Source organism: Neltuma alba, unplaced genomic scaffold (genome assembly GCF_004799145.2).
Source record: "Neltuma alba isolate B1F8T4 unplaced genomic scaffold, ASM479914v2 tig00012116_pilon, whole genome shotgun sequence".
NCBI lineage: Eukaryota > Viridiplantae > Streptophyta > Magnoliopsida > Fabales > Fabaceae > Neltuma > Neltuma alba.
In genome coordinates, this window is record NW_021636668.1 from 935,916 (window position 1) to 1,080,094 (window position 144,179).

The 144,179-nt window shown below is 35.0% G+C and overlaps 14 protein-coding genes and 1 pseudogene across 26 annotated transcripts; 7 read left to right on the top strand and 8 right to left on the bottom strand.

Annotated features, from left to right (window-relative positions):
* Window positions 1-11,177: 11,177 nt before the first annotated feature.
* Window positions 11,178-18,128, top strand: LOC114722877 (katanin p60 ATPase-containing subunit A-like 2). Of its 2 annotated transcripts, none has more exons than XM_028909001.1 (11): window positions 11,178-11,311; window positions 11,712-11,861; window positions 11,967-12,022; window positions 13,029-13,094; window positions 13,249-13,356; window positions 13,957-14,023; window positions 14,147-14,231; window positions 14,866-15,026; window positions 15,772-15,873; window positions 16,763-16,985; window positions 17,623-18,128. In XM_028909001.1, exons 1-11 carry the CDS (start codon window positions 11,273-11,275, stop codon window positions 17,754-17,756), a joined length of 1,191 nt encoding a protein of 396 aa, XP_028764834.1. In that variant the 5' UTR covers window positions 11,178-11,272; the 3' UTR covers window positions 17,757-18,128. The 2 variants fall into 2 exon arrangements, with proteins under 2 accessions (XP_028764834.1, XP_028764835.1); XM_028909002.1 differs by having other exon boundaries at window positions 11,973-12,022.
* Window positions 18,129-18,667: 539 nt separating this feature from the next.
* Window positions 18,668-21,614, bottom strand: LOC114722874 (pentatricopeptide repeat-containing protein At1g26900, mitochondrial). Its single transcript, XM_028908999.1, has one exon. The coding sequence runs from the start codon at window positions 21,120-21,122 to the stop codon at window positions 19,341-19,343; it is 1,782 nt and encodes a 593-aa protein (XP_028764832.1). The 5' UTR covers window positions 21,123-21,614; the 3' UTR covers window positions 18,668-19,340.
* Window positions 21,615-26,447: 4,833 nt separating this feature from the next.
* LOC114722875 (glucan endo-1,3-beta-glucosidase 14-like) lies at window positions 26,448-28,850 on the bottom strand. Its single transcript, XM_028909000.1, has 3 exons — window positions 28,621-28,850; window positions 27,451-28,499; window positions 26,448-27,155 (listed from the first exon to the last, which is right to left on the bottom strand). Exons 1-3 carry the CDS (start codon window positions 28,682-28,684, stop codon window positions 27,069-27,071), a joined length of 1,200 nt encoding a protein of 399 aa, XP_028764833.1. The 5' UTR covers window positions 28,685-28,850; the 3' UTR covers window positions 26,448-27,068.
* Window positions 28,851-41,235: 12,385 nt separating this feature from the next.
* On the bottom strand, window positions 41,236-41,583 carry LOC114722926 (VQ motif-containing protein 1-like). Its single transcript, XM_028909045.1, has one exon. It carries the CDS (start codon window positions 41,581-41,583, stop codon window positions 41,236-41,238), a length of 348 nt encoding a protein of 115 aa, XP_028764878.1.
* Window positions 41,584-48,174: 6,591 nt separating this feature from the next.
* LOC114722835 (cullin-4) lies at window positions 48,175-56,129 on the top strand. Its single transcript, XM_028908948.1, has 17 exons — window positions 48,175-48,611; window positions 50,007-50,122; window positions 50,242-50,588; window positions 51,107-51,287; window positions 51,502-51,624; window positions 51,735-52,022; window positions 52,630-52,755; window positions 52,889-52,990; window positions 53,087-53,140; window positions 54,001-54,107; window positions 54,205-54,265; window positions 54,373-54,504; window positions 54,641-54,778; window positions 54,875-54,955; window positions 55,138-55,218; window positions 55,598-55,678; window positions 55,785-56,129. Exons 1-17 carry the CDS (start codon window positions 48,260-48,262, stop codon window positions 55,896-55,898), a joined length of 2,484 nt encoding a protein of 827 aa, XP_028764781.1. The 5' UTR covers window positions 48,175-48,259; the 3' UTR covers window positions 55,899-56,129.
* A 1,900-nt stretch (window positions 56,130-58,029) lies between these two features.
* Window positions 58,030-63,442, bottom strand: LOC114722838 (outer envelope membrane protein 7). Its single transcript, XM_028908951.1, has 2 exons — window positions 63,438-63,442; window positions 58,030-58,484 (listed from the first exon to the last, which is right to left on the bottom strand). The coding sequence occupies exon 2, from the start codon at window positions 58,470-58,472 to the stop codon at window positions 58,224-58,226; it is 249 nt and encodes an 82-aa protein (XP_028764784.1). The 5' UTR covers window positions 58,473-58,484; window positions 63,438-63,442; the 3' UTR covers window positions 58,030-58,223.
* Window positions 60,840-62,672, bottom strand: LOC114722837 (F-box/kelch-repeat protein At1g30090-like; annotated as a pseudogene).
* Window positions 63,443-75,533: 12,091 nt separating the features above from the next.
* LOC114722836 (9-cis-epoxycarotenoid dioxygenase NCED2, chloroplastic-like) lies at window positions 75,534-77,832 on the top strand. The gene has a single exon (XM_028908949.1). It carries the CDS (start codon window positions 75,622-75,624, stop codon window positions 77,440-77,442), a length of 1,821 nt encoding a protein of 606 aa, XP_028764782.1. The 5' UTR covers window positions 75,534-75,621; the 3' UTR covers window positions 77,443-77,832.
* Window positions 77,833-99,724: 21,892 nt separating this feature from the next.
* On the bottom strand, window positions 99,725-103,676 carry LOC114722983 (pyruvate dehydrogenase E1 component subunit beta-3, chloroplastic). 3 transcript variants are annotated; one of them, XM_028909128.1, is made up of 4 exons: window positions 103,377-103,676; window positions 102,991-103,088; window positions 102,814-102,857; window positions 99,725-101,080 (listed from the first exon to the last, which is right to left on the bottom strand). In XM_028909128.1, the coding sequence occupies exons 1-4, from the start codon at window positions 103,468-103,470 to the stop codon at window positions 100,108-100,110; spliced, it is 1,209 nt and encodes a 402-aa protein (XP_028764961.1). In that variant the 5' UTR covers window positions 103,471-103,676; the 3' UTR covers window positions 99,725-100,107. The 3 variants fall into 3 exon arrangements, with proteins under 3 accessions (XP_028764961.1, XP_028764963.1, XP_028764962.1); XM_028909130.1 differs by having other exon boundaries at window positions 102,991-103,093; window positions 103,397-103,675; XM_028909129.1 differs by having other exon boundaries at window positions 102,991-103,094; window positions 103,383-103,675.
* A 3,624-nt stretch (window positions 103,677-107,300) lies between these two features.
* LOC114722982 (pentatricopeptide repeat-containing protein At3g42630) lies at window positions 107,301-111,566 on the top strand. Of its 10 annotated transcripts, none has more exons than XM_028909121.1 (4): window positions 107,301-107,592; window positions 108,292-108,384; window positions 108,526-108,618; window positions 110,226-111,566. In XM_028909121.1, exons 2-4 carry the CDS (start codon window positions 108,367-108,369, stop codon window positions 111,384-111,386), a joined length of 1,272 nt encoding a protein of 423 aa, XP_028764954.1. In that variant the 5' UTR covers window positions 107,301-107,592; window positions 108,292-108,366; the 3' UTR covers window positions 111,387-111,566. The 10 variants fall into 10 exon arrangements, with proteins under 10 accessions (XP_028764954.1, XP_028764952.1, XP_028764956.1 ...); XM_028909119.1 differs by having other exon boundaries at window positions 107,302-107,728; window positions 108,270-108,384; XM_028909123.1 differs by having other exon boundaries at window positions 107,302-107,728; window positions 108,270-108,384; window positions 110,229-111,566.
* A 519-nt stretch (window positions 111,567-112,085) lies between these two features.
* LOC114722965 (uncharacterized) lies at window positions 112,086-115,482 on the top strand. The gene is made up of 5 exons (XM_028909085.1): window positions 112,086-112,455; window positions 112,656-112,767; window positions 113,344-113,436; window positions 114,565-114,765; window positions 115,108-115,482. The coding sequence occupies exons 1-5, from the start codon at window positions 112,139-112,141 to the stop codon at window positions 115,342-115,344; spliced, it is 960 nt and encodes a 319-aa protein (XP_028764918.1). The 5' UTR covers window positions 112,086-112,138; the 3' UTR covers window positions 115,345-115,482.
* A 6,335-nt stretch (window positions 115,483-121,817) lies between these two features.
* LOC114722893 (protein TIFY 5A) lies at window positions 121,818-123,412 on the top strand. The gene is made up of 3 exons (XM_028909015.1): window positions 121,818-121,977; window positions 122,064-122,163; window positions 123,022-123,412. The coding sequence occupies exons 1-3, from the start codon at window positions 121,910-121,912 to the stop codon at window positions 123,217-123,219; spliced, it is 366 nt and encodes a 121-aa protein (XP_028764848.1). The 5' UTR covers window positions 121,818-121,909; the 3' UTR covers window positions 123,220-123,412.
* A 2,083-nt stretch (window positions 123,413-125,495) lies between these two features.
* Window positions 125,496-130,279, bottom strand: LOC114722891 ((S)-2-hydroxy-acid oxidase GLO1). The gene is made up of 12 exons (XM_028909013.1): window positions 130,136-130,279; window positions 129,331-129,515; window positions 128,954-129,078; window positions 127,977-128,023; window positions 127,725-127,802; window positions 127,375-127,499; window positions 127,189-127,255; window positions 126,986-127,048; window positions 126,821-126,890; window positions 126,613-126,713; window positions 126,214-126,318; window positions 125,496-126,098 (listed from the first exon to the last, which is right to left on the bottom strand). Exons 2-12 carry the CDS (start codon window positions 129,474-129,476, stop codon window positions 125,913-125,915), a joined length of 1,113 nt encoding a protein of 370 aa, XP_028764846.1. The 5' UTR covers window positions 129,477-129,515; window positions 130,136-130,279; the 3' UTR covers window positions 125,496-125,912.
* Window positions 130,280-131,795: 1,516 nt separating this feature from the next.
* Window positions 131,796-133,121, bottom strand: LOC114722927 (receptor like protein 29-like). The gene has a single exon (XM_028909046.1). The coding sequence runs from the start codon at window positions 133,119-133,121 to the stop codon at window positions 131,796-131,798; it is 1,326 nt and encodes a 441-aa protein (XP_028764879.1).
* Window positions 133,122-139,902: 6,781 nt separating this feature from the next.
* LOC114722892 (caldesmon) lies at window positions 139,903-141,063 on the top strand. The gene has a single exon (XM_028909014.1). The coding sequence runs from the start codon at window positions 139,976-139,978 to the stop codon at window positions 140,846-140,848; it is 873 nt and encodes a 290-aa protein (XP_028764847.1). The 5' UTR covers window positions 139,903-139,975; the 3' UTR covers window positions 140,849-141,063.
* The last annotated feature ends 3,116 nt before the right edge of the window (window positions 141,064-144,179 follow it).

Below are 144,179 nucleotides of genomic sequence, written 5' to 3' on the forward strand. Positions count from 1 at the left end.
AAAAAAGTAAGAAAACAATATCCTACAAAAAAAAAAAAACATTCTTGTCACAGGACGACCATAAGGGTTTTGTTTAGTCAACGAGTTTCATGAATTTAATCACAGCATGCATAAGACAAGAAGAGGTAGAGTATTATTGTCGCATATCCAATAATTGTGGACTGTATGTATGGGGCATATGATTTCTTTTTGTATAAAAGTACCATTGATATGTGATGCCCTAGCTAGCTATCTACTTCCATAAGAATACTGTTATATGTCACAGGGGGAGGTTGGGTGTGTGTTTTTTAAAGAGGGCTGCCTTCTGTAAGGTCATGTCGATGTCGGACTTGATTTCGAAGGAAAGAAAAGAGAGCAAGGTAAATAATTATGTGGGATATGAACTATGAACCAGAAGCCAGCTCTCCACTTCATCACCTTCTTCACAATTTATCATATATATATATATATATATATTTGTGTGTGTGTAGACACACACATAAATATATAATGAAGAATTTAATGGGTTCCCTTGTGCCCGTGCAGGTTATTTCTCTGCTTCACTGTGCGATATATTGTGACTGAAGGAAACGCTAATAATGATCCATGTGCTTCGTGATTTTGGTCCCCTCTATAATTTCAATAGTACGTACTTGTTTGTGCTTAGGAAATAATTTTTTGTTTACGTTTAACGAGATTAATTTTTTTCCTTACATATTTATTTTATATAACACAAGACCACTTGAAAAGACTCGTTATTTTATTGTACTAATCTTCACCACTGAATTGCATAACCACTGTTTGTTATCCATCGCCACAAAAATCATCATTACTTGAACCCAATAATTACATATTGTCTATTAAAATAAGCTAGCGTCTACGTGTTGACCACAATATTCCCTCCCAGGGGGAAGGCCCGGAAAATGACCTTAGCCAATTACTTTATTAGTGACATCGATATATATATATATATATATATGAATATTGATGGATATGATGAAGATGATGATGATCCCCCATTCATTAGTTGTGGATGTACTCTTCATTAGGCCTTAGGTAATTATCGTGTCCTCTTCCTATCTGACACAACCACAGCCAAAGGCTTCAATGAGAGCCTCTGCGTGCAGATGGTCCATGCATGTTTCTTTGATCACACTGGCATTTGTCATTTTTGTATGGGCTTTCAAAATTCTCATCTCTTATTATATATTCATCCCAGTATAAATTGGGATTTGCACTCTCCACCCCTCCACCTTTGCAATATTGTTGGGATTTGCATGCCTTCGGCTTCTTCTGATATGTCAAACTTACTTAGGGGTGTTTGGATAATCTTAAAAACATTTCTCAGAAATACTTTTTTATAAATTAAGACAAATTCCTCTACATATTTACTTTGTATACCATAAAAGCACTTTTAAAATTATGATTTTATTTCTACCCAAACACCTTTTTAATCTTCTTCGTTACAACTCACCACCACAAGCTTTTCCGCTCCTTCTCTTTATTCGAATATATGAAAGAGTTCCACATAACTTATTAGAGAATAAATGAAAGATATATATACGTATAGTCTTAGAACAATCTCATGAAATTAGTTTAAGTTAAATGGGAAATAACTAGCAGAAAGAGTTAGTCGTTTATAACATAATAAATAAAGGTTCAGATCTTCATTGCAAGAGGTGATCAGTTTTAACTCCGAGAGCGAAAAAAATCGTCTTTAATAAGAAGATAATACGCGTACTGTTAAAAAAAAAAAAAAAAGGAAGGAGAAGAAGTGTTGATGGTACTATTTTGGCGACCGAGACAATAAATTAAAACAGTGTATATATACATGATATATTTATAAAATTTCAAAGACCCTGGCGTCAGATCTTATATTGTGCATAATGCGATCCACGATGCTATCAGGTTTTAGGGGTTGAAGTATGGATTCTAGGACCTAGGGAAAGATGAGAAATAATACTCTAATCTTTATAACTAATGGGTCTCTTTCTTTGCATCTGTTGATTCTAAAAAATAAGCATTAATTAATAATACATAGATGACTTACATTCTAGATAACAAGACTTCGAAGAAAAGACAGTACGCAGTATTTACTTCGCTATATATCATTTTCTTGTCGGCAAATTAATACTTCATTGTAAATAGATTTTAGATAGAAAGCCGATATATTCTGTGGCCACACGCAAATTGAAATAAACAGCAATACTAATCTTGAACGGTTGAAATGAAACCTAAACCAGTAATGCGAGAAAAAGCGGATGACAATGATATTATCAAGTCTGAATTATGGACATATAATTGTGAAACTTCAGTATGGGCGCTAACAGACAAAACTTATATGTCTCGTCAAAGACAGTATTCAAGCTAATTTTGCACAAGCTATTTTTTTAGGATGTACTATCCTTTGACTTTTTGATTCTTCATTTTGGCGGAATATGAATTCTCTATTCTCTAAATTTTTTAGTTTGTGATGAATAGATCCGCAGAGAGAGAGGGGGGAGAGGGGGATGGATTTTTTTTTCCTTCCAATAATTGTCTTCTTCTTCTATTTTCAGTTACAGGACTGCTGCTTTTTTTCTTTTTGGGGCAATGTCATATCGATGTGCCGGGCTTAGTTGGGAGGAAAGAACAAATGGTGAGGGGGATGAATAATGGGAAGGGGTTGGAGGGAATAAAACAAAAGGCATGCTGTAGTTGGAGACTATGCAGGTCACATCTCTGCTTCTCCTGTGTGATATCATGAACATCTACGTACGTACCACTTGGCATGAGGCCAAAAACATGCAAAGATTTGGCCAGTTTCTTTCCTCCGGCATATATCTGTCATTTCCATTATTGGGACTCTTTCCACTCTCCTCTTCATCTATCGTCGTCTCGACGTGATCTAGCGTGGAGGACGATGATCCACAAAGATCATGGTAAGAAGGCTTTTTCAAAGTCACCATATATATATACACACACATCTTATTCACCGCAATATATTCTTAGTTATAATGCTCCTTACTAATACCTCCTTTTATCAAAACTACCAGATATACCATCATATGATATTCTTGTACACCCAACATGAATATATATATATATAGAGAGAGAGAGAGAGTCCCAGGGAGTAAAAAGTTCTTGTTTTTTTAACTTATTTTTCCACTCACGAATCTTCTCCTTTCTTTTCAAACGCTACATAAATTTTATTACTACAAACTCTGAAAAACCCGTAACTATATATGACTGCAGGTCTTTTTCCAGTAAAGACACTGTTCGTGAGATAGTAATCAACCATTTTCTCCACTTCAATCTGTGGGATTTTATATTTTAAACCTTCCACCAATGTAACCCAACCGTGATCTGAAACAACAACAATTGGCTCGTTGTCAACCGGCACAAGAGTTAGTATACGTTGAACTATTTAAAAATGGGAGTTGTCATTAGTCTGTCGAGTATTTTTATTTTTACATCCAGCAGCAGTCAAATATTTGACACCGTACATGTCGGATCGATTTCTGAGGTTTTACGATTAAAACTTTGAGGGGGGGGTTGAAGTTCGGATATTATGACCTATCTGGGTAGACTTGTAAAATAAAATAGCCAAATAGTCCTCTAATCTGAATTAGGGACATCTAATAGTTACGGGACTTCAGCATATATGAGGCGCTAATCGACAAACTTACGGCTTGTGAAGGACAGTAATTATGTCCGGAATCGATTAGAGGATTCCACCTTTTCGGTTTTTGGCATGTCACTCACACAAGAAATATTATATCATATCACATCAGGCCCTCCCCAACCAATCCTTTTTTTCATCCCTTGTTTCGTTTGCAGCGTAGGAATTTTTATCCAAGTTGATAAAATTTTTTTCCTATATATTTATCTGTATTTTATAAATTGTAATTAAAAAATTACTTATAAACTATTCTAAACGGTTCTCAATCTTACTCCTTAAATGAGAACAATTTGAATGTTTTTGTAGTTTCATTCTAAAAGTTAAAAAAAATATTTTATTAATGGATTAATTTTCAATACAAATAATTGAAAAATCATCTAAGAAAAACTAACACACAGTTTTTAAAAATAACTAACTTAATTAATTTTTTAAATTTCTATGCATTAATTATTTAGCTTGTACATTTAAGACTATTTCATATCTGTATGTTCATACCCAGCTTTGCCATCCTCGTTCTTCTTCGTGTGTTCGTGTAAGTTTGTGCTTGAACTTTTGTGCCGTTTGAGGAGGAAGTGCCCGTTTTGTGGAAGTTGGCGTCTCCGCATCGTTACTGGCGGCAGGGGATCCCTTTGACGATGGCAAAATTAACTTTGAATAATAATGCTAATTCCTCTATCCATCATTTATATTTTATATATTAAAAGACATATATACTACATCAGATTTTTAACATAAGAACTACTTGATTAATTTGTGTATATTAATAAAATTAATTAAATTAGTTATTTGTAATAAGTATGTATTACCTTTCCTAAAATAGGTATTATCTTTCCTAAAATATTTTTACTATTCAAGTGTATTGGCTAGAACTACCATTATTACAAGGATTAGCTTGGAAAAAATAAATATGAGAAACAAAGTGAATTGGGATCTTATATTTAGGAGTAAAATAAAAGTCAAATAAACTCTTATATTAACGACAGAAGGTAGTATATTACCATGTAGTTATTTTTTGTGAATTAAAAATGAACTAAACATGCTGATTAAAATATCAGACTGATAATCTTTCCAGCTTATGCCAAGATATAAAATATGTGAATTTAAAGTTAGTAACAAACATAAAAAAAGTATGAATTAAAAAAAAGAGATTTATTATAGTAGTTTTATCCTGATGAATTAATTGAAATTTCAAATATTTTTAGTTACAGAATTAAATAAATCTGTGCAATATAATTGTTTTTAAAATTGGCGTGTTAATTAGTAGCCGTAGCTATCTGCAAAGCTTTTATGTTCAATTATAAAAAAAAATCACTAATAGATAATATAATGAAAAAAAATACTAATGGCCAAATAAGAGGGAGGAAAAAAAAAGGCATACAGTTCATACACCGTGTACATGGACATGGACATGGACATGGACAGCACCTTTGGCGCGCAGACACACACAGATATATATATATATATATATATATATATATAATGGTCAAATTACTAGACCAAATTAAAACAGTCAAGCTTAAGGTGCCCTTGATGACGCATATATGTGTCTCATATCGAAAATGATTTGGACCCGTGAGAAAATTAATCTGAAGATGATTCCCAAAATTCTAATAATAAATCAAACACACATTTTCTAAAAAGTCTTTTGTATATATACACTACCTCCGGTCTTTAATATAACAACTAATTAATTAATTTAAATAAATTAAAAAAATTAATCAAGCTAATTATTTGTAATAAATATATGTCGTCTTTCTTAAAATATCTTTGTTAATTAAGCGTATTGACTAGAATTATCATTATTATAATGACTACTTTGAAAAAATTGGATAAATATGATAGACAAATTAAAGTAGACTATAGTATTATATTTATAACTAAAATAAAAGTTAAATGAGTTTTGATATTAAGAATCGGAAACAGTATATATTATATAATGTACATAAGAAATTTAATTTTGATCTTGTTACATCCAATTTCTAATATATAAGCTAGTTAGATGATTGAACTTACTTTTGAATATAAGAGTTTTATCATATTTTTCCAAATTACTTTACCTAATTTATAAAATAATATACTCTTCCGGTCCTTAATATAAGATCCATTTAACTAATTTGAATAGATTAAGGAAGTTAGGTAAATTAGTTAATTATAAGAAATATGACACGTTTTTCCTAAAATACCATAATCATATTTCTTAATACCTCATCTTTCTCTTCTACTTGATTATGGTTGAAAATGTATCCATAGGGGTAATTTAGAGATAATTGATAAATATGATAAATGAGTCTTATATTTAGGACCAAAACCAACTCACTAATTGGCTCTTATATTAAAGACCCGAGGAGTATAAGCTAATGTTTATACAGATGTACGAAGGAGATCATGTTAGATTTATTATAATTAATTTATTTATTTAACTTTTTTAATTTATTAAATTATTGAATAGGTCTTTGTGTGTGCGCGCGCGCGTGTTAAAAGATGGAAAAGAACCCTGCAAGGGCAAGCATGCATTATCAAATAGGAATTTGATATCTTACCACTTCACAATTCCAGAGGCACATCAGTCAATAGAAGGGAGACAGGCTAGCTACTTGTCCTTTGAAGCAGCCAAGTTCATTGAACTCTGGTCATTCATCTTTTATTACAACGTCTCGCTAAAGCTTTCATCATTTCAGCTTCGTACAAACACTTGACTTGGAGTCTTACCTCGCAGACTATTTTTCAGTCTTACCCGACCATATTGAGTCATGACACTTCCGCTTTTTTCTGAATGAGTTGAACCAGTTTATGGATCAACGGTCAGAGTTCGTAAAAATGGACAATGCATATAAGATGGAACTCAATCCATCGTTTTCTTCCCCCACCTCAAAAGAAATTAGCATAGTTTTTACAAATATATACACGTGCCACTTAATTAATTTCTTTGTGGGGACTAAGTTATTACAATTTGCAGAAGCTTAATTTTCAAGTGTGCATTCAATTCTTGAGGAAACCAATTACTACTATGTCATATGATTTCGAGCCCGAATGGTCCAGGGGAACATTATTTTAATTTTCTGGATATGGTCCTATATGGGTCCAATTCTGTTGTTACGTCACAATCACTAATAGATTTTTAACGACCAGAAACATGAATGAATTTTTAGGTGGTAATTGAGGATTCTATTACTATTCTTCTTGTAAGTAGTACTCCTCCGGTCCTTAATATAGGACTCAATTGTTGAGTTGGTTTTGGTCCTAAATATAAGATCCATTTGTCATATTTATCAATTTTCTCTAAATTACCCCTATTGATACTCTCTCAACCATAATCAAGTGGAAGAAGAAGATGGGTATTAAGAAAGATAATTATGATGTTTTAGGAAAAACATGTCATATTTCTTATAATCAACTAACTTACCTAATTTTCTTAATCTAATCAAATTAGTTAAATGGGTCTTATATTAAGGATCGAAGGAGTAGTTATTATGTCTCTCGTATGTCAATTGTTGTACGTCTGATCCCCGACCCCGGTTGATATGTTGAAGGTAACATCTTGTAGACTTTTCAATCCCTTCGCGTCTTGTGATTGTTTGTTTTTTTCTCCTAAATATAAGACTAGTTTGTGGCGTAATACCATATTACCTTCTGTTCTAATTATAAGATCTTATTTGTAGACTATAAACGAGGTTTTATAATTATAATCGAAGATAGTATTTTATATTTATCATCAAAGACACATATAAATTAGCTTTTCGTTGTGATCTGAGGCATAAACAACAATCTTTAATGAGGAGGAAGAGTTTGAAGGGAGAAAAAATTGACTGAATAGTAGATCTGAAAGAATGCGATGTTCTTGTATTGCAACTCTCAATTTCTCATGCATCACCAAAAGCAACCTAGGCTAATTGGCAAGGTGAGAATCATTTACGTATTTCTTTTGGGGTGTTAAGTTGGGCATTCAACTGGTAAGATTTTTTTTCCCCCAACTTTTTTTAATGAAACTCTGTATAATGAGATTCATGAAACAATAATCTGAACCCATTATTTTGTCTTAAAAAAAGGCTAAGTTGTATTTAACCCCTTCAAATATATTTTTTCAACAGTGCTATATCTAGTTCTAAATATAAAATTTAGTGTGTAGTACAGATTATCTTAAACTAATTTTTGATACGTTTAACATCATAAAATATTTTTCAGTAGCACTTAGTATTTTAAGTTTAAGAATTCGTTGCTATCGTAAAACAATATTGTAAGGGTAAATTAGTTTAAGATATACCAAGTACCAGTGACATAAACAAATGTTAGGTTTTTTATTGCCTACTGGAAATTTTTTTGGGTACAAAAGAGGGCAAAGCCCAACAAAAAACTAATAGGGTGGGGATTGGATCCCAAACACTCTTTCTGCACAAGGTCCCCTAGTTCAGCAGGGCATGCATCAAACATCTCAGAAGAAGAAATTCCTCTCTTTGCTAGCGTATCAGCAACGCCATTACTGCCTCTTCCAATGAACTTGATCCCAATATCCCAATTATACTTCAAATAATCACGTATTCTCATCACCAGAAGGCTGCTGTCATAATTAGCATTTGGTTTGGAAAGTTGATCAACCAGACATTTAGCATCGGACTCAACAATAACCTTCCTGAATCCAAAATCCCAAACAATATTTAGTTCCTTGAATATAACCCACTGTTCAGCTTCTTGAGTGCTGCAAATACCTATTTTGTACTTGAAGCCCCAGTCCAATTACCATAATCATTTCTACTGACTCCACCACAACCTGCAGCACTAGTTTTGGTGTTCATAGCCCCATCCACATTTAAGCTCATCCATCCTACTGGGGGGCCACCAATGTTCAAGCGTTTTGGGATGAGAAGAAGAACCATTTTCCATAGTCAGTGTGAAATGCTTCCAAGTGCCCAGAATAATACCAGTGGGGTTGGGCGGCTTCTCAGAGTTATCATAAAAAATAGAAGCATTCCTCCAAAGCCACAACTTCCAAACAGTGACACCCCATAAGAGATCCCAATTCATAAAACCAACACGGCCCATATTGTCTGTCAGATTCAAGGAAATCCAATCCTGCAGATTAGCCTTGAAAAATCTTCAAAGGTAAACAGGATTTACTAACTTCAGCCAAAGAGTCTTAGCATAGTCATAAATCATAATCCCCCAAATGTGTATGGTTGTCTCAACACAAGTTTGACAGGCCGTGCAAATAGGTGAAGTAGATGACCGGGCACCACGCCACGCGTCGGTATTTCCTACCCGAAATGTGCATGAACTAGCAACTTCATGTTCGCGTAAAAAAAACAAAAAAAGTTCGCGTTTCTTTTGGGCCGACGGTCACGTCCATGAAGTTGTTGGGCATGGACCAAATTAGTGAAGCCGATAAGATATGCTCTTTTTTTCCTAAAAAATAACAACTTTGTCCAAAAACCAGATTTTTTTCCCCCTTGACCAGAGAGAATGGTATGTTCTATTTTCATCAAAACAAAACGGAGCAAACAAAACACACTGATAAACAAAGTCCAGCATAAAAGGTCCCCCAAAAGCCCAAAGCCCTAAAGCATAATTGTCCCAGGAAGAAACCACATAATAAGATAAAAAGGAAGTAGTCACCAATAAAAGTTGAGTCTGATAAAAAGAATTAATCTTTTACAACGTGACAAAGTAATATTTGAATTTCTGCTAAAGAAATTACCAACATTTTAACACCTGACGGTGTCAAGTAAACTAAAGCATCTACGGCCTCTTTCCCCGGATCCCCATGCAGAAAAAGGGCTGTCATGGTTGGCCCCTACAACAATCATATAAAGCGTCCTCCCTTGTGATCAGATTCTTTTTAATAAACTATTTCATATATCTATACGTGTTTGGTATAGTAACAAGAGCTATTTAATTAAAAAATACTCAACTAATTTTATTAAATTAAAAATATTAGATAAATCAATCAATTATACCAAATACCCTTGATGCTTCTAAAATTATATAAATGAAATAAATTAGTTAAAAAATAAAATAAAGTGAAATTAAACTCCCCAGAAATCAAAGAGAATATAATATTCAAAATACCTTGTAATTACGTTTTTTAATAAAAGAATGCAGAGGAAAGCTACCAGAAGACACGGCTCCCCGGCATGTCGTGCAAAATATAGCAAAGGTATACGGGCGTCAAAGTAAAAGATGACTAATGATTTAATGAATAATTTTGTCGCGTAGTCAATAAATGGGCAAAATAGTGTTGCGCCCGCCGAGCAACCCTTTTTCTTTTTCTTTTTTAACTCTCCAAATATGCATCACGAAGTCGGAGGGAGACATGAGATGACATGCGCCGTCCTATTCTTAGCTTTTAATACCGGCTCTGTCCTTATTACCCCTCTCATGAAATATTTTTTTTAAAAAAAGTTATTCAATTAGAGTATTATTTTTATTTGAAAACAAAAAAAGCTAATATATATTTAATACCATGAATTATATAAAAAATTATAAAAAGTACCATTAATGAAATTTTGAATAAGAGTTAATTTTAAAAATATAATTAATATTTGATCCAGTGATTTATTAAGAAAAGACTATTTATTATTATTTTTAGAATTCTTCTTATAACAAGAATAATGAGGAGAGAAGGGAGGGGGAACTTGTAGGATATCAGACACTGGATTAATTAGTTTAATTAATATGCAAGGAGTTGGAACGGCCAAATGAAAAAATGAAAGAGCTGAAGACAGCTAAGCAAGGGGCTAACGAGGCACTCCCAGAGAGACAGACCGCAGATCTCATGCCTCACTGTTTATACTTTTTTTTTTTCTTGAGTAAAAGGGAAATGTATTAATCAGTAAATATTTACAAGAGGAATAGACTAGGATCACCTGCGCGGCAGAGTTAATAGAATTAAGTTGCTCGTCTGCCTTAATAACGTACTGGGTTAAACTGTTTATACATTATTGCATGGCCGCGGCGCTAGTTTCGTCAATTTTCCGGTTCCATTTTATAAAAATAAGATACTCTTTTTTATTCTAAATATAAAACTCATTTTATAATATATTTTATATTTAGGATCAGAAAGAGTATATATATAATATTAATTTCGATTCTTAATATAACAGTTCATTTGGCTTTTATTTTATTTTAATATAAGATTTTAATCTGTTTTGTTTTTCACATCTATCTATTTTTTTCAAAATAATTCTTTTAATAATAGTAGTTTAAACCAATATACTTAATTAATAAAAATATTTTAGAAAACATAACATCTATTAAAAGCTAGAAGTAATATTATAAATAACTAATTTAACTAATTTTTTAATATACTTAAATGAGTAAACTAACTTTTATATTAAAAAATGGTTGGGATGCTATAAAAATATTTTTTAGAAATATTTTTTTATAAATTGAGATAAATTTTTTTATATATTTATTTTATATATCATAAAATTATTTTTAAACAAAGAAGGGTCCGCATCACCACGTGCTCTCTCTCCCCCCCCCCCTCTCTCCCGCGTCCTTTACCTATTCTACTCGGTTATTCGCTTTTTATCAGCTGTGAGCTCCCAGCAACTGGCGCTGCTGGTGCTCGATTCAGGCTGAGCTACAAAGAGAAGCATTTTGAATTTCTCTCTCAGTCTGTTTCACTCATCCGTGAATATGTCTGACGAACCGATGCCAACTCGATGGTCATTCCAGGTCTGAATTTGTAAATTTCCGAATGGAATTTGAACACACTTGTAATCGTGCTGAATTTTGGACTTGATACTCGTGTTAACTGGAAGCTGCGAACTTATTTTTAGCTGAAACTAGATGAGCAATTATTTCTGGTCCATTATGTTTTCGTTGTTTGGCCGAATTCCGTTATTTTTTCCTATATTTTTTCTCCCAATTTCTTGCCATGCAAATGTACGTGGTGTAGTTACTTGGATAAATTCTAGTTCCTTTCTTACTGGCATACAGGCTTCATTGAAAAAGCATCCGTTTGATTTCTCCTTTTCTTTCTTCTAGTAATGTGTCGATCAGGTTGTTGTAGCTGCAAATCCTGATCTAGCGAATAGAATTATAATTTTGTTACTGCTGTTTGATGTGTCTCTAGGATTTTAAATTGTTCTATGACGCCAAGTTTGGTAGGAAGAAAATCTTGGAGAATGGCGAGACAGCCGACAGTCCTGTCAGTAATGGAAATGGCAATCTACATCCCAAGAGAACATCGGATACGGCTATCTATGAGCAGTTTCAGAGCCAGGTGATCTGTCTGGTGTATAATTTTTTTCTTGTGAATTGGTTATTTACTTTTTCTAATTCACTAAAATGTGCCCAGTCTTACCTAAGCTCAATTCTTCTGTGTCAGGGGCAGAGTTCAAACCACTCAAATGGTTTTTTGCCAAACAATGTTGGTGATAGGCCGTATGATTCCTTGACTCGAGCCATCAATTTATATTGCTGGGTTGCCTAATGAGCTCATTTACGCTTTAAAATCAGTTCAGTTCTCCTGTGAGGAATCATGTAAAGGGTGGGGAGGGGGCGGGGGTGAAGTAAATAGTATTAATTAAACTAAATTGTGTATTATGTTGTTAATGGGGATTGATTTTCTAAGCATTGATTAGATCCATTATCTTTGTTAGTGTCAATTTTTAGTTTATTGACTTGTTAACAGTCCGCTACAATAGTTTATGTAACTAGTAAATGCTAGCGGTGTCAGGCAGATTCCTTGCTTTGGAAAACCATAATTCTTTGGGCCTTGTGTGCTCTTCTTGTGCTATCTTGGCACCATTTATTGATAAAACTGAATCATTTGTGTTAGAGTTTGTGGGCTTTTTGAAAAATATTATACATGCCTGTGCTGCTAGTGGAACCTCTGGCTCAGTGATTTGAAGCTTGATCGAACTTTTATGTATGACAATTTTGTGGAAGAGGAAGATACCTGTCAAACTACTTGTTCTTGTCCTAATCTATGATTGTTGTCTGCTGTATGACGTTAATATAAAGTTTTAATTATTAAACGACAATACTGTTTAACTTAGTAGGTTATTGGTAATTTTCTGTACTATTATTTGTCATTTGCATCCTGATCCAAAAGATTGTCATTAGTGAGTTTTAATTATTAAACGACAATACTCTAGATAAGTCAAAGCATGTGCGGAGGGATGGAATTAGTGAAGCTTCTTTCTTTCTTTCTTTCTCTTTTTGGGCTATTTTTTGTGTGTTTGCTGAAGTTTATGAACACACCGCATGACTTTGGGCTGAGTTTTCCTCCACGACTGAGGAAAACAAACATTCCATAGTATGCAAACAATGTATCGTTTAACGAAGCAACTGCTGAGATTGATCCTTCGATCTCTTCTCACAACTGTAAACAATAAATTAACTATCATTCTTTGACAATATTAATTATTTCCATTGATATTTTCAGTCAGAAGTCTCTGCTTCCTCCTTTTGAATCTGCAGAAATGCGTATTTTAGCTGAGAGCTTAAGTAGGTAAATATCTATATCTCTTTTGCTCAACACAAATGGCATTCATGGAGAAACTACATTATTTGATCTGTTGGCCATGCCTTTTATAATTTTTTTTTTCTTAGTTTATAATTTCCATTTTTCATGTATGTGTATCATTACATCATAACCTTCGTAGGGATATCATCCGTGGGAGTCCAGATGTGAAGTGGGAAAGCATCAAGGGGTTAGAAACAGCCAAACGCTTACTGAAAGAGGCTGTTGTAATGCCAATCAAGTATCCCAAGTATGTATCAATAGGCCAGGCCAGCCATGGACCACCTTTTTCTCTTGCCTCTTGTCAATATTTTTTTGAAGTTACGCAATCGTTTTGTTGCATTTTGTACAATATTTGCATCTGTTTGGGGAGACGACAGCATTTTTTGTTTTTTTACCAGAAAGACAACAGCAACGATACTGCAAACATTAAGATTGATTTCTATTGAAGTGAACTTGTTTTCATTTCTGACACTAGCCAGAATCCTTATGTCTAAACTGTAGACAATCCATATCATTAGTTGTCCAGCAATTATGTAGTTTCTACAGCATTCAGTTCTTGTCTGATCAGTCCAAGGACAATTATAACGGCTTCTATGTTGCCACGTTGCCTCATAGTCTGAGTACCTTGCAGCATGCATGAATGAGGAAAATGGATGGAGAAGTAGTAATTCATTTGTTTGACTTCTTGTGTAAGGCTAGAAAAAATAAGCAAGGGAAATTGTCCTCAGAAATCTTTGTTGATTTATTTGATGAACCTTAGAGTTTGATCAAAGAAAAAGTTTTCTAGTGATCCAGAATGTAAATTCTTCCTTTCCCGTACTCAAGCTGATCTTTATCCCTTCTGCAGATACTTTACTGGTCTATTATCGCCTTGGAAAGGTATTCTTCTCTTTGGGCCGCCAGGGACAGGAAAGGTATGGGTAACAATCTCTCAAATTGTTATAGAGTCACCTACTCTGTGTTTGGCTACAATGTTGTGTGGGTGTGAACAATATTGGTTATTGCCAAAATCATAACTTTTGGTTTGATTGTTGCAGACAATGCTTGCAAAGGCCGTTGCAACAGAGTGCAAGACTACATTTTTTAATATTTCTGCCTCCTCTGTTGTCAGCAAATGGAGAGGCATGTTACCTTTCTTTTCTTTTCTTTTTTTTATGTTTTTGTCATTTTTTGAAAGCTTGTTTATGTCTTACACACACACACACACACACACACAAAATCTAGGTAAATTTTTTGGATTGCTTTTGAGGCCTATTTGGTTTGAATTGTTCACTTGATGAACGTCCATTCTTTGGTTTTCCTTAACCAGATACTTGCACACATATCAAACACTAATTCATGCATATGCACTCAGATGTAAAAATTCGTTTCTGGAGTGCTTTTAGATTATGTTACTGCATCTAATAAGATTTTGACATGAAGTACTATTATGTAGTTGAAAATCTGAATTTAACATAATCATGCTTTTAATACTTGCGATATCCCTTTCTAAGGAAAATGGGATATTTTCTTTGAGGAGAAATCACAAATCTTTATAAAATTGGATTATGCGTTTAATGTTATCAATTAAGTGGTGAAACCTGATTAAAAATACATTGTTTCCTGTTTACATTGTGTGTTTTGATAAGTTGCCTCACCTCTATCCTTTGAATATAAGATGGATATCAATTTCTTTATTCTTCCATGTTCTCTTTGTTATAGCTTGTTACAGATAATTACAAATGTATCCATTTGCAAAGTTTACCTTATATTGCAGGCGATTCAGAGAAATTAGTTAGGGTACTATTTGAGCTTGCTAGGCACCACGCACCCTCAACAATATTTCTTGATGAGATTGATGCAATCATTAGTCAACGTGGTGAATCACGCAGTGAGCATGAAGCAAGTCGGCGGTTAAAAACTGAGCTACTTATACAGGTGATGCTTGTTTCTCTCACAACATTAATTTATCATCATGCAACAGTTTTAGTAAAACAACAGCAATATTTTGTTTACATAACCTGCGCAGATTAAAAACATAGATACAACAATTACCATAAAATCAAGCAGGTGAGAGAAAATGACATTCTTATTTAATAACTTCTTCCTGTGATTGCTAGGGCTTCAGCCTGATAATGCTTTGAACACCCACACAAACACATGCACAAAAGAATGTGATTACTTTGGAATGAAGAAATGTAATCCTATTCAATTGTCTGATCTTTTTGGCTGATTGTAAGCATGTAGCCCTTTCTATAATTAAAAGATTTGATTGGATCATTAAAGAGACTTTCAGAACCTCCAAAGTTGTTTATCGCTCCCTGATTACGGCATGCTCCTATGTTGGTTTCCTTTGCACCATGCAGGAAGATTGTTAGTGCCAATGTAAATAATTCTATTAGGAAAAAGTCACACCAGGATGAAAAAGAAAATAGAAATTAACTAGAGACCTTTGATCTTTATCTGGATATATTGTGAGAATGTTACTTTTCTGGCTATAGCTTAATAATGTATGCGCAAGTTTCTTACCATGAAAACATGAATTATCATTGGTATGTAAAGTATACTCAGTTTTTCCTTGGGAATTTGGGCCCTCGAAGAGATTGTCCAACACATCTCAATACGCATTATGAAGAGTGGCATATTTCTGTGCTTTCTCAAAATCATTTGGGTTAGATTGCAGATGGATGGCTTGACACGGACTGATGAACTTGTTTTTGTTTTGGCGGCGACAAATATTCCGTGGGAACTGGACGCAGCCATGCTCCGGCGTCTTGAGAAGCGAGTATCCTTCCAATATAATCATTCATGCCTCGTCTTACATCAATTCCTTTAAAATGACATTTAAACTCTTGGATTGCAAATTGGTCTTGGGGGAGAAATTTCAACGAAATGTTATGTTACTGTCAAGGCTATCACATTCCAATACATAAGTTATTATGGGAATCTTGAATAATATATTAATATCTCTTGCATGCTCCCTCATGCTGTCTTGTGATAGTCCTTTGGGCTTGAATAGTGGATAAACATAGACCCATCATACTGCATGATGCCAAATATGCAATCTGAAGTTCCAACTGCAGCTTTAATGATTCTAGTCCAGAAGTGTTGTCCATGTCGTGGCATTGCATGAAAGCAGCAATTAGGAAACATTTGTAGTGTCTCTATTGAACTTGAAGTGTTGCAAAGTATCATGGAGTGTCTCATTCATGTCGAACACAGGCTGTTAGAATCTGGAAAATAGAAGTAGAAATAGGGAAAAAGGGGAAGAAAGAGAAGAGAAAGAGTAGAGAAGAAGAAGAACTCTAGAACCAGAATCTGTAATTCTAGAGAAGAGAGAAGAAGAATGAAAGAAATAGAGAGAAAGTTAGGAAACTATAAAATCATTCATCCATCATCTCATTGATAGAATACATGTCTAATATTTATTGCCTTATACGGTAACTGCAAATAACTACTCTTTCGTAAACATATAAAACTGACATTATCTCAAAATAACTGACATAAGACACTTATGATGGCTGATACAAAATCACATAATAGACATAATACGTAAAACATAAAACACAATACTAGTAAAGGGTGCTAGTTCCTATCACAGGCACACTCCATTTTTATGTTTTTGTGCTTCATAGATTCTAATCCAGTGGTTGTCCGTTAACCATGACCAAAAGATCCTTGTGCCACTTCCTGAACCAGAAGCAAGAGAAGCAATGTTTGAGGAACTCCTTCCACCACAGCCTGGTGAGGAGCAGATCCCCTATGACTTACTGGTGGAGCAGACAGAAGGATATTCAGGTTCAGATATTCGGTTACTCTGCAAAGAGGCAGCAATGCAGCCATTGAGACGCTTAATGTCACAACTTGAACAGAGAGAAGAGGTGGTGCCGGAAGAAGGTATGGGGTTTACAGCATTTATTGCAATGCAGTTAATTTTTAAGATATCACCATATTGAAATGCTGTTATTGCGATGTGGAAAAGTGAGGCAATGTCATGCAAATCGATAAACTTTAATTTGTGTAATGTTTATTATTCCTTTGTTACCATTATCAATAGTATCTGTTTTTCTTTTCTTTTCATAACAAATTTTTGGATCAGAATCCAAGAGTTGTCATGAAAATTTACATGAATTCGCATGTCAACTATTAATAACTATAAACCTCATTTATTTGGAAGCTTAGTTTATCTGATTAAATTTATCGCCCTTGTTCTCCAATTGCGATTCATTCTTTTAATAATTATCGCTCAGTTGATTAGAATGGGAGAAAATACTGGATATATTCTGGTGCGAGTCAGATTTGTTGTGTTTTGGACCTAGGGAGGATTTATTTATTTCTAAATTTCTTGGCTATCAATATTAAAAATTATGGATATCCAAGTGTCGTTTTATTGACCAAGAAAAGTGTTGTTTCACTTTAATTTCTCATTCTGAAAAATTCTCATCGGAGGATGTGTTCTTTATTTTACATGAGTATTCAGTGATTTTAGTTTATTTTCACTCATCACGAGCTATCCGTTATTATTGGCATGCAGAATTGCCACAAGTAGGGCCTATCGGACCTAAAGATATAGAGATTGCTTTGAAGAACACAAGGCCGTCTGCTCATCTCCATACCCACAAGTACGAGAAGTTCAATGCTGATTATGGAAGTCAAATACTGCAATGAAAAGAATCAGCCTTACCCAGCTTGGTATTTTTTATTCTAAGTTCCACTAGATTGCCATAGAATGGTTATTGCACAGCTAGGAAACTAAAACATACTGGGGAGCCTCTCTAGACCACGGTTTTCATACGTGGAGATGCTACAATTGACCCTTCATGTCTGTAAGTACAATGATGCCTCAAGTTGCCCTTGAGAGTTCACGTTGGTACTTTGGTCTTATTTTTTTAGAATGGTAAATAAAACATAAAAGGCCACAGAACATTGTCAATTTTCGTGCTGATAGCTACAAGCTAATTTCTATTATTATGCTTTGGCTATTCTAGTGGGTGTTGCAGCAATTGAATGATTTACATGGCAGCTACCAATATGTATGCATTGTCCAAATTTACAATGTAAGTGACGTTGCGACATTACCCCATGGGAACTAACGAACAAGGAAAGATCTGATTTGGAATGGAAAGTTGCTCTTGGGAAAATTTGCTGCTCAAAAATAGGTTAACATCCGCTTAATAGCTCTTGTTCTATTTTTCGTCTGTTTCCTGATGCGCCCTAGATATAAGACGCTCATGTTCACTCAAAAGCATTTTATCGAAATAATATGGGCTGTATAAATTTCATAGAACTAGCCGCGTATACAAAACTGAGCACAAAAGTGAAGCATATACAAGAATAAAGGTTGATGAAGCCTCATCAACAGGGACTCAAATGCAAAAGTTTACTTCAGCACTAAATGTAACATTTGGAAACTGAAAACACACACACACGCCTCCGTCAAAGTAATCTGGTAAACTGCAGGTTGTTCAGTCATATCAATTAGCAGTAGCTCGTAAAAGTGAGTAGCCAACTGAATTATGTTATATGACGCGATTTTTACAGGCGAAACAGACATAAAGCAACAAAGGGAGCAGGCGAGAAAACGCAAGTCAAATACGGTCAATATTCGTCAACATCACAAAATGTAAAGTCGTTGTCTTCTGATTTACATGCCAATTAACAAGCTTCTAAGGAAGAAGAAGCCTTAGAGGGAAATTAACACTTTTATAATGGAGAAAATCACAAACCTTGAGGATAAAAGGCATACCCAAATTAATTGACCACAAGTCCAAAACCTGCCTGACAGATGAACATCAAGAGTTGCCTTGAACTCTGGGTCCCATCTTCGGCCTAAATAATAATTGCCCCATCCCACCGAGTGTGGCCTTTTCATCCATCAACCGCTGTAGCATTCACTTGCTCCAGGTCCGGATGATCATATCTGTCCTTGTTAGTTTCTGGAGGCTCTGGGAACAGAGGAGCACATTTGTCCTTGATAAGTCTTGAAGGCTCACTTAATTTTGTTGATCCAGGTGCGTTAAGAAATTAGTGTGGTTCAATAAACCTGAGTGGTCAGAAAAATACTTTCAAACCAGCAGAGACCGAACCAGATTGAGCAATAAGTTAATAAACCATTGAACTGGTCTACCATATCTTTGGCTGGATGCCCCCCAACATTCAGGCTCAAACACGTCATGAGGGGTCTCGGTACCCCACAGGGCTACCACTCGGCAAGACAAAAATTGCGGATGAAAGTATGGCAGTCTCACAGTCTCACTCCCGATTATATAATTCAATTGTGCTCAGTCCAGCCTCTTTAACCATCTTTTCTCTCTTCATTTCAACTGTACCATATTTTTCCATCACAAAATCTGCTTCCTTCCATTTTTCACTTCTTGAAAGGTCTGAGAGTCTTCCAACGACAGCATAAGTGCTAGATATGAGGAGGGAATCTGCAGGATGCTCCTCGTGCATTTTCCTCAACATTTCTTTCACACACTCTGCCAATTTAATGTTCCCAAAGACTCGGCAAGCCGCAAGCAGTGTACGCCAAGCAGTAGCATCACTCTCGGTGGGCAAGCTCTTAATCAGTTTATGTGCTTCCTCCAGCATTCCTGCTCGACCTAGGAGATCAATGAGGCATCCATAGTGTTCAACCTGAGGTAAAATGCCATATTCTCTAACCATTCTCTCAAAAATTGACACGCCCTCTATCACAAGACCTCCATGACTACAAGAGCTCAAAACTGCCAGAAAAGTGACTCCATTTGGTCTAAACCCTTCCTTCTCCATCCTATTGAAAAGCTTAAAGGCATTAGTTGGCCGCCCATGAACCCCATAACCTGTTATCATGGCTGTCCAAGACTTCACATCTTTACTTTCCATCCTCTCAAAAATGTCCAAAGCTTTATTTAGAAAGCCACATTTAGCAAACATGTCAACAAGAGCAGTTCCCATAACTGGATCCAATTTTAGTTTCTCCTCTTCTATGTAACTGGCAACATATTGTCCTACCTCTATAGATCCAGATGCAGGACAAGCTGAAAGCAAACCTGACAAGGTGGATGAATTAGGTTTTACTCCTTGAAGTCGCATCTGCTCTATTAAAGACAGTGCTTCTTCTACCAGACCAATTCTCCCATAATTAAGTATTAAACAGTTCCATAAGACAACATCCCTTTCAGCAAGTCCATCAAAAACTTTACGTGCCAGATAGATATGCCCTGTTTTTGCATACATATCAATCAAAGCAGTGAGCACATTCAAATCAGAGCCAAAGCCGATTCGGATACAATGCCCATGGAGTGACTTTCCTATAACAAAATTTGCTATGTTGCCAGAAGCAGTTAAAAGGCACAAGATAGTGGCAACACTGGCTTTAAGCCCAGCACAACACATTTTTCTGAACAAATCCAAAACTATAAAAGGCTGAAATATAAGAAGGTAACCGCCCATTAAGGTGTTCCAAGAAACCAAGTCGTTTTCTGCTGGAAATTCATCAAACAGTTTATGGCCATCTCCAATTCTTTTGCAAGCACAATAAAAATGCAGAAGGCTATTCTTCACATCAATAAACATCGTATGCCCAGACCTCAATGCAATTCCATGGATCCCTTGGCCTATGCCAGTGTTCGACGCTCGACCACAAGCTCTGAGTGTTGTGATAAAAGAGAATTGGTCCAGAACAATTCCTCGAGTCCTCAAATTGTTGAACAACGTGAAAGTTTGTCTTGGGTAATCGCTGACAGAATAGCCTCTAAGCATTGTATTGAACATGTAAAGATTTGGGTTTTGAATAGAACTGAAAATGGATGCTGCATATTCTATATCACGGTTGGAAGCGGCTAGGAGCTTGCTCAAATTGAAAGGAACTCTGTCAAGACCAGTCTTAACCATGTAGCCATGGATTTGACTGGTTTCAGAAAACATTTTGCATGATTTTAATAGAGAATTGAGCTCCTGATCTATTGCAAGTATAGAATAGGATTTGGAATTAAGATTTCTGGAATATAATCCAAAATTAAACCTCAGCCAAAAGGCATTACCCGAATTCATGAGCTAGCCAGCCACCAACGGTTTTAAGGTGGCAAATTTCAAAGGTTAATCAAGATGTTAGCCTTGAAACACTAGAAATACACTTGCATGGAGAATCTTTCGTGAAAGAAATATTGTCTACAAGCCATCCAGTCAAAAACAGAAGAACGTAGTCTTTTAAGTGAAATGTCCTACCAAAGGTCGGTCAGCAAAATCGAAGACCTTAACGTTTTCTAATGGCAATGCGTGGTATAATGTCGACCCATTTATTTTATGATTCTAACCATCATACAGTACGATTCGCCAAAAACCATTTGTCATGAAGAAACGAAGAAAGGGTACAAGGATAAAACGCCTGTTGCTCACCGACTTCTCCGTTTTTGAGAGAGATGGATTGTCGGAAGCGGAGGCGGTGAATGGTAACGAGTGAATAAGATACCGCTACCACAATTAGATATTCCCTTCCGCCGTCGCACTCGTCGCCGGCGTGACGGCCGCACAGAGAGAGATTGAGGCTGCCAGTAGAGACTTCTGCAGCGAAACTGGCAGGTGGAGGTACGATATATTTTTCGTTGGGAGAATAATGACGTCCAAAAAAAAAAAGCAAAAATACTAACAAAGGGCTAGTAACAGAATGAGCAGTTAATATTTTTTACTCTTCTTTTATTATATTTTTTTCTTAATTTATGACCTAATTATTTAATTAATTTTAGTTTTAAATATAAGATTTATTTTTATATTTATTAATTTATTTAAATTACTTCTATTAATATTTTCTTAACTATAATCAAGTAGGAAAGAGATGGAGAATATTAAAGAAGATAGTTATAGCAGTTTAGAAAAAATATGTCATATTTCTTATAATTAACTAATTAACTAACCTACCAAACTTACTTAATCTAGTTAAATTAGTTAAAAAGATCTTACGTTAAAAACAAAAAAACTCCTAAAGTTGCTTTATTATTATAAAGACGTTTTAGTAATTTTATTTCTTTCTTAAGACTCACATCAATTCTCGCCTTTTTTTTCCCCTTATTTATTGAATAAAAGGTATAATTTTTTCCAACGAATAAAAGGTAAAATTGTTAATGATAATAAATCTTCTCGTTAAGTATTTATATTCAGCTTGTTACAGGCGAAGTATCAAATACTTATTTATTTTGTGATCAAAATTAAATGGCTTTTAAGATATATGTGTTCTTGTATTAAAAACAATCCAATTCAACACAGTGTCAAGCATTAAATATAAAAATATCTCTCTGTAGAATTTAAATCCTAGTTTACTACATTATAAGTAACTAACCCTCCCACTAAAACAATAATTAAATGGTTATTTAATATTAGCATTTTTTTGCCAACTATTTAATATTAGTATGACATAGTTATAATTGAGAAAATATGATTAATGAATTTTTTATGGGGTTATTTATAGTTTGATGCGTGATTTTTTTTTGTTGCCAAAATTGGGGGAAATATCTTATTGAAATTTTTATTGGTGAGAAAGACTCAAATCAAAGTATCAATATTCTGTAATTTTTTTTTTTATAAAAAGGGAATAAAAGACACAGCTATGCTACTTGGCAGGAAATAAAATTACAAATGTCATCATGGTGAGGAAAATGGAGTCCTGGAGGTAAGTTAAGAGCATACTTAGCTAAAGAGTCAGCTACTATATTTTCTTCTCTTCGAATGTGACAAAGCTCAGTCATCCATTGTCGCTGAAGCAGGTTACTAACTTCTTGGATTAGGTCCCAATTCTCATGGATTTCAGTGGCCCCTCCCTTTATAAGCTGAATAGCTTCCAAAGAGTCGCTTAATAGGGTGACTTTTCTATGCCCCCCTTCCCATGCTTGTTTAAGTCCTATCAAACACGCCCAAATTTCTGCAACTAAGGGGTCTCCACTGTTAATATTCAGCATAAAGGCTTCCATTACATTGCCTTCATTATTCCTGATGAGTCCGCCACAAGCTGCTTTCCCATATATATGTGAGAAGGCACCATCCACCCAAACTGTTATCCCATCTTTAATACTCCGCTTAGGCTGTGTCTCGTGAGAGCTCCACGCTCCACTTATATTTGATTTATGTAATTGGAGTCTGGCCCTTCCATAGCTTAGAAGGACCGCCTTTGCCTTGCTGATAATTCCATGTGCCTGATTACTTTTGTACTCAAAAAGTTTTTCATTCCTGTGCCTCCAAACAAGCCAACAGACGATAACAAACAGCTCCCGCCACTGCTCTCTTTCTCTACCAAATGTATCTTTTATATTCATGCAGCACCAGTCCCAAATATTACAACTGAAAAATTGATCAACAAAGCTGGGTTTAATCAATGAAAGCCACATTGATTTGACTTCGGGACAGTCACGGAGAGCATGAAGAGCACCTTCCAAGTCATGCCTACACCAAGGACATTCCGCCGAGTCGTTGATATTTCGTTTAAGACAAGCTTCACTAGTCAAGAGCTTATTATGGAGAGTGAGCCACATAAAAAGCTTACAATGTTGGGGAATATTCAATCTCCAGAGCTTTTGCCAGATCAAGTTTGCAGGAGACCAATCTCCATGTAGCACGTTATATGCTGATTTGAGAGTAAAATTTCCATGCTTTTCAAATTTCCATCGAATGCCTTCCTCTCCCCTACTATTAACAACCCGTTCAGATCCTTGGAGAACATGATCCCAATTATCACAAATCCCTTTCCAAACTCTTGAACCATGGCGGGAACTCTCTACGAATTAGATCATTCCCACATCGGTATTTACTTCGGATAACTTTACACCAAAGAGCATCTTTTTGTGTCATTAATCCCTAGCCGGCTTTCATCATGAAAGCGCTATTTTGCAATCTCAAGTGTCGAATACCCAAGCCTCCCTTCTTCTTATCCTTGTAAACCACATTCCACGATACAAGGTGTACACGTTTATGCTCATCACTAGAACCCCAAAGGAAACCTCTAGCACTCTTTTCAATTTCATCACAAGTGCCTAAAGGTAAGGCACTAGTTTGCATAGGGTATAAAGGAATAGCTTGCATCATTGAGGAAACGGGAGTGTGCCGACCAGCAAATGAAATAGCGTTGGCCTTCCAGTTAGAGAGTCTTGTTCTAACCTTATCAACAACATACTGATAAGTACTTTTCTTTACTCGTTCATGGTGAAGAGGGACCCCTAAATATTTTCCAAGATCAAGAGTACTGCAGAACCCCAGCTCCTCACACAGTTGAGTAGTACGAGTATGGTTGATATTACTAGAAAAGAAAACCCGTGTCTTACTTTGGCTCACTTTCTGTCCAGAAGCATTGCAGAAGGCATCCAAACACCTTTTAACTACACCTGCTTGCTCTATAGAAGCTTCAGCAAACAAGATAAGGTCGTCTGCGAAGAAGAGATGAGAAATTGGTGGGCCATCCTTATTGAGCTTGATTGGTTTCCACTTCTTGAGATGAATCTCTTCTTGTATCAAATGAGCAAGTTTTTACTGGTATATCTATATGTGAAAATTTATCAGGTTTTTCCCACTAATAAAATTTTTAGCAAGAAACTTTTTCCTAATTTTTTCTATTTTTTATAAGAAAGATGCATAATTTGGCCACACAAAAAAAAAAAAGAACGTCATACGTGACTATAAAAGTTTGAGAGCTGTGATGGTAGTTTTTTCATCTGTTGGGAGTTAGAATGTTCTTTCTATGTAATTTTCTGTTATCTTTTTCCCTACACCTTACATTTTTCTTCCTCTCTATTTACTTGCTGGTATCAGTTATTTGTCTATTCCCCTCCCCCCCCCCAAGTTTCTAAGTTTCTAATTTTTCCTTAAATATCAACAACAACAACAAGCCTTATTCCATTAGGTGGGGTCGGACGCCATCGTGCTCTGTCAACAACCTAGTCCTTAGATTTGTTGTTGACTAGGAGGTCTCATTCAATGACCTCATTAAGCGTTCTTCTTGGTCTTCCTCTGTTCTTTTTTATGGGACTCCATCTTGTCTGATCCACCCTCCTCACCGGGGCCTCCAATGGCCTTCTCTATACATGTCCAAACCATCTTAAGCGATTTTCAACCATTTTCTCTTGGATAGGTGTCACACCAACTCTTGCTCTGATATTTTCATTTCGAATCCTATCTTTTCTTGTATAACCACACATCCATCTCAACATCATGCCCCCTAAATTTAAAATATCAACTATTCAAACCGAAACAATATCATCAGCTATCAATATTAGCATATCATAAAAAAGGTATATGAGAACTTTGACTTTGTAGAAAAGAATACCGAATGTTCATTTCAGCTGCTAAGTAGTTCTACCTCTCGATCAAACTTTTAATCGAATCATATTTATTTGCTATGAAATCATATGATTATTTTATGGTCGGATACGAGAAATATTAAGAATAATATATTCAAATTATAAGCAAAGAAAAAGAGAAATTATTAAAAAAGAAAAGAAAAGAAAAAACAAAGAATGTAATGCTTTGAAGCCATTGGTGATTTGAAATAAGAAAATAGTAGTAATATTTAAGACAATGGACATGGTGGTGGACAAACACTCTTAATCCTCATTTTAAGGAACTGGTTTGGTAAAACACAATGGGATGGGACCGTCCATTTAAATTTCATGTGTGTGTTTCATTCTATTATTCGGCATTGTTGCCTCCCAAGCGGTTTGAGCAGATGAATCAGTCTGTGAATGGCAATGCAAGGACCACACTTGCGAATCTTTCCGAAACTACGAGTCATTGGAACCCCTTCCCACGTAGGATTTCTGTCAATGGACTTTTATCGAACACCTAAAAGGCCAAAGTATTCCCACAGCACTTGCCTCCTGCGGCAGCGGCTCCAAAAATCAGATCAGAATATTCAATTCCACGACCACCGAATTCCCTGCCCTTCGTCTTCTTTTGCTAAAGAATGAAAAGTTCTCGCTCAGTGGGGTCGCCTTCTAGCTTGAGGGTAACATGTGCACAACACGTTGGATGATGTCAAATAGCTAGAACAGCTCCATCAGGTTCTGATAAGGCTGAGGTATGATTGTTCCCTCCCTTCAAAATCTCTTTCAGTGAACCAAAATAGCATGAAATGCTAAAAACTATGAGGAGAAAGAACTAAGGAAGAAAGAAAATGTATTATGAATTGATAAAGGCACTTGTGCATATGACATGCTGACGGATAGTTGGCCAGGGAATAAAGCGAGACTGACCCATCGTCCTCTGGAGGATAATAAAAACAACCAAACAAAGCCTAAACTTTGTGGCTCGTGTACTTTACATTTCTGCAATATGATATAATTTAATCATATTTTTTTATTGAACTTTTATGTAAGATACTTGGCAAGGGAGGAAAAGAGCGGAGGAATAGTAATCTTTGTATTTATATATATATACACAAATAGGAACAGTTATGGATTCCACGTCCCCAAAGGAGGGGCTTTTCCCACCAACCAATGAGTTGAGACATACGGCAGACAAGGCTAGCTTCAACAACACTTTCTCCCCAAGCTGCAACTTTTTTCTTCTTTGCATGAATGGAATTAACTCTACATGACTTGCAACATCCGAATCCATGTCCTAGTTGATAATTTTAAGTAAATAAGCCGAAATTAGGACTTAATTTTCTACATCATCCTGAAATAAAGAATGAGATGGCTTTTGTCCCTTATCTACCTAAAAATAATTTCAATTTCACGTCACCACCACATGCTTGTCGAAGGAAAGTGACTTATGATAGGATGATCTTTCTATTCAAATCCTCATTTCCTTTACAATATTATGGATGGTTTTGTAGCCTCCATCGTCTGGCGAAGTGTATTGGTCCCTATTTCCGCAAACTAGGGTCGCTTATCACGTCCAGTCGCATCGTTGTTGAGGTGCTTGAAGTGCCTTTGCTTGGAGGTCTCTGTTTTGCGACTCGAACGAAGTAAAATCCCCACTGTTCTTGTATATATATACATGGGTAAGTACCCAGTAGGCCTACAGTGTTGTTCTCACAAAAAGAGTTGAGGTCATCAAACACACAATCATCCAGAAGACCAAACTCCTGTAATCCATTGGAGCTCCCTGTTTCACAGTAAAATGTGAAGGGCGAAGATATTAGAAGATAATCAGATTGACATAAACTGCATGTAAATAACAAATGTTGGCCAAAGAACAAGTAATAATATTTTTTTTCATTTCTCAAAAATGCCTAATCACAAATGAGTGTATATGAGAACCATATACAAACCCCGCTTTACATTGACATACACGTATCTTAATTGTGGACTATACATTTTCTCTTTCTACCCGATTAGTTCTGCTAAAATCTAAATTAAATTTTTTGTAAAGATGAAAACAACGAACCTATTGTTTTTACCTTTGTCTTAGCAGCGGAGGAGGTAAGAGAAATTGAAGCTGTTGAAGTGGTTGAAAGAGCAGATAGCCCTGCATTGTAAGCCATGGATTCGTCAGGTTGAAAGAGGCCATAATTTCTTTCTGAGGTTGGTCCAGGCTTCATATCCTCGTTGAACAAAGCAAATAGGTACGCTTCGAGCCTCATTCTAGGCCTTAGAGGTGTCCCTTCATTTGCCATTTGCCTTCTTAACAAATTTCTGTTATAAGTTGCTGCATTGATAACTGTGGCACCAGATTCATTAGGGTCTCCTTTTGACGGCCAACCAGTTTCTGATACCCTAACCTCTATCCCATTATATCCCAGTTTAGCCATGGCAAATACAACTGCATCTACTTGAGCGTACAGCATATTATCATAGTGCAGGTGGGTGTTAGGGTCAACCATCCCTGCATTAGGATTAAACAATGCATAGTCCAAAGAAATCCCTGTTGGGTTATCTTTGTAAGCGAAATAAGGGTAGGCATTGATCCAAAAAGGTGATTTAGTGCTAGACAGGAAGTTCAAAAGCTGGTTCATAGTCCCAGAAATCTCACTTTTGAAACTACCAGCCGAAGGTGGGTAAGATTCCTGAAGCACTGCTAAGGAACAAGGTGTTGAAACATGGATGTTTGAGCCTATACCTAGTTGAGCTAGGGCATTATGAATATTAACCATGGCTGGTACTAAATACTGAACGAGGGTTGTGTCATCATCAGTGTAGACCTCATTCCCAACTTGAATCCCCGTGATCTTTGTGTCTGGGACGTAAGGCTTGATGTGGGTGCTCACCCATTGAAGGGCTTGTTGAGGATCACCCAATTGGCTTAGTATTTGGTTCTCCACAGTTACAATGAGCTCAACGTTGGAATTAGCGAAGTTACTTAACACCTGAGGATTGGTGTCGTAGATTCTTGCTTTTGTGATCTTAAGGGAGCTCAAGAACTCCAGAACCTTGTCAGGTGGCGGCAAGTTGTTGGCAACTTGGCCGTAGTTGATTCCAAACGATGCCACGCCTGGCAAAAACCCAGTTCCTGTGATTATAAAGCATCGAAAATCTGTTAGTGCTACCCAGTATAATTCAATAAAATGATCTGCAAGAACCGGAACAAGAACAATGAAGAAAAACAGAGCAAAACAGAACAAACAGTGCACCTGCAAAGAGACATAATGCGAGGAAAATGTAGCTGACAATGATTCTTCTGATAAATGTGGCCATTGTAATCTTGCAAAGAGAGATTCTGAGATTGCAGAATTCCAAAATGGCGAGACAGAGGATAGATATAGATATAGAGCTCTGGGCCTCTGGTGTGTGCAAAGGGAATTCCTTTCTTTTCTTGGTTGAATATTTTGAGAGGCAGAGAGGTTTTGTATGTGGGGGTTGAATGAGAGGGATTTTAGCTTGCCTTGGCAGAATTGTATTGCGTTTGCCTCTTACCCCTCAAGTGGTTTTTAAATAGACGAATGGGTTGCCTTCGATTTCTTATTCTTATTATTATTATTTATTACTGCATCCTATCGGAGGGGGTTGTCTCTTTCCAACCCACGCCAACTTCCATAATTTCCTCTTTGACCACTTTGCCCTTGAGCCCCTTTCTTCTGCCAAAAGCAAACGAGATCCCTTCTTTTCTTTTAGTTAAATATTATAGGCAAGTTATTGGACCGTCCTAAAATTTAAGGTAACATGAAATTTGGTTGACCTTAATCATGAGAGATTCCAATTCTTCCCTCTCTGATTTCCTTAAAAAAATAATGTTTAACACAAATTAGTTATATTAATGAGCATAAAGAGATGCATTCCCTTTTGTTTTTAACTGAATGAACCAATGAACATGCATGGCACTCTCTAGTCATCAATACACATTCATGTATCAATTTTTAAAACTCATAATTAAATTAAGGGCCTCTTTGTCTAAAATTTAATTAAAAAAATCATTTTAATTAAGCTGCATGAAGGAGTTGAGGTAACTCCAAGTTAAACCTGAGGTTATATATTTGAAGAAAAATTAACAAATTTGATATATAAAATAAATTGAACTCTTATATTTAAAATCAAAACAAACACTTCAACTAATTCTTATACTTTAAATCGGAGGAAAATTTGATTCAGGTACATAAACTTATCCATTAGAAAACATGGGGTGGAATGAATGAAAACCATGCATGAAGGATCCAGGAAGCTGTAGGGGTTTAGTGTAGGGGCAGGGTAGGGCTGCCGGGAAGTGACCCTTTTTGACTTGGAGGATCCTTCGGTATTATAATTTGTACGTAATGACATGTAAATGGACCCTTTTGTTTTGGACAGGCAGAGTCATAGATGCATCAGAAATGTATCAACACCATCATTTTCACATAAAGTCACCATTTTTGACTATCCTTCATGTTTCTGACTTCAGACGTCCATCACCGCTTCCTTGAAACCTCCCCTTTTGCTGATGCAGATTATGTTTGTGTTTGACTCTTTATTTTTTTAATTAAAAAAATAGTGTTAAAAACATACTTTCGGTTTAAATATAAGATCTTTTATACACACTACAAAATAGATCTTATATTTAGGATGGGGGAGTATTTGCCAGACAACGGTAGTTTGTGATTCTTGGATAGAATTTGTTTCCCAGTTGACTATTTTTTTTCCCGGTAGGTTTTGAATTGTGAGGTTGTTTTGTCAGTTCTCGTGATGCCTCCGATAAGCAGAAGGATCCCTTCATCTTTTATTGACGTTTTTAATTTACCAATGATTTTTCTGGAAAAGATGGAAAAACAAAAAGTGGGAGAAAATAAAAAAGGGCAGTAATTATTACCCAAAATTAAAAAAAGAACAGTACTTCATGGTATAACTTTTAATCCAACAAGATAAGAAAAAATAATCCCTAGCAATGTCTGAGTTGCAATAGGATCAACAAAAACCTACTCAATTAGACACTACTTTTGGCGATTCAAAGTGCGATTTGCACATGATTTATGCGTGTTAACAAAAAGTCGAGGGGGGAAAAAATAAAGTGCCAATGGCTGGCTTTATATCAGTAAGGAAAAAAGAAGCTGATTTTGAAATAAAATTAAATTTGACACTCTTCCACTCGTTTCCCATACTAAATTACTACTCCCAGTTTTTATAATTTATTAATGAGATCTTATAATTAGGATTCGAGGTAGTATGAACATTAATTTTGCCCATATGTATGTAACCAAATATGAAAAACCAGTAGCTACTATAAGTTTGAGCAATTTACAAAAGTTCTCAACGTTTAATTTTTCGTGCCTTCATAAAAAACAATAAAAGAACAAAACTTTTACTTTTTCTGCTAACGATAAGAGTTAGTAAAAAATTTTGCTTTAATCCTAAACATAAAATCCTGTTTACTTAGTCTCTAGAATTTCTAATCTATTTTTAAAGGCTTCCTATTAATTTTCTATTAAAGGAGTGGTATTCGATACCAACAATTAAAGGACAAATAACTACTCAAGAAATTTTCTTAATATTTATAAAATAATTATCTGACTCATATATTTAGAAAATTGTGAGGATGATCCGTCGGTTGATTCATGGGAAGAGAGAGGAATGTAGGAAACATGACCGACGTGGGAGGCATTAGAATATTTAGGAACAGAATATTCAGTGATCGTTTTATTGATATGAATCTAATAATTTCATCTTTATGAACAACATTATATTTACGAGATGCAGAAAGATTGCAATGATAAAGATATATACATCCGTATTTGAGGTAGATGCCAATGGGAAAGCTGAACCACCACCAGGAAAATCTTCCTCCACCTCCCTTTTTCATTTAGAATTAATAAGGAAAAAAGAAAGAAAAATCTGAGAAAAGTTTTTAAGAATCGGATCGGATTTGATGACCCCTACTTTTGAAGCAAACACGCAGCTTCCTGGAGAATGAATGACTGTTTTTATGTCTGCCGACTTATCTGTTTATGTTTGATCATCATTATCTCTTTGTTATCCTGTTATAATTGTTTTTTTTTTTTTGCAACTTTAAGTTTTTCCTTTTATTTTTGTTCCTTTTTTTAAAAAAATTGTTCATAAATACCTGCTCGCAGAATTAATTACCCAAGGAATGTGCAATTGTGTATATATAGTGAACCAAGATTCAAATTCTTACTGAAAGAAGTATTTGTATTTAGTGCCTAATAGTGTGTCGAATAAAATAAAACATTTATCATTTTTTGGTGCTCATATTTTCAATTTATCAGCATAAAATAACAAAAGCTATATGAAACAATGTTAATTATGAATTATATATGATGCCCTTGTGTTTTATATGATTTTGTAATTTTCAAAAAAAAAGAAAAAAGAAAAATGAGGACATTTTATACAACAATAAACTATTATATATCTAATGCATCACACAGAAGAAGAGAAAACTCCAGAGCAATTGCAAAATCACATTTTTGCATGATTATTAAATTCATTTAAGACTAACTCAAACAATAAGGTAAAGTGTGCGTAGAAATCAAATATTCAAATCCTTCCTCACTTACGTACTATCTATGAATGTTGACAAATTTCAAACATATGATGAGCAAACTCATTATAAGAAAAAAGAACCGAGTAAACAATGTTAATGATCAAGCTATTTATTATATAGACAATACATCAAGTTAATGAATTCAAACTTTATATAATTATACTTAACATGAAAATATATAAAATTTTAATTTATTTTATGATTTATATGTATCTCATTATTCCAATTTACAAAACAAATGAAGACAAAAATGACAAGTAAGGAACCAGACAAATTAAACAATGAACACCAAGCGTACCTGTGGCAACAAAAGGAATCAAATAAAACTAAAAAAAAAAATCAGGACTTAGTTTTATTTCTGGTCATCCAGTTTAGTTTTATTTCTGGTCATCCAGAAAAAAATATGACTTGGTTAGTTGATTACATTTTACACACACACACACAGAGGCACGCACGCACGCGCACACACACATATTCAACAGCTTATTTTGAATCAAACCACATAAGAATCAAAGAATAGTAAAATTATAAAAGAAAGATGATAGGTGTGAAACCAATGAAGACCTGATGTAAAAGTATGCATATTTGGTTGTTAAAATACAGATGTAGGCCAGAGATTTCCAAATACCTAGTCATATATATTGTGATAATGATGCAAAGCAGCCACAAAGTGGTCAAGCCAGTATTATCAAATTACGTATGCCATACAAAAACCTAATTATACTAATCAATTATCCCAACATGTGGACGGTCAATTAATTAAGCAAGTTAAACTAGACGCTCTAATACTGCCGCTGGTGGTTTAGCTGTAATTATGCGTTCCACAAAAGGAGATATTTGAGAGCCAAAAGGCGAAGAAAGAAAAGGTCAAATAGAATACTTTTTGGAAGGGGACAAACTAAATGTGTTGCATTTTGCAATTGCTTTCAAAACAAAATGTTATTATTTATTATTATTATTATTTTCCTTTCAATTTTACTGACGCAATTTGGTTAAAGCAACGCACCCCAAAAAGCAGTGTTTGGTGATTGGATAAGGAATATGGAATTAAGCGAGGATAGATATGATATGATGAGACGCAGGTGTTCTTATCTATTACGTGTATGGAAACATCTTTATGTTGTACACAGGAAATTAATTAAGCAAGCTTTAGAACACAAAATTAATTAACACTTTATTACAATTTTAATCTCGCGTAGCCGCCTTTGTTATTCAATTCAAATAGTCTATGCTCGTTGAAAAATATATGTACACTTGAAGATTATTGCTTTTTATTGAACATACATTGGAGTTTTAAATTCAATTACGTGTATGTTTTAGTTTTGACTTTTGACTCATAACTGAGTCATGCATATTCGAAACAAGAATAGTCTAAAATGCACTGCGAGATCGCCAGTTTTCTTCATTCAACTGAATTAGGTAGACAAACTCAGATTTAGAAAACCATTAGTATTATATTTGAATAATGAGCCACGTGCAGAATATGGACCATAGAAGCCTCTCCAACAAAGTACGAGCTGATCGAAAATACGATAATAAAGCGAACAGGTCTACATGTGTCTGAGTAGGAAGTTATAGAGACAGGCATGGATGCCGGTTGAAATGTCAAAATTTGGATTTGTGGATAACGCCAATATATCAGAACAAAAAGTCGTCATTTCTGATTCAGAAAACCTTGTGCGTTAATTAATTAGGCGGCCGCCATTATTGTTAGTTGCAAGTTTCTTTCTCTGAATTTTCTGGCTTCATCCACACACACATATATTTACACTTGTATATTGTTTTATATGCATGCTTTTGGTTCTCTTTTAATCGGATCGGTTTCTGACAGAATAGTTAGAATCTTGCTCATGGAATGGAATCAAATCCGAGTTTTCTTCTCTTCGACAAAAATCCTGTTCTGGATATCAAACCAAAATAAAAGTGCTTTAACCTGTCTCCCTGCTGGATATATTTTTGCGATAAGGACGTGTAATGTTCATTGATTATTATTGTTCGCTCACATGTAATTTTCTACGTTATTTCGCATGAAATAGCAAAGGACACCCCGTGCATGGGGACCCAATTGGTTTAAGACTTTTTACCCAAAAAAAAAAAACGATTTTTATGACGTGAAAATTATAGATTGTTCGTTCATGAGGTCATTTAATTGTCTGCAACTATATGAATTAATTAGCTCACTCTTTCCACACACCTGCATGCATAGTATCATGTTTCTATATTTTATTAATAAATTGAAAGTATGGTTAAATTAAAGAAGGGAAAAAAAAGATAATTTCAATTTAGGAAAAAGTCTAAATTAAAAATCAAAGAATTCATCGTTATTAATGTCTTTTAGAGAATAAAGACCAAAATTTTAATTAAGAAATTTTAAAATATTTTATTTATTTCATAAAATTCATGTCAATATGTACGTTTGAGGTTTTGGGCTAAATAGATTTTTCTGGGGCAACTATATACAATTTTTTTGTACACATACTCACACCCACATTAATGTATACATTTATCAAAAAGATTAATAATATAATATACTGTTGAACACATTATAAGTTCAACAATATACATTTTGAATATTTATTTTCATATGCACGTCGGGGGATAAGGGGAAAAAAAGTCTTTCTTCCTAGATGAACTTTATGTCTTTTGGTTGGTGTACTTATTTGTTCACTTTACCACATGAATTGTTGTAATCCATATAAAACTAAGCAAGTAATTAATATCTGCCAATTGAGTTTGTCTTAAGTGGATGACAATAGAAACTCAAACACAGGTCATCATATAGAAATGATCATCAATTTGTTTTCTTAATCCTGAGGGTAAAATAAAGGATTGTAGCTAGAAATGAACCAAACATGAAGGAGATAAGATTGGAGAGGCTAATCTAATGGAAGCTGGATTGGTCTCGTCAACGTATTGATTGGACAGCATTACATGCTGCAGATAACTATATATATAGTAGTTACCAGCCAAACGTGAATCAAAAAGAGCAGTTCTTTAATTTTTGGAGGGATGGGTACTTTTAAAGCGCAAAGAGACAACTTGTAGTAGAAGATTTTTCCTTCACTTTAGCTATAAATCTTATAGCTGATTAATTGGCATAACCCTGGGCCTCGCATGTGATCTCACTGCTAAAAGTGAGATTAAAAAAGATTATCAAAGCTTACGTTTCAAAAGCCCCTCTCTCTCTGATCAAAAGCAAGCTATCGCCTACGCTGTCCTCACCCATCTGCAATTTGCAGTTATATATATATGGTCGACATTTTCTATATTGCTCTCTCTTTCTCTCTCTCTCTGTGACTGCGTAGCTTTTGGGGGGGGGGGAGAGAGAGATCGAGGGAGAGATATGTGATTGTCGTTTGCCAGCTGCTCAATGCAATAACCTTTTTTTGCTTTTAAAGGATCTGACGGGGATATATGAATCATATCGATGGACAGAGATAAAATTTGATAAAGCGGTTGCGGGCAAAGTTCGAAGGTCATGTGCTTTGTCGTTTAGAGAAATTTGGTACTGTGGAATGCACTGAAGGGGATGAAAATAAAGCTAAGATATAGTTATACGCACACAGCACATGGCTAGTGTTTGTACGTACCCCCAATCAAAAGACATACACACACACACACTTGTTTCTGAGATGACGACGACGACAAATATAATTCTTAAATAACATTACTACATCTTGCTCCCATCCTGCTTGATTTTTATTTTAGTTACAAATATAAGATCCCAATCCACTTTATCTTTTATATTTATTTATTTTTATTTTAAAATATTCTTTATACTAATGGTAATTTTAACCAATACATTTGACTAGTAATAATACTTTAAGAAAGATAATACCTATTTATTGTAAATAACTAACTTAACTAATTTTTTTAATTAACTCAAATTATTCAACTAATTTTTATATTAATTAAGGACCGGACGTATTAATATTGAAATATTGAAGGTCGACATGAAAAGCCATTTTAGGGTCAGGGTCATAGGCCATGTCGGAGGCCACATCGGATTGGCGTATGCTTTGCACATGAAGGGAAAAAGGAATGTCTTCAACAATGACTTTCGTGATAAGGAATCTGAGAGACTAGATTCATGTGAACCCATCAAGATACAAGTTATGGAGCTAAAGAAACATTAGTAATGGAATGCAAAAGTTGCTGCTTTTTATTTTATATATATATAATGCTGCTGAAATATGCTTCAGTATATTCTCCATGGAAGGTTACGGTATAAATTATACATGCATGCACATATGACAATCAATAATTTAAATTTGCATGCATTATATATATTTGAATAAACTAATTACTTTCTTATTTTCCTTTTATTGTAACAATATGGAAATGGAATCTTCAATACTGCTTAAATGTGGACGCATGAAATGTATATGAACATTGAATTGATCATTGATGAAAAGGTTCATGAAGTAAGGTTCATATATAAGCGGTAACAATATTAATAGAGTGGACTCCAAAAATTTTAATTTATAAACTTGAAACACCTTATTTATATATATATATATATATATATATAAAACATCAAAATAGTATTTACTCACGGAGATAATAAGTAAATAATTGTGTTAACTTGTCAGTCACTACTGGTGTGCACATGACCTATACTTTAATGAGGGGTTCAGTGCAACAATAATTTAGAGTGCAACAGACTTTGCAAATGTAACAGCAAGCCAAATTAAGAAGGGTCCTGTTAAAAAAATTCAAAAATGAGATAACATAAAGAGGAAATAGATTAAACCGTAAAATTGAATATTGAAATATCAGATTTTAACTCACTGACACGGATGTTGCGTACATTTACGTGGCAAAATCTGCAATAATTACTATTACTTTCAGTCCTTATTATAAGACGTCATTTATAGTCTACAAACGAGGTCTTAATTAATTTGTTATCACAACCCATTGTGTTGTTATATACAGTACATGTGTAATACTCATTTTAAAGTCCTGGTTAATTTAAGCGGGACATTAATTAGTTTTGCTGTATCAGCTTCCACGATGAAGCCATTTTATGTTGTGTAGCAGCCTCGGGCGATGCAGAATAAAGTTTAGTGAAAATCAAGGATAAGGATTAATGATTCCATGCATATAAGCATGGGTAAGATTCGATAGCGTTTGGTGAAAGAATTCCTTAATGACGCGTCAAGGGAAAAACCGTTTCATGAAATTCTTACTTTGCCCAAAATTAATTGTTTAATTTTCCCCTAAACTGGGTGATCAAATTAAATAAACAACGTTTTCCTGGACGAGTGAAAGTATGTCGGAATTGTGCCTTCCCAGTGAGAGAGTTTGGCTTCTACTCTAACTGGAACCCCATGTCCATTTATCGCTTAAAAATAATTAACAAAACTTGCAAACGACACCTCCTGCCATCACCCACCAGGCAGCACTCAACTTGGGATCTTTGTCGCAAGAAAAGAAAATCAATCCTCAAAGTAAGGAAGGAACAGAGCTTTGACATCGCATTGATATACTACCTCTAGTCCTTAATATAAAAGCTCATTTGACTTTTATTTTGATTCTAAATATAAGATCATAATCCATTTTATCTTTCATATTTATCTATTTTTTTCCAAAGTAGTCCTTGTAATAATGGTAGTTTTAACCAATACACTTGATTAGTAAGAATATTTTAGGAAAGACAACACATATTCTTTACAAATAATTAACTTAACTAGTTTTATTAATCCAATCAAATTAGTTAACTAGCTCTTATATCAAAGACCGGAGGTAGCATGTAACTTTTGGATGAAGCTTAGAGGGGCTAAGATATATCCAAGAGTACGTAGGTGTAAAGAAATTAATTATAAAGCTCTGATCTTTTTCAGGATAATGTTTTCACACATTCAGGTTTATGGTATGATGGAAATAAGAGATTAAGAAGGGTTGAGGAGGGCAAAGAGGGAATGAGGAGTAATGCCCAGAAAGGAGAGGGGAAAACAAATGGGTTCATAGCGGATGTTGATCCTGACGGAAGAAGTTTAATCAATTAAGCATGAAATCTTGAGTTCGTGTGAAAAACGTCTTTAGGGAAGCAGCTTAAAAGCTGCCGAATAGCATCTCATCTTCACTTAAAACCTTAAATTTCAAATTAAAGTTAATTTTATCAGATTAAACTTAATTTTGTTCTTTTGCTTTTAAAAAAAAAACCCTTAATTTTATCCCACGTTTTTATCTACATAGCTTAGCTGTTTGTATATGATAAAAAAGAACGGGAGGAGTATGAAAATAGACATATCAGAATATAAGCATATTACACTATAAAATGGGTTTTATATTTAGAATTGGAGAAGTATATTTTTAAAGCACAAAAAGAATGAGAATGGAATGGAGTAGAGTGGGAGGAAATGAAACCACACATTTTTTTTTTTATGATACAAAGAAGAATGATAGAAATAAAATTAAATTTTACATATTTGATATTGATTAAATAAAATCAAAAAGCTCCCCCTTCCTTTCTCTTGAGCGAAAGCAGGCTTTGATTCCATTAGCTTACGGCCCATTTTGTTGGATATTGGACAAACCTTTTGCCCACCAGATTCCTTGAATCTTGATTTCAGCTATATTGCCCTGTATCTCACGCACATACGCACGGTGCATCTGTATTTTAATTGATAGGTTATTAATTATTATTCGTATTAAAAATGATTTATATAATACAACACGCCATATTATTAATGAAGAGTCGCAATGTCCGGCTTGAATCCCAGCTGCTTTAAAAAGAAAAAGAAAAAAAATTACAAAAGAAGTAGTACCTCGGTTGTCATTCGAAAGCTCATCATGTTTTAATTTTAATAAAATGTCGTGCAAATAAGCCTTATTTTTCTCAAAATAAATCATTAAAAATAAGCAACGTGGATCCTGTCGTTGACCTTCTTGGCAAAAATTTCTATGATCCCAATTTTGGGCCAAACGATCATAAATTGAGCCTGGACGAGTCAAAGAACTGAAGTCAACATACTGTTCAGGGTCAGCAATTATTGGGTTTGGGTGGTCAGATTGTAGGGGTCTGAGGATAGGGGTAAATTTGGGCATTCAAAAATGCGAAAGGGTATTTTTTATCAATAGAATTGGGCCATAGTGATCGGTCTTAGGGACGGATCCATGATCACTAAAATGCCACGTCATTGATGTGGCTTTTGAATTTTCAAAGCCCACTTCCCTGATTAGTGATTATTGCCCTCGCAACTGGACGTCGAGATTGATCTGTTATGGCTTCGTCTCTCACTGGTTCAGCAACGACCTCTCATTTTTCATTCAGGGAGAAAACTCAGTCGAGAATCCAATGTTTTTGTTTGTTAAAAGCTCCGAAATTCACAAATTTAAATATCCCCCCTCTTTTTCCCGAAATTACACTCCTGGCTCTGATTTGTTCTGCGAAGGAGGAAATCATGTTTATAAATTATAATGTTCTGAGGTTGCGCTAATTAAAAGTCAGGGCAATTGATTTTGCAGATTCTGGGAGTTACCGATTTTCGATCGTGGGCTTTGGAATATTTTACCCAATAATAAATAAACTTTCAAATTCAACAGTTCGGTGTTATTAAGGAGGTTGGCATGTTTTTCAAAAGCGAACACAGTGAGATGGATAGATGCTTAGGCACCATTTGATAGGAAGTATTAAAAATTAAAGATGGGAATTAAAATTGAGATTGAGAAAAAATTATTAAAAAAGTGTTTAGCATAAAAAATTACTTATTACATGAGATTAATCGAACCCATGTATAAGGAATACTATTAGGGAAAGTAGTATTTCCCAATCTCACCCTATAGGTTTACCTAACCCCACATAATAAACAATTACTCATATTAAATACTATTTTAATATTTTTTTAATTATAATCCTAATTTTTATCTCTCATTTTTAATACTCCATGCCAAACGAGATCTTAGTTCTTTGAATAGAGGGTAAAAGAAATTTAAAAAAATAGATAAAGCGATAATAATAATGATAAGCAATCAATACAGTCAACATGAAGTTTGGATGGGATATATTTAAGGGAGAATTATAATCAAGTGCCATGTAAGAGAAATAACTACTAAAAGATCCAATCACAACCTGTGCAGTCTCTAATGACAAGTTCTACAGTGGAGAATAACAACATTTGGGACTTATTTTGTAATTTTTTTCTTGTATGGGACCTCATTGTAATTCTCCCTATATTTAATATCATTTTGTTTTTATATTTTAAATAGCTTTTATTTAAGTAGATATTGAATTTAGAACAGAGATAATCTTCTAAATGCTAGTATTATTTATCATAGGGATGCCTCGCAGAGCTTTTTACTGTGATAAACGTTAAAATTGGACCTTCTAGTTGGTCAAACCTGTCAGCAATGGAAGCAAAGACTTTGATTTGAGGAAAGGAGCGACCTTTTTGCTGCGACTGCGGATATGGGGATCTTGGAGTGGAGTGACGTGGCATTATAGTGATAGTCAGATCAACCCAACTACTTCGTCTGACAAGCACCATTTCCCTGCCTCGTTTTTAACACAGAAGCGGACAATACGCATCCGACTCAAATTGTTTCAATGGTAAGATATTATATCCACTGCGTCATCAAATACTACCGACACTCCTTATTTATTTTTTAAAAATAATTTTCATAATAATTACACATGTTAAATTGTTTTTCATTTTCATCCTGATACATATGATTAACAAGAATATATTAGAAAAAATAACACTAATTTATTACAAAAAATTAATTTAACTAATTTTTTAATATCAACAATTTAGTTATTATTATAGGTATCTGCCCAGGCCAGTGCCTTTACTGATCTTGATCTGCCTTATATCACCGATGTAAAACAAATAAAAATATATCAATGGAATTAATTCAAATGAACTCTTAACATTGAAAATTCAGTATGAAGAGTTCAGCCGCAAAACTGAATTTCAAGAAGAATCAGTTGTGAGCGCGCGTAGCTTGGTGTTAATTAGCTGCATTATTGTGTGCGGGGTTTACCCAACTGTGAGGCCAGAGACGAGCCACACTTAACATGGACAAGACATCGGTGTCCAAGTTTGTCCAGTGGACAACTTGCTTATCTGCATTCCGTGAATAACTTGTACGCAGCAACATTTAAATTAACAGAACCAAGCACACCAACGAAGAAAACTTCTGAGGAAAGGAAACCTTAGCTTTTTCATTAATAAAACAACTACTGCATTAATACAATGTGTCGGCCGGTACCTTTAGCTGCGCTGAACAAGAGAATTCCAAGGGGGGAAAAGGATAAATGATAAGATTAGGCTGCGATATTTCATCGGCCTACTAGCCACGGAAGATCCTCGGTGCAGGGGGGCAACTCGTACAGCAACCTATCAAAATCTTTGAACGACGTCGTGGTGTTCTTGAGGATCATGGAAGACAAAGAAGCCTCAGCTTCTTTAACACTATTATTTCTCCCATCGTGATTGTGAAGCTGAAACTCCTCTGATTTCACAGAAGCATGTGGCGCTTTGGAGCCACTGCCCACCCAAGCCGTGGATGAATTCTTCCCTGTCAGACTCTGAACCACGTCTCTGAAGTTCATAGCATCCGTCTCAACGTACCTGGTTTCGATCTGAACAATCTTCACCCCTCCTTCGCGCTTCCCACTACTTCCCATTTCTCTTATAATATATTTGTCTAAGTTTGAGGGCTTGCTTGTCCTTGAACTGCGTGTGATTTGGAGTGCTGAGTAGTATAGTGTGTGGGCGGTATATATATGTATATATATAAGAGGGGGAATCTAAATCCGAGGCAGTCATAAGAGACTGGTCAAGAGAAGAACCAGCAAGAGTCTAAGTCAAAGCCAAAGACAAAGCCAGCAACTTGGAATCGTGAGGGTGGTCAAGTTCAAACACATGGTTATTTAATATAATATAATGCGCAGCTCAGAAAAGGACGTAATGGACACAAAATAATCTTACCCGCCCGGAATTTAACGGCTCCCACTCTGGTCCTCTATTCCAGTCACGCGCCTTGAAAATTTGTTTGCTTCCTGCCTCGTGCCTCCAAAACTTTGTCTTTCTCTACCTTCTCGAACATCGTTTGCGTCTTCCCGCTTCAAAGTTAATAATCAAGTCTAGATAACACAATATTATTATACATGCGTGTCAACTAAGTATATAGTTAATATATATATATATATGCTTCTAAAATTAATATACGAGCAAAACAAAAGTTATTTTTTTATTTACAGTTTTATTCACACTATTATGTGCAGTCTTTAATTTGATAATTTTATACATCCTGTGTGTAATATATGTTGCACATAATTAGTCCAGTCATTTAAAAAAATTATTTTTGGCAAGGGCGTTTGATCATGGCATGATGAGGTGTGTCGAATATGTAAAAGAAAGGGACAAAGGGAGAGAAATTTCAACAGAGGGGACCATGGAGAAGTTGAACGGAGAAACTTTAAAGAGAGCTAAGACAGGTATTATTATATGGCATATAGTATACGTGTGAGTGTGATCAATGAATCCAGCGAGGACTTGTTCACGTATAGGCTCAAATTTCAGCACGCCAAGTATATGTTTTTCCTTTGACTTTGATCTTAAAAGAGACTTCTGTTAATCTCAGTCGTAGATGATCAACAATACATATACTTAATTCTCTCTTATGAAATAAAACGTGGAGAGAATCATTAGTTTCATTTGAGGTTTTGGCGAGTCTGCGTTTATTATGACTGAGAAAAGCCAAATCAACGATGAAGAATTCTGCAATTTGTATTAATACGGGGAAAAAAAGATATTTTTGGAGAGTGGAATTGCTGTCTCTTAATGTAGATGAGACTGTATGTCATCAAAGACATGGCGGAATATTTAGGTGCCGTTTGATATGAAGAATCAACTGAAAAGCAAGAATTGAGCTATTATAATTAAGAAAACTTACTAAAAGAGTGTTTAATACAAGGAATCACTTGACCTAATCCTAAGTAACAAGCAATTCCTTATACTAAACACTTTTTTAATGAGTTTTTTAAATCTAATCATTACTTCTCATAATTCTCAATGCTCCACAGTAAGCACACCTTAATTCATTTGGTAAGCGTAACACGCATGACACAGATAATTTGTTAAGAATTCTGCATAACCTCAATTCACTTTTGGAAAGAATGTCTCACATATTGAATCGCTGTATTTTCTTCAACATACGAGTAAATTAATATTAAAACATAAGTACTTTAACAGCTTATTAGAATTATTAATTAATCATAAAAGGAGTGATTTATTTCCTTTTAGGTTCCGAAAAGCATACAGGCATATGGGACAGCGTCTAATAATTTACCGACACCTACGAATAACCCTTTCAGTGCATGCATCACATGCACTACATAAAAATTATGCTAGCCTGCGTAGTCATAGCGTCAATAATGTTACTCTTTAATTTCAACATCAAATAATTTAAAGTCAAGTCTGCTGCATAGCCAATTATCAATCCCTTAAATGATTAAACATGAATAACTAAATTATTCACGCCAAACACACCAATAGCTAGTTAAATTAGAAAAAATCCCAAAAAAAGACTGTTAAATTTTAAAATTTTAAATAAAAAATTACTGCAAAAATGTGTTATTATTTGCTTTTCAGGTGTAATCATTTTCTTTACAAGTACAGTAACTAATACTGATTTAGAATTTTGAAATTCAACAATCATTTTTTTAGGATTTTCTTATTAAATTATGCATCCTAAAAATATTCTACTATTTGCAAACTACTCGCATAATCTGCCTCTTCACACTATTTATATGGTAATAAGCACTATTGAGTAGTAAATATGTGAGCTAAATAACTAATTTATATATTTTAATTAAATTAGCTATTATGTAATAAGTATGTGTTAGTTACCCTAAATATCCCTTTAATGTTGAAAATTGCCTTGATTAATGAAAACTCCCTCTAATATGTATTGTCAATAAAATTATTTGGCAAAATAATTATAAATTTGTGATAAAAAATAGATTGAGATTTTATATTAAGAATACAAACTAATTCCTTAACTAGTTGATATATTTAAGATTAGAGTGAGCAATGGATAGATAGTCTCTCGTTAAGTTAAATCACATTCTAAGATGATGATTCTGATCGAATACCCAAACTGGGATAGAAAGAAAACCGTCGCCGTCAAAATTATGGGGCCATTTTTCACAATTTTCAAACCACAAAACCATATATATGAGCAGCACGTGTTTGCCCGTTTGACTTCCATGTATCAAATTTGTTTGCCAGTTTTAGATACAAATATAAGGCAAATGAAACTTCTGGGTAACTTGATGCAAGGAAAAAAAAAAAAACTTGATTATGCAGTCTTATCAAACATGCATGTTCTTAATTTATGTTGTGTATTTGAACTTAAGCTCTGGATCATTAGATGTCGGACTATCGTGCTGAATCGTTTGACTAAGGGTTAATGCGTAAATTTATTATCCCTACAACCTTGCACTATAAGTCACCCATGAAATGAAAGATGACGCAATATTGCCTTCTAAATCCAAAAGATGGAGCAGTTCTTGACTAATCATTTGTTATTTTGACTGTCAGTGGATCTGAAAATTACAAATAAACCCCATATAAAAATTAATATCGATTAAATTCCTCAAAGTTACAAATAACTAAAGTCAGGAGGGACTACTAGAAGAGTACAAATTTGTTGTATGATTTGTATTTAATTTATTTCTTATGAGCTTAGCATTAATAGTTCATGTTCCATTATAACTCAATTTGCTTACGTCCTTATTCACCAAAAAAAAAAAGTGTTCCTAAAATTGTGCCGGGTCAACTATAACGGCAATAAATGTGAGTAAAGCAGACCTATATGTAAGCGGCCCAACTGTCAAGTGTCCAAAATTCCCTCTAATTAAACAATTTGACAGGAGATTTTATGGCAAATAATAATAATAATTAATTTGAATAGATTAAGAAAATAAATTAAGTTAATTATTTATAATAAATAAGTATTATTTTTTTAAATATCTTTGTTAATCAAATCTATTAACTAGAACTATTAGAAGAACTATCTTGAGAAAAAATAGATAAACATGAGAGGTAAAGTGGATTGTGATCTTATATTTATGACTAAAATAAAAGTTAAAAGAACTCTTATATTAAAAATCGGATGTAGTACTACTTTTTCAGCAATAAAATCACCCCTTTCATCTGAAAAAGAATACTAGTACTTTCTAGTTCTTAATATAGTTATAGTTTGTAATTCAATTTGAAATATAAACTAGATCGTATATTAAAGACAGGATAGTAATGTTTATGGCTTAGAGGTTTTATAAAAAATAAAAATTATTCTATATATTATTTTGTCATTTTTAAATTGTATTATATCTTAGTGTCTATTCATGTTTATCATTATTTTTTTAAAAAAATATTATAGAGGCTATCGGTGAAATTGATACGAGAAGGTCTACGTGTCCAGCACTGCGAAGTTGGCATCCGAGAGGGGCAACCAAGTGGCAACGAAAATGTGAGAAAAGAGAACTAGCTATGCCAATTGCCAAATAGCGAGACCACTGTAATATGATTAGCCAAATAGATAAGGAAACTACTGTGTTGATTGGTTTGGGAAAGGAGCTCGTACTATTTTGAAGAGATTACAGTCTAATGTGGCCTTGATTTTCCCATTAACATATTATTTTAGTTCCCAGGATTTAGAGTCTGTTTCGCAAATTACCTAAACCATGGTTTTTGGACTCAAAGCAAAATTTGTCAAACAAAGAGGAAAATTAACAAATCATGGTTTTGGTCTAAAAACCATAGTTTATGCTAAAATGAAATTAATATGCTTTTGGCTCAAAAATTGGAGAGTGTCAGAGTCCATTCCAACCCATTCCAATGGATATGTGATTTTTTTTTTTAACAGATGGATATATCCCTCAGTTATTCATTCCTTGTTTTCATTCTCTTTCCGCCTTTGGTCCTTCGCTCCTCAAAATCCATTCCTCCTTTGGTCCTCCTGAGACACAGCACCTTGCCATCAGTGAAGTGGTAGTCGAGTCTCGGTTTGAAGGCGCCGATGAGAGATTTCTTTGCTTTGCAGAAGAAGATCACCCCTTAGGTAATCGGATCCGTCCGTTGCTGGGTTGGATTTGTTGTTGTGAAGCATCTTCTGGTGGTGGTTTGGTGAGGTCACAGTCAATGGTTCCCTGGCTCAGATTCGGCACTCAGGTAAGGTGTCTCCTCTTGAATAATCATTTCTTCCCTCATGCATTTTCTTCTTCTCAATTGCGTCGATATCCTGAAATCAATTTCCTGCTACTCTCTGTTTTGGTTAGTTCATAGATGTTCTGCCAACATGTTATGCATCGTTTGGTGCTCTTTTTTTCTTTATCTTTTTTTTTTTCGTGGTTCATAGGTCTGTTTCATTCTCAGATTTCCTTCTTAGTGCTAGCTTGAGGGGGTATGCTGCTTGGTTCATAGCTGTTTTTGCTTGGTTTCACCTGAAACGTGAGCAAACTTTAGTGGTAGTTGACTTTTTGTTTCACTGATGGGTTGATTTTCAATACTGGCTGCATTTGTTTTGCTTGGTTTATAGTTGGTTTTGTTTTGCTTGCTGTGTTCAAACCATGTCATCTTGTTCATTCTGTTCGGTTTCTGGGGGTTCGGAGACAGAGGACATGTTTTTGGTTCATGTAGTTTACGTTAGTTTTTTAAATTTGTGTATCATATTTGTAATCCTTGTAATTATCTGTAATTCTGTTTTTTAATGAAAGTTTCAGATGTTGTCGTTTGGCCGCTTAGATTTTATGAGCTTTTGTTTCTGAAAAATGTACCATTGTGCCACATCTCAATAGGTAAGGAGAGACCACAAAAAAATAAAGAAAAAAAAACAAAGAGAGAGAGAGAGAGTTCATATCCTGATTCTATAAACATATTTAATCTTATGTTTTATAAATATATATACACATATTAATTATTTATCAATTATATTTTCTTATATATTATTAATTATGTTGGTAAAAATATATATTATTAACAAATTTATTTTTTGAAATCAAAATATATTATAAAATATATTTTTTATGTAATTATCATATTAATTTATATCCTTTTTAGTAATTTGTACATATAAAAAGTGATTTTGATAATAACTATCTAAACGCTCTCACTTTATTAGAATTACCTTTTCACAAAATCTATTTTTCATAAAATCTGTTCTTCAAATCTATTATCCAGAAACTATTCTTCAAACTATGGTTTGTTTTTATCCAAACACCCTCTTAATCTTTTATCCTCCTTTCTAAACATTGCTCTCCTTTGTATTAACTGAAGTTCGCACACTAACTAAAACAAAACTCACAGGTGAAACTTGGGAATTAGAGAGCCAAGGAATGAAAGAATTGATTTTGTAGTTAGATTGAGGGGATGTTTGGCAAGATGAAAAAAATACTTTTTAAAAGCATTTTTCTGCAAAACAAAGCATATTTCTCTACATATTTACTTTGTATACCATACAAGTACTTTTAAAATCATGGTTTGACTTCCATTTACACACCCCCTGAAATAGTCAGATTAAAAAAAAAAGAAAAAAAGAGGATCCTACAAAAAAGTTTAAAATTATTAAATTGTCTAGTTTTTACATTTTAATAAGTTTTGATAACATTTGATTTGCAAATAACAATATATTTTTACAAAAAAAAATTATTTGAGATCTAGTAATGTCAAACTTTTTTTATGAAAATTTTCCTGTAAATTTTTTTTTAATTAATTAGCACGATTTGAACCTTCCATTGTCATTCTTTCCTCTTAGCTTTTAGTTATTTTTTTTTTAAATAACCACTTGACAAAACTCTAAAATCCATATAAAGTAAAATTATTACTAGGATTGGCACCAATAATAACTGTGAGCAATCAAAAAATAAAATTATTATCTAATTAATCACTATTTACTCAATGAAGTTTTAATATTTTCAATAAATATATAAAAGTTGGTGGCAAAAGAAATAAATACTATCTCTGACCCTTAATATAAGAATTAATTAATTAATTTCATTAGATTAAGAAAATTAAATAAGTTAGTTATTTGTAATAAATAAATAATGTCTTTTCTAAAATATTTTTGCTTAAAATATATTAGCTAAAGACAAAATAAATTAAAATTTTATATTTAATAAAAAAAAATAAAAGATTAAAAGCTGGATGTTTATTTTTACTCCCCGTAATTGAAAAAAAAGGTGGGAAAAATGGCTGCGGCTCACTCGCCCAGGACCGCGATCTCCCAAATCATGTTCTGTGGGCTTCTATCTTCGTCGTCTTGGCTCTGTCACTTGCAATGCCGTCTTGATTAGTTTCATGTCTCTTCCCACCAAACGCTCCGCCCCTACCAACACTTCTGACTCCATCGCCTCCAGCAGCTCCGTCGCTGCCTCTCCCGTCACCCTCTCTCCCCTGATGAAGAAGGCCAAGTCGCAGGCCGTCGCTTGTTCTCTCGACTGCAAGAATGGCCTTCACAACCACCACCAGGGCTTAGCTGCTTCCGACGACGTCGTGTACGACCCCTCCTCTTTGGGCCTAGATGAGGATCTCAAGACCGACGACCCCACTGCCCTCCCCAATGCGCGCGGGATCATGGCCGCCAATTTGTCCCGGAAGAAAGCTACGCCTCCTCAGCCACCTAAGAAGCTCCTTATCAAGCTTCATAAAGGTAGGACTCCATTCCTCATGTCCGGCTTGTGCCACTTCCACCATTTCTCTTTAAATTTTCCGTTTTGGGTGCTCAAGTAGCTGAGTGATTTAATCCAATTTAAAATCTTTTACTTATCGAGGGTTTAGTGGGTGTGGCTATGTATTGAATGTTAAGAGGTTTTTGCTTCTTTAATTGTTACTCTTTCAAAATCTTGATTTACACATCATTGTAATCTATTGTAATGGCTGTACTTTAATAAATTTTAGTTGTTTATTCTACAAGAGATGGAAAGAGGAAAAAATGAATTATGTGGACGGTTTATGCAATTTGCACCATGGAATTAAGATCAAGTCTTATTAGAGTGTGGATTTCAATTAAAGGCTTATCTTTCAATGGAAATGAGCTGTGTTTGGTATTCTAGGGTTGAGTTCATTGTTCTTATAGCCCTTGGATGTGAAAATTAGTGATTGTCACTCTCAGTACTGTGGCAATGGATATAGAATGGATGCTATCTTAGCACCAGCTGCATCGCATACTGATCTTCAAGCATCATCTGTGCTAATTTGTCAATTGTAACTTCTTATTTTTTTTCCTCTCTATAGCTTCAGAAGATTTACCTTTCATTCTTCTCATAACCAGATTTAAGTTAAAGAATAACATGACAATGCTCAATTGTTAGTTCCGTTTTTCTGTATTGTACTTATAGACTCTAGCTTAGGAAAATTTCGATTTACAATTTTGAAAATGAAAAACAATTATTGCTCTATAGCCGTGCTATGTTGAATGCTTTTCATAATTTATGCTGACCTTAGGAGAGTCAAGGATTTCATTTCCTTGGGCATATATTTGTTTTATAACTTTAAACATTGACATGCTATTTAATGGTTCCTGCCTTTTGAGCCTTTTTTAACTTTATGGTGTTATGATTACAGCATACTACAACTTTGCAATGATAGTTCTGACCTCTGCAGCCATTGTTAATCTTAGCTGTCTCTCATCTGATAGATTACTACTATGGTTCGATCTGATTCAACTGTTTCATCGTGTTTGAATTAATGATTTTTGGGTTGGCCCACAATTAATCTCTTGCTATTAAATCTTTTTATGTTGTGAGATATCCGTCAATAACTTCCTTCCACGTTCTGGCTAGGTTCTGTGCTTTAACAGTATGATCTTCATATTTGCCTTATGATTACACTAAACATGCCGACAAAGCATGTAATCTAACAAAGCAATAGTCTTAGTACTTCTAACTTCTTTTGTTCCTTTGAAATTACTTTACTTTATTAGTCTCAGTAGTTTTTTCAAAATGCATTAACGGCACTGTTGTTAATAATTTAAAACGTGAAACTGATTGAGGTGACTTCTATTTATCTATACGTATTACTCAAACTTTCTGTTTTCCTTGTAAAGCTAAACCAACCCTCCCTCCGAATTTTGAGGAGCATACATGGGCTAAGTTGAAGTCAGCCGTTTGTGCTATATTCTTGAAGCAACCCGATTCTTGTGACTTAGAGAACCTTTATCAGGTAATCTAAAAAATATTTTTTTTATTCTTTTGTTTTATATGATTAACTAAACTGTGTGAATACTCATCACACATTAGCTCATTAGAGTTTAACGGAAAACAAATAATATTTGTGTATAGGCTGTGAATGATCTTTGCCTTCATAAAATGGGGGGAAGTCTCTATCAACGAATTGAAAAGGAGTGTGAATCACACATATCTGCTGCGCTCCAGTCTTTGGTTGGCCAAAGCCCAGACTTGGGCGTTTTTCTATCTCTTGTAGAGAAATGTTGGCAGGACCTTTGTGACCAAATGCTGATGATTCGTGGTATAGCCTTGTATCTGGATAGGACATATGTCAAGCAAACAACAAATGTACGCTCATTATGGGACATGGGCTTGCAACTCTTCCGCAAACATCTTTCGCTGTCTTCAGAAGTAGAGCACAAAACTGTTACTGGTGTTCTACGAATGATTGAGAGTGAAAGGTAATCTCATTTTTGTATGCTCGGTCTTATAAATGACTGATAAACCCGTTTTCTGCAGGTTCATCCTTGTACTCATGTATGCATTCATAAATATGCTCATTATTTTACTTTTATAAAATATATCTGGAGCTTCTGGAATGTGTTGAGTACAAAGAATAATTTGTGAATACTGTTTTGGTCTATTGTTTATCTATATAATGATTTATGCATATATGCAAGGGATAAAGGCTAGATTAATATATTCCATTACATTTGACTAACCTTCTTACCTTCTCTGTCTAGAAGTCTAATTCAGTGAGGGATATGTTGCCTCCTTGCTAATGGTTCTTATATACGTTAATAGTTTAATATATATATTTTCACTTTCTTGCTTGCAATTTCTCATGTGAGTTGAGAATTAAAGTTTTTATTGATATGGGTAATTTTTTTGGCTCATTCATCAGTGTGTGAATAAGGCAACTGAGTGCTTGAACATGCCTTGCAGCTTACTTTCTTCAGTTTCCCCCCTGCTTTTTCAGATTAGGTGAAGCAGTGGATAGAACTCTTCTAAAACATCTTTTGAAGATGTTTACTGCTCTAGGAACTTATGCAGAAAGCTTTGAGAAGCCATTCCTTGAAGCTACATCTGAATTTTATGCTGCTGAAGGTGTGAAATACATGCAGCAATCAGATGTTCCAGACTACTTGAAGCATGTTGAGGTTTTTTTCTTCCTAGCCACTTTATTTCTTCTCTACATTAGTCTTTGATCCTGCTACATCCCTCCTTATTAATTCCTCAATAAATGCAACATGCCATGTCATGTCTTGTCAGAATTTTATCTGACCAATTTTTTTGCCCTTTTCCGTGTTATTGCCATGCCGTGTCTCACAATGTTTGTTTTCTGATGGGGTATGCTGTATACCATTGTTGTAGACTAGATTGCATGAAGAACATGAGAGATGCTTGATCTACTTAGATGCAAGTACTAGGAAGCCCTTAATAGCAACAACGGAAAAGCAACTTCTTGAGCGTCATATTCCTGCCATTCTTGATAAGGTGCTGTCTAACACCAACTTTTGGATTATTTTTTGGGTGAAATCTCTGCTGCAATGACATGCACTTTTTTCCTATGGCATTTAATTATTCATTTTCTTTGAAATTTACAGGGTTTTATGATGCTTATGGATGCAAATCGTGTAGAAGACCTTCAGAGAATGTACTCACTCTTTTCAAGGGTTAATGCACTTGAATCACTAAGGCAAGCATTGAGTTCATACATCAAGGGAACTGGGCAGGGAATTGTGACGGATGATGAGAAAGACAAAGATATGGTTTCTTCCCTTCTGGACTTTAAGGCTTCTCTTGACCAAATATTGGAAGAAAGCTTTTTCAGGAATGAAGCATTCTGTAACACCATTAAAGATTCATTTGAGCATCTTATCAATCTTCGTCAGGTACTTTCCGTTGTCTTCTCTGGTTCTCTTGTTAGTTATTCGATCCCCAGATAGAAAGCTTCTGCTGATATAAGTTTTAGCTTTACTTAGTTGGAGCAGTTCTCTTTTTTCTTAACCTTTCCTTAGGTTTTCAGTTCCCACTGAGATACTTAAGGTGCTTATTACCAAAATACCCCTTTCTGCTCTAAACCATAAAAGCAGCAGTATTGTGAGATATGGTTACTAATATCCACTATAAGTGAATGAGAAGAAATAGCATCTGAAACCTTTAAAAATCATCAAACCTGAAACATATCTCGAATAAGCCCCAAGGAAATCAAAAGAGGGAACAAACACAGGGCATGTTGACATATTAAGAAGAAATTAGGGGTGAGGACAAAAAATTGAAATTGATGAGATGTATCTGTTTTTGAAATGTATTCATGGGATTACATTCAACAACTTGTTGTATGAAGGGGCTTGTGAACATAATTTAAATGAACCTTTTGATCCTCAGCTATTTGAGCATGTTGCAAATCATGTGATTCTTTGACATGCATTTTTGGTTTTTATTTGGGTACGATTAGCATGCACTAATAGAGTTGTGCTTTTTTCCCTCCTGTGACAGAACCGACCAGCAGAGCTGATTGCTAAGTTTTTGGATGAGAAGCTTCGTGCAGGTAACAAGGGTACTTCTGAAGAGGAATTGGAGGGCACACTTGATAGAGTTCTGGTTTTATTCAGGTTCATTCAGGTATGTGTGTTCATTGTCAGTCTGAGTAACTAACATTTATTCCTTGTATCTTGGAATTGTTATCATGTACTTGTGTTAATATTCCTCTCCATTCTCATATTGGGAACACTGCTTGACTTTATTGCTGCTTAAGGGCAAGGACGTGTTTGAAGCGTTCTATAAGAAAGATCTTGCGAAGAGACTGCTTTTAGGAAAAAGTGCTTCCATTGATGCAGAAAAATCTATGATCTCCAAGGTTAAGAATTTCTCCCCATACTGACTTTTTTGCGGCGGATAGATAGATCTGTGGCGACATATAGCATTATTGATTAGCTGCCCATTGATAATGCAGCTGAAGACCGAGTGTGGTAGCCAGTTTACAAACAAATTGGAAGGAATGTTCAAGGTATCTCTTTTTGTTTGAATTCTTAATTCAGTAAGTGTTACTCAAATTCTGTACCCAAGTTATCTAATGCATATATCTTTTGTCTTTAACAACTGCTTTTTAGTTTTTTGTGTCTATGCTTGATGAGGACTAGATAGCGGTCTACTCTTTACCAGCCTTAAATTATTCTTCTCTTATTTATTACTAGTAGTTGACATGGAATTTGAGTTGGGGAGGAATTGTAAAAATTTTAATATCACCTACACTTAACTTATATCAGTCGAATTTGAGCCTGGTTTGGAATCTCACCCTTTCCTAGTTAGGGGAATGAGAGAATCAATGTGGAAATCAGACGAATTGTTTTCTGGTATTTCAGATTACATGGATTCTACTTTGAAAAATTGACGTACGATATTCAGTATTTCTTGCAATAAAAATAAAATCATTGCATGAGGGATATAAGGTAATGATTTAGATTGACTATTTAGTCACTTTGAAAATGGTCGTATAATCTTACATGTTCTTAATTAAATGAGCAAAACTCTCAATTAATAGACGTAATAATATTCCATTATGTTTTTTATGGCATGTTTTGTGCTATTTACTAAGTGCACTCATGCGCATATCATTGATAGCATTACAGCGACATGCAGCTACCTTGAAGGGGAAAAGGGTAGACATATTAAATGGCCTTTCTTAGACACGCTAAAAAAAATATTTGGTTATCTTTCTATGATAAATTCGCATTTATCTTGAAATCTTGTGTTAGGTTTTTATAAATTTGCATGCGTACTTTGTGAATGCTAATGATTTTAGTTGCTTCTGGGATCACTGTAACCCGTATCCTTAACTTGCAAATTTTCCTAATTTGTCTAATTCAGGACATTGAATTATCAAAAGAAATAAATGAGTCCTTCAAACAGTCATCCCAGGCGAGGACAAAACTTCCATCAGGAATTGAAATGAGTGTTCATGTCTTAACAACAGGGTAACTTTGTGTCTTCCCTTTCTTATCTGTAACCTTCATTAACTTCTACAGGCTCACTTTTGTAGGGGTACTAATTGGTTCTGTTGAATGAGTCCAGGTACTGGCCAACGTATCCACCCATGGATGTCAGGCTTCCTCATGAATTAAATGTGTACCAGGTTCGGCATAAGCATGAATGACTACTCTTTATCTTTTGGCGGTCTTGATACTTTGAGAGGCATCGCCAACCTAGTCATTTTCCTCTTCCTCCCTTTCTCTTTACCAGGATATTTTCAAAGAATTCTATCTAAGCAAATACAGTGGAAGGCGTCTGATGTGGCAAAATTCATTAGGTCACTGTGTCTTAAAGGCCGAGTTTCCTAAAGGAAAAAAGGAATTGGCCGTGTCTTTGTTTCAGGTGGGCTTTCTGAAATCAAGATTCAGAAGTTCATGTTCTCACCTATATTTTATTTCACGCTACCTTTTTATTGGTTCTGCATACCTTGCATTGCTCATTTTACACATTATGGTTTGTTTTGTGTGACGTGCTCCAGACTGTTGTCTTAATGCTATTCAATGATGCTGAGAGGCTAAGCTTTCAAGATGTCAAGGATGCTTCTGGTATTGAGGATAAGGAGCTGAGAAGGACTCTGCAATCCCTAGCATGTGGAAAAGTTCGCGTCCTGCAAAAAGTGTGTGGCCTTTTGTGGAATTATTATTATTATTATTATTTGTAATTGTGGTCTCTTTATCTCCTAATGCGAATTCCCTTGATGAACATGCGACAGTTACCCAAAGGGAGAGATGTGGAGGATGATGACTCCTTTGTTTTTAATGATGCATTTACAGCTCCTCTTTACCGCATAAAGGTACTGGCACTTCTTCTGTAGAACATTAGGGATCAGAAATCAGAATAGATGAATCTCAAGCTTCCATTTAAGTTAGCAGTGGGGTTTTGTACGCTCATAAAATTCAGCTCATAACGGATTTTAATCGTATTAACCTATCATTACAAGGTCTTGTTTAAAGCTACCTGTGTCTTGGAATACAGGTTAATGCAATTCAGATGAAGGAAACGGTGGAGGAGAACACCAGTACTACAGAGAGAGTTTTCCAAGATCGTCAGTATCAGGTAAGTAGTCTTTTTCATTATTTAGCACGGACATAGCACGTCCTGTTCTCTGCGGGCGCACCTTTTTTTTCTTTTTTCGGTGGGAGGGGTTTTTGAAATATGAAAACATAAAAATAAGCCGGCGGGTGTTAACTTGCCAGCTTAGCCAAGGGTACTGTGTGCCCCGTATATGTATTGACATTAAGGAAATAAAACAGCCGATGATGTTCTGTAACGTAGTTGGTAACTGCTAGCATGGTTGATCGCGCATTCAAGTTGTGCAATGATTGATAAGTGATAACAGGCCAACTTGGCAGGTTTCTGGTATATCTTGTGTGTGTCTATGTTGTGGAAAACGATGGTTGTAACTTTTTCGTATTCTTGGCATGGTTCGTTGCAGATTGATGCAGCCATTGTGAGGATAATGAAGACAAGGAAAGTGCTGAGCCACACCCTTCTTATTACTGAACTCTTCCAACAGGTAAACTCATCCATCTTTAAAATAATTTCACATAATAAATATTCAAGTGGTTCTGTGTTGTGAAAGACATAGTACTTATCGATACTGGACTTATTTTGGTGAACAGCTGAAATTTCCAATAAAACCAACTGATTTGAAGAAACGGATTGAAAGCCTCATCGATAGGGAGTACCTGGAGAGGGACAAGAGCAACTCTCAGATATACAATTACCTCGCATAATGTTTTCTCGACAATGCTTATGAATTTTTTTCTCCGTAAATGACATGGGAGAGGTTTGATGTTTAGTCCCCTGTCGTATGTACAGTAACTCTGTAATATCCTCCCCTGCAGCCTCGCTTACCTCTTTTTCACATTGCTGATGACAGTACTAGAATTGTAAAGCGTATTCATCCCTTTGAAATTATTGTCCAAGATGGGCATCAGCACTTGAAAAGTCAAACCCCCCCCCCCCCCCAAAAAAAACCACACCCAAAAAAAAAAATTTATGCCAAGCAGAATTGGCAGATTGGCAAGACAACAGTTGTTTTTTTTGGTAATACTCTTCGGTCCGTTACATATGATTTAATTGAGAAGTTAATATTAGTTCTATATATAAGTTTTATTTTACATGTTTATTAATTTCTTTTCAAATTAACTCTATTAGGGAATTAAAAAAGATGTTTAGGATGTTTTAAAAAAAATTATATTAACTAATTTAATTAATATTATTAATCTAGAAAAATTAGTTAATTATATTTTATATTAAGAATTAGAGAATTTTTATGATTCAAAGGACTGCTTGGGTTAGAGATAAGCTAGTGAAAGGATCCTTCCATTTATACGTTGCATGATCATAATCGAAGTCCCAGAAACCTCGGTAGCAGTGTTTCCCCATTGACGCTCCTTGGATAATCCCATGGATCCGTCTGTGAAGATGATCAACGAGCAGGATTTCTCTGGAGCTTCGAAGGTTTAAAACTTTAAGTAGTTGTCACTTAGTTGTCGTTTGATGTAAGGTGACAAATTGTTTGGGTAGTACACTGAACAGTAATGTTTATTAATGCCTTAAAAATTATTACTTTACTAGATGTGGTCTCTGCGTTGTCAAGTCTGAATTTAATTCTATTATTTATAACATACTATTTTTTTCCTTAATATAGAAGTTAATTGACTAATTTGAATAAAAAAATAGTTAAATTAGTTATTTATAATAAATAGTTGTTTTTCTTAAAATATTTTTATCATATTAGTTAGAACTGTTATTTGATAAAATTTTTAATGTGTAATTGCTATAAGAATTATCTTAAAAAAATAGATTCATATAAGAGACAAAATAAATTAAAATCTTATATTTAAGATTAAATTGAATGTCAAATTAACTTTTATATTAAGAAGCAGAGGTAATATAAATAAAGCTATTTTTTTTTAATAAATTGCGTGTAATATTGATATCGATTCATAATTTGCATGTACAGTTACAATTATGAAAATTAAGGACTAAAGAGACATTTTAACTTGTAAAATTTTCAATCTATTTTTTAGTATATTTTATTTAATTCCGCCAAGAAAAAGAAATAACGAATACATTTAGTTTTTCAATTCAACCAAAAAAAAATTTCGGATTACGTAACACTTGAAATATGCATTTCATCATCACGTCTCATTTCTAAATAGTCTAATTTATAATAAAATCTATACATTTGATTTTTTTTTCCATACCTATTACAATTGTATTCCCATCTCTGTTGTCATATTTATTTCATTACAAAATCTTTTCTCTCAACCAAGCCACGCTAGTTGGTAAGTAAGAATTTAGTTCATGCAGGAGGAGGGTGTACAGCTCAAATCTCTTAGCCGATATGACTTGTCAATCCACAATTTGTAATTGTAGGGATCCCCAGGCAACCTTTGATGAGCTCGAAATTTAATTGACCTAATTTTTCTCCTAAAAAAGAAAAGTTTCAATTCTTCGAATTTTTTTCCAGGCAGTATTAGTAGTATTTCACCGGTTTTTAATATAAAATTTATTTAACTAATTTGATTATATTAAGAAAATTAAGTAAGTTAGTTGATTGTAAAAAATGACATGTTTTTTTTAAAACACCATATTCATCTTCTTTAATATCTCATCTCCTTTTTCTATTTCATTATTATGATTGAGAGATTATCTACAAAAATAATTTTAAAAAAATTGATAAATATAGGATGAAATTTAGGATGAAATCAACGTATTTTGACTCCTTCCAAATTCTTATGTGAATCAAGCCTGCCGTTCAGTCCCAAAAAAAAAGAAAAAAAAAGAAGGAAAGAGGTCAAGCTTGCCGTAACTGCATCTATCTGACGAGCTATTCAAATCAGGTTGACACAACGGAAAAATAAATTCTCACTCACTCATTCAAAAATTAATGATAATTTGTTCAAATTCGCATCCAAAATTCAGTACATCACACACAGAATACAGAAGATTATCATTGCTTTAAAAAGAAAGTAACAACCATGTGGATTATGTATGAAGAGTCAGGCCGGGGAACCAAAAAAAAAATGTATGGAGAGAATCATTACAGCTCAGACGGATTTAACGGCGGAGGCGGCGGGGGGAGGAACGGGAACGGGATCGGGATCGGAGGTGTTGGGGTTGAGATGGGCGCGAATGGCGGAGGAAGGAAGGTCGTCGTCGGGATCGTAATCGGGATTGAGATTGCGATCGATGGCTTCACGGCCTTTGTCGAGACAGGGTTTGCATGCGATCTCGATGGTGATCCAACCCAGAACCACTCCGGCTATCGCTATCACTGCCGTCGTCACGGCCCCCATCTCTTTCTTTTTCTACCTTTCTGTGGGAACGAGAAGTCTTCAAGCAATCTTCTGAGCTCTGATCCTCATTTCATTGTTCCCTTGAACTCTTGAAGAATCAGGTAATGGGCCACCTGATTGGGCCTTTTGGATCGTAATTGGATCTGGTTGGACAAGTTGGGCCTCTTTGATCGTAATTGAGACAGACGCAGAACCTCACAGGCGCACTGACACACCGGGAAGTGTTGTAAGAAGACGACGGTGTCTGAAGATCTTTCAAGCTCCATTTCTTCTGCCTTACATTTCTACATAAGCGGCCCTAATGGTGAATAAGATTTTGAAAAGACAATATATACTCTTCCGATCCTAAATATAAAACCCTTATATACACTAGTATAAAGGTCTTATATTTAGAATCAGATAAGTGTATATATATATCTCATCTCAAAACCTAATCCAATAATTGTAACTTGAAAAGGAAATGTGTACAAAATACAAATAGCCTTCTTCCATGTCACCGTCATCAAGCTCCATGAATATAACAGGTAAACAAGTTTTAAAACAATTATGGATTTTCAGTCAAACTATAGGTTATGTAATTTATTACTCCTCCGGTCCTAATTATAAGACCCAATTGACTTATTTGAGGAGATTAAGGAAGTAAGTTAAGTTAGTTATTTATAATAAATAAGTATTATTATTCCTAAAATATCATTGCTAATTAAGTATATTAGCTAAAACTATCATTAGAAGGATTATCTTGGAAAAAATACATAAATATAAGAGAGAAAATGGATTGGGTCTTATAATTAGGACCAAATAAAAAGTCAAATTGGATCTTATAATAAGGACCAGAGGAGTATTATCTTTAATTTTAATACTAATGATTCATGCCCACGATAGTCTTCATTGTGATTGCACAAATATTCTTTATATTTTCATAATATCTGGTTTTAAATAAAGGCTTTAATATAATTTTTATCTTTTCTCTCAAGTTTCAAACTATCAGTTTTGGTCCCTCAAAAGACAAAATAGTCCAAATTTTTATTAGATTATAAGGATGAATATTTTAAATAAAAAAAACTTTGAAGGACTAAAACTAAAATGAGAGTATTAACCCTTGAATAAATGCACTAAGATTATCTGTATTGGTTTATATATAATATCTATCCATATAAATGATCTAAATACAAGCAAATATAAATAATAAAAAAATAATCGAGGGGTTCGTTGTCCGGTGGGAAGCCAAACTTACCAACTAGCAAATGAGGTGATGGACATTCATTCCAGAAGGTCAAGATTTTTTACCTTCGGAAAAGGACAATGGAACCTCTGCTCTCAGAGGGGTGACACTGAAGCAAATGACTATCCCAAACAATTGAAACTTCACTGTCATCAGATTATTAGAGTCTCAATCTTTTTCATCCATTCATGCCTACCTTATCTTCCGCTATGTAAAAGAAAGACTCGTTTCAACCGCTAAACCACCTCATAATTTTCACACCCACTTCTGCATCTGCTTTGGCTGCCCATTCAAGCAAACATTTCCTCAACTGAAGCACTTGTTCTAGCACTCCCAATACATATTTTATTCATTTTTATAGCAAGATTTAGATCAAGCCACTTAGATAACAGAAATTCATATCCTTCGGCAATACTCATGCCTTTTAATTAATAAATGAACAAGCACTTGATAAGGTCGCGCCAGACTAAGGCTTAAATCAATTTCTGAGCATGTAGCCAATGTGGACAAGAAGAACATTTACATAAGTTAGCTTCTTCAATAAAGTCATGATAAATGTTCATCTTCCGGAGCCAAATTCAGCAATTTCTAATGCCAGCAAAGGTACAGGACCTGGAACTTGGAAACTGAATCTTATTTATCAAGCCATGGATCTCAGAATCCTATTGGGCAAGTGAGACGCATGCCAATATAATTGCAGCAATTTCAATTTATGTGTTCTGTGAATAATGTTGCAAAACGTACTGAGAAGTTCCATTCATTCACCTCATATGCCTACCCCACCATGAAGAATAATCAGGCTGTAGAACTCCAGTAGGATGCCACCCAATTAAACCACCCAATAATATACATTTGCATACAAGACTCATAGTTCGGAGAGCTGCTAAATTACATTAGTGGTTAATAGAGGTTATTAATATTTAGGGTCCCACACAGAGTGGAACTATAGTATGATGTTTCCCAAGTTTAGGTCACCCCAGAAGAATCTTCCAAGGAAATTGCGGTATATTGCATGAACAAAGGAAATTGAACATGCAAGTGGTGCTCATTTAAATTAGGGGAAGCTATAAAACATATTTACTTCTAAACTTTCAAATGGAAGAGCTGCTCGGATTCTAGATGAGGCATAACTCGCAATGTCAGTATTGTCTAGAATTCCAAGCACCATTGAATTTGAACCTTTTATACAGCATAGTTTTCATTTAGCTCTAGTATAACATGAAATAGAGCAACATGACGAGTAAAGAGGAGCAAGCGGCCAGGTTTCCATACACAACACAGATTGCATGAAATCTTTAAACAACATGAAACAAGATATGGTCCACAAATGGGATATACATATGCAACTCAGGTTTCATGGCATGAATTCATATAAAGGGATTGCTCCGCATGGTATTTTCCACAGCTTGAGATTCCAATCACAGCAACTAGAACCTTTTCAGCCAAGTTGACAGGTGCTTGAAATGCCAGTTATCATTAAAAGATTGCCCTTTTAATGATTTGTGCTTTCACTTGATAAAACAAACAAGACTAGAATTTGCGACAAAGCTATCATGCTACAGAGAACATTCATCAAGGTGAAAATGATTAATGCAATCATAAGATTTTACCACTACTGCATTTCAACACCAACTAAAAGCATATTCTCACTCTGCCACCTCAACCCTCAGACCTTTGCCATTTATAATAAATTTTACTTCAACAATACTTGCAATACAAGATTGGAAAACAATGGAAAGCTACGCAAACAGAACCTGAGAGCTTGATGGAGTCAAATCAGAGAAACTCTCTGGTGCATCAATTACATCCCATCGAACACTGAAGCCCCGCCTTCCTGTACAACTTTCTTCTGGGTTTAGTCTTGAGATATGACCAACTGCAACATGAAGATTTTTACCCACAACATAAATACGGTTATCACAAGCACTCACAGCAAAAGGTTTGCATATTTGCTCAGGCAAAGGGGGGCCTTCTATGGCTTCCCAAGTATCATTTTCCATGTCATAGACCTTAAGCTTCATCCTTTCAAGCTCTGAAACAACAAATAAGTTCCCATAAACCACCACACTTGAACCAGTCCATCCTTCTCTAAGTCCAACAGCCATATTTTCCCAGTTATTAGTTCTAGGATCATAGACCTGCCCCCTAGGAGAGACATAAAAAGGCCATAACCAACCCTCTGTCACAAGAAGCTTTCCATTAAGAACTGCAGCATCGTAAGGTGCCATATTTGTTCCCATGCTGGCAATAGAGTGCCAATTACCACTGAGAGGATCCAAAGCCTCAGCAGAATCAAGCTCAAAAAGATCAGTGCTGTTTCCCCCAGCTACATAATCATACCATCAATCACTCCACTAGCAAAAAATGACCTCGCAGTAATCATCCGATTCATAACAGTCCAACGATTCTTCTGCACCTCATATTTCAACACCAGGTCAAGGGGACAATCCACATCAGATACCACACCACCACATACAAACAAAGTGCCCTCACGGGGAATTGAGGCACACCTAAAACCATGGGGACAAACCTTATCCTTGCAAGGCATTGCGGGTACAGCGTGCCAAGAAAAGTGGGTAAGGTCAAGAACCTGCCACGTGATTTTTCCAGTGCATTTGTGGTAGGCAAAGACAAAAAGCCAAGGGTCTTTCAAGCCCAATTGCTTCCTGTGAGTGAAAAACCTCTCTTTGCTACCAAGCAGAAGACGCCACTTCTTGCAAACAGCTCTGCAGGCAAAGTGACTCTGGACTGGAAGGCGGAGAAGACAATTAAGCGCAACATCATCAGGAAGGCCCGGAATTAAGGGTTCTCCTATAGCAGATAAATCCAACTCTCGTGAAGAATTAGCCAAAGAAGATTGGACCACGGCTAGTCTAAACTTTGGGGATAGTGTCACTTGAGGATCCCCAAGCTTGAGTACAGGCGCCTGTTGAGATGACAATCTTACACGCTGCATCTTCCTTTCAGGAGAAGACACTTGAGCCCTTGTGAAACACTAGGATGATACTTGCTCTAGCATGAAATTTAAGTATATGCTGAGTTCTAAAACGATACCCAATTTTCAATCCAGTAAGAAGAGCCTATCCAAGTTCGCTTAAATTGATTCAGTCAGTCAGACTCGTTACAGAGTCCCCAAATCAGATACTAACATGAAGAAAAGCACGAATTCTTCCTCAAATGTAATCTACATGCTGGAAGAATGCAACTCGCGGAAAATTTCCCTTCTCAAATATCCACCATTAAAATCAAACAAGAGATATTGTGTTTCGCTCCTTCATCAAAAGCCAACAGCTTCATCACCACCAGGGCTCGTCAAGATTTTAACCTGGCAATCAAGAGCAGAAAGCTGTAGCAGTACAGAACAATTGCAATTTGCAAATAGCAAACTGGGAAATCAGTTCAAAATCCCAGCTATTTAGCTGAAAATAAATGAGGAAAGAAAAAAACTTAAGCCAATCCACATATTGAAATTTCTATGGCAAGCCATGGGGAAAGAAAGGCAGTCCAGAAATTGCATGTTTTTCCACTAACAACACAGCCACACCAATACGCAGGGGAAAAGAAAGGAAAATGTCGAAAGTAAAGGCAGCAAAAAACTTACAGGCAAGAAACGGATAACAGATTGAGCACAGAGAGGTTCGACCCGGTGGGGGGGGGGGGTGACGACTTTGAGATGAGATTCAAGGCTGGTTTAGCATACATATACAGGAGTGGGGGTGACAAGTATCATTATTCTTTCTTACCACTGAAAGGTTTGATTATTCTGTAGCTAACACAAGGACCGCCAGTGGTTCAGATTCATGCAAACCCACGCGCTCGTGGGTTTCGCATCACAATCCATTAATCCAACAGCGTTTTATTGTTCAAATGCTTCCCGTGGCAACACGCGCTGCATATTCAGGCGGGAGCCACTATTATCTGCTCCATTTATTTGTTATTTATTGCTCAAGACAGGAGAAGGAAGACTGCACGCCAGAAAGATAAAGTACCTAAATGCGCAATTAAAGCAAATAAACACAATTAAGTAGATAATCAAGGATGAAAGGGAATTATGGGAAAAGGGTGGGTGTGTATCATGAACTTGACAGAAGCTTGAGTAACAAACAAATTCTGGTAAGGAATGAGTAGTTGGATTCCATGTGCTTTCTCAGCCTTGATCGAAAATTGGATCCCCCTCACTAAACTTTAATTTATTGCAAACAATTTATTTTCTTTGCCTGTGACATCTGCTCTTAAACATTTACATAATTGGTATTTTGTTTAGATTTATGTGCTGACAATCTAGATTAGTGTCTTTATTTGTATTATTTTTTAGAATTCTTTTTATTGATTCTTTATTGTTCTCAAAGATTTGCCTCTTTTATTAAAAACAAAAAACTACTACAGACACATCATGACTAATATAAAAAAATATAATAAATTTATAGTTTCTCAATCTTGTTCGATCGAAGCAGCGATCTTGAGATATCTTTAGTAGGATTGCATCAGAAAATCGATAGCAAAATTAGTTAAAGTGACAGCCAAAAAAGTCCACTTAGGATTTTTTTTTAAAAAAAAAATTCATTTTCAATCAAAAAATTGGGTCATGTCGCCGTATTGATTGTGATGTAGCTTTTAAGATTTAGCTAAGCTTTTAAGTTTTAAGCACTCCAGTTGTTGCATCATAAAGAGTAGTACATACAGCTGTCAAATGATCAGCAAGCTACACCACAATAGATCACGAACCAATTATTAAATAAAAAAAATTGACAACTTGAGTTAAAATTCTACAATATTTCACATATAGATTCTCCTAAACTCATTTTAAATGAGGCTGTGTTGTACACAATATATTTTATTATTTTATATCAGAGACGTTTGGTGTTGTTTATCGTAAATTATTTTTTTTATTTGAATTCAATATCCCGTCAAATTTTGAAAATATTTGTTAATAGTGGTGCGTCATTTGCAAGATTAATTAATGGAATCACCCAATGTGTTCTCAATCACCCTTCAGCCGGTGAGTTTATTGGACTGATATAGATTTAAGCAACAACGAGGTAAAGAAATAGAACAGCTATGTCATCCAACTAATGGGCCCAATGACTTTGACCCAAAAACTAATAGGTCTAACGATGGAAAATAACTCAACTTTAGCCCGGAATTTATTGGGCTTAGCTATAGAATCTGGCAGGCAACAACCAAGGTCCAACGAGGTAGAGAAATTGTTGGCCCAAAATAAGAGAGGTAAATAAATCGAAAATGGATCTAATTCACTTAATGGGCCAATGACTGGCCCAAAAACTAATGGGTCTAACTATAAAATATAGCCCAATAGGCCATTGAGTTTTTGTACTGACATATTCCTGCAAGTTCTCACTCGACTTTCCAATTTCAATTGCCAACTTAAAACGACAAATCTTCTGACTAAGATAAAAATAAGTAAATAAATAAAAATTAGTTTGCCTTAACCCAAAGGGATGTGACTCTTGAAAGTAAGTGGAAGATTTGAAATGTATTTTTTTAATACTTAGAGATTGAGATAGGTAAGCTCGTGTGATAAGATTCAACCATGCCTTCATCTTAAATTCAACGGCCACTACCTAGTAAGTTGGTTCTATAATTTGACAGCTACAAGGACAAATGTAATTGGAAAGTAAAAACCATGAAGGTGGTATTATACCAAACTCCTTGGATTGTGATCGATATAAGCAAAATGATTCAAATTCCATGAGCATTTAGAAATTTCAAAAGCATATATATCATTGACTCCTAAACAACATTTTCGAGTTGTTCATCTGTACCTAATATATATTTTTCATCTTGCTTTAACTTTCACGCAAACGATTATAAACCCACTAAACCTCTTTTGATTGCTTTGCCTTCCGTATCCGCAAAAATAAATACATGAAATGACAGAGGAGGTTTAGCCAGAGAGCACGAAGCAATCAAATAAAAGAGACACAACCACACATTTTGATTCCGAAATAAGCCAACCTGCAAGTGTTGGTACGTTTATGTCACTAAGCTAAACATGGAGCTACTTTATTTTTCAGTGATATCGTAACAGAAATATATAAAATCTATAGATATATGTACATAGCTTCTCGCTAGGGGCGCCGTAAGCCAGCCACTAGCAAATCATATTAAGATGGCTCTTTCCTCTCAATCCAAAAGTACTGTATGTACAATTATTTGTTACCTTTCACGTTCGGCCGCACTTGACAGTATTATTTTCACGGACCTACAAAACTCCAATTGTCCTGCATGCAACAGTTCAGTCCCATCAAATGCTTTTAACTTTTTCTCGGGATCATTTTGAGACACTTACTTACTGCAATCACAATAATAAAATAATAGCATGTAAAAAAGATTAAGCCCATGACGCAAAACTAATACTATAATTAATGGGTATTATATGTACTGCGTACATACGATATGTTCTGGCTTCAATTTTATCTCACTTGATGTTTACATTGACGTAAACGTCTCTAGAACTAGTATTTGATTACTATATTGTGTTTATGTTGCTGCGTTAACAGAATATTTCAACAAGAGTATATTACAGGGAGGTTCCCTTAGAACGTCGCAGTACTTTTGTGTAATCTATAGATCTTATGCTTGAAGGTTTCTTACATACCTATACATATATATATTTATATATATCGCAATGTTTATTACTTATAAATATATATAATATGCTTTTTTTATAGATTCTCTATATATTGATGATGGATGACATTGATTAATTGGTATAGACGGTTTCCAAGAAAATGACCATATAACAACAGCAAGAGGTCTTGATGAATGATTTGTGTATATGATTGATATGTATAGTACTGAAAGATCAAAATACCAGGAAGTTTATCATATAGATTCAATTTGTTAAATAAGTAAAAGAAGACTGACTTGATTATATAATATTACATTTAGTCCTTAACATAAGAGTTAGATAACTAATTGGAAAAAGTTAAAAAAATTAGTTAAGTTAGTTATTTATAGCAACATGTGCATTGAAACTACAATTGGGTGGAAATATCTTACAATTAATACAAATATTTTTAGAACACATTATAAATTTGAGAAGTAAAGTAAATTAAAATATTATATTTAGGACTCTCAACTAGTTTTTATATTTGGGACCTGAGGTAATATACATGTATAAGTAAAAGTTTAGTTGGAATGAAACACTTGTGAAGAGTGGATGACACTATTTGAACTATCTGAACTGGTGGACGGTGGATGGGGACGCGATCAGAAGTGGATGGTTTTGTGTGGCTTCTGTTGTGTCTGCCATTAATTTATGTTGTGTTGCATAAAGCCATTGACATGGATGTTTGGTTTTAGTGTGCGCACATCATCGCCTCTGCTTTTTGCAAACAATCGCATTTTAGGATGAAAGATTAGGCATTATTTATTATAGCTCAGAAGCTGTTTTAAAATATTGGTTTCATAGCTCTATATAATTTATTCTGTAGATAGTCGATGTTCATTCTTGTCCAATTCTAAAACAAATATCTTTCTATTAGGGACGCTAGCTCGCTATTTTGTTGTTTGAAGAAAGCTATATCTCGTTGTGTTCTGCTCTCTCTCTCTCTTTTTTTTTAAACATGCATATTCTCTTTTAAATTTTCTCTTCTCCATCTACTTCATACATTTTGATTATCCATCTCGAAATGCTATATATTATATGCGTATCATGATGGCGACGTGGCACCCACTATCTCTTATGAGACTTGGACATGCACCTAAATTTATCCTGGAGATGCTCCCATAATTCTTAAGATAACGAGTCTGGTTCATGTATCAGGACAATAAAAAGCCTTAGGTTGATGATGCTTGACCAAGAAAAATAGGAAAAGCAAGTCTCATAAGGCTACTTGTGTGAGACTGAGACCGTGAGTGAATTCGTTAGAGACGAACTATACTTCGACTTAGTAATTACGTGCAAACTTCAAATGAAGATGATATGTCATATGTATAAATATATATTTCAAAATTCTGGGACGAATAAAGGAGAGGGCATATATACTGCAATCTAATTCTAATTCTAATTCTGAATACAAGAAGTGAGCACTAAATAAACTCTCAAATTAATTAATAATTAGGCTGATCAGTTTCCACCACACATCCTTTGGTGAAAGTTGCTCCTGTTTAATTTGGAGACAGAATTGAAAAACCAACCACCTCAAACTTGTCGTTACATGTTTGCACACCATGTGCAACCCAAACAGTACAATATTTCAACCGAAGACCATCGACCGGTACCTCTTTCACATTTCTGCCGAAGACAAAACTCTCCTGGAAATCTGATATTTGTTGGGTTCATTTTGTGGACAAGGTGCTTGATGAGCCCGAGTGAAATTAAAGCACAATGAAAAAGTTCATCAAAAGAGCTTGAGGTCAAAGAAATTATGAGAGTACGAAGAAAGCTTTTAAAAGTTGGAATCAGAAGATAAAAGTGAAGGGGTGTGCCCACTCTCTTCCACTATGGGAAGCATGTTGCTTCCACGGAAATTGCTTTGTTTTTGACCTTCTATCATTTTATGCTTTGTTGTACCCTTTCAGGCCATTCATTGAAAAATAGTAATAATATTTATATAGCTTATGAGAGGTTTTTCTTTTCTCAAGACATTACTTCTAATTTTCCAAACTTTTCTTTCAAACAAGATAGTGCTCTTCCATTGGATGGCACATGTTGCCATTTACGGACGATAATGTGCTTGCTGCCTTGGTCTGCCTAGGTGTCTTGACATTGTTTTAGGGATTCAAAGCACATGGATAAATCCTGTCATAATTTAACTTTTATCTGGTACCCTCAATATTTATATTTCTAGACATATATGCGCTAACTGGTTTGCTAATTCAAATGGTGACTTTGTCTTCTTGAAAGGGATCGTTTTGATTGAAAATAACATTTGAGCGAGGCTTTATAATTTGAAGGATCAGATTAAGAAAATATTTTGTTCAATAAGCTATTTTATCCCTAAAATCCTTGATTCCTTCCAAGCTTGATACCGGATTGGGATGGAAATTTAATTAAGAGGCCATCTGCGTGTGACTTCTTGTAACGTTGTTTTAGTGTCATCGTTTTAATATAATGTGCTAATGTATTAGAATCCTACAGAACAATAATGATGAATGATCTTGAAAGCTTTTATTATCAAGTCCTCCTATAGTGGGTTTTTCCCACGTGATTTTCCAACTGTTTCATTATGCATCCAGAAAGAATCGATTGCGTATAAGCTAAGTTTACTGGGATATTATTGGCGAAACAAAACGAAATTATTACTGGTACAGGGTTTCCTATTAGCAAACTTGAATCACTGGTTCCCCATGTCATTCATCTAGCCGCACCTCAAATTGTTATATCTTGAAATTAATTAACAGATGTATGCAATGACCAACCGAATAGACCATATATCACTAAAATCACAAAAAGCTCTATACAATTCCCATCCAACCAAACCGTGGCTACCGAAATCGGTAGCTAGACTGTGCTTCACGGGTCGCTATTTGTTCGAAGATAAGAAGAAAGAGAAGCCAAAGAAGAAACCCGGATTTGGAATCTATATGGTTTTGGGATAGATGGAGACGTAGCAAGGGAGACAGTGGCACCACCATTTGTCTGAAAGTAAAGAGGCCTCTTTGTGCGGTTCGTCACATTCAAGGTGAACTGCTCAGAAGTCATAATTGCAGAAGGCTAGTGGGTTGCATTATTATTTGTCCCAAGCTGAATGGGTTTAAGAGATATTGGCCAAGGGTAACATCATTATACGAGAATAGAATAGGAAGCATGCATTGGTGAATTCATTTGTGAGGAAGTGATTGGCCATTTTGGCGTATCAGGGTTTGAGCAAGTTGCTACGGTGGGCATAGGTTAAAACTTTTCTTCATAATATCATATTGCCCCTTTATTTAATCTTGTCTTCTGTACTGTGCATGACTTTGGAGACTAAATCTGGTCGATCGATGATGGCGAGAGGCTACCAAACATTGCCTCCGCCTCTTGCACAATGACTCCACAGGGCAACTTGGTGATAATGCACTTGATTTGTGACTAATTAACTTCTCTCTAATTGAATTGTTGTTGTGCTGATGGGGCTGGTATTAATAACACCAATAGGGTTCGGCCTTGATAGTGCTGTAAGTTCACGGATGTGGATATCGCTGACCCAGTCTCAAAAGGAATGAAGCCAATTCAACTTGTTTATGAACAAGAATCTAGCGCATATATAAAAAAATGCAGATCTGTTGCATGCATGCTGTTGTAGCTAGTAATTTAAGAAGTTAATGAAGAATATAATTATTAATTTTGATGCTTGAGTTTTGTTACCACTCCGAACATCTAACATTGAGTTAATTAGGCTAACTTTTTTAATAAGGGTGTTCACGAACGAGACAGGATTGGGATAGTTCCGTTTGGTGTTCCATCCTAATAAACGATATGGATAATTTTTTTCAACCTGTATCCCACTTGGTCTCGAACAAGTGCGAAACAGCTCGTTCTGCAAATTTAAGCAACAGAAATAGATGAATTAATCAATGCATCAAGTAAAGGCAGTAAGACATATATGGACATGGAGATGAGTTGGTTATGTTTAACATTTTGTTCTTTTAAATTATATAATCCTTAACAACTTAGTTTGGAAAATATAGCTAGATTAAATAGTACTAGACCATTATATATTAGACACGAGTCAAAATTTATAAGTAAGCAATGAGAATACAGAATTTTTTGGGGGCGAACATAATTATAGATAGATATTTAACGAGTAAAAAAGACATCGTATATAGAAGTTTGCTCTGAGATTATACAGAATTGCACAAAGTTTGCATGGATATTCCCTAGTAGTAGCATTATATAGAAGTTGCGTACGGAGATTGGAGATTGAACACATAGATACTAAGAAATTTTTAACACATTAGAAGTCCAAAAAAATAATATGTAAAATGATATACTGGGACGGGACGGGACGTCCCAATAAGCATCATATATCCCATCCAGTTATATCCTTGATTTTGTTTCGATTTGCTTAAGGCTTGTCTTGCAATTTTTCGAACTGGGACCTACCAATTAATCTGGACATGATTGGGACACAAACGGGCTGGCCGAGACCGACTCTTCTTGAATAGCCCTACATTTTAATTTGAGTACATATAGTTAGCCTATACTCGCTCAGGTTCTGATTAAATATGGGAATTCTTCACCTGATTCATAAAGATTAAAAAAGTAACTTCTTTTAATTATAACTAATATATCAACAATTTATGATAGTTTTTCTAAGACACCCTCTCATTTACTAGACTATTGACGTTCAATCGTTTAAATTTTAAAACGAATACTTCAGGGAAAAATAATTAATGTGATAGACAAAAGTAGATGAGGTATATTAAGTACCATACTTAAGTCCTAAAATCCTATACTTGAGAGTACTCATTCTCTTGTATTATTCATCTTCTTGCTTTATACCATGTTAACTAGGATATCCCAAAATTTGCGTGTTCATCATACATCAGGGTAATATATAGTAAAAGCGGCAGAAAATTTTAATTTCTCTGTTCTAATCCCCAGTATTCCTTAGACGACCTATGGATTCAACCATTTAGAATATAGGCCACCGTTTTCGCATGTGTTTGGTTTCTGCAGCAGAAACTATGAACAGGATATTGTTTCCTCGGAAGCAAATTAAACACGCCATTAGGAATTACAAAGAGCTCACCAACTGGATTAAATCAAAGGTCAAAAGAATCTTTGACGGACTCTTTAGGCGACAAGAAAGATCCTTGCGAGGGGTTCATTAATTATATTACCCACCAATGTAAGACTTTTCGTGTGTGATGAGAAGGATCTGAACCAATAACCCATGAGTAAGGGGTAAGCTTTTGACTAAAACCTTTAACCACTTGTGCCAATTATGTGATGGTTACTATGGGGAGACATTTACATTGACTTCGTTTTTTTGGGGGGGGGGGGGTGGGGGGCTATACACTTGGATTAATAAGCCATGACTGATTTAATTTGTTTTTTATTAAACAAAATTTTAAAAAAGTTAAAGTTCTTATCAGAATTTATTGCATAAGTTTTGTCAGAAAAATTTTAGAAGATGAACCAAGCCAAAATACGAAATCAACTCACAATTATAATTCCCAAACCCCGAAATTTTACTGGCGAGGAAAAAACAAATCCAAATTTCGCATTAGACGGTAATCCGACAAAGCACCCATAATTAAAGGCAAAAATCACTATCACCATTAATGTCGTCGGAACTGACCTATCTTTCATATTCGTACGGAGCAGGCAAAAACAAGCCTTCCCTGAAAGCTAAAAATCTGTCAAGAAAAGGAAGATTAATTAAATATAGTTATAGATGATATATGTTACACAGTGTACGAATTTTGATTAAATATGATGCTATCTTAATAATTGTGGGAAACATGCAATAGCGTGGCAAAATACTTACATGGGAGGTTGATGGAATTTACGCGGGACATCTTGAGGAGAAAAATGGCAGAAAAGTACTATCTATTAGCACACATGATTTTCATTTTCTTTTTTGACTTCTGGGACACTAAGAATAAGTCCAAGGCAAGAACAAACAACATTTTTAAAGAAAAACAAGCATATATAAAAGGTTGAGTAATTCTCTACAAAATGATTGGTGCTGGATGATATCTTCATAATCAGAGAGGAGGGAGAATAAAAAAGAAGACACCCCATAGGAAAGAAGTGAGATATATTCACATGAAGAATCTCGAACCGGCCAATGAAAATGACAGTGTGAACAGATTGACAAAATGAAGCAGTTTGTGAGAGGACCTAACACGAATAGTATTATACTTGCACCCAACAGAATTATCTACGAAGTGTTAGATATTTATGGAAAATGCATGCGTACGAATAACATTTTCTCTTTTTATCAAATTATCGATATATATTTATATATGTGCAGTGGCTTCCTCGCTATAGATAAGTTGGCAATGAGATTTTTAAATTCCAACAACATTTGATATTGGATACATATACCATTAGTAACAAACAAAACTCGCTATCATTGTCAGGAAGCTTTCCTAATTGATATTTCCTTTCCCCTTTTTCCCAACGGATGTGCATATTGATCGCTGAGGATGTCCGTTAATGAGCTTGGGCCCCCAACATACTCCAAGCTGCGCAATTTGCAGAGACTTTCATTAAAGCTATATATGTCATTAGCATCAACGAAATTGACCATCAGAAGATAGGTCCAGAGCTCAAAATCAGCCGTAAAGTTAAGGTTTCCACTCAAACACAGAACAAGGACAAATGGATTCACCATATATACGCCAACATATTTACTGATACACGTTATTAGGAAGTATATATGATTAATATATTGCATGAATAGGACGAAAATTTGATTAGTATTCTTTGTCCGGGCTTGGAATTGGCTAGGAAGAAACATCTAGCAGAAGTCGTTTATTATGGGACCCTATGCGAACATGCTTTAGTTTTGAGCACAGCGTAAAGGTACAAACAATTAGTGACGACGAAGATGATTTGGAAGGAATAATCAAATGTTGACCGCATGAATGCGTCTTGTGGGGGTTAAGGCGGTGGTGGGTGATTAATGGCTGCAAACTGGAAGAAATATGCTGAAATAGATATGAGAGGGGAAAGCGAATGGGGATGAGGCATTGCTATCAAGCCGTGTTTGAGCGGTGGGGCGTGACAGTGCCCCCGATGGCTTCGTGTTCGGATGGTGCCGAGAAGCATCCGTGGCAACCTCACTACACTCCAAAATCCCACACCAATGAGCCATCCCTCCATGCAATTCGCATTTATTACTGGCCATCAACCTTTCACTTCCTCCCCTCCCATCTGCGGACCCCCCCGCCCAAAAAAAAACAAATTCTATTCATATATATTCATTTCTCTACCTTCTTATATTTATATGTTCAAACACAAAACCATGAGCTTAAGAACGTACGTAAACTCTAGACTTTTACAAATATCTCACCCACCCTAATTATTCTTAAAGTTGATTATTTCTAACTTTACATATCTTTTCTTGTACATGTTTACTGTTGTTGTAAATACAAGGGATTCAGTCTGCTGCGATAAGTTTTGCTCCCTCTGAAGAAAGGTCATTTTTCATGTTGGTTACTATCAGTATTGTCCTTGTTATGGAAAAAATTCTAGCTTTTGGGATATAACGCGAATTATGCTATTGGATATTGACAAGCAATCCCGACGTTGACGTCCCGCAAATGGCTTCTTGACATGTTCCAAGGGTCACGTTGTCGATGAAAGAAACTCTTAATTGATTTCATATATAGCTTCTGATCTTCTGGTTTTCTGCACAGATCCGATCAAACATCACAAGAGAGTCAATTCGACGCTTCCTCGCAGCTGGAGCTGTATAGTTGTTGTTCACAATGTCCAAGAGGTGGAGGTCATCCATCAGTTGTTAACATTGTAGAAAGTGGATAAAGCGAAGAGGAAGATGATAAGTGATAAGAAATCAGAGGTACGTAATTGATGAAAAAGAATATATATATCTCAACGCTACCATGACGAGTTTATTGTCACTTTGTTGTGCAGAAATGTGGAGGACTATGGAGATCACAATCTGCATAACTATAGCCCAAGAAAGTAAACTCTAGCTAGCAGACAGCAAAAGATATGGATATGGACGTTGATATATATATAAAGCTGAGCACTATTTGTATCGCCATAGTAGTGAGGAAGTGAGTGTCTGTGTTTGTGAATCTGACTTCTTCTTGGTTTAGCCTGCGGCACTATAATCAGTGATGTGACAAATATTCGTGGCTCTAACCAACACTTTTCCCTCTCATTCCCTTACAGTGGAATCAACCAAATAACAAAATATATAATATACATACGTGTATATATATGTGTGTGTGTGTGTATAAGTTCAAATTGTGGGGGCCAATAGGATTATAAAGAGTGAGTAGTGTTTGTATGGCTTGACCCTCAACTGGCCTCTACCTGCTTTGTCATGTTCATTTTGTGGGTGTGATTGGGTCTCACGCCTTTTACTTGAATATTAAATAATCTTATTGGGTCCACTTGACTCACTCGTAAATTTTCAGTTTGTAATTCAAAAATAATGCGCCTGCTAGTAAAGTCAGTGGGCTCACTTTGGACGTACCTTAATTTTTCTTGGCTTCATGTGACCTTTTAGGACTCTACCTCTTCTTCTCTCTTAATTCTCTGCCTCTCGCTCTGCGCCCAACGGTATATTCTCGTCGGAATTATGAAAATTAAATCAAATTATTCGGACATTATTCATCAACTAATTATTAAAATCAATAACAAACTAAATATCAGTTTCTGTTAATTCATTACAGATTAGTTTTTAGCTTTTACAAATCTAAATGCAATGACAACATTTTGTCATAAAAATTTATAACATTTCATGAACCGCATATTCCCAACTCCTTTCACATAAATATGACGTCATATGTAAAATATCCTGATTACTTAAAATTTTTACATATGATATAAATTTTAAGATATTGTATATTTAAAATTTTTTTTATCTATATACATATATTTTTAAAATCACTATAGCTCGTAAAAAGGTGAAAGCCAAGCAATGGGGAACCGAGTTCTGGATTCCTTGGCCACTTAGCGTGAAGAAAACCCAAGTGCCCTTTCCACCAATCCACCACGTGGTCTTCTCTTACGTGTATCACGAGGTCGACCCACATACATACCAAAGGAATTTTTTTCTGAAAAAAAAAATGGAGAAAAGAGAAATTAAAAAAAAAAAACTTTGGTTTCAAAAATCCCCACCTCTATTTATACCCAGCAGTTCTCTCCCTCTCGCCCTCAAACCTCCCCTTCACCTTCTCTCTCTCTCTCTCTCTCTCTCTGTGACAAAACAAAACAAAACCCGACTCCGGTTCGACTCCAGTCTGAGACGGCCTAAAACCTCCACGATCATGGCAAGAGCGACCCCAAGCTCTAGTTCTACATGGGCTAAACCTCAAATCCCACATCAGTTTTCTTCGTCTTCTTCATCACTTGTGGATTTGGGCTTCTCCCTCAAGTCCATCTCCTTCGCCAAGAAGCCCATAAGCACCAGAAGAGCCAATGTTCAGTGCGCTTTAAACTCTCCGTCCATATACCATCATCTCTCCAGTCAAACCTATCCCCAACCACTCATCCCCAACGGTAATTCTCATGCAGCTCCCACTTCTAATCCCAAGACTCACCAATCTCCTCGATGGAATCCCTTCCAGAAAGCTGCTTCAATGGCTTTCGACTTGGTTGAGAGCGCGTTGGTCTCACGCGAGCTCCAGCACCCTCTTCCCAAAACCGCCGACCCTCGCGTCCAGATATCTGGCAACTTCGCTCCCGTCCCTGAACAACCCGTCCAACACTCCCTTCCCGTTGTCGGCTCCATTCCTGATTGCGTCAGTGGGGTCTATCTCCGAAATGGCGCCAATCCGTTATTTGAACCCGTAGCTGGTCATCATTTCTTCGACGGCGATGGCATGGTTCACGCCGTTACTATCAATGGTGGCGGAGCCAGTTACGCTTGCCGCTTCACTGAAACGGAGAGACTGGTTCAAGAACGAAAACTCGGCCGTCCGATGTTCCCTAAAGCCATTGGCGAGCTTCACGGGCACTCGGGTATTGCTCGGCTTCTCCTCTTCTACGCCAGAGGACTCTTCGGCCTCGTCGACCACCATCACGGCACCGGAGTTGCCAACGCTGGCTTAGTATACTTCAATGACCGCCTTCTTGCCATGTCGGAAGACGACCTCCCTTACCAAGTGCGAATAACTCCCTCCGGTGATCTCCAGACAGTAGGCCGTTACAGTTTCGACGACCAGCTCAAATCCAACATGATTGCCCACCCGAAGGTCGACCCAGAATCCGGTGAGCTGTTTGCTCTCAGCTACGACGTTATTTCCAAGCCATATCTCAAGTACTTCCGATTCTCAGCAGACGGGAAGAAATCACCCGATGTCGAAATCCCTTTACCGGCTCCGACAATGATGCACGACTTCGCAATCACGAAGAATTTCGTGGTCATACCAGACCAGCAAGTAGTCTTCAAGCTCCAAGAGATGGTCACCGGGGGCTCTCCTGTAATCTACGACAAAAAGAAGAAATCGCGTTTCGGAATTCTCGCGAAGAATGCCCAAAACGCCTCCGACATCATATGGGTGGAATCGCCCGATACCTTCTGCTTCCATCTATGGAATGCCTGGGAGGAACCCGAGACGAACGAGGTCGTTGTTATCGGCTCGTGCATGACACCGCCGGATTCGATTTTCAACGAATGTGACCAGAATTTGGAAAGCGTATTGTCGGAAATCAGATTGAACTTGCGTACAGGTAAGTCCACGCGCCGCCCCATAATCTCGGAATCGGTGAACTTGGAAGCGGGTATGGTGAACCGGAACCGACTCGGGAGGAAAACCCGGTTCGCATATCTCGCCATTGCGGAGCCGTGGCCGAAGGTGTCTGGTTTCGCGAAGGTAGACCTGTTAACAGGTGAGGTGAAGAAGTACTACTACGGCGATAGAAGATACGGCGGGGAGCCATTCTTCTTGCCGAAAGGCAAAGACGGAGAAGAAGATGAGGGGTACATTATGGCATTCGTACACGACGAGAGGACATGGAAGTCGGAGCTCCAGATTGTGAACGCGAAGGATTTGGGGGCGGAGGCGGAGGTGAAGCTGCCGTCACGGGTGCCGTATGGTTTTCATGGGACCTTTGTGGACGCGAAGGATTTGGCCAAGCAGGCATAGCTTCCGATGGGGTCCAAGTACAAATGTCAAAGGTTAGTGGACTGGTAATTCCTGATTTATATATTTTTGTTTTTTAAGTTTGGGAACTGAGATGGACATGTGGGGTAAAAAGTAAAAATATAGAAAAGGGAGGATTTTATTTTCACCTGAGGGATGGGTTGAGAGACAGGTCCCCGGATTCTCCTGGAATAGACGATAGACCCCAGAAGTAAGATTTTGTTTTTATTCGGCTTTGGTCTTTTCTCTCTTGGGACATATGTTTTGGGAATCAGTTTGTAGCTTTTCCTCCGTAGGTAAATCTAGCTCAGCTGGTCCCTGCTTTCTTTTCTCTTGGCTATCTGCTTGTATCTACACTCTTTAATGAATCCATAGTTTTTTTTTTTAGTCCTATTTTTTTTTATTTGTATTCCATGCAACTTTCTCTGTTAAAAATATCATTCGAAACTTGGCGACCCTAAATAATACTCTTCCGATTCTAAATATAAAACTCTTTTTATAGTGTAAATTATACTATAAAAAGGGTCTTATATTTATGATTGGAGGAGTATAAATATAACACTTATCTCTCTTAATCTCTCTGTATTTATCCATGTTTAAAATATTTGAATTCTGTAGATCTACTTATACTGCATAAAGTTTACATATAATCTAGTTTAGATGGCAAATCTCTTAATACTGTGTATATGATTTATATCATACATATGGCTAAACTAAATAAATTTTACTTCCAGAATAAATACGTAGTGTAAAAAAATTAAATTTATTGGTTGGGACCTTGTAGAACCTTTATAATGAGTGTACAACTTATGACAAAACAAATTTTAAAAAATCACATTTGTTGACAAAATAACCTAAATGTGTATTTTAAGAAAATAATATATATAATTGATTGCTTAATTTAAACGTTTCACGAAAAAGAAAGGACTTTTTTAAAAAAATTGATACTGGATTGGACATGTGCACTATGTTGTACTACCTCCATCCTAAATATAAGAATTAGTTGACTAATTTTAGTAAATTAGAAAAATAAGTTAATTAGTTATTTATAATAAATAGGTATTGTTTTTTCTAAAATATCTTTGCTAATTAAAACTATTATTATTAGAAGAACTCCCCTTAAAAAATACGTAAATATAAGAAATAAAATAAATTAAAATATTATATTTAAGATTAAAAAAATTAAATGAAATTTTACATTAAAAATAGAAGGCGGCAATAAATTTGCCAATTCACGAAGAATTTGGTTCCAACTTTTGAGGACGGCGGTTGAAAAGTATGGATGGATGCATCTCTGATCATGTCCATCAGTGTGGCTCTCCGTGATACGAGGGACTGACCATGTACGCTATGATGGTCACATCAATTTTCATCATTTTATTCATGCATGCCGCCAGAATGTTCATTCATTAATTCCAATATGATATGAATAGTTTTTTTTCCGGCCTGATAATATGAATAATATTTGGATGGAAAATATTTATTTAACAATCACCAGAGATATGAAAAATTTTCAAGCCGCCGCTTTGGAGACTAAAACCAAACAAAACGAAATAATCGTTGAATTAAGCGAAAAATATTCTATTATAAAGTTTAAACCTTGTGAATATAAAAATACAAGCTTGAAAGATTTAGATACATGAGTGAGATTGTTGAGATAGTACCTCCACCTTCACTAACCAACAGATCTACTTCTAAAGGTTAATATTTATTGACAATGAAGATAGGATTAAGGAATATTCAAATTCGTATTTGCAATCTGGACATTATAATATATTCATATTTATTTGTAATTGAAAACTTGGATTTGTAAATTTCGTATGATTCAGTTTAATTGGAATTTCGAACATTATAAGTCGGTAATTAGAGCTTAGATTTGGATTATGCAGACTGGATTTTAGATACTTACTTTTAGCCGTTCGAAATTTGGACATTTATTACGACAACGTGAAACTTGGGTCAAAAAGAAAATAATTCAGGTTTTCGAGTTTGATCCTAAACCCGATCAATTAAGGCTGCTTTCAGAAAACATCCAAATCATGAAAGCATGACTTTTGGGCACGAGTCCATACATCCATACAAGCGACACACATAAGAGCTAAGCTCATATGGATTAAGACAGGGATAATTTCTAAATTATCTCAAATATATAATTTAAAATACTCCTCTAGTCTTAATATAAAACTTATTTTCTAATATAATTTACACTACAAAATGAATTTTATATCTAAGTGAGTATCTTTCACGTTTGTCTTATCTTGTTACTAAAATTTTTCTCGTGCTGAAGACTTACCCCTGTTGGCCATCATTTTCCGATTCATTGCATCTTTATGGCCTATATATTTGGTGTGATAAAAAAGTTACGAATGGGAAGAAAAAGGAAGGCTCATGTTTATCCTCATTTAGGAAATTCATTCCTTGTTTTCCCGCCCTTTTTCCCTTGGACTATGCTTGGACGTGAAATAACGATGAGCGTTGTGGAACAGGATATATAAAAGGTCAAATTCGCCTTTTGTTTGTCCATAAAATTTTTTTTTGTAAAAGTAATATTACAATTTTATATTTTATATATGTTTTTATCATATTCATATCTTATCAAAAAATAATTTAGCCTCTATATAAAACATACATAATAAACAGGGCATTACGTAATTTTCATCCGTTCTCATTACTTTTGTTCTTCCTCCCATCATCTCAATACAAAGGCACCAATGCCTACCTGACTACCTCCGCACTATCAACAAAATTGGCTAAATTTAATTAAACTCGCTAAATTTGTCGCAAGATATATTTTTTTCATATTCATCTTTCACTAATGGTTAAAATTCCTACTTATTAATCCCAGGTTTCTCTGCATATTGTGACAAACTTGAGCCAAAAAAAAAAGGCATTTAATGATCCAAATAATATATATTTTAAACTACTGAAACATTGTCATAATTGCCTTATATATTTTTGTCACTATAAGTGCCTCATATTTGAAAGAAATATAAAAATAGCAGTATTAATTCTTAATATACGAGTTACTTAATTAATCTACAAAAATGAAAAAGTTAGATAAATTATAATAAATAAGACATGATCTTTTTCGCTAGCAAAAAAAAAATCGATCACCCTAAAATACTCATGAGTAAGATTATATATCAGCTTATAAATTAAGTAAATTGGTTTTAAAAATATAATATAAAAAATAATATGTTAAGAACTTATATTTAAAATTAAATACAATTGTCTAACTAGCTTGTGTAAGAACTAAGAAGGGAAAGGAGAGCACACTTCATTTTGGCATACATATATCATTCAACATATGAGATCACGTGCCAGCAATACGTGTCGGTGGCTCTCTGCATAACTCCTCGTGACAGAATGGCTAACAAATATCTGCCCCTACAATTAACATCCCGGAGTTAAACTTCTGCCAAAAATAGATTATTGTCAACTACATATATATGTGTTCGATAAAATAACCAAAATTTCCCCACTGTATAGGCAGGAGAAGAGGAAACCAAGGCATGCTCCTATTTAGCATTAACTATTAACCACTGAGTATATAAATAAAGAATTATTTGGGCGTTTTGTTAATTAGAATTAGAGTATATAGCTCGTTTTGAGACAGGTCTTTTCAGTCTGCTCTTGTCATGGGTTAGTCATTTTTTAAAACAGTTATTTAATTCTAATTCAATTTAAATATGGTCTTGTATTTTGTCAAAAACTTTGATTTCCCATTTTCTCATGTGATTTACCTCTTTTATATTAATAAAATAACCATTAAAAATATATTATATATTTATATTTACAAGTTATTTAAAAATAATTAGATTATTAAAAATAATCAGAATTCAATCTACATTTTTTAACTTAACTTAAAATTTAAAAATATATATTTAAGATGTTTTTTTTTTAAAAGAAAAAGAGAGATGTTTAGCAGGTTTTGGTCATTAAGAAAAGAGTTGTTTCAAACCTACTCGTCAAGCCTTCAACTCGCGGTAGGCTAGCTCTAAACCGACAGGTTAGCCGGAATCATCAACCCAATAAATGATATCATGCGCACAAGTCGGTTAAGATTCCCTCGTGGTGGTCACCACACAAATTAAAGGAAGGAGTGTTTGAAAACAGTCCAAAGCATGAAAGCAAAGTAATTAGGAGGCAAACGTCCTAGGCAACTGCTCCAATTAGAAGCATATGAAATAAATGACAATATAATTTATCAAAACGATATACTCCTCATCCTAAATATAAAAGATCATTTTATAATGTAATTGGGTTTTATATTTAAAATCGATCGGAGGAGTATATATTATATTATATTATTATATACTACTATCATATTATCATATAAACTTAATTTCTTCTAATTTGCCGCGGAATGAATGCTGGCCATAACTTTGCAAAAGGTGCATTAAGACATTTGACAGTTACGGTCAGAGAAGACAAGAAGGACGGAAAATGTGGTTCCCACTTGCCTCTTATCCCATGTTGTTTTTTTCACTCTCTTGTTTTTCTTCTAAAAGTCCACTTTCGACATGGACCCCAGTAAAAGTCCTCCTTTTTTTTTTAAAAAAAAAAAAACTCTTTCTGGTTATTCTTGTGCTTTTTTATTTTTAGGTAAATGCTTTTTTTTTAATCGACTCTTTTCAAGATCCGTTCATTCATTTATTGGTTGACGTACATGATAATTTGATGATCACCAACTCGTTGCCACTTTTTCCACGTTACTTTCCCCCAACTACCGGACTAAAAACACACTCTTTTACGACTTTTGTCTCAACTAATTAATCAAACGTTCTTTTTCTATGGAGACACTGGTGAAATCGAATAAAGAGATATAACAAAATTGGGGAGACAGAGTCATTCGATTTTGAGCATGAATGGTGCTATGAAAATTAAAATTTGTGATAATAGAGGTTCTCATTACTATTAGTGTCATAGCATCATTCTTTTCTATTGCTAGCTGCCTTGTACTAGTATATATTTGTCGAGTAAAGATTATTAACTAACCTATCTTTCCAAGAAGAAAATGACAGGCGAAGCTTCTGATACATGGAAGAGAGGACCGTGAAAGTGATTTTACACCAACCTTCCGGATTCGAATCTTTATAACTAATTGACTATGTTTACGGGATTATATATTAAAATATATTTCTAGAGTACCTTTTAAATTGTAATAATAATACGATTCTGTTAAGATTCCTATATATGATATGTCTAATTATACGAGTTTCTCTAAAGCGCAATAAAACTGACCTTACATAGACTATACTGCTATATTTCTATCGTACCAAATTACAATTGCTGAAGTAGGCTTACCTTCCATGGTTGGCTCCTTTAATATTTTTTTTTTTGGGCGGCAAATAAGGGAGCCAAGTATATGTCCTTCAAGTAAATTACTTAATTAGGATCGAAATGAGCTTCTTGTGAGAGAAATGTTGAGAAAAGATGAAATTCAAATGCCTAATGGCCCTCGTCTATCTGCCTTCTCCATCCATATTCTTCCTTCATTGCTCTCTCCATGGATGTCATATTCGTCTGGCTTTGATTTTGATTATTTCTTATCTATATTATTCATTTTTGGGATTTTTTTAATTGCGATTTCTAATCTATTATTGGGAATTTCTTTGCATATCACTGATTTGAGTTTAAGGTTCGCTCCGGATCGGACAGCTTCGTGGGTTTTGGGTTTATTGCCAGCACATTGAATCTGTTAGTTAAGTAATCTAATTGCCGGGGGTGTGTTTTGGTCAAGGGCATTTTGGGTTTTACATTATGTAGTTCATTTTTCGAATACCAAACAGAAAATGCTATTTTAATAAATTACATTTTTCATTTCATTCTGTTCTTCTCCATTAAAACATGCTCTTTGGATCAAATGAATAGGCCCTTCTATATGAAGTTCATGAAATGGAAATTAATCAACGGTGTAATCTATGCAACATAGCGAAATGAATTATAAAATGCGCGCAATTAACATGATTAAAATGGGTTGGACTGTGATGATTTAGTGCTTTTTCATCAATCAGGCACTTTTATCTTACATTTAATCTCAATGATTTTTAATCTATAAATGTTCTTTGAGCCCGAGACCTGTCTTAACCTTATTAAATCCTTGACATCCGACTAAATTAGATTACTATTTCGTTAAACAAAAGTCAGATGGGATGCGACAACACTGACAATACTAAGAAATAAACTAGAAAGCATGTATGTATAATCTAGATGTATGAGCGGACACTAATAAACTTTTGAACTTAATTTAGAAAGCGACAACACAAGAGAGCATTATAGGATTAAGCGGTCGTCTCTTCTGTGGTCTGCGTTTGTCTGCCATGTATAATTCTATCGCATGTATATATACATGCTTCTCTGCCACTAATAAAGCCATCGACATGGATGTTTTGGAGTGTTGACTTTTGACCCTCGATCATTTCTTCACTCGTAAGTGCACGTAACGCCTACGTACGTACTTCTTCCAAGACATTGTCATGAATTTTCTGTCATGAGTCCCATATCGAATATCTTTACAAGAAAAGAGTAGTTTATAATTTCAAAGAGGGCCGCCCCGCCTCCGCTAAGCTAGTCTTTCGTGCGGGGATAAAGCATCATGGTGTGACATTACCGGAGGAGGTAACACCCAATTTCCTAGCTAGTCGTTTTTGGATGAGTTCACCGTTGCGTTGATAACATTTAGGGAGTATTTAGCAACCTCAATAAGTGCTTTTAAAAAGTATTTTTCTGTGAAATGAGACAATCTCTTTCAGATATTTACTTCGTATGATATAAAAACACTTTTAAAACCATAGTTTGATTTTTACCCAAAAACTCTCTTAATTTCCCTAATTATTCACCTCCATTTTAATTACAATTTTTGACACGCCTGGTACTGACTCCCCCTTGATTCATACTATACACATATATATAACAATGATCCTGACTAGGGTATATAAATATGTCTTAATAAGGTTGACATCACCGCTGTGTATGCATTTAACATTTCTAGCAAAGCGCCATCACCATGTGTGCATGTGGAATCCAAAATATTTTTGGCCTGAAGTGAACGGGAGGGGAACAAAATTCTAATGAGCTTCATTTTTAAAAATTAAAAAAGTGAAATTTAAAGTTTTAAATTAATTTTTCTTATTTTTTTATCTTACATCTTCTGTTTATCAAAATTATATAAACCCACTTCTCCAATTTTTTAAATCAAGCTTGTTAAAATTTTCTCTCTCCCTTTAATTCCCTCATATACGGAACATAGGGTAAAAGATAAACCGGATATTTGTTCATGCACCTGGAGTACCAAAAAAGCACTTCACAACACTGGTTTTGACCATGAATAAGAAATTATCAAAAGGTAAACGATCTTTTAAAATTCATCATGAGGGTGTATAGTGGGATCGAGAAATTGTGAGATGTCAACTAGCAAGGTGGAGAATTCAGAAGCATTATTTTCTGTTTCTGGCTTATAGTGCTACTTTCAACTTAGGGATGACGTGCAAGCTTCAAAAAGAAATTGGAATTTTCAGGTGCGTACAAACGGAGAGTTTTTGGAGATCCACGTGATATATTCCACTATTCCAAATAATGTGTTTGCGTTATAGTTTTTTTTTTGGGCAAATTTCACTGTAGGACCGCACAAGACAATTAATCTCAAAGAGCCCCCAAAACTTTCTGAAATCTCACTGCAGGACCAAGGGGCCAATCTGATATTAATTCCACAAACGAAATGACGCCACTACCCTTAGCATCAGGTGAACCAGTCCACATGTGAACGGATTGATTTCACGTGTAAATATATGTATTTATTCTGTAAATTGGCTAGTTCTTTTTGCAAATGCGCTTTCCCGCACTTTTTCCCTCACGGACGCATGCATCAGGTGAACCAGTCCACATGTGAACGGACTGATTCCACATGTGAATATATGTATTTATTCTGCAAATTGGCTAATTCCCCTTGCAAATGCGCTCTTCCGCACTTGTTCCTTCACGGACATATGCATCAGGTGAACCAGTCCACATGTGAACGGACTGATTTCACGTGTAAATATATGTATTTCATCTGCAAATTGACTAGTTCCCCTTGCAAATGTGTCTCCCACACTTGTTCCCTCACGAACGCATGCATCAGGTGAACCAGTCCACATGTGAACGGACTGATTCCACGTGTGAACATATGTATTTATTCTGCAAATTGGCTAGTTCTAATTGCAAATGCACTCTCCCGCACTTGTTCCCTCCTACTAGGGGCAGTGGTGTCATTTCATTTGTGGAATTAATATCAGATTGGCCCCTTGGTCCTGCAGTGAGATTTCAGAAAGTTTTGAGGGCTCTTTGAGATTAATTGTCTTCTGCGGTCCTACAGTGAAATTTTCCCTTCTTTTTTTTTTGGCCAAAATTGCGTTATAGTTTGATAGGTAGACAATATTAATGTTGATAATTGAGTGAGAACGTACGTTTAAATTTAATCAATAGTAAAATCATATTGCAAATGCAACAAAGTCTGACATATTATGCTCCTCTGGTTTTATTTATAGGGTAGGGAGAAAAGACATTTTTTGATCATATTTATAGGGTACTGAGAGAAATTTGTTATGTGGATATATAATTTTACCCTTTATTTATTATTATATTAACTTTGTTTTAGAGCATGCACAACCAAACACAATCTTCACACAAATCTCTCTTCTGTCTGCACTTTTTGACTACGGTCTTCTTAATCAACATCTTTTAAATACGCACCTCTTGGCAAAGACATTTTTCAAACCTTATTATTGGATATATATGTTGATGCCTGTGTCTGCGCGTACATCTGTCTGAACGAACTTGACCTTCTTTTCGACAATGCATGCACATTGATGAGAATCCGGAGTTTCATAGAAAGAGAAGGGAGGGAAAAAAAAACAAAGGAACGAAGAAAAAGATGAGGGTGAGAAAATAAAAGAGGCCTAATCTTTTGCGCGAAGACAAGACATTTTTGCTTTCACGACACTTGCAACTTTATTATTATTATTATTGTCTCCTTTCGTTTACTGGATCTTGGGTAGTTGGTAGTTCATTCTCTTTTTCTTGATGCAAAAGGGTCAGTTAGGGTTTTAGGGAATCTTTAAATTATTTTATATGCTTCTCTCTTCTGAACCTATGAAAACATGAGTAAAAGAAAGTGAGACGGCCACATGATTTGCCCCCCAGTACCCATGCAGTAACATTTTTATATATGTTTTGCAGTTAGAAATCTGCAGATGATCAGGAGAAGAATGAAGACACAAAATGGAAAGAGAAGTTCACTTCATTTTTTTTTTTTGAACTTTTAATGGCTGGTATGCAAAACAGTTGGATTTTGAATTACCCTCCTTAATATTGCATCCTTATCATAGATTATTCACTAATCAAAATTTTTGCCAAAAAATTACATATCATTATATAATAGAAATTTACAAAAGTTACACTATCCATAGTTATCATGATATGTAGTGCACAAGAGAAAGTGTAAAGGTTTTTTTCCCCAATAAGGTTTTTAGGTTATTTTGAATATCATATATATACCATAAGCGTAATTTAATTATTGTTTTTAATACTCTGATTATCATTGTATAATGATGATGCACCACATACTTTTCAAATTTGTAAACTTTACTCATCCGATGTATAAACTTTTTCCCAAACTTGCAACTCATGATGAGAGCAAATGAAATATACCACTGCAGATTAATGTAGAGTTCAAATTAAATGATGTCATACTAAACATAAGATCCCACTCTTGTATGTGTGGCTTTTGTAGCAGTATGTATTAGTTATCATCATCGATCAACCTAATAAAAAGCAGATATATATATATATATAAGCGCACCCAAACTCTGAGCTACAAAAGTTTGCTTTGATCATCAGCCTCTGGGATTCTCAACTTTAATATATCATTCCGAAAATTTGGATCAATTAATATGTAACTACGATATTAATTATTGAATACATATTAATAACCTTGTACTGATGGTAGTTCTATCTGATGTGCCAACTACTACGTACACCAAAACGTCCATTAAAAAGAAACGTTACTGTTTAATTGTGATTATGATCATTCGCGAATCAGTTAATTACATGTAACTATAATGGGATTGGTAGTTTTTGTCTGATTTGAGTGCTTGTCTTGTGATTAATAGAAATCACATCATCGATCAGTTACTCGTCATATTTTAAACGACGAGATAATGGCCAACCCACTTGATCCTATAATCAATAAACGCCAATTCCAAAAGCCTTATCTTCCCTATAGTGGTTACCAGATCGATCATTAGAATATGCTTTAATTTTCAGGTCTAACGAATTGTTCAAAATTAAAGGAAAGAACTAATCACATAGATTAGAAAAAGGAACCAAAAACAAGAGCACGGTGGACACACACACACACAATCTAAACAGAGAAGTCAAAGCCAATACAGGAATACGAATTTGGATCCCCCCCCCCCCCCGATTGTTGAGATAGACATCAACTCTGAACTCACATCCGATCCATTACCCCTTGGCTTTTGTTTCTTTGCAATCTAATCAAGCACAACATGGACAATAACTGAGGAATCAACCAACGAATTGGGTACATATCCCTTGTGCTGTGCCTTCACAATTGTCAAAACACAGAAGTTGCTCTCTATATATATATATATATTCCCCTCCAAACTGAAACTGGGCAACTATATTATTTTGGGAGAATTATCAAGAGGTCTTAATAAAGAAATTTAATTATCAAAAAGTTTGATTGACAAGTGACTAGCCTGAATCTGTTGTCAATCCTTACTCTTGAAATTTTTTATTGCTTACTTTTTATTGGTCAATAAATTTTAAGGCAATTAAATTCCTTATGCAGGACTTGACTGCATAACTCCCTGTTATTTTGACTCCCCCCATGTGCATTCTTTCACTTATACGATACATTGATGTTGCAACTTACACTTATAACCCCCGTTTACATCTAGCTTCCTCTGCTAAATTAAATTTAATAGCACATTTTATTTTTAATATAGGAGCTAAATAATTAATAATTATAATAAACATATGTTGACTTTCCTAAACTATCCTATTTAATCATATGTATCAAAGTTATTTTTTGATGAAAACCCCTTATAATCAATAAAAATATTTTTAAAATAATATTATAAAAATAAGAGGTAAAATGGATTGAGTTTTGTTTTCTTTTGGACTCTTGCCTCAAATTAGCCGCAAGAAGAAAGCTAGTTGGTATTGATTATGCACTTTACGAAAAACTCGTAATAAGGGTGTGTTTGGGTGACATCCCAAACCATGGTTTGAGGACCCAAACCATGGTTTGGGGAATAATCTACCCAAACACCCCCTCCAAAATCCAAAACCATGGTTTTGGGTCAAAACCATGGTTTTGGAAAAAACAAATTTTTTTTTTTTGCTTTTGAAGAAAGAATGGAGAGTGTGAGGGCCTATATGATATGTATCTTGTTATTTTTTTTATAAACATATTTTTTATAAATATATTTAATCTTATATTTTATAAATATATATACACATTAATTATTTATTAATTATATTATCTTATGTATTATTAATTATGTTGGTAAAAAACATATTATTAACAATTTTATTCCTTCAAATTAAAATATATCATAAAATCTATTTTTTTTGTAATTATCATATTAACTTATGTCTTTTTTTTAGTAATTTGTATATATAAAAAGTGCTTCTGATAACAACTATCCAAACACTCTCACTTCTCAGAATCACTTTTTTACAAAATCTATTCTTCACAGAATCTATTTTCCCCAGAATCTATTCTCCAAAATCACTTTTCCAAACCACGGTTTGGTTTCATCCAAACACACCCTAAGTGGATTTTTGTACGACGGTGACGAACCCATGCCAACAAATAATAATCAACAACCTGCCTTGATCTACCATCATCACCATCCTTTTTCTTTCTCTCTCTCTCTCTTTTGAATTAAACACAGTCAGCGCCTTTTGGAGTTAGCAATTAATGCAACATTTTTTTACAATTTATTTAAAGATTTGATCGTCAATAAAGCGTTACAGCATTATGCCATCTACGTAGCCAATTTTACTTAATAATTAAGATAAGACTCTTGCTATTATGAAAACTATAATAATCATTTGTACAAAAAATAATCAATTCATGTAGTTAATTTGTTAAAACCTGTGCACCGCGCAAGTCAGTAAACAAAACTAGTTAATTTTTTTTCCATCTTAATTTGTGTGAGATTAATATAATCTTGCTCGAGACATTCAGACATTCACAATTTTTTTGCGGGCCTAATGCTTTTATAATTGGGAGAATAACAATCAAATCTTAAAAAAAAAAAATTACAGAACAAGTTTTAAAAGTTGTTATTATCTATTCTAAAACTTTTCATTATAGACTGTTGAAGTTGTTATGAGAACTTTTTAATAATTATTTTTTTAAAGATTTGACTGTAATTCTTCGTTTATATTTTGAGGTGGAGAATTGCATGTTTTTATATTGTGAATATCTTTTTCTTCTTTTCGATGCTTTTGTTAATTGCTACAAAACATTGGAAACTTAACTATCGGGAGGTTCTAATCGTAACTTAAGCTTTCCCATGATTTGAGCAATACTATTCATGCATGATTATAATCATGACTGTTTATAAAGTTTAAATTATTATTTTAGCCTTCCACTTTATTGAATTTATAATATGAAAGTTTGTACTTGAGATTTTTTTTTTCAAATTTTTTTAAATTTAGTTTCTACTGTTAAATTAAAACCTGTCACTAATTCATACCGAGAGAGATGGACCCCACAACAACGCCATTTTTCACTGGTTCGTTCCTTAGTGTTCTGTTCTTTTCTGGAGCTTTATGCTCCACTCCTTCCTGTCTGATTGGAAATTCATTGCATTCCCCACCGACTTTTCTCTTTCATTTTCTACGTCACTATCCTCTCCCCACTTCTTATTTATCTATACACGAATTACTTCTTTTTTTAAAAGCATATTTTTAAGGTTATTTTATAATTCATGTTTTTTAAAAAAGTAATGCTTAATTTCGAAATATAAAAAATTCTGCAAGCATACATATACAATGCTTGAACCTCGCGATTCTACAAAAATATTACTACCTCTAGTCCTAATTATAAGATCTTATTTATAAACTAAAAATAATATCTTATAATTAGGACTGAAGGTAGTACATCAGATTCTCAGTTGCAAATTAAATTTATAAATATTCTGGATTAAAGGCTTTGATTATATTTTAATGAGAGTGCAATTTTGGACTAGGATTGTGATGAAACTCCCGACCAACAGCCTAAACGCACTTGTGCGAAGATGGAAAATGAATTATTATTAAAATTCTAAAAAGGGGAAGACCATCCTCCATTTTAATATCAATTTCCCACCTTATCAACTTCCTCACCCATCGCCAATCCATCCGGGGCTTCTTCTTCTTCTTCTTCTTTTCATATTATAATAATAATAATAATAATAATATAATAATAATAATAATGATTTCTTCTCAGAATAACGGTATAAACGAACTCCAACCACCTAAATTTATGTATTGTCCTGCCGGGTCACCATCAACTTGCCACCACGTACTGCAACACGCCTCCCTAATGCTACCTTATCATAATTAATTATATGCCCCACTAGATTTAATTATATAATTAACCACCTTAACTTCTCATCATTCCCTCTTATTCACTCACTAACATTTTTCTTTTCCTCTCTTCTCTTTTTCTTCAGCAATCATTTTTTTAATGACAAAGATAATTATAAGACTACTGCGCAAAGAAAATAGGATGAGTTAACTTAAAGCAGTAAGAGATCCTTTAAAATATTAAATAATCTCCCATGAACTTCTACATTTGGGTGGGGCAATAAAAAAGAAAAGATCTCCTATATAATGACAAGATTAATGCACAATTATTTAAATTCTAAATACCTGATCTCACGGCCAATCATGTTGATTACAAGTTTTGTCAGCATCATAATGGGGTGGGGCTATCCTGTAATTTCCTTTTTATTCTTTTATTTGGTTCAAAAGCTATCCTGTAATTTCAATCCGGCCATTCTCAAGAAACTATTGCCTTTCAATTCAAGTTCTGTAATTTCGATCAAACCAATATGACTGGACAGGACAGTGAAGCAGATAGATTCAACTATGCAGATAGAGTCAGGTAAAAAATTTAACGAATACTTACTTCATTATTATTTTTTTGTTTGTGGGGGGGGACTCGTTAAAAATTAACAGAAATAATTTATAATTTATAAATAGAACAACTCATTATAATTTATATATTACATAATAAATTAGTAATTGATTGCATCAAACGCAATTTTAAGACTTATACTCATGCTTAACCCAACGTAAATTATACTGCTTCCTGATCCTTAATATAATAGTTAGTTGACTAATTTGAATAGATTAAAAAAATTAGTTAAATTAGTTATTTGTAATAAATAGGTGTTGTATTTCCTAAAGTATCTTTGCTAATCAAGTGTATTGGCTAAAACTATTATTATTACAAGGACTATCTTGAAAAATAAATAAATATAAGAGATAAAGTGGATTGAGATATTACATTTAGGACCAAAATAAAATCAAATAAGCTCTTATATTAAGAATAGGGGGTAATAATAAATAATATTCAAAACAGAAAGCAAACATGGAATAAATTAGTATCCGGAAAACCAATATTTATATTATACAAATTATATAAAAATGATACTATTTATAAACTATACATCATATGATGTATGGACTCATCAAATCAAAGTCCTAGTTATATTAATATATTGACACACACACACATGCTTGCGTACAGTTTTGTTTTCGCATTTTACTTATAAAATGATTTTCTCTGAAGAAAGGAAAAAGCATTATGAATTTCTATGGGAAGAGAAAACAATTTTATAAACTTAAAGTATTATTTATATCTTTGAATAAAAAAATCATTGTTGTTTCTCTAAATAATAATAATAATTCTTATGAATTTATATGGGAAGAGAAATTTTCTTTTGCAGTGCTTACGAAATTGGGTATTGATATAAAATAAAACAAAATGTGCTGTCTGCATATGATCAGCAAAATGAAATCTCACAGGCTGCCTATAGACCGGGCATATGGAAATGGAACCTCACTAAAAGACGTGGAATTCACGTGAAGTTCACGTGACATGTGGACTAAGAGCCGAAAAACACAAGAGATAGAGTCAAATTTAATGCTCCTGTGGGAATATAGTGAGACCTTAGTGTGTGTGTGTGTGTGTGTGTAAAATATCATAGCCAGACCCCGCATAAACTTTGACAATGGATGTCTGCTCTCCAAGTAGCTTTTTTCCAAAACGTCACAAAAGAGCCTTTAAATTCGCACTATCCTCAAATTTATCTGACTTTATTGTACAGAGTTCAACTTTTTAAATAATGTAACGATCTTTTCAGGACTGAAAGTTATTGTATTTTTTTACTATCGTTGTTAGTCCATCACCCTAAACTTATCATGTTAAGTTTAGAGGTTGCGGAGGTTTGATTTCTTGTTTGTTTTATCCTCAGCTGTATTACTGAGTTCTTAAAAGTGCAGAAAGTGGCCACTCTTTTTGTGTCCACTTGCATTGTGTATGGTTGGATAGATTAATTGTTAACAGTTTCTTTTAAGTTTTGGCAGCTGAAAAGGGAAGTCCTAGAAATCTTATAAACATATATTTTATGCTTAGGATTATAATAGTGGCCATTGAAAAAACACCGAAGGATTAATTTAACCAAAAAGAAATCCCAAAAGTGTGTTTGGCTTATGGTCGGTCAAATAATAATACTATTTATGTGTACACGTTGATCAGTCCTAGCCCCTCATATATCGGCCTAACTTTAAGTGACCCATCTCAGAATGGTTTATGAATATACTGATGATAAGTTGTATAAGTAAAAATTATTATTTTGATCCTACTGGTTATATGTGTGCTTAATAGGTTGATCCGAAAACCTTTTAGAGTTAATTTGTTTTTTTTTAAATAACTAACATACTGCTTCTGTTACTCGCACACATATAAGAATCCACTTTGACATTCTTTATGTTGTTCTTCTATTTAATCACTTTTAATTTCTTCTAACTATTTTGTGTGCCCTTGGGAATTATTATAGTTTATATGTATGTCACCGAGTATGATAATTCTAAGCGTCCGATTTGAGTAATGGGAAAAATTAAATCGCGTTAAGCTATGCGTGGCTCATGAGGTCAACGCAAATAATACAGAGTAAATCAAATATATAAAGCCTTTGTCTGAAGCATTGTTTTTAAAGCAATTACGTATTTCCTAACTTATTACTAAACAAACTCTTAACCAACTAAACTACTTTTTATAATTGATGAGCTTTATTTATTTATAGAGTAATTTTAAAACCTTGAAGGCTTTAACTACAATTTTTAATTTACGTAAAATACCTAACATATACTTAATTATAAAAAGTATTAGTGTTTTAGATGCTTTAATTTTTAAATATTTAATTCATGCTTGAGGATGATCTATCTCCTAATTAATTATAGCAATTTACGAGCCACCAGAATTCCCATATATATATATCCACATGGCACCAAAAAGGCGAATAGTGATCGAGTTTAGGCTCAAATTGACAAATTCACTGTGCTATGTTACTTTCTTGAAACAGACATAGAAGAGATTTTTACATATGAGATCATCAAACCATGTGAAGCCATGGAAAAGGTTGCATAAGTTGGCCAACATAAATCGAGCATCTCGCCGCCGCCGCTTTTGCTACTTGCATGCGGCCGTTATAAGTTCTGTCATCTCACTTCACAACCTATCCCTCTACTCTCTCTAAATAAACACTCCATCCGGTCCTAATTATAAGACCTATAATTAGGACCAAACGTAGTATTCAATCTCAACCAATAGAATAGACATGACTTTCATTTTTTTTTTCTCCTTTTAATTACTTAACTGATGCTTTTGTAGTTAATGTGTTAAACTAATCAGATCCAAGTTACTTGTCACGCAGTTCATGCATTTAGTTAGCATTAATTAAGTGGTAGATTATACAAGTATACGCGTAGGTTTAATGTGCTTCGTTGTGTAAGGGGCATCCAGTGTCATCTCATATAAGTGTGCGTGTGTGTGAATGAAAACGAGCAAGTCATTAAAGTGTCTGGCACTAAATGTCTTGTAATACTTCATGCATGCATCTTCATATATAGTTAAAGAATTGCGTTGGAAAAACTTAGGTCATATGGAGCAGGTGGCACATATAGCACAATGCTACGTCGCAAGCGCCATGGGAGCTGAGCTCCCACTGCTTCGGAGAGTGAAACATGTGGAACAGGTGCGTGTCCAGCAACAGTAAAGCCACGTATAGTATCATTCATGCAAATCAAATCTTCTACATTATATATATGTATATACCGGTGCGGCTGAAGTAGTCCAATAACAAACTAGCTAGCTAGGGCTCATTAGTTACTGATTTTGTAAGCGTATATTTGCCATCAGATATATGATAGGCCATATCGTCATTTATTGCTAATGCTGTCACTTCTTTCATGACGTTTTTTAAAACTAAGTCCTCACTATTCGGTCCACAGAAGTGTTCTTCTTCTTCTTGTTGTTTTTTTTTTGGCCTTACCCTACTCGATCCTTTGAATAACATATAATTCTCTAATGTCAAACACTAGCATTAATGCGTGATCACCATTCGACTTCTTCTTTCATAAGTTCCGAAGCGCATATATGTTACGTATAGATGGCCGAAATCTATCTAAACAGGTCCACATACATACAAATTTAAAGGAGGAACCGAGATCTACAGACGTCGAGGTTTAAAAAGGAGGTGAGAGACACGTACGTAGCGAGATATATGTGATGTCATTTCATTAAGTAAACTAGAAATTGTTCCATGACAAAGACAAGTTCTTCTAGCCGATAATGTATGCGTGTGGATGTAGCAGCACTTTTGGTTTTTAGGGCATATGGGTCGCTTCGTCAATTTCCTTAACTGTGAGGTTATCATGAAAAGTGACCATTAATTGCATATGCAACTCCCCAGCAAAGGTCGGCATCATTTTGCTCAAATCATTCCACTGAGATGCACCCTTATCGCGTCACAGTCAGCTAAACTGAAGATAAATATTGTCATACATATGCATAAATTGAGGTATTAGAAGAGATATAATTTCCAAGTTGTATTTGTGTGATGAAATGATTAGATAAAGCTTAATCCTATATATGCTTGACGCGCTTAGTGGAAGAAGCATTTATAGAGAGTAAGATTTTGTTACGTTAGCACCATTGTCTCTTTAGGGTGCGTATATGAGTGAGAAGTCCAACATGGAAGAAAGGTATCAACAAACAAGCAGAGCATCATCCATCGTATAGTTCTCAGAGCAGTGACGACGACCATGTGCATCCAAAAAGTTTAGATATGGAGGCACACGCCTTCCTCAATCAATTTAATAAGTATGTATATGTAATGTGGTAAACTAGATATACGTCCTATATATTATTTTCAAATGTCCACACTATCTTAATTAAATGGTTTGGCAAATGCCACCCCACTTGTATATAATTCATTATGAGTCTTACGATTTTTCATATGATCACATACTCATCTCGAAATTCTCATCTTTATTACTCTGACTATTTGTCTAATTGTTCTTTGATCACCAGCATTGTTCACTGTACTACAGCATTGCTGTTCTATAGCAGTTGAATAAAATTTTCCTTTCAACTTATAGCTGGTATGTTTTAATTAAAAACCTCATAGCAGTTCGTATATAGTCATTACTTATACTGATAATCTGTCCTCTCAGCGCTAAGAGGAGACATATCTCCTCCTCTTTATAATATCTCCCTTCTAGGTTGGCAATTTCCTGCGAATCTATTTATTCTGTCGTTTTTTTAACTTCCATTTTCATGTTGATTCTTTCTACATCTTTAGTGACTTAATCATGAAATCGTCAAAAGAAGTCTCACAGAAATATGATTAATCTTAGGATGAAAACATGCATGTATATGTATTTTCGTGTTATAGTTTATAAGTTTTGATGACGGAATTAGTATGTAGTTAGATATATCTCCATATAATAACTTCACATTTTTGTATGCGTGGGGACATTTCTTGAAGGCCACAATTTCATCAACGAGAGGGAAATTGTGAAACCCAAACGAAGAGACATATGTGACCCAGAAAGAATACCGAATGCAAAGGGAACTGAGAAACACGTGGTAGTTAATCAGTGCCAAAAGTTTAGGCGTAAAGCTAATTTATCGTATACGATAATGTCGCATCGTCCCAACATCTAAAACCAAGTTGCCATATGAAGCCACAAGTGTTCCACATGGGAAAGATTTTGGTCCAAATTAAGTTAGGCAGCCAAGAAGTGAGGAACGTTATGAACCAGTATTTGTATATATTCAAAGGATTTCCACCCTGGACATATGCCTTTTCCAACAACAAAGAGGATAGAACTCAGAAACCAACTTGGCATATATAAATTTAGTTATTGATATATGATGAAAGCCACTTTTGGTCACAGCAATAATAATATAAATCTTCTTGTTTCAAAACACACATTATTAATTTGCCGGCTACTTAAATTTGGTGACAGAACGACTACCAAGTTTTTGCAAAACGTGACATTTTGGAGCATAAATCAGAATTGTTCATCAGAGAAATGAAACAGAAGAAGGGGATTCCAGTTCTGCACATCAGTGATGAACTTAAGAGCCAAAAGGACAAGAATAGAGACAAATCATATCTGAAAGGATTTTCTGCAGAAGGTGCAGTATATATATAATAAGAATCCTAGATAGTTATCTATAGACATATACTTTTCAAGATTGCATAAAGATTCATGCATTTAATTAGTTTAATGAGTCAACATTTTTTTCTTATATTAGCTTATCATGTAAGCGCCAAACACTTGCACTTTTTTGTTTGCCGATTAATTAAATTCAGCAGAAGCCTTTTTGCATGCAACTGGTGAAACAAGAGGCACATGCAAAAGAATTTTTCAGTTTAACTTTGCAGTCCTGTTCATGCATCTTATATCGAGCATCAATCCAAGCAGTATTCGCGAGCTCCAGAAAATATATTACACTATTATTTATATATTTCCTCATTTGTTGGAGGGTATTATTTATTAATCAAAATGCATATGCATGAGTCGTCTTTATGTGTGTGTGTGTGTAACATTTGATGCCATTTTAGGGTCTAGCTAGCTGTGCAAATTAGTTAAAGCATTATCGGCTCTATTCGTGATGATTGCCTACTAAAGATCACTCCTTCGAGAGGTATGAAGCTTGGACATGAGAGGCGGTAAAGGAGGTTGGATATTAGGACAGGAGCAGATATCTCAAAATGATTCAAAGGTGGAGAATACAATATCTAACGTACAAAATCTTTTTCATTTGTTTAAAAGTTATTGATTCGCTTACATATATACACGTCTCAAAAAGTGATTGAAAATATCGAACTCTCTGTATCGATTTATCGATAGCTAATTGATAAGAAAATTGAGGCTGAGAAACATGCACGCTTACCAAATGAATTGATCGTGGTTGAGGGAATTCGCATATTCTCTGTATAGAATATTAAAAGATGATAACATATGACACTGTTCATCAACCATCAACTTATATTATTAATCAAAATCTGAAATTATTGCTTCCACATGAGAAGATTTGATTTCCCATTAATTCAGCAGCCCAAGAGAGCCCCAATAAATTGGAAAGGGACCCTTCCTCACCACTTGGCCACCATGCAACAGCATCTTTTCAACGTTATATAGGGGAAATCAGATCAAACTATGTTGGATTCCACCAACACATGCACCTTCAAGAGATACAAATTCAAATCAATTCACAGGACATGTCCAAGCATGTCTTGCCTGTCATGACCTGTAATCTCACTCAGGTTTTGTTGAATCTTACCCATGCCTTCTCAGTATGTTAATTTGCAATTTGAATCCAACAAATCAGGAATGAATTACCTGAATAATGACCTTTTTATTCATGAAGGAATTAATTTTCTAAACTTGACGAAGAAAATATCCGATAAACTTAAATCCTGAATTTCTAAATACATTGTTAACTACATTTTTCTTCCGAGTGTGATGAGTTAGTTGATTTTTACTGCATACCAGTGTTTATTTGCACAACTACTTCGTTAAAATAATATTATTTTTTTAATTTAAGGATATACAATTTAATGCATTTATAGTTATTCCATTTTTTTGGAATAGATCTCGAGTATTACATTAGCTTAGTTAATACTTGATAACATTAATGAAATAAATGGCGTTTGTAGCTGCAGGCCTCATGGCTACAATTAAACGATAAATGGGCTCGAGTCCATTGGATCTGACATTTCCTGGGCCGGAAGTTCTGGCCTGTATAAAAATGTCTGCGGGCTTTGAATGTGTGTCTGTGTGGGGGCAGAAAGAAAAGGGATAAATGAGGAATTCTCTTGCTGTGCTCGGAAATTCAATTTTACTTCATATTTTAGATTTAGATTGGAAAGTTTTGAAAAATGAAATGTAGATGCTTGTTGATTAAAAAAATAAAAAGTGTAACAAAATGTACTATTCACAAATCACTCGTTTTTTAAATCTCCGTACAGTAGTTCACATCGCACACCAGCTTTTGTATAAATAACAGGCTAAAGGTTAAGACCATCTGAAAACATCCCAAATATTTGGGCACACAATAATCTGAAGGCATTAATCTTCGTTCTAAAACTTGAAACTCTACATTTCGGAAACGATATACATACAACTAATTGACGTTCGAGACACATGACGCGTTTAAAATATCTGCTATTACTGTCACCAACTTTGAGGGCGTTTTTCTTGCCGCCGGAAACTTGAGATGGAGAGCGTATAATTTGATCCCCGAAAATTTGAAGTGATGATTCTTAGCATGTTAATGCTTGAAAAAGAATCCTAAAAAATGTGTATATTTTAAAATTTTTTTATGAAACTTTAATTTTCTAATAAATTGAGTTATGTGCAATATTTGCATTAATCCCACACATGGTATGAAAATCCTGACTGAACTAAACATAACATGAAGCAATTTTCTGGGAAAATAAAATTTTGGAACAAAGTAACTAATCTTACATTAAATTAAAATCCCCAAAGTACCAAACATATCTGTAACGTCAGAAAAACCAAAGGACGAGTCAGGTAGCTAAAAGAAAATAGCAGTCAACAAAACTTGTAAGATGGAGCAGTTTTGACTTTTGAGACATTGGGGGAAACTTGCGTGCAAGTAGCATTTTTGGAACTTGGATACCCCAAAAGAAAATCCAGAGAAACCGCCCATCAAATAACAGAGCGTACAATAACTTTACGCTGACCAACACTGCCCCGCTATTATCTGAGTGTGAATCTTTGAATTGAATGCAAGAGCACTCAAGTAGTCAAATACATGCACCTTTGTAAATAAATAACAAGGATTGTAGGCAATTATAAAATATTGTGCTTCCCAAGTTCTTACACACTATATATCAATGATGGAGAATAACTAAATGAAACTCATTAAACTAACAGTTTCAGAAAATCATAGTGAGTTGCCCACAAAAAAAAAGGAAAAGAAAAGAAAATCATAATGAAGGCTCTAGCTAGAAAAGCTTTACCAGAACCACATCCTAATTGCTCGTATATATTTAGCAATTACGCGCAGAGCTTTTCGACTGCCGTCACAATCTGTGCGGGTTGAACTACTGTCCATTCCTCCAATGGCCCAGCATATGGGGTTGGCACATCCTGAGAGGATAAACATACAACAGGTGCATCCAAATAATCATGGAAATTTTCGTTAATGGCAGCTGTCAAACTAGCACCAATTCCTCCGGTCCTCATACACTCTTCCACAATAAGCACACGGTGAGTCTTCTTGACTGAATTCCCAATTGTGTAGAGGTCAAATGGTTTCAAAGACCTGATGTCAATTACTTCAGGGTCATACCCCTTGTTCACCAATGTCTTGGCAGCCTGCATCACATGATATCTCATCCTGGAATAGGTCAATATGGTTACGTGCTCCCCAGGCCTGACCATTTCAGCTTCTTCAAGTGACAACACATACTCTTCATCTGGAATTCTCTCCTTGAGGTTATAAAGCAGAACATGCTCAAATAGTATCACAGGATTCTCGCTACGAATTGCAGCTTTCATCAAACCCTTGGCATTGTAAGGGGTAGAGCAAGCCACCATCTGGATTCCAGGGATTGACTGAAAATATGACTCCAGTCTCTGGGAGTGTTCTGCCCCTAATTGCCGCCCCACTCCACCAGGTCCACGGATAACAATTGGTATTTTGAACTGACCTCCTGAAGTGTAATGGAGCATGCCACAGTTATTGGAGATCTGGTTAAATGCCAGAAGCAGAAATCCCATGTTCATGCCCTCAACAACTGGCCTCAGACCAGTCATGGCAGCCCCAATACCCATCCCTGTGAAGGAGTTCTCAGCAATAGGGGTATCCAGCACCCTGAGGTCACCAAACTTTTGGGCAAGGTCTTTAGTTACCTTGTAAGATCCTCCATAGTGACCTACATCCTCACCCATGACGCATACAGTGGGATCCCTTTCCATTTCTTCTTCCAAACCTTCACGTAAGGCTTCAAAAAGAAGAAGTTCATGCCTGAAAATAAATACGCATTTGGTTAACTGAATAGACAAATATTATAATAATATTCGGCAAAGAATGATGCTTGATTACTATTTGTTTTTACTTTAACTAACAAAAAAGTGGAAAATTATTACAAAGCATGTGAACACGCAGAATGAAGCAGATCAAGACATAGTAGAAGCCTGAAATAATAGGTCCGACAACCAGACTAAATAAATGAAACTCAGATTTTTCTATCGGATGTGTTTCTCTATTTCCAAGATACTACTCTAAACCATTTATAAAAATAACAGAAAGCCTTCACAATGTAAAGACACTAATCCCTGCTTTTTTTGTCCCTTTTTCTAGAAAGAAGTTTTTCCTATCCAAAAGATACCAGAAGAAGGACCATAATATTATGTAGATTATGGATATGTGTAAATATAATTTTTAAGTGCACTAGCATTCTGCAAGTAAAGGGGTATTTAGAGCCCAAAGCAGGCACCAAGAAAAGATGACATTCATTTCAAACGCAATATTCCTAAGTATCAGAGCAAAATCTTCCTCCACAGAAGGCAAATTCATTGATGAAATATTATCAATAAGCATGTAATATGCTGACCTGTATGGAATACTTGTGGCTAGATATATATGCTACAAGGAGCATAGCTATATCCCAACAACTAGAAATTCCAACAAGTGAATGATATTTAAGTGCATCTTATTCAAAACTAATTAAAATATGTTCTACAGATACTGTTATGCTGCTCATTTCAGAGCATGAATCTTCATTATGTCTCCGGGGTATATGCTCTCCTTATCACTTCTGCTATTCCATTGTTATAACCATTCAAATTTTAACTCTGCCACATATGATGATTTATAGCACTAGGAGAAGGCTATTACTAAGGCTTCTGTGATGAGCTTAGTTGTGATAGAGGCTAAAAATTTGAATTCACAAAATATTTCTTGTTAGAATTGTAGGAGACATGTTTATATAAGAAGGTTCGCATAGCCCATTCTGCACAGCTATGTCTTTATTCTTTCTGCAAGCTTGTATGGTTCCTTTCTAATAAAAATATACTAAATATATTTTTTGGTCACTTAACAAACAAACCAAGAGTGCAAATAAAGAAATAAAATTGTTCTACACCAGAACCATTTGATACTTTCAGGTAGTATTCCAAGCAGACAGAAAATATGCTGCTAGAAGCACAAGTTCCTTTGGACAATATATTTCAAGTGTTAAACTACAATCTGAAGTTATTTACATTTCAATTTCAATTATGGGAGGGGGGAAAAGCAAAATGTTGAAGGATGGATAAGGTAGCTAGTCTCGCTCCTCCTTCACTCTTCCACAAGGAAGTCTAAGCTGATTTGCGCTTTTTACATTTTTCCTTACTAATGTTTTATTTTTTCACTGATAATCCAACCATTCTAAGTGCACTGTGGGCACAACAGAAAGCATCTCCTATAACTTTTGGATGAAACATTAGAGTGAAAACTGGAACAGTATCATCAATTTGAGTTAAATTGGACTGCATTAAAAGGTCAATTTATCTTTTATTTTAAAAAAAGGTTCAATTTACTACTGAAAGTACCATGCAAACACAAACATAGCTTACATCTCATCATTTATATTTACAAGATATCATTGATTAAAATGATCAAGCAGCAACGCAAAAGACAAAGTTGAAGCCAATATATACTGAGATAGACAGCAGTGGATGAGACGGAACAGTAAGTGATTAAACTAAGAAACCTACCCAGGTTTAGATGAAGTAGAAGCCGCAGAACTATCTCCTTTAGTCTGCAGAAAACCCAGACAGCAAATCAGGGGCGTGATGCCAGCACTAATACACATTCCCGTTGGTCCAATAACAGATTTGGAACGGAGGAGAAGAAAACCAAACTCGGAAAGTAATGAGAGACAGATAACTTACCGCAACTGCATTGGTAATCAAGCGTTCAGCCTTACGAGCTCCCGCATTGAGATTCAAACTCGCATCAGATCTGACTACAAATATGCCAGCTTTCCTCCCTGATTCAGTAGCACGTTAAACCAAAGTATAAGAATCAACGTTAGAATCAATGACACGGCACATGGTCAAAGAAAGACTAAACCAAGAAGTGAGACAACAGCAACAGCAAGTGGAATCATAATCTTACAATTCGAAACATTTAAGCATCCGAGAAGGCACTATCTCAGTCACTCTGCAAAGGAGAGTCTAGTGGAACCAACAACTAAATCCACGAGGGGCATCCAACAAGAAGGACAGCGAGAAAAAAAAAGGCACGAGAGGAATTAAAAAAGAGACAGGAAACAAACCCGGGAGGGATCTGAGCTGAAATTTCTTGGAGTCAAGTGAGGTAGAGGCAGAGAAAGCGGAAGCAACTCCCACACCCTGAAGAAGGGTCGCCATTGAATGAGAAAGGAGATCGAAGCAGGAAAACCCGAGGTGCCAAGAAAGACGGAAATGAAGAGGAAAAGGAAGGATAGGAATTTATACGAGAGAAAAGAGAACGGGCGGAGAAACTGAGCAGGGAATCGATGTATTGCTGAGCTGTGGATCCCTCTGGTCTTGTAGCGTTGGGCGATTTATTTCACATGTACCAAGTTAAAACTTCCCCTCTGCTCTGCCTCCCACCTGTTGGCACTTGGCAGCCACAAACGAAGCCGCATTGATTCCATCGCCTCACCAAATGGCCAAGCCCTTTACTATGGAGCTTTATTTCTTAAATTTACATTTTTTAAATTATTTTTATTGATCATACATGTTAAGGGTTTCACAGAAAAATAATTCCAATAAACATTTATTCCAATTCACACGCCAACCATATTTGAACTTGTAAAATCATATTTAAGCAACACTTGTCATTTCATTCATTTCTTTTTTTTTTTCATTTCAATGTTTATAATAACTACTGCTAAAATATTAATGGAGATATCATTTGAAGTCATTTTGTAAAATATGTATACATAAACACACAATTTCATTATAGCGCTGAGTAGTTTTTTATTTAAATTAGAATGAACTGGGAGCAGTTAAATGAAGGGAAAAGAAGTAATTTAAGTGGGTAGGGTGTGAGTGGAATTTCGACTCTGGTAATATTGAGAAATAAAAAAAAAAAGCCTCCGTAGCATAATTATAAGATGAGAAAAATTGAATATTTTCAATGGAATAAACAATAAATGATTTTTCACATAAAAATACAAAAAACGAAATCAGGCAAATTTTGTTTTTCTGTTGTTAATTTCATTTTAAAAACATGTTATCATTTTCTGAGAAGATCACCAATATATAATAGTTTGAGGGCTAAACTACACGAAATTGCTGCTGAAGTGGTTGGTTAGGGTTTGGTCATTTAGACCAACAAGGCCGCAACAGCGGAACAACGCTATTTTATTTTTACCCAAAAAAAAAAAAACAGATACAAAGGATGATTACATTTGGAGAATGGTTTAATTTTTATTCCCATTTTTAATCTAAAACTCTTCTAATTCTTAATATAAGAAGTATTCAATTAATTTGAGCAAATTAAAAAAAATTAAATACTTAATCTTAATGAATATGAAATAATTTTCATAAAATATTATAATATTAAATTATATATCAGTTTATAAGTTAGATAAACTAATTAAAAATAAATTAATTTCTTATATTCATAATTAAAACCGACTTTTTAAGTAGGTCAAGGCATATTTTGAATAGGAAGAGTAACAAGGACGCAATACTACAACAATGGCTGCGCGTTGAAGTGATCATGTTATGAGATTTGAACCCAACAAAAAAGGACGGTGAGGAGACCCTTCGAATTAGGACTTGAAGACCTCGAGTTTAGATGAAAAAAGTGATGAGTTTGCAATTTGGTTTGGCAGGGGAAGAATTGGAGTGACGTGCCCAATTAGTAATTAGTAACCTGATAAGTGTGTCCACTTCCCTGTATAATATACAACTTAAATAATATTTAAAAAAACTACGCTGCTTATATAAGTAGCAAGAATTTGAATCTTGAAATTTTTTTTTTTAACATTTCCTTAGTTTTTTATAGATACTCCTTTTGACCTAAATTTAAAAATTAGTTGAAAAATTTATTTTGATTCTAAATATAAAACCTCTATTTTTCTTATTTCTCATACTTATTATTATTTTTCCAAACAATCTTTATTATTTGTATACGTTAACATGTGCAATTAATCAAGCCAGCTTCCTATATAATTTATAAATAATTAAAAAGAGATATTTTACATGATCAATATAGTTTTTTTTTATAGATAGTTATCTTAATTAATTTTTTAATTTATATAAATTAATTTTCTAACTTTACCTTTATCTGAAAAAGAGTATATAGATTGTATGATAGAAATGACAAAGCTTACATTTTTGTTATTTACAAAATGATTTTCAATAGAACAATATTTAGGTGAAATTTTTTACATTCATTACGTTAACTTTCTTTAATCAAATGTTATTATGTATTTTATTTTTAAAATATAAATTTATATAAAAAATAGAACAAATAATTATATCTGATTAAAAAACTTAATATAATAAATATAAAAAATTTGATTTAAATAATCCGTTATCAAGTTAAATTTTTTTTTTGTAATAGATTCTTAAGTAAGTTTTAAAGTCTATCTAAAATGACTTATAAATAATTTTTTAATCATAATTTACGTAATATAAAATAAGTATATAAAAAATTTGTTTCAATTTAATTTACATAAAATTGGCTTACAAATAATTTTAAGGGAAAACTAATTTAGAGGCCCTTATAATTTGTTTCAGTTTTGAATCAAGTTCCTAAATTTATTTTTCTTTTTATTGGGTATTTTAACTTTCTATTGTTAGAGTTGTTAGTGCCTGCCATTTAAATTTGTTAAACAAGTATTGATATCGTTTAGAAGCTCCGTTGGAAGGCACGACGCACTCAACAATAAAAAGCCTTGTCTAAAAGCATCCTCTTCTTTCTGTGTTCGCATCTTCGTCCACTATGCCAAGCTATCCTCTCTCTTTTTGCTCATTCCTCCTCTTCTCCCCCATTCTCTCAACCTATAAATGGCTCACAATTTCTTCTCATCTCACCATAACACCTCCCTACGGTCACGTCTACTTCTTTGTCCAACTTGAGGCCATTTGAAATTTTTTGTACTTTATGAGAATTATTTTGCAGTTTTGATGGATGCAACCTCATGAAATGTATTGGAGGTCCTTTAACCAAACCAAATATTATTGTCATAGTAAAGCACAAAATAGGACCCAAAATCTTGGTCATGCCATGTAGATGCTTCATAGATCAATGTTTAAGCACAAAAGTAAAGATGCATTCGTTCTAAGCAATTTTCTAATGCTTCTAGAAATTAAGGTAATGATGTTCAAATGGCCAAAAAGTTGTCTGCAACACAGAAAAACAACAATTCTATTTTTATTCAAGCCCCTGTTTTAGTAATAGTAAAACAGAGAGATCAGGGAAGTAACCAACAACTTCTTCAGAACTAAACTAGACTAAATCCTCAACAAGATTTGAGTCATTGCCCAATCAACCACGGTAACCTTGTCCACTTCCTTGGCTATCACGTCAAATGAGACTGCCAATCCCTTCTTATCTATGAATTCATCTTCAGGCATTGTTTCACAATTGTGCTGGACAAAGCTTTGAAGGAACTGCAGCTTTACTACCTATTTCTCCATCTGGTATACTTTCTCATTGATCTATCATTCAAGAATGGTAGGGGAGATGTTGATGAATGGGCAAAAAGGGAGAGGAGAGCTTGGTCTTGAGGTTGTGGTTGAAGGAGACGATGCTAACCAGAAGAGAAGACGATGTTTTTAGAAGTGGCAATCAAGTGGGGCAATGCTTTTTAATGGAAATTCTTGACAACGTTAATACTTATTTAACAAATTTAAACTGTAGGGACTAACAACTCCAACGGTGAAAAATTAAAGGAGCTAAGAAAAAGAAAAAAAATTCAAGGACCTGATTGAAAATTGAGGTAAATTATAAGGACCTCAAGATTAATTTTCCTAATTTTAATTGTGATTCTAAACGAGGCGAGCGGTGAAAGTTAATGTTACTTTTTTTTTTTTTTGGTGAGGAAGTTAATGTTACCTTTTTGATGAACAAAGTTAATGTTACTGACGGCGCAGTTGAGCCAGACAGCATGTGATGCAAGCTACCAGTCAGCTACCAAAAGACTGATGAAAAAATAGCTCGGGTTAGGAAAAATCAGAAAACGAACCGTTTCGGGGTTCCTCGCTGTGAAACTGTAAACCGAAGAGGGGAGTGAGGATAAGGATAGAAGACGGAAATACACTTGCAACAGCACCGGCACGGCAATCTTCTTCCTCTGCCCCTGCTTTACCTGCCTCCATCTCTCTTCCAGAGCACTGCAAGGCTCGAACGCCGGCGTTCCGTTCACCGCTCTCTCCACTACAGTGATCAGTACGCCCTCACTGACCTTGACCACACCCCTCACCCGCTGCCGCTGCTCAATCATCTCTTCGCCGATGAAGCCCACCAAATACTGATGCCACTGGCCTCATGTAATTACTCCCTCTCTCGCTATTGGTTATGTCAGGCCCGTGTAAAGTTTCGCCTCCAGTTTTGGAATGCGCATGACTTTTTCTTTTGGCTAGTTGTTACTATGCTGCCCTGAATTGACGAATTCAATTAACTATTGTAAGGTTTTAACTTTCGATTGCTTACCATTGAATTAATTCATGCAATTTGCTTAACAATAGCTCCGAGTGTGGGATATGAACAAAATCCCGACTCTATATTACTGCTATGAAGTTGTAGATTCTTCTAGACATTTGAAGTGAGTGCATTGCCGAGGTGGGCATTTAAGATGCTTTACTCAACTTGGAAGACACTCTCTAATTCGGCTTCGGGGTTTTTACACAATAAATAGTACTTATCTTGGTGCGGTGCATTTCACTGATGACTTATATCGTATGTATGTATGTATCTGTTAAGCTCTTGGTTTTTTTTTTTTTTTTGGGTAATCGAATGTTGATGACAACATAGACTCGTTATCTATATTACAATGAATTTATGCTCTGAGGACTGTCCTTGACTCTTTGTTACATTCTGGGTTCCATGAAAAATCTGATATATTTTGTAAGTTAATTGGTAGAAAAGTACTTTTGAAAAATACGTTAAATATATGTTAGTTCATAACTATTCAATCTAGAGCTACCTTCCTTTTTTGCTTTTTCAGTTGTCCTAGTTGTGAGATGCAGAGTTATCCACTATCGGTTGAGCCTCTCTAGCCTGAACTTACCTACTGTATCACCAAGTATATCATATAATCCAACATGTTAAACCCCAAACGTGTATGGCTTGAGCCTATTCTGCTCATGATTTCACTAATCAGAATATGATAAGTTGAAGAGGTTGTAGTATTTATTGCAATTCACAAATAATTAAAACCAGGGTCATACTTTGTTGATGGCAATGCTTGTGTCTTGTTTCAGGTTCCAAACATGCCATGGGAGGAGATAGTATCTTTTATTTTTAGTCTAAAGTCTGATCTAGTGGTCTATGGCCTATATGCCAGTCCATCAATGGTATGCTTTTTATCTTTACTCTTACATTTACAATTTGAATTCACATGACTATTCTATGGTGGATTTGGAAATTTCCGGCTACTTCCTTCGTTTCTCTGTAATCTAAATACGTTTTATTTTAATTTTATTGCTGCCTGCTACTTAGTAAGTTTTGTCTGTGGTCAATTTTCCTAAGCCGAGACTATGTTGCGTGTCCTCTGATATCCAAATTCCTCTCCCACTGATGAATAAGAAGAGGGGAAAAATCTCTTGGTTTTTCTCGAGACAAGATAACATTTTAACTTTCAGCTATTTGATTGAAGAGAAATGCACCTGTTTTTGTTCATTCAATTAAATTTTTCGCTCTACTTATATTAACATGATAACAAGAGATCAATCCATGAAAGAATAAGCAATAAATATATTCGTTAATCAACAATGAAACAAAAACTCAAATTCTGTACGTGAGCGGGAAAAGTTTTTGAAATATTGTAAGCAAAATGGAAAAAGAAATAGTATAAAAATTAGTATCTAAATAGGATTTGATATACATAAAAAAGGGAAAACATTTTTTGAATAATATTTGATGAGATAAAAATTAAACTCAAAAAGCCCATAAAAGGAGCAAAAGAAGAACCTAGATAAGAATTGTATTTCAGATTTTCTAAAATTGCCAGCCTTGGAATAAAGATGAGGAGCAGAGACCCAAAGGCTGTTGATGATGTTGTTCAGGGAAGAAGAGAGTAAAAGGGTCAAGACTTGTTTTAGAAAATGTAGGAGCACACATTTATCCAAATAAAATCCCAATTTTGTTTGTCTTTAAAAAGTTATGCGAGCCTCTGAGCCACAATTAACTGGACAGGCAAAAAATATCAACTACTCTATCCTTTCCAAGTAATGGAAGTGAAGCTTTTTCTCACCTCTTCACCCCCCATCTGCCCTATCTCAACTGCGAGATCAAGTCGTTCGCTGGTTTCATCTCTTAAAAATGATTCTGAGAGTGCTCCAGATCGCAAGGTATTCTTCCTCTTCTGTTTATATATACATGCTTGAGATGAGTGGTTTCATTTAATCTTTTAGCGTTGTCAAACATCAAATTCGCGGAGCATGTGCTCATCCCTTGCTTAGCCTGTTTATTTGTCAAGATGAAAACATTTGAAAACCAGTGGTCACTAATTATTGGCCTTACCGGCAAATAGAAAGCTTCTTTGACTCTAAATTTACGTCATTTTTGGTTTTTATTTCATTGTGATTGTTTTTATCACTGATTGCCTCTCCGTGAGTCCTGATTTTTGGTACTGATGCAATCCAGTTATATGATAGTTGCTACTTCTTCAATAACATGTTCCACTGGGGGGAAATTGTACTTTATTTCTGCTATGCTTTACGGAAAAACTTTCTTTATACTTGAGTTTGGTGGAACCAGAAAATGTGCTGTGTCACCTTTTCCATCTTATAAGGGGCAAAAAATTGGGTCTTGTATGTTTATGAGAAAAATGGGTGCCCCTGTTTTCATAAAGTTGGTTACGCCCTTGCTTGAGAGTTTATGTTTCCTTCTGTTAAGACTTAGTAACAATCTCTGTTTGGTGTTTTATGCTAATGTCATTTTCTTTTGGTTGTGCTTGAAGCAGATAATATGGCAGCGGAAGCTAGCAGGTCGTTTTAGGAGCAGGGATGGCAATGGAGATTGCCTTTCTTTGCCGGAAAAGTTGAGTAGGAAGAGGATGTCTCGGCAACTTGAAGGGCTTTCACATGAAATGGTTGTTAATGGTTTTCTGCCTACAATGCCTACCCTCTGTGCGTTAATGCTTTATTATGCAGATAATGGCCTCTTTCCTCAAGCACAGACTATATGGGACCAGCTCATAAATAGTTCTTTTGTGCCTAGCCTTCAATTAATTTCAAAATTATTTGATGCCTATGGGAAACATGGGCATTTTGATGAAGTGATGAAAATACTGCGATACATGAATTCAAGGAATTTTGATATTCTACCAGATATTTACTCATTGGCTGTCACTTGCTTGGGAAGAGGAGGGCAACTGAAACTGATGGAGGACATATTGAAGGAGATGGTTTCAAGGGGCTTCCGTGTTGATTCTTTGACCGGTAATACATTTCTTAAGTATTATAGTATTTTTGGCTCTTTGGAAGAGATGGAAAATGCATATGGCCGCCTCAAGAGATCCAGAATTTTAATAGAGAAGGAAGCAATTAGGTCAATGGCCTTGGCATACATGAAGGAGTACAAGTTCTATGAATTGGGTGAGTTCGTGAGGGATGTTGGTCTTGGCAGGAAAAATGAGGGGAACCTTTTATGGAACCTTCTGTTACTTTCTTATGCTGCTAATTTTAAAATGAAAAGCTTGCAGAGAGAATTTTTGAGAATGGTTGAAGCTGGATTCTGCCCTGATGTGACAACTTTTAATATTCGTGCTCTGGCCTTTTCAAGAATGCAATTATTCTGGGACCTCCACCTTAGTATTGAACATATGATGCATGAAAACGTGGTTCCTGATCTAGTGACTTATGGCTGTGTTGTTGATGCATACTTGGATAGAAGGATTGGAAAAAACTTGGACTTTGCTCTGAATAAGATGAACCCAGGTGATTACCCACAAGTATCAACAGATCCATTTGTGTTTGAGGCCTTGGGTAAAGGAGACTTTCACTTGAGCTCTGAAGCATTTTTGGAATTCAAGACACAAACGCAGTGGACTTACAGGGATCTGATATTAAGATATCTTAGGAAACACTATCGAAGAAATCAGATATTTTGGAACTACTGACTAATCACCAAAATGATTGTACTTATTAGAATTAAATATGCTAAAAGTTGTCCTTGTTGATTATAGAAGTACAAAGATCTTTCTTTCTTTTTTTTCGGTATTCGTTTTTCCCCCCAAATCAAACACTGTAAGTCATCTGTAAATTAAACTAAATAATATCATCAGCATTCAAAAGGTTAATAAGAGAAAGAGTCAGAATCAATTCATGCCTTCTCCAAAATATCGAACGCTACAGATTTGTAGATCATCTATGATGTTTGATATTAAAATAAGTCAATAATAAAACTTATATACATGCAAATTATAAAAAAAATGTATATACATGTATGCATGTAAGATTGAACTTCTTAATCAAAACCAATAACGTAATATATGTATAATGTAATTGAGAAAAGATATAATTATGTGAAAGATCACATACCCTTATTAGAAGATGCAAATAATCATTAAACATTTTTTCGGTCTACACATAAGAAACATGTTATTTCTAAGAAATTATACTATTTATAATTTATAAATAAAATAATTTAATTTTCAAGTTTCATATAATGGACAAATAATTAGTTACAGATGAAAGTTTTTTACTTACCAATTCTGACCTTTAATATTAGCTTCTTTATTATTTTTATTTAAAAAAAAAAGAGAAAAGAAGAAGATAAGAAGAAGGAGAAGCAAATAATCAGGAAACTAGCGGCTTTCCTACCCGCAAAAGTCAAAACCGGGAGAGCGTGGAGGGGACGAGCGGCAAAGAAATGGAAATACTTTATCTCTTGTGCTCCATCTTCTGTGCTCTCCTTACTTCTCTTCTTCTCTCCATCCTCCTTCCCTTTCTGACGTTACTGCGGCGGCTCCGGCACTGGCTCCGGCACTCTTCCCCTGCCATTGCTCTATGTCCGCCCGTTTCTCTATACCAAGGTACCGTCTGGCACCAACGCCGGCTTCCCGTCCACCACTCCTTCCGCTATAATGTTCGCTACGCCCTCATTGACCTTGATCGTTCCCCTCACTCGCCGCCCGACCATCTCTCCGCCGACGAAGCCCGCCAAATTACAGATACCACTGGCTCCGTGTAATTACCCTCTGACTCTATTGCTTATATCAGACGCATGCGAAGTTTCACTTTACACCGAATTTGTTTTCAACTTCTTTTGAAATGCTCATACTTTGGTTTTTCTAGCAGTTGTTACCAAGCCCACTTTGGATCAACATTTAATTAACAATGCTGAGGTTTTAATTTGCAATTACTTCTTGCCGAATCAATTCATGCAGTTTGCTCTTGACAATACCTCCGAGCGTGGGATATGAACAAAATCCCCTGAGTTTGTATTATTGCTATGATGTTGAAGGTTCTTCTAGGCGTCTGAAGAAGTGCATTGCTGAGGTGTGCGCTTAAGATGCTCTCTTTCTCATTTTGGAAGACTTTTCTGTGCTATGCTTTGGGATTTTACTCAAAATTATTTGTAGTTAGCTTGGTAGAGAATGTCCATGACAAGTTGACAACATATACTCGTTATATATGACATCATGATACATCGAATACATGTTGCGTCGACTGTCCTTACATCTCAACAGTATTGCGGGTTCCTTGAAAAATGTGATGTAAATTATCAATTAATTGTTAAGAAAGTAGTTTTGTAAAATATGTTAAATATATATAAGTTATTTAATCTAGAGCTCCATTTTTTTTTTTGTATTTTAGCTCTGCTAGTATGAGATGCAATTTGTAGAGTTGACCGCATTGGATCGTTGAAAACTTTAATCCGAGGTTACTTTTACTGTACCTCAAAAGACAGATCTATCATCTCATATGATAAACCATTAATGCATAGGGCTTTAACGTGCTCTATTCATGATTTCACTATTCATAATATGTACCGAAGAGGCTGTGTCAATTGCAGCTCATAAATTATCCCTTAGGTCATACTTTGTTGACAGTAATGCTTGTTTCTTGTTTCAGGTCACAAACACGCCATGGGGGGAGAGAGTGTCTTTTATTTTTAATCCAGAGTCTGATCTAGTGGCCAAAGCCTTACATGTCAGTCCATTTATGGTATGCTTTCTAACTATGCTCTTGCATTTGCAATTTCAAATTACATGATATTTCTCTGGTGGATTTGGAAATTGTTGGCTGCCGTCTTGCCCTCCCGTTATCTCAATAATTTTTCCTCTTTTTTGTTTTTAACATATAATGAAATACGTAGCAGATTCAACGAATTTCAAGCTAAAGAAAACTAGCCATTTTCTTTGGGAAGACCATATAATGAAATACGTAGCAAATTCAACGAATTTCAAGCTAAAGAAAACTAGCCGTTATACATGAGTGTTTGGCCAGTTAATGATCTTAATGTTGGCTTCCTCTTTGAACGGGTTCTCCTGTTCATGATCCCAGATGGGTGAATACTACTTATTGCTTCAGACTGAGTACTCTGCTTGATGTTCCCTTGGGTTGGGTAGCGACGAATTTTGATAATTCATGGGATCTCCAGTTTGAAATTTCATTTAAAACTGTTGGTGTAAGATGCTGATTGGAAAAGAATGATCTGTGCGTATGTGTGTGCTTCTTTGTGTGGGGAGGGGGCAGGGGAGGATAGCCTTTCCCTAAATTGATTCAGCTAGGGAATATTAGCCTTGGTCTACATTCTTCGAAATCTTAGGTTAAGGTTAAGGGAGTGACAGGAGTTATTTTGTTTAGTGAATTAGCTAATATTATCATTAAGGTTTTTCTTTTTTAGATTTTTAGCATAAGCATTACCAGTCTGAGGTTGCTGAATTCACAACCTCTAATTTATAGAGCTTCCATGCCCCCATCACACAACATTGGCTGTCATTAAAGTTTTGTGACAAACAAAATATTAATGATCTTTTCATCCAAGGATACCAGATTTGTCTCCAGAAAATGTAGAGCATAAAGATATGATTGATGACGTGTCTGAATATCTGACGTTAGGGAAAGAGAGAAATGAAGCTTCGGGAAGGAAGATTGCAGATTTATTAAATGAACCTGGGCATACATGTAGATGCTGTATCTCATGGTTTGCCTGTTATATTAGTCAATATGGTTAAACTAATATGATAGTCTCAATTTAGCTGCTCAGAAATATTCTCTATTTTCACCAGAAAAAGAAAAAAAAAATGTTCTCTCTCATTATTTGTAAGCATCTGCCCATTTTTGTTGTAGGATATGCTTGGGAGTTGGAATATTAGAGCAAGTGATCCTGGAGACAATTTAACTGTCGCAATCTCAGTTCATCACCCTGAGCTTGGCTGCTACTTTACGGCCTCTCTAAAAGCCAAAAAATTGGGCCCCGGTGAAGAGCCTGATCATTCAGTTTTCTTCTGGTTGATGCCTCATAAGGTTGCAGTTTGGATCTATTGGCATGTAAGTCATATAACTCGTATCTTTCTGTTATGTAGCTTCCATGGATTTATTGCAAATCCGGTCTTCATGGTTCTAGATCGTAAAAGATTAAAACAATTTGACACCCGTGCTGTCAGAGAACGTCTGGATGGGGTAGGTTTGGGAGTTAGGCTGGGAGAGGAATCAATGGATGAAATCTAAGGTAAGAAGAGAGAGGGAAGGAAATTGAGGTTAGACAATAGTACCACCTCCCATCATTGAAATTTAACAGTAAGAGATTAGGGTTATTTCTTTTTTATTAATTATTGAATTTCTTCTTCCACCCGGACAAAATGATTGCCTCCTGCATTTTGCTTTCCGCAGGCTTTGAAGCTGTGGTGGAAAAATGTGCGGTTTGTCCAGCATCCTCGGTATACCGTTCCCACATACAGGGAAGAAGCTTTAATACGTGACCAAAAACTTCAGTGCTGCGGCACAATGGGATTTAATGATGCAAATAAAAACATACCCCGGAGAGGAACAGAGCAGGGTAACTCAGCTGATATAAGTTATAGTAATCGGTGGTTCAAATGGAGGGATGCAAAGTGGCCGTGGTCGTAAACATGGATAATGAACTTTTGCTTTCCTATTGTTCCTCGTGCTGCTAGGCTGCTAATGAAATTTGGTTGCGATGACAAACACATTTATGTTGTAACAATGTTGATGATGAAGATAATAATTTGTCGTATTGATTGTGTACATCCTGCTTTAATTTTTAGCCTTGCTATTCGCAACACCAGCCCACTTTACCACTTCTATCCGGCTTTGAAAAGAATCAGTAAATATCAACTAGGTCCCACTTTGGTTGCCAGTTGAAGTAGCGTGAATTCATCTTCCTCTCTCGAGCAATTCAAGTCGGCAAACAAAAATTTGGAAGTAATTGGTGATTGATACATTGATACAAGCTCAATGTTGATAATCCGTCTCGGTCTTGTAATTTGATGGGAGGGCGAGTAGGTACCAGAATATCACGCACGTCCTTTCGGAAAAAAGAAATATAAACATAACAGTTGAAGCTTGATATGAAGAAAACGTCTTCAGGAGAGCTTTCCCAGTTGGAGGCCGACGCGAACTCAAATTTAAACGAGTGATTAGTTGATGGATGTGATGGATGTTGTGCGTGCGGTGTCGTCAGCGAGGGGAGGGAAAGAAAACAAAATCGGGTATATGAAATGAAATGACGAAGATGATGGAAGGAAGGACAGAGAAGCGTGTGCGCAAAATTAAAGATGAGAAGAGAAGAGAAGTGGGATTTGGAATTTGCATTTGCAGACAGACAGGCATGTCCGATTCATATTAAGTGAGATTTATCATTTTAAGCGGCGCCGCATTCATTCACGGCTTCCATCCTCACGCTCCTCATTTTCGGTGTCCTTTTTCGGCGGCCGCCCCTCCCTCTCCCCCCTGGCTTTTACTTTTCTGCCCAAATCTCTTCCCATTTTTAGTTAGTCATATTTATCGGTTAACTTATTAAATTTTCATGTGAATGTATTATTCTGTCGTCCATTCGCTTTTGTTAGTTTTTGACAAGTGTATATATTAAATAAAATTATTAATTACTAAATGTTAAAACGGATTTAATGATTTTTAATTTTTTTGAGTTTTAAAAAATTGCTAAAAAATGATTTATAATAGTTGCTTATGTATGGTGGTATGAATGGTCGTGTGTCAAGTTCTGACTTATGGTCGCCGCCCCAACCCTCGCAACGCAAAATTAAACCACCGAAAGTTTATTTAAAGTCAATTCTCAAAAAATATTGACAAATTTTTTAATGCCTAAGCATCAAGAATATACTATCTAATTTTGCACAGACTAATGTACCATAAAGCACATCTCGTCATCTATACCATAAACATAACAACCTACGATGCAAAAAGGGGGGGAAAAACATTAAAAAAATCAGTTTTCCTTAATTTAATATACTTCTTAATTTCTTAATTTTAATTTACGTCTCTTCATAAGAAAAAAGATTCATGTTCCCTTCCTATCCTTTTAAATCAATGGACGGTCCTTTCGTCTGGATATGGATCCAATCTATTAATTGAAAATCATTTTGTAGGAGATATTAAATTAACAATTAATATTGTAAAAGTTTAAAATAGTCATTTCATCCTCCACACGGCAAAAAAAAAAGTTTTTTTTGGGAAAACAATGGATTTAGAGGGTAGAATGGTGATTAACTATGGAGCATGTGAAAAATTAGTTTTGAATCAATGATGATGATGCCTATCTAAATCCAACTGCCATGTCTCTACCAGTCTACTCTAATCGTGCGGTGAGGAACACGAGCTTTGTATTCCCCGGGAAAAAGATAGGAAATTATCTAAATGTGGGAGCCAAACAAGTGAGATTCTGAAGCCTTCTCGAGATTGCTGGCAAAAAAAAAAAAAAGGAAGCCTTCTCGCTATTTCTGTGTAATTTCTAAATAAACTTAGAATATTTGGTCACAGGATTCTCATGGAATAAATAAGATCGGTGAAGCAAAGCGACAACTAATGTACGCGTGTAATAATTGCAGAGCCCCAAAATAAAAGAAAAAGATTTTGTGCTCTGCATGGGTGGCTGGCTCGCATCCACGTGATTTTGGTCGCCTCAAAACTCAAAAAACTATTTCTAGTTTGGCTTTTACTGCTCCTTGTGGGCCCCACCGTAACAAAATTTCCCGCCTGTTGTTACCAGACCAGTACGCTAGCAATGCGCCTTATGGGCTTTTATGGTATTTTCTTAAGTTTAAATATAAAACTCATTTTATAATATAATTTGTATTATAAAATAAGTTTTATGTTTAAAATTAAAAAAAAATTATAAAACCAACAGGTATGGTAACAACTTGGTCTAACTTTCCGGGTATGTTTCAATGTTTGTTGAGGAATTTTAACAGAAAAATGCTTTCATGTGGACAACTTTGATCTTATTGAATTTATTTTTTAAAAATTTTATAGAATATTTAATAAAATATAATTGTAAACTATCTTTAACAAATGACCTTATAATTCTGTAATTATCATACATAATTAACAACAAATTATAAGGTTAAATTTAAACTCTTTACACTATCCTACTCCATCCCCGTGCATCTTGATAATAATAAATACTCCTCCGGTCCTTAATATAAGACTCATTTAACTAATTTGATTAGATTAAGGAAGTTAGGTAAGTTAATTAATTATAAGAAAAGTGACATATTTTTCCTAAAATACCATAACCATCTTTTTTAATACCCCCTCTCCCTCTTCTATTTGATTATGGTTGAGGGAGTATCTATAGGGGTAATTTAGAAAAAATTGATAAATATGAGAAATGGGTCTTATATTTAGGACCAAAACCAACTTAAGAATTGGGTCCTATATTAAGGACCGGAAGAGTAATAATTATTGTTACTCAATAATAATAATAAATCTTTCGGGGGGATCTGGGGATACTCTGGGGCCTTTGATTGTTGATCCGAGAAAACTGAAGGGTACGATATCAGAATTTGGTAGGATCGTGGTGTATAGTTAGATAAGGAGCATGAAAACGTGGGAACATGAAGATACGATAATGATTGACCAAAATCACAAAGAGGTGTGTATACAAAAGTCAAACACAGACATGACCGACTAATCCTGTGATTATGCACGCCCTTCTTGTTTTTAACTCATTAATCAATCATTTAATCACCACTAATACTAATAAGTCAATAAGCAATTCATCACAAATCAAATTTCCCATTGTTGTTTTATATTTAGCGCATCTTTAGACGAGGTACTGTCAATATTATGAGTATCTTGCTTTTTGGATTTTTATACTTATCTAAGAAATTGTGTAGGGCTGCGCACCCAAGTCTAATTCTCACCATCTATATTCATACCCAATATTTTTGGACCAAAAAAAAAAAAACATTCATACCCAATATAAAATTTTGATAAATCACACTATTTATAAGTTATAAATTTCAAAGTTGTTTGTCATACGATGGCTCCATATGAGTCATAAATTGTCTTATTTTAATAGTCTCCTAATCTTTAATGTATGACATAATTTAAGAATTGATATTTGTTTTATATATAAGATTTATTTTATATATTTATTAATTTTTTTAAGTTAATCGTATTAATATTTCTCCGACAATAATCAAATAGGAGAGGAAGGGAGGAAATTAAGAAAGATTATTAGGGTGTTTTAGAAAGAATATATTATATTAACCAATATAACTAACATCGTTAATCTACTCAAATTAGTTAATTATATTTTATATTAAGGAACAAAGGAGTATTATTTTAGTTATGAAACAGCAATTGAATTTTAGGACCGATGATTCTATGCATGCTAAAGCTAACCATATAAAATTTCCATAAACTTGAATATTACACGCGCGATCGGGGAATAATATTAAACTATAAATACATCCATCCCGCCATGAATTATTATATCTCTTCCCGAATCATCAATGCCTAGAATCACATGGCTTAATTAGAAGGAAAGAATGACGATAAGTGATTTTCTTTTTTCTTTTTTTTTTTGCATGCATTATTAGCTATTATTAATACTGTTAACTTACTTTAATAAGTTAAATTCACGTGTGTTTTGATATAAGTTGACAAAAGTGTAGCGAATAACGAGTATATCAAATTAAATATTTTACTCTTATTTTAGTAAATGATGGATCTAGCATTATTAAATGCATTGTTAATAAAGCTAATTATCTGCCCTTCCAAAAGTCAGATGACTCAATTCTTTTTTTTTTTTGACCAGCAAGATGACTCAATTCGGATATCTTAATTATTTAAATAAAAAAATAACAAACCAATAATTTATTAACTTGCTTTCTAATTTTGCAATTATCCCAATGTTCAATTAAACATAACAAATTCAGCATATTTGGCTGTGACTAGTAAACCCCTCATACTCTGAACTTTGTAAAGAGACTTTAATGTTGGTCATGAAATCCTCTTCAAATACACTGTTAGGAATCAAATCCTGACTAGATATTTAAATAACTTGGCTAAAGGGGTGTTTGGGTTCCAACCCAAACCATGGTTTGGGAAAAAATCACCCAAACACCCTTAAAAAAACCAAAACCATGGTTTTGAGTCAAAACCAAGGTTTTGGTTGCTTTTGGAAAAAAAAGGAAGAGTGTGAGAGCCTATAGGATATGTATCTTGTTGTTTTTTTTATAAATATATTTAATCTTATATCTTATAAATATATATACATATTAATTATTTATTAATTATATTATCTTATGTATTATTAATTATGTTAATAAAAAATATATTATTAACAATTTTATTCCTTCAAATTAAAATATATCATAAAATATATTTTTTCTGTAATTATCATATTAATTTATGCCTTTTTTTAGTAATTTGTACATTTAAAAAGTGCTTCTGGTAACAACTATCCAAACACTCTCACTTCTCAGAATCACTTTTTCACAAACTCTATTTTTCAAAAAATCTATTCTCCCCAGAATCTATTCTCCAGAAGCTATTCTTCAAATCATGGTTTGGTTATATTCAAACACCCCTTAAGTGTCAGTTGTACTAGACCTCAGGCCTGTTGGCTTTTATTTTTCTCCCAACTGAATGAATTGTATAGTAAATTTTACCAGGAGCTAGATCCCCGACTACAGTTGCTTCTGACCAAAAACAAAAAAGGACAAAAAGAAAAAAGAGCCTCGAGGGGCAGGAGGACTGGGAGAATTAATTAATTACTTACTCTTCTGATCTAAGATCTAATTTTTTAGTATAATATTCAAAATTATTCACATTGATGATTTGCACCCGCACACCACCTTACATATTAATTAATTAATTAATTAAGCACGATTATTTCATTTACCCTGTAAAAGGAAGCGTGAATAGTAAGAGTAGGGCCAAAACCTAAATCAGATTCCCTGTGATTCAGTATATATGTGTGTGTAATCTGTATCTATAGTGAATTAGAGTACTGTTTAATCGATGGTTCTATTCATTTGGGAAGTTACTTTTGGATTTTTAATACCAATTTTTTAAGGGATCTAACTCGTAAATGATATTTAGTTAGTGAATTAAGATTGGTAACAAAGTCAGAATCCACACGACGAATCTAAAATTGAACCCACATGAATTGATCCAATGAGCCCTTTTTTTTTAGCCCTTATAAGAAAGTAAATATTACTAACTGTAAAAAATAAACTCATAAAAAATTGGCAGGAAAGGCAATGCATTTCCAATTACAAAATACTAGAATAAGGTCATGTTTTTAGGTTCACAAAATACTTACAGAAGTCACATATTATCCGCCAACAAAAATTTTACACTAGTAGCAAATTTGAACTCATCATTTTATAAGTCATAAACTAACTCCTTAATAATTAATAATGCAAAAGATTTAAAAAATTACAAAGAAAATCATATTATTTATGATTCATAAATAATATGTGACTTATTACAAATTTTAGTAGATATTGAAATCGATGAATATGAAAATAAGTTCATTCATTAGCTCCCATACCAAACGAAAGATAACCGAATAATGGCACACAACAGTTAAAAAAAAATGGAAGAGGAAAAAAATAAGGAGGAAAAAATTAAAAAAAAATACTTCTAAAAATTTCAAAATTTTAAATCAGACTATAAAAATATGTTATAATTTCTTTTCAAATGTTGTAGATTGTTATTAAAATGTATTGAATAAGACTGATTTAAAATTTTAAAATTTAAATTTTTTTAAAAAAATTCTCCCAATGAAGAACGTGAGGGATATGGAAATTTTTTGGGCCGAGTGACAGATGTGGAAAGTTGGGAACTCAAAAATGGACAGAGAAGGTCGCTAATGTGGGAAAGGCGTGGCGGTTTCGTATAGAGGGTACACGCAGAGCGCGGCATGTGACTTAATTTTCTTAATTTGAATTAAAAAACATGTCCCACGTGTTTTTCCCCCCCAACCACACTTCCCCGTTCATTTTCACGTCCATTTTTGTCTTTCTTTCGCTGTTCCTACCTTTATTTCTCCGTCGCTCATTCTCTCTTCCTCTCTCGCCTTTGTATATATATTCCTTCTCCCATCCAGTCTCTACCAACCTCAGATCATCATCATCATCCTTCTTCTTCTTCGCTTTTCTCTCTGTTTGCTCTGCGCAACCTTATCGGACTACACAATATGAGGCGGAATTGCAACTTGGAGCTTCGTCTTTTTCCTTCGTTTGAGACCAGTCACCTCCGTGACACGTAACCGGCCTTTTCGCTTCTCTCTTTCATTGTTCGGTTTTCCTTTTACGGCTTCGTTGGGATTCAACTTTTTATTGTAATTGCAGTTCGACGGAACCAGATAGTGAAAGCCCGCAGCAAAATCTGCAGAAGCTCACCATTTTCTATGACGGGAAGATGTGTGTTTGCGATGTCACTGAATTTCAGGTATATACTTTCGTGCTTGTTCACTTATATATCTCTTTCGATTTGGACTCTGTTTTTCTGGGTTGTATATTTCCAAATCGACAAATCGTGTAACATTAGGAAACTCATCTGGCTAATCTTTAAAGTCAAATGTCTGTCTGAGAAAACAGAAAGGATTTTGATCTTGTGGTTAGTTTACTTCGATTCCTATTTATTCATTCTCAGCCTGTCCAAATATATTGAGTGGCATTATCAATCAAGTTATCATTATTAGAATGGTTTCTTGGATGGTAGTTATTGATCTATATACCACTGTTTCGTTACTGGATTCGGGGGGAAGTCGGCAGAGAGAGGGAGAGAGATGATAGAGTTATAGGAAACTTGACTGAAAATTGTGGTGTTCGTGTATGAGACTTATGAACCGAAGTTACAGATAGGCCAGTTTTAGAAAATAAAATAATTTTCGCCGACAACGTTATTGGGTCAATTGATCCATTCAATAAAACACGAAAGAAACGAAAGCTTCACGTATTTCCCTGTTTGGTGTGAATTAGGCAACTTACTTGGACGCTTCAAGTTGGAATCTCTAGACTCAATATTTGACCTTAGAATTGCATTTGACTGGGTCAATAATCTATTAATTCGTATCATATGCCCTTTCTCAAGGGCCTTTACCTTTCATGTCAGCATTCATATTATTATTATATGCTATTATTCTACACCGAATTAATGGATTCAAATGCACCACGAAACAAATAGCTAGATTACTGTTCACATCTGGTGCGGAATGTTCAAATATATATTGACCCCAAGATCAGATTATTCAGAAAAATAAATTAAAGAATACAGTAAGTTGATGTGAATTGATAATGCGTGCAGGCGAGATCGATCTTGATGCTTGCAAATAGAGAAATGAAGGAAAGAGCAAGGACACCAAACGGGTCATCGGAGCCATGTTCACCAAATACAGTGCCATTGTACAGCCCAGGTGGTGGTCTTTCTATGAAAAGATCGCTCCAAAATTTCCTCCAGAAGAGAAAGAACCGAATCCTCGAAGCTTCCCCCTACCATCACTAGCCAACTCATCAGTTTAAGGAGACACAATTTTTCATTTGTTGATGTCCGACAGATATAGAGTTCATTACTTTTTGGCCGATGTATCCATTGGCCCTTGAAAGGCCCTGTAAATTATATATGTATGGCGTTATATTTTGTAGCTCAATCTGGTGTTGAAGTTACTGAATTTCTTGATTGACATCAAGTTTATCTCTTTCTTTGTCTCATGATGATTTAATTTTCATTTATTTGTCGAATAATCATTAATTCCATCCCTTCAATTCTTTTTCAATGTTCACAACAAGAGGATTTCGGTTGATATTGGTTGAGAGAGTTTTCAATAATTAATTCGGTTCAAAACTTCAAATCCACTCTTGATCTTATGATCCCAGCAAAATTTGAGTGGCAACACGGTTTCAATTGCAACCCCAGAATGCGATAATTACTAGTAAGCCTAGAATTGATGGAGGGTTGTTATATGTGAAAACGAGTTGGCTTCACGAACTTTTCGGGATGAGGATAGTTTAATTAGGGCCTAAGCAACATTGGAAATATTTGTCATTTTCAGATTATAATTGGTCTGCGCGTGCATGTGTTTTGTGTACACACACTACACGCGTTTTTATAAATAGTAACCTCGTTTTAATTAATTTCCTTAAGCAAATCCATATATGTGATCCAGAATAATTAGAGCCATTTGCAACAGTTTCTAAATCATCATTAGATATGTGGGTCAGCAAAAAGATTTGCGGACATGTAAAAGAGATTATATTGTGGACCTAATAGGATATACTGTATTTTGCAATTCGACAATTAAAATTATTGAGTGATTGCATCCCCTCCCCCCTGGACAATAATAGTCTCTTTTGGTGGTACGTGCAGCAACGTTAGGCAGGATAAAATAAAATCTTAGCAAACGTTATATTTTCCAAGAGAGTATTCCAAAGTGTATAACTGTATAACACATAGCTTGGTGTATAGTTATATATAGCAACAAATCATATAAAATCATCACAGTAACAAGCATGGTGTGTGGAATACTTTAGAAAAATTAAAATTTTTATAAATAACTAATTTAACTAATTTTTTTAATTTTTAAAAATTAAATAGCTAAGTTAGGACTAGAGTTTGCAAATGTTAAGTCCAAGAAGAACTTATTGCTGAGCTGACTCTTCGTTTTTATGCTGATTTTATTCAAGACTAATGCTAGTCATCAGACTTTAAGACAGCATAATCTGTTGCGTTTCAAAACTGCTGATCAAGTGAACACATAGCCAAGTTGAATGGTTGCGGGAGATGCAGAAAGAGAAGAGTTTCGTGTATGAGACGTTGTAATAATTAACAACACTGTACACCGAAACTGCGCGCACATGTAAATAATGTCCTCTCAAAATTAGGTCCTGATGATCCCTAAGAAGCTAACCACTCCGATCCCAACATGACATGTGACAAGAACCTGTGCTCTCTAACTTGCCCAGTTCTCTTGTGCTTTATTTGCTCAACAGTAGTAGATAGATGTTAAAGAAACCCAACCACATGACAATGACTAGACAGTCTTAGGCAATAATATTGCTAACCCAATTCTGATATATAGCAGATCAGCTGCAGCCAGTTTCAGATGTTCCTGATATCTGTGGATTCCAAATTCTTGAGGTCTAGTATTCGTCAGTCGTCACGCAATTACATGGAAGTATCATCCCTTGAATATTATGTTAGGCCTATTATCATTATTATAACATGTGCACGGATATGCCAAAGCGACAATAATTGAGTCGACCTGCAACTATTTGATCGACTTACCAAGTCTCTAACCGAGCACGCAAGCAACTGGCTAGCTACACTGTACTTTGGATGACGATGACATGAACACTGGCTTAACATTACACTTGAATCAGGCACCCCTTCATAAAATCTACCACTCAATAATTACTTCATATATATGAACTTTTAACTAATTGATCGCAAGATGCCTTTCATCCTGTGTACGTTAATATCATGTATAAGACTAGCTGGGTTTCATACAGCCTCTCATCATTTTGTTTATTTTTGCCAACATTCATCTGTGTGATATTTTCTTCTTTTTAGGGGGAAAATCATGTTCTACAGGGTTGGCTCCTCCAACGTTTCCCCCTGTTGGAGCGCAAGATTAGGTTATTAATTATTAAACTGGGAAAAAAAGAAATACTCATGAAGGATTTATTGGTTCGATTATAACAAATTAATGATAATTAAATATACGTCCTTCCATTTTATAGATTACAAATTAATATAATAAATTATCACAAGTAAATATTGGATAAGCTTTAAATCCCTGACTATTCATAACTTGGTGCAAGCTAGGCTTCCATGGGAGTGAAAATCTCAACAATATAAGAAGTTATAATATCGCAGAATTACTGCCTTTGTGTTTTCAGGCAATTATGTCTGAGACTCTACAAGTACAACAATCCACCGAGCGAATGAACCCTGGCTTTCAGAATCAGAAAGACAACCGGCAAGTTGCAAAGAAATCAGTCCAAAGGACTTTTTTTCTTTCTTAGGCCATCGAGTCCGAAGGACTTTTTACTACTTTATTAGATGCAGCGAATAAAGGACTTATTCTTATTTGTCTAAGATGGTTCATTGTCTCATGCATGCTTGCTTATGAAGGATGTTCTCTGAAACTCTCATAATTAGAATGGTTCTCTCTATCAGGAGGCTTTCTGTTCATCACCTCATATCCTAGGGGCAATGCGTGGACGGTCCCACTCTGTGACAATGTAGTTGCGAGTGATCTCCTTGAGGGAACGGCAACCACTTAATGCCATAGTGAGTTCAAACTCATCCCGCAGCATCTGAAGTACTTTTCTCACTCCAGCTTCCCCATCAGCAGCCAGTGAGAATACCACTGGCCTCCCAATCTGCACAAATTTCAATCTCAAGGTTAATACATGCACGCCAGGAATTGGCTTCTGATCTGTGTCAAAATGGTAAAGCCAAGTTAAAATGCTATGCTAGTTGTTTTCTTGTGCCTACAAATACTCCAGATGCTCCAAGAGCCAATGCTTTGAATACGTCTGTCCCTCGGCGAATCCCACCATCTAGGAAAACAGGAACTCTTCCTTGTGCAGCCTTCACAACCTATATAAAATATTCATCCAAAACCATGATAAAATATATGACTTCATTTGACAGCTGAACAAAATGCATGACTATTGTGAACAAATGTCGAATGAACTGATTAGGAGCTAACTTCAACAGGGAAGAAGAATTAGATTGAACAGAATCTCGAAATAATCAATAGCAGCTACTTGATCACAATTAAGTTTCACCACCAAGAATGGTAATATTGGAGACCGAATCTGACAGCCACCTAGTGTTCTATTTCAGTGTAATTTATATGCAGCACATAAATGTGACCAAGGAAAATTGTACCTCTTCCAAAGCCACGATCGTTGCAGGGACATAGTCAAGTTGCCGAGCACCATGATTTGATACAATGATTCCAGCAGCTCCAACTTCTATGGCCATCCTTGCTACATTATAGTATAAAATAGTAAGGATTACATTTGAGATTTGAGAAAATAATTTTAAACAATACCAACTGGACATGACCACCAGTTGGTCTGCACAAGATGCTTACCATCTTCGGCCGTTAGCACACCCTTTACTAGAATTGGTAATGACGTAATTGTTTGGAGCCACTTCACATCCTATAACAAGGAACATAGGTTTTGCGGAGTATTATATCCACAGTTCATGTCACAGAATGAAAGTTCTCAACGCGGAAGATCAGAATCAGTGTCACCTTCCAGTTGAGAGACCGGTCAACTTGGCCAGCAACATAAGACGCTAAACCAGAGTTATCAGTCTGCATGGTGAAACCAACAATGTAAATATGTAATAATCACAAAAAATAACAATACTAATTCCCACAAAAAGGGGGCAATGTTAATAAATTACTTTCAGAAAAGTTTTTATCTTTGTTAAAATCTGTCAACAGTTTCTCACCTTATCTAGCTTCCCAAGATTTAATCCCTCAAAGTTCTTCAGTGTCAGATGTGGTGGCAATGTAAATCTGCAGCAAAAATCATCAAACAGAGTAGTTATGTATAAAGTTTTTCAAATTAACCATGACAACCTTTGCAAACTTTCGTTTAACCTTTATCTCATCGAAATTTTCAAAAGCATGCTAACCTGTTCTTAATATCAGCCTCCCTACGGCCAAGAACTGGAGTGTCCACAGTAAGGGCAATTGCCTTGAAACCAGCCCTTTCAGCTCTTTTTACAAGCTGTGCAACTATGCTCCTGTCTTTATACACCTTGACAATGAAAAGAACAGAAACTGATTAGGCCACATCAGATTGGGAATCTTAGATGATCATAATTCAAGCATTAATCATCAGTGTTTATGTCAGCACTGCCCAGCAGCATGCAGGAATTCATGCCTAATATTTGCTTATATATCAAAGGATTACTACAAATGAAACATAGGACAGAGAAGGCTGAAAAGAAAAAGGAAATGAGGGATATTCTTCTGTACTCACATAGAGTTGGAAAAACCGAATGCCAGGTCCAGTTGAAGCAACCTCCTCAACACTGGAAGTAGCCCATGATGATAGCGTCTGAAAACAAATAATGAAAATCAATCAAATGGCAACAAAATGAGTAAGGCAAAATGCACACATGCTAGGCCCTTTTTGTCTTCGTATTGGAGCTGACAATAAAAGGAAACTATAAGAAATATGGTGTGCTTAGCAGTAAACTACTCTGAAGACTAAAGATAGGGGAAACTAAACCATGATAGTTCCTGCTGCTGATGCTGCTCTAGCTGTTGCGTATTCTCCTGCAGAAAAGTTGCATCACTTGTTTTAAGTCTAAAATCCGTACCGTAACAGAAGTAATAAGACTATACTTAAAAGGATAGAAGGCTCAGAAACTTCTCTGTTAACAAATTCTCCAAAGCAGATATTTGATTTTAAAGTATTTTGTTCTGGAAATAACAAGAGTCCCATAATGTCAGACAAAGCATTTAAGGCTTTAAATATGTCTGAATCACCCTTCAACCCTTTCTATTAGATTTAAAAACACTAGACATCCTTAGATAATCCCAAAGCCATTGGCAGCCATTTTGGAAAGAATTCAGCTTGCCCGATTTGGTAAAGAAAAAGAAAGGAATTCTCTTTTGCGCAAAAAATCAAGATATATGCCACTTGCACAAATCCAAGGCAGGATGGGGTGTGGCGGGTTGTCATAAGTTCAATCCCTCTTCTTGTTTTTTTTTTTTGGGGATTTAATACAATGTGAATGTACGAACGCACACAAACATGTCAATATCAGGTTTAAAAAAGATACATAATATTTATTGTCATCATTACTGAATAACAATGATTCTTTTGTATCATTATTTTTGAATCTGTGGTTATAGAGAACATTTTCCGCTTTAAAGATCACTTTATTCTATTCTGTTTTCCACTTTGCATGCCAAACAGGCAAACTGCCTGGAATTGCTTCCCAGAAGCTCATAAGATTTGTGTGATTGTTGAGTTTTGTTCATTAAATCCTATTAAAGGAACAAATTAATGGACTACACTATGCAATCAAGATGAACCATATAAAAGCTTTAATAGCTACAGACATGAGCACCACTTAAGTTCTATCGAGACACAATGTTTTCTTATTAAACTGAGTAGCAAACAAGCTGCACATTGTGGCAATTTATAGTCTCTAGGGTACAATCAAGATGTAATACAAGCTGATTCCTTTGAGCACGTACCTTCAGGGTGAGCCATCTTCTGCATGGCTGTAGGAGCAATCATAATAGGCATTGATATTTTGAAACCCAATACTGTTGTCGCCAAGTCTATCTTGCTTACATCAACAAGAATACGTGGTCGAAACCTGTTTTAAGCAAATGAAATAGATTTTCAGAGACAGATTAAGGCTAAAAGAAAGGTTTTTTTGGGGGGATAAAGGGGGTTTATAGGCAGCAATCTTTTAATTTAGACATGGTTATTTATGATAACTCAGAGCATCGATTACTTTGATTTCCTTCACTTCTTTCTCATCTTAAGTAAAGGAAGGATAGAAGCACTCGGTTTAGAGAAAGAAGGGAAAAAAAAATATTCTGGAGGGAAAAATAAAGTGAATTACAGAATCCTCGAGAATGCAGATCGATTCTCCCTGAGAGTCCACTGGTCCTCTGCCCCTGATGCGTAGTAATCAAAAATCATCTTCGGCAATTTCTCCTTTGCAAGTGCCTCATACTCAGTAACATTAGTTATCTCGTCCGTCCTCATATCTGATATTTATGCTGTCTCCAGGATCAATATAGGGATCTAAGAACATGAACTTATGTCAAATAAATCTCTACCTCAAAAGCTAAAAGCTAATACAGAGCATATGGGTGGTGTACAACAGGCACTACAAATACAAGACACTGTAGAATGTGCTAGCTAGTGTTGTCCAATTCAATTGTGTTAAAAGCCAATCATGAGCAATATCACAGACACAATAGAACAATAGGAACTTTTGCCAGAGTGTTTTCATTGCACATCAGGCGCAAGATTTATCAGTCCTCTTAAGATCCTTTTAGCCGTTTTCTGGTACTGACTAAGTACATGTATATGATCAATCCGTAAAGTTGTTACACCTCACAACTTCTGAAATTGACCACTTAAAGTCTGAGGAAATCCAAGATTGGGGGGAAAAAAACAAGAAAAAAAAATCCAGTCTTCGATATTGAAATTTCAAGATTCTCCGATTTCAAACACCAAATGACTCCAGTTCAGAAAGAGAAAAACCAAAAGGAAAACAAAAAACCTGATCAATAAACGAAGGCACCATTAATCATGGCTGAAACTCGATGAAGCCTAGTCACATGATCATTCTAATATAATATGATAACATGCTATGAAAGCAGCAAGTAACAGAAAATCGAATACAAAAAACTTAATACCGAGGGAAGAACGGCCCTTCGGCTTGCGCTGCTTCGGAATGAGACGGGGCTGGACAGGAGCAGCAGACACCAAGAGAGAAAGTGAGAGCGAAGTTGAATGCGACAGAGACAAGCAACCACGGGGAAATATAATAGAGTCGAGACATTCACCAAATTCAGCAAATAAAAAAAGAAAAAACGAGAATGGAGACAAAAGGGGTGAGGATGAGAAGATGAGCGTTAGTGACGACTATATATTACTATTGACTTCTGTTTCATGGACGGAGGAGAGCGTTTGGCTGTTTCTGTATGGTGATTCCTGGGGAATGCAAATTTTTTCTGGATTTTACCTAATTCAACGTGGCCAAGTTGGGATGCTTATCAATTCCATTCGTGTTCAATGTATGGTACTATGAACTATGAACCAGTAACTGTTACGAAAGATTATTTTATTGGGTAATATAGGATAGGATTCTGAATATTCTCATGGGCATTGATTTTATTGGTCCTCAACATGTATTTCCATGATACGTTGTATTCTGTTGAATTTTAATAAATGCCCATAAGAACTTGAGAGGAATTTGCGAGCGTGATATGATAAATTGATAATTAACGATTGAAAAAATATTTTGTTTTCTAGTTTTTATTTTTAATTTAATTATTCTAATTTGATCTCATAATTTTTTTCATATTTTAATTTTATAAATAAACAAGTTAATAATTTTGTCGCCGTAGTTTATGTGAGTTTTCAGGTCTCTTCAATCTCCATAGAGTCGAAAATATTTTCGAGTCCCTCTATTATTTTCCACTTTATTAATGCCAGTCCCCATAATTATGCCAAGTCTATAAGCAAGTCCCTACAATTGGCAAGCGGTAAAGTGTGGCGACGCCATTTGGCTGCTGAGCTAACGGACAACGCAGGAGTCTATGCGACGATGAGGCTTCGTTCTCGGCATGTGTTTGACTTCCTTGCGGCTCCCTTCTTTTTTTTTTTGGTGAGTGCCTTGGACAATCCAAATTCATTATCAGCATTAAATTGGGTTTGTTTGGCGAAGGATGGATCATGGTTCATGGATGGGTGTTGTCTACTTGTCTTCTCCTCCATTATGACAAAAAAGTGCACAACTTGATTACCGTGTCCTTCTTCATCCCGATTCAATAACACGTCAAATTTTAAAGACATTATAATCGTTTCTGTATTTTTCCCCAAGTATTGCGAGCTCCAGATTCACAGCTAGAGCCTGGGCATTGCTTATAAGATTCTCTGCCTTTCCAACTAAAGTAAAAAACTATGGAGTTGGCATCTTCTAATTTACACGTAGCACGACAAGATGGCCCATGCTCGCTCCTTCATGTCATGCTCAGCACCTGCAGACCCCTGCTTCTCTTCCAGGAGCCTGCTATTCATAACACCACTCGCCAACATCACCACAGCACTGATACCGACACTTTTCATAGGGAGACTTATAATACAAGAATTAGTGGAATTTTAAAATTTCTTCACAATGTCATGTTGTCTCCGCGCTTTTAGTTTCACCCCCTATGATTCTTGATCCTAATTTTGCAGACGACTTTTTCTTCATGTACAATTCCAAGTGCAAATAAATATGACCTATGAATGCGATTATACAAGCATGGTGTTGGCTACAGCACTTTCCTGATATACAATTTTCAGGTTTTGCTAGAAGACATTGAGAAAATCTAGGGCAAAGCTTAAAGCCAAAGTGAACTGGATGACTTCTAGATGCAGACATGATGAACTTGAGTTAATGTTGCTATAACATGATGGCTTTATTCCAGCATCAGCAAAAGGCTTGCCACTTCTGTGTCTTCTGTTCAAACAAACAGGGATTTTCAACTGGGAAGAGATGTTCTTCTTGTTTGGGTGATAGCTTATGCAGAGCCCACTGTTTCCTCTCACGTCTAACCTTGTTCCAAGTCTTCCAATGAACTCTTCCGAGAACTGCAGAACCCCACTTAGATTGTTGTGACTCAGATTCAGCTCGTCCAAGTTTGGGAGTGATCCCAAATTTGAAGGCACAGGTCCCATCAGACTATTGTTATTTATGGAGAGAGCTGCTAGGTTATTCAAGGAATAGAGAGTGTTGGGTATGGGGCCAGTCAATCCACATCCTGAGATGCTAATTGATTTAAGGTTCTTAAGGTTACCAATGAACGGCGGTAACCCTGCTTTTATGGGGTTGTTATCAATGAGTAAATATTCTAAAAGCTCCAAACTTGATAGGGTTTCAGGAATAGGCCCACTTATAAAATTATGACTCAGATCAACTAAGACTAGACTCTTCAGCCTTCCCAAAGTTGGAGGTACTTTTCCAGTAAGCTTGTTGGAATCCAAATCCATCTTCGTGAGAAGTTGAAGTTCCCCAAGTGAATCAGGGAGATCCCCTTCGATTTCATTCCAACTTAGGTCCAATATGCCTAAACTTTTCAAACCTCCAATTTCATTGGGGATTTGACCACTGAAGTGATTATAACTCAAGTCAAGTTGCTCTAGACAAAGCAACCCACCAATCTGTCTTGGGATATTTCCTTGTAAGCTGTTCTGTGGAAGGCTAAGGACCCTAAGGCTAGCAACCTCTCCCAAGGTTGGAGGTAAATCTCCTGAGAGGGTTGGGTTAGATTGCAATGCCAGGTGTTCTAAGGCAGAAGAAGAATGAAAGATGGTTGTGGGAAGAGTGACTGGTGAAGCCACAAAACAGCTAAAAATTGAAAGGGTTTTCAAGTAACGAAGTTTCACCAAGGATTCTGATAGGTAAGCAGATGGTTTACAGGGTGGGAAGATTATATCAGGACCAATGTGGATCTTTGTGACATGAAAGATTGATGGATCTTCACTGCTAATTTCGCACTCAACTCCAGGCCATGGAGTTTCTGTACATGGTTGTGGATGTGCCTGTGCCCAATCAGGGTCATCCAGAAGAGCTCCCATCACTTCAAACAACCCTAGCAATTCCTCCTCTTCATGTGTATTGTTCTGCATTGCCATAGTTCCACCTGAAAATAAAAAAAACCCAACGAGAACAAGATGCAGATAAACCATTTGGTAAAATGCCAAGCTAAAATGAATTGCAGGAACTCTTGGGTATGGAGTTAATTAAAGAGACTGTGTAGATGGGAAAGAAGGGGAATGAAAAAAGAAAGTCCAGACATCTCATCTTTTTTGTGTCAGCGGAAGGCTATCTGCAAAGTAGAAAGGCAAAGGTACTGCCTTGTGACAGTGTTAGTTTGCATGGAAAGGGGGGTGGGATGGGAAAAGAGAAAAGACTTTTCCATAAACTGCAATATGAATTTCCAAGTCAGTCAAACGGAGCATTCCAAAACAGTATATGGCCGCGTCGGACAAGACAGGATAGTGTGCTTCTGTGACAAAGTTTGAAGCCGACCAGACACCCATGATACATACAGAGACCTACATTCTCAGCTGCCTCGTCTATCAACTGTCTGTACTAACTCATCCTGCCCCTTTGCTGTTCACTCTTGCTTTTTTTGCCTTTTCTATCCAATTCTGCATATCTATCATATTCATCATTATAACCAATCAATTTCAAGAGTTTTTATTTTTGGATCGTAGAAAATCAAAAGGCAGTGTAACGCCAGAGCTATGATTTTATGTCTTGATGGAATGAGACCCATGTGGGAATCCAAGTTTACTCCATATGAATACCGTCAATATGGTAGATCGGAGCGAGAGCTGTTTGATTGAGAAATCTATTTCTTCTCACCACACTCATGGAAATAAATTCTCCACATTACGTAACATGACATTTGAATCCAATGCATTTTAAATGAAAGACGGAAGGAAGGATTCAATGCGTTTCTTGAATCATCTCAATCACTCGTCATTCATCAGAGCAGATATTAATCTATGAAGATACTAGCTAGGCACTTCTTGCCAATATTGTACAAGTTTTGTATTTTATGGAGTGGTCGCCTGGTCGGTTTTACTTTTCCCGCACCCGGCCAAAAAAAAAAAAGACAAAAGAAAAGAAAAGAAAAGAAAACAGAACTCTCACTCATTAGTAGCTAGGAGATATGAATTATTATGGATATAACGTATTTCTTAAATCATCTCAATCACATCTTAGTATGAATCTTATGGAGATATTGGTGAGGCGCTTGTTACAGATGTTACGGACGTTTTGTATTTTACGGAGTGGTCGGTTTTACTTTCTCTTTTCTTGACATTTGCAACTTGCAGGCTGCAACAGATAAAAAACAAAAACCTTGATTGATCTTTTATCTATAAATTATGAAGACATGTGAATGCCTACAACGTGCGTTCCTGGATTTTTTGTTTTTAGGCCAAGAGGTGTATTATTTGGATTTAATGATTAAATAAATCATTGCTAACACTTATTCATCATTTAAACATAGTTTTTAAACTGTATTCATAATTATACGTAGATGGAAAAAATTGTATAGTTCTTTGACAAAAAAAGTCAAAATGATAACAAATTAAGAAAGAAAGAGTCACAAAGCAACCTAACAGATCAGGGACAAGAGGTAGAGAGCTCAAATATACAAGCGGGAAAACTCTTACTGAATCTTATTTGAGAAAAAACTAATAGGAATTGGGTTTAGTAAAAATAGCTAGTTTATTATAACGTGGCGAACTAATATTTGAATACCTATTAGGAGAGATTTTTATATTTAGTATCAGATAATACCTCAAACGTAGTTATTTCTAAGAGGAGGATATCTGCACCTAGAAAAAAAGAAAAAGAAAATATGCAATATCTTGCAAAAAAATTTTTATAGCTAATATATCAAATTTAATCTATACTTTTTATAACTACCAGATGAAAGTCGTTATTAATTAACTGCAAACACTAATAATTAATAATTGTACATAATTATGGTTATGTTTTTTTGGGTCCAGTACATAATTACGAATCATAAATAGCTGCTGCTTACTAGTGCAATAACAAAATCTAATCAATTAATTAACACGGAATCTCAAAGCTGTTAGTAAGGTGAAGCCATTACTAATTACTTAAGGCTTGTTCGTTTTCTTATTTTAAAAACAGTATTTTAACTTTTGAAAAAATTATTTGCCAATTTGTTTTTGGTTAAGTGTTTTTAAAAACAAAAAACAGAAATTTAGAAAAACTTAAAAAAAACAAAAGAATTTTTAGTTACTTTCTTTTTCTTTTGTATTTGTTTTTTGAGAAAATTCAGAAATCCTTCCTTCTCCACTTGATGGTTTTTTTTTTCCACTTTGAAAACTTGAGATCTCATCAAAGTTTCATCTGCCGGTCTCACTATGTTTATTTTCAAATGTAATGTTTTAGAATAATTATCCAAACAATTTTTTTTAATTTTCAAAACTTGTTTTAAAAAATAATTTTATAAAATTTTTTTGAGGGAAAAAAACAAAAACAAAAACAAACATGTGCCCTTAGCTTTTGACTTAAAAGGTAAAAGGGGGATTGTTACTCTTCTTGTCAAATAATTCTGTTTTCTTTAATCAAAATTAGGAACGTCAAGTCACATGATGGTCTTTTTTTTTTTTTTTAAATATCCCTGGAAATCACAATTCGCTAAATTAATACAGCCAAAAGCCAACATATGTGGGATGGAAAAAACTTTTAGTCATCCATCTTTTTAAAAAAAAAAATTGAGTCTCGACTCCAGGGTCGTAAATATATTTTTATGGCATGTAATGGAAATAAAAAGTGAAAGCCACATAGTTAAATTTGGTCCAAACAGTTCGCCTAAAATTCAAAAATAATGATGATTAAACTTATACGGAACATTGAATAATTCTTAAGTGAAACAATATATTAGTTAAAAGTTGTTGAAGATAATTAAATTAATAGAGAAACACCTTTTTACAAAAATTATTCTTAGTCAATGGTTGATACCAATAAAAGGCGTGTAATGAGCTAAAAAGTGTTTTATATTTTGAACCACCAAATACTCCAAACAATATTTTTTTATATTTCTAATGTAAGAGATACTTGAGAGTTAGATTCAATCCTAAATATAATCAAGACTTTTAATTCTCTTTATTTCTCATCTTTTTTTAAAATATCCCTATCAATAGGGATTTCCATCAAGAGATAATTTCGATTATCTAATACACGTGATTAGAGGCAGAAACAGGCCAGTACAAGCCAGACTTTATCCTTAACAGGACAGGCCTGTGTAGTGACAAGTTGGCCTGAACCTGGCCTGTGACCTATTAGAAGCTTTTTTTTTCAACTTAAGCCTGACCTGTATAAAGGCCTGACCTAACCTGAGCCTGTTAAAAAGCCTGTAATTTTAAAATTTTTAAAATGCATAGTAAAAAATATATAGGCTAATAAAAAAAGTAAAATATACCTACTACATGATAATTATTTTTTATTATTATCTTTTATTTAAATTTTAATATCATAAGTAATATTTTAAATTTTAAGTACGGTTAATATTATTGAAAACAAGTTACAAGTATATATTAAAAGTTGAAATAAGACTTGATATACGTACAAAATAAAAATAAAAATTAAGATAAACAAACAGGCTAGGCCTAACAGGCTTTTCAAAAAGTTTGGGCCTGGCCTATTAGCCTAAACAAGCTATCAAAAAGGTCTGAGCTTTTTTTCTATTTTGAAACATGCCAGGTCAAATGAAGGCCAGATGACAGGCCGCCTGGCCTGTTTCCACCCCTACACGGGATTGAAAAGGATAGTTTACAGAGATCAACATACATTTGTAACAAATACTACCTCGATCTTATATATAAGCGCTAGTTGACTAACTTGAGTAGATTAAACAAATAAATTAAGTTAGTTATTTGTAATAAATAGGTGTTGTGTTTTCTAAAATATCCTTGCTAATCAAATTTATTGGTTAGAAGTACCATTATTAGAATGACTATCTTAAAATAATAAATAAATATGAGAGAGAAAATAGATTGGAGTCTTATATTCAGGACTAAAATAAAAGTCAAATGAGATTTTATATTAAAGACTAGAGATAGTAACTAATTTGACTAATTTTTTTAATATTCTCAAATTAGTTATTTAATTCTTATATTAAGGATCATAAGTAGTACAAGATCTAGTTAACTGGAAGTGGTATTATAAAAATATGAGTTATGTACAATTCAGTTCAAATAAGAGGATCAAGATACAGAGAATGTGTGTGTGTGTATTTAAAATTTATAATATTTATTAGAGTGTAAAATTTGAAACAAAAAATATTTCTGGATGATTATAACAATATGATGATAATGTTGACTTACACTAACGACCAGAATGCTAATGACAGACAACTCAGCTGGCCCTAAAATCTTTGAGGTTCACAAATAGTGTACTGCATGCATGCCTATAAATCTCTATTAGCATTAATCACTTACTCTATCAAATCATTTGTGCTTTTGCGTGGCAACTTCTATGCCACATACCATCAAAAAAAATAAAATAAAACACATACAAGAAATTCAAGGCATGACATTAGTTTGCATAATACTCTTGGGACCATTAGGTCTCTTATTAGTAAGTATGTTGCAACCAACAGATTAATCAAGACTTAATTAAACTCCGTAATAGAAGCCATTAAATAGTGAGCCAAAAACAGAGGAAACCCCTTCCTTTAATTTTGTCTTGCTGTCTACTTTGGAGTGTTCCTCTCGTTACCACAAAACCCCATTACACGCCTTTTATTAATGGCCTATAATAATAATAATAATCCTTAATCTCATTTAATCACGCAAGTCTCTCATAACTCCCCAATCAACATTTGACAACATTGTCACCAACCTTGTATTGTACCCCACAAGTTCTACTTCCCTAACATCATCTTCGTGGATTAATATTACATATATTTTAACAAGCCAATCACACCTTTAATTAGTCCAAGTTAATCAATCCAAAATAAAAAGCCAACACCGACGCCGATAAGTAATTCGGAAGGTATATCATATATGAGGCCAAGCTTGGAATATTCATTGTTCATGAACCTTTTCTCATCACCTCAATTATTTTAACCACGAATTCCCCATTATTGTATTCCTCATTATTGAAATAGTGATCTATATCAGGCAGACAACTTGAAAACACATGCACCACACAATCTAAGGTCACCATCTTGGAATAATAGACACAATAAAGTAAGAACTATAAATCCGGGAAATAAAAGGTGTTTGCCTCATACGTGTCGAAGATCCAAGTCTTTGGGGACCCAACTTGGCGGCTGCACACACAGGATTTGATTCTTGTGGGTCAGGTTAAAGTTTTCCAAAATCCATCTGCAAAAGCTTGAATTGTTCTTCTGAAATCGGGTGAGGGACAGAAGGACCCCACGACCTCCATATTATTGCCCTAGGATCAGCAAGAGTTTCGCGCACTTTTGCAAATGATTGCTTAGTATTTGGTTATGTGATTTTGGTTTTTATTTGTTCATATGATTATTTGATCGTGATGATAAAAGTTACACCTGGATAGCTTCTCTAACCAGTCATCTTCATAGCCATTCATGTAAACCCTTGGGGCTTTGCTTCATCGCACAAGTGTCCTCGTTAGGCTCCAAATTCGTGCCCCCCACTGCTTCATTCTCAACACGGCTTCTGATTAAATTATGTAGTTCAGAACTATTGAGGCACGTTTTAATTCGTTCCTGTTTTTCAAAAACCTGAAATTGGGTTACAAGGATCGACGATGATGCATGATAATAATTATTCATTCTTCTTCTCCTTAAAAAATGTTATTTTAGTCGTTTGAATGAGTTTTCGGCTGTACTTGATCTTGAATTAAAATACTCCGACCTCAATCATTTTGATAAGTATACTTCACAAACGATTAATAGAGCTTTAAATTCTATCAAACAACACAGTGCAATATACAACTGTGTACCTGTATAAACTTCTAGACAATTCCGCGCATAATATATGTAATTTTTAATGAATTAAGCAACTGGAATATCTAATCATGAAGAGATAGTAGTGTTTGACAAGGTAGGCCCTTTTCATAAAAACGACTTTGTAGTTTGTAGGACGGCGTATAGAATTGGGGTTTGTTGGCGAGGCTTATGACTATGCTTGATGAAATTGTTAGACCAATTAAGTGTCTGATTGTAATTAGACCTTGTAATTAATCAAGACTTCATATAATTAATTGCTACGTGTTATAACAACGCCAACTTATCATGACGTTGATTGTATTAATGTATTTTGACTTTCCTTCTGATTAGCTTGTTTTCTCTTTATGTTACTTTCAAGTATCAAAATTTTTATCTTTCATATCTATCATCGAAATAATTGAGAGCTAAATAAGGCAAAAGCCACGCTAAAAACCAGAGAGCAAACGAGCAAATATCAACCTCAATGGTAAAACCCAGATCCTCATAGCTCCTTTTTTACGTAATCATGATCCAATTTTAAACGAATTTAATGCTGAATACATGAAACTTATTGATTATTTTTAATAGACTAACAGTAACGTAAGTTTAGCTCCGTAATTTGATGCGTATTTTTCTGTGATGGAGCTGACACCGTAAGTAAAATTGGTATTTAGTATTATATATTTATATTTGTAAGAAAATTTTGCCAAATACTTGTCGTGAATTGGAGAGCTCAACCGTAAATACACCACAAGCAGGATTAATTATTCATTAAATTAGCTGGCACAATGCAGGTTGCACATAAATAAAATGGAGAAATATACACGAGAGACATAGAGACAAGGGGTGTATTCGTAATTGTAACGAATTAATCATTTGACCCCCAACCAAGACCATATATAAAAAGCATTAGTGGGTTCATTTGGGACTACCACGAAGCCACATTGCTCACCAAACAGCTTCACACTCTTCTCTCATCATATACTATATATCTACCTCTCTAGCTAGCTAGCTAGCATGTCCAAAACACCATATCTAATGGGGGATTCGATGGTGAAATCCTTCAAAGCAAAAGACCATACCCGTAAAGCTAAAGGCTTCACTTTCATGGCCTCTGTCTTCTTCTTCTTCATCTGTACCTCTATCTTCTATATTCTGAACCACTCTCCCAACACTCTTACCAGTCTCTTGAACAACAACATCTTCTGGTTTTTCATGTCCAACACTCTCATCCTCATCATAGCTGCTGACTACGAAGCTTTCTCTTCTTCTTCTTCCAAGACCAATCAAGATCATTATTACGAAGAGTATGTCAAACACAGCCAAGCCAGAAATTATAATCACTATGTCACCTCATCTTATGTCGTCCCCACCTCCAAATACGAACAAGTTGATGAAAAAACTTGTGTCATCGTCCCCGCCCAGCAAGAGCTGCTTCAGGAGGAGGAGGAGGAGAAAGAAAGTGTGGTTGATCACGATAGTGAATCTGTTCCAGAACGTGTGCTTGAAATCGTACCACAAAATGACCTCAAGAAATCACCACCAACACCACCACCATCGACTGAGGATAAACCAGTACAAGATTATAGTAATAATATTAAAGCCTGTGAGGAGAAAACATTATACCCAGCTGGAAGAGCTGTGGGAAGAAGTAAATCCGATAGGTATGGCCATGTTAAGCGAGTGGTGATTGACGAGAGAAAGAACAGAGTGATTAGAAGGGCAGAGACGATGAAAGTAGAGGAAGCAAGAGTAGAAGAAGAGAATAATGAGTTCTCAAGTATGTCAAATGAGGAGCTAAATAGAAGAGTGGAGGAGTTTATTCAGAGATTCAACAGGCAGATGAGGCTTCAGGCAGTTAGGAATAGTATTGTTCATGAAGCTTATTGATCAGTAGATCTTCTAAGTGTTAGCTAGCTACTAGAATCCTATGAGAGAAGTTAGGAAATATGGTGTTCCAAGATTTTTGCTGTCCTTTGGCCCTTGTACTTTTCTTGTATCTGTTGTCCTTTGGCTAAATAGTATAGTTTATATGTTTTGGACCTTACTACAATGAGAGCCTTTATATAATCAGTCATATCTTTTCTTGGGGCATAATTTTTCTATTTCCTTTTCGTCCATCTATGTTGGATTTTGTACATTTATTCTAATTTTATATGACCAAGTAGCTATACCCTCGCTCTCCCTCGATCCTTCCTTGTTATTCTTTTCTATTTTGCCTGATCCCAAGATAATATGAAAGACCTCATGAATCACGTGACTCAAACTTCGAGTCGAACAAATTGGTATTGTGCGCTGTTAATTGCAGAGCTTGATCAGAAATTTGGATAATTTTAATTTAGCTTCTTGTAACGAGTATATGTGTAAGTAATTTGACATTAATTATTTCACTGTGTGTGTCATTTTAAAGTAAAAGTGTGGAAATAAACTTTTGAATTAGCAGGCACTGCACAATCAAAGCTGTAACTATCTTCTTTGTCGGCCAAATTAAATCAAAGCCCGTAACTATCACAATACGAATAATTGACTCATTATTGTCACATAATTAAACCAAATCAGCAATCATCGTTGCAGTCGAATCTGTAGGGTGAGTTTATCTGAGTTTTCATTCTATCTCTTTCTGAAAGCACTGGTGATCCATGAGGAAATTAGTTGTGTTTAGTGAGAAAGCTCTTGAGGGCTTGAAGCTGAACCAGGGAAGTAATCGCCCTCTCCATGCGAATATATGAATTTAAGCCTTCAGGTCATGAATGAATATTGAAATTTGAACACACAAGGGTCCACCGCCCCCGTCTAAAGTCTTAAAAGTTGAGGTACAAAACTTCAACGAAACATACACATATAATGCCTCGACACTCGCACTCGCCAGAATATTAATAATGTTGATGAGGACGTGAAAATATGAGCTTCGGTTAGAATCAGGTGGGCCAGCATCAAGGGACAAGGAAGCTACTTGTATCGCTGGTTTACCTGATCTCATATATCATATGTAATGTGTAATTATTGATGAAATGATGCGACAGGTTTCGAGTCATCTGATGAGTAAGTAACTCTACTATTAGGGATTAATACGAATTAAAAATTTAATTATGATTCTACCAAAGAAAAATAAATTATGAATTATATAGAAGCAATAGTACGAATCCTTATTAAGAGCCACAAAAGTTTCAATTGCTATAGAGGAAATACTTATTATATTTTTTGTGTGCTGATTATTCGTTATTCTACAATTTTATGTACTGCAATAGTCAGAATTATGATGCTAAAGTTATTCCAATTTATGATGATGATTCTAGTATATATTTCTTTGTGAAAACTACTAAACCTTGCTAATAGTTATTTCAGCTAGTGAATAACAAATTTATAGATTTTATAACATAAGACGGACTTTTATTATGATTAAAAATTTCATATTTACAGTCAAAGTTTGGAGTCTTTCAATTTTAAAATACTTCTTTGGCACTTAATATAAGACCTATTTAATTAATTTGATTAGATTAAGAAAGTTAGTTAATTATAAAAAAATATGATATGCTTTTTCTAAAACATCATAATCATTTTTCTTGATATCCTCTCTCCCATTTCTACTTGATTATAGTTGAAAGAGTATTCATAAGGGTAATTTAGGAAAAACTGACAAATATAAGAAATAGGTCCTATATTTAGGATCAAAACCAATTCAACAATTAGGTCTTAGATTAAGGATTAGAGGAGTAATTGTTACTTCTCGAGTCTTTAATATAGGACCTAATTGTTAAATTATTCTTGGTCTCTAATATAAAACTTATTTCTCATATTTATTAATTTTTTATAAATTATCCTTATGGATACTCCTTTAACCATAATCAAATAAGTGAGGGAGGAAGGATATTAAGAAAAACGATTATGGTGTTTTAGAAAAAACATGTCATATTTTTTATAATTAACTAAATTACTTAACTTTCTTAATCTAATCAAATTAGTTAAATAGGTCTTATATTAAGAATAGGATGAGACCTATAAATATTTATATCTTCTTGATATATCTTTCCATCCTAGGACAATGTGCAGCGGCTAAATTACAGTCCTCCTTCCATCCGGTATACGATTCTGCATAGTGCGTATCTGATCTTCCAGTATACTATCTTTTTAACTTTTTAGTTTTTTATATTATCATTTTGTCTTGTCCTGTCTTCTGTTGCGTTTCATACGTCTCTTATATTCGTTTCTACTTTTCACTGTATATGGCTTGTAATTTGTCTTCCCCTTTTCTAGGTAATAGATGGCAGAAAATAGCTATAAATTTGTCCTATCTTTCATACACTTTTTGACCATAATTTACTTCCACCCATTGGCTCTGAAGATACTGATGACTACTAATGCTGTTGGTAAAATTAAGTTCTGATCTGGTTAGGGAGGATCAAACATAACCAATATCAGAAAGGTCGGTTCCTGCATCCTAGCATAGATCTGAACGGAGAACATATATGAAACTTAAGACTACGTACATATCATGCTTTATCAAGTTTAATTATTGGTGTTAAGTGATTTTCCATTGTGATATCAGGTTCATGCGTGTGTTTCAGTTCAAGTTATTTGTAGGAAGGTTAAGTAACACATCCAGCCTTCCTTGTAATGAATCCAAAAATTGCTTTTGGATTGGAAACTCAAATTTCTGCGGAAACTAACTGAACAAAATCTATTCTTTAAACTCAAGGAGCCTGCAGAACAACAGATCCTATTCAAGTAAGGTCATTGCTAATACCAGCAAGTAGGAAAAAAATTATTCTTTTATCTAATTCATTTTCTTCATTTGCCGGATGATATTGCTGTTATATCAGGTGTGATGATGCATCTGACATGCTTTCGTAAGCCTTCTATGAAAACTCTGCTCTGGACTAATTCTTACTCAAGCCATTTGCATTCGGTTCACCGCCTGAAATTCATGTTTTACACACACACAAATGTTCTGTTGGATGTTAAGGACCAAAACAGCATGCTAACTCTCATTCATACGAACTTAGCCAATATTTTTATACTCTCATGCTATAAATACTGATGCAAAAGTTATGCAAAATCCAATTCATTGAACGAGTATTTAAAGCCTAGTTGGCTAGTTGTTTGATCTCAGATTTCAGGAGTAGTGACAGAGGTTTGTGACGCCAGATCCTCCAGGCTTGATCATGTTGAAAACTTGATCCAGGACTTCAAAGAATCATACTGGAATCGCCACCTGAGTTAT

Coding starts and splice junctions, on each gene's coding strand:
- LOC114722877 (XM_028909001.1), top strand. CDS start 11,273: ATGTCTGACGAACCGATGCCAACTCGATGGTCATTCCAG. Junction 12,023..13,028: donor AACAATGTTGGTGATAGGCC/GTATGATTCCTT, acceptor TGATATTTTCAG/TCAGAAGTCTCTGCTTCCTC. Junction 14,232..14,865: donor TGTTGTCAGCAAATGGAGAG/GCATGTTACCTT, acceptor CTTATATTGCAG/GCGATTCAGAGAAATTAGTT.
- LOC114722874 (XM_028908999.1), bottom strand. CDS start 21,122: ATGAATTCGGGTAATGCCTTTTGGCTGAGGTTTAATTTTGGATTATAT.
- LOC114722875 (XM_028909000.1), bottom strand. CDS start 28,684: ATGGCCACATTTATCAGAAGAATCATTGTCAGCTACATTTTCCTCGCA. Junction 28,500..28,620: donor CGCATTATGTCTCTTTGCAG/GTGCACTGTTTG, acceptor TTATAATCACAG/GAACTGGGTTTTTGCCAGGC. Junction 27,156..27,450: donor CCTCCGCTGCTAAGACAAAG/GTAAAAACAATA, acceptor ACTGTGAAACAG/GGAGCTCCAATGGATTACAG.
- LOC114722926 (XM_028909045.1), bottom strand. CDS start 41,583: ATGGGAAGTAGTGGGAAGCGCGAAGGAGGGGTGAAGATTGTTCAGATC.
- LOC114722835 (XM_028908948.1), top strand. CDS start 48,260: ATGTCTCTTCCCACCAAACGCTCCGCCCCTACCAACACTTCTGACTCC. Junction 50,123..50,241: donor ACTTAGAGAACCTTTATCAG/GTAATCTAAAAA, acceptor ATTTGTGTATAG/GCTGTGAATGATCTTTGCCT. Junction 52,991..53,086: donor AAAAATCTATGATCTCCAAG/GTTAAGAATTTC, acceptor TTGATAATGCAG/CTGAAGACCGAGTGTGGTAG.
- LOC114722838 (XM_028908951.1), bottom strand. CDS start 58,472: ATGGGGGCCGTGACGACGGCAGTGATAGCGATAGCCGGAGTGGTTCTG.
- LOC114722836 (XM_028908949.1), top strand. CDS start 75,622: ATGGCAAGAGCGACCCCAAGCTCTAGTTCTACATGGGCTAAACCTCAA.
- LOC114722983 (XM_028909128.1), bottom strand. CDS start 103,470: ATGGCGACCCTTCTTCAGGGTGTGGGAGTTGCTTCCGCTTTCTCTGCC. Junction 103,089..103,376: donor TCAGCTCAGATCCCTCCCGG/GTTTGTTTCCTG, acceptor CTACTGAATCAG/GGAGGAAAGCTGGCATATTT. Junction 101,081..102,813: donor TCTACTTCATCTAAACCTGG/GTAGGTTTCTTA, acceptor ATTTATTTTCAG/GCATGAACTTCTTCTTTTTG.
- LOC114722982 (XM_028909117.1), top strand. CDS start 109,495: ATGGAAGTGAAGCTTTTTCTCACCTCTTCACCCCCCATCTGCCCTATC. Junction 109,615..110,225: donor AGAGTGCTCCAGATCGCAAG/GTATTCTTCCTC, acceptor TTGTGCTTGAAG/CAGATAATATGGCAGCGGAA.
- LOC114722965 (XM_028909085.1), top strand. CDS start 112,139: ATGGAAATACTTTATCTCTTGTGCTCCATCTTCTGTGCTCTCCTTACT. Junction 113,437..114,564: donor TACATGTCAGTCCATTTATG/GTATGCTTTCTA, acceptor TTTTTGTTGTAG/GATATGCTTGGGAGTTGGAA. Junction 114,766..115,107: donor CAGTTTGGATCTATTGGCAT/GTAAGTCATATA, acceptor TGCTTTCCGCAG/GCTTTGAAGCTGTGGTGGAA.
- LOC114722893 (XM_028909015.1), top strand. CDS start 121,910: ATGAGGCGGAATTGCAACTTGGAGCTTCGTCTTTTTCCTTCGTTTGAG. Junction 121,978..122,063: donor ACCAGTCACCTCCGTGACAC/GTAACCGGCCTT, acceptor TTGTAATTGCAG/TTCGACGGAACCAGATAGTG. Junction 122,164..123,021: donor GCGATGTCACTGAATTTCAG/GTATATACTTTC, acceptor TAATGCGTGCAG/GCGAGATCGATCTTGATGCT.
- LOC114722891 (XM_028909013.1), bottom strand. CDS start 129,476: ATGAGGACGGACGAGATAACTAATGTTACTGAGTATGAGGCACTTGCA. Junction 128,024..128,953: donor GAAGATGGCTCACCCTGAAG/GTACGTGCTCAA, acceptor ACTTTTCTGCAG/GAGAATACGCAACAGCTAGA. Junction 126,714..126,820: donor TGTGCTAACGGCCGAAGATG/GTAAGCATCTTG, acceptor ACTATAATGTAG/CAAGGATGGCCATAGAAGTT.
- LOC114722927 (XM_028909046.1), bottom strand. CDS start 133,121: ATGGCAATGCAGAACAATACACATGAAGAGGAGGAATTGCTAGGGTTG.
- LOC114722892 (XM_028909014.1), top strand. CDS start 139,976: ATGTCCAAAACACCATATCTAATGGGGGATTCGATGGTGAAATCCTTC.